At 36.3% G+C, this 144,179-nt stretch overlaps 4 protein-coding genes and 1 pseudogene across 4 annotated transcripts; all 5 read right to left on the bottom strand.

The window, feature by feature from the left end:
- Window positions 1-51,457: 51,457 nt before the first annotated feature.
- LOC122017531 lies at window positions 51,458-52,371 on the bottom strand. Its single transcript, XM_042575173.1, has 2 exons — window positions 52,139-52,371; window positions 51,458-52,069 (listed from the first exon to the last, which is right to left on the bottom strand). Exons 1-2 carry the CDS (start codon window positions 52,322-52,324, stop codon window positions 51,542-51,544), a joined length of 714 nt encoding a protein of 237 aa, XP_042431107.1. The 5' UTR covers window positions 52,325-52,371; the 3' UTR covers window positions 51,458-51,541.
- Window positions 52,372-54,312: 1,941 nt separating this feature from the next.
- LOC122017880 (peroxidase P7-like) lies at window positions 54,313-55,754 on the bottom strand. The gene is made up of 3 exons (XM_042575592.1): window positions 55,387-55,754; window positions 55,102-55,293; window positions 54,313-55,018 (listed from the first exon to the last, which is right to left on the bottom strand). Exons 1-3 carry the CDS (start codon window positions 55,597-55,599, stop codon window positions 54,461-54,463), a joined length of 963 nt encoding a protein of 320 aa, XP_042431526.1. The 5' UTR covers window positions 55,600-55,754; the 3' UTR covers window positions 54,313-54,460.
- A 1,313-nt stretch (window positions 55,755-57,067) lies between these two features.
- Window positions 57,068-66,640, bottom strand: LOC122013616 (annotated as a pseudogene).
- Window positions 66,641-66,644: 4 nt separating this feature from the next.
- On the bottom strand, window positions 66,645-126,274 carry LOC122013615 (transformation/transcription domain-associated protein-like). The gene is made up of 36 exons (XM_042569867.1): window positions 126,011-126,274; window positions 125,081-125,883; window positions 124,861-124,986; window positions 124,693-124,778; window positions 121,397-121,505; window positions 107,354-107,449; window positions 107,156-107,218; window positions 106,980-107,039; window positions 102,440-102,508; window positions 101,882-101,963; window positions 100,178-100,230; window positions 100,004-100,102; window positions 99,565-99,942; window positions 92,181-93,179; window positions 91,771-92,106; window positions 91,378-91,636; window positions 91,076-91,298; window positions 90,616-90,979; window positions 89,643-89,792; window positions 89,343-89,564; window positions 89,018-89,239; window positions 87,346-87,993; window positions 75,964-76,233; window positions 75,534-75,890; window positions 74,817-75,223; window positions 74,313-74,739; window positions 72,890-74,188; window positions 72,551-72,811; window positions 72,191-72,481; window positions 71,629-72,096; window positions 68,588-69,019; window positions 68,212-68,490; window positions 67,649-68,051; window positions 67,409-67,557; window positions 67,090-67,296; window positions 66,645-66,999 (listed from the first exon to the last, which is right to left on the bottom strand). Exons 1-36 carry the CDS (start codon window positions 126,066-126,068, stop codon window positions 66,880-66,882), a joined length of 10,875 nt encoding a protein of 3,624 aa, XP_042425801.1. The 5' UTR covers window positions 126,069-126,274; the 3' UTR covers window positions 66,645-66,879.
- A 10,739-nt stretch (window positions 126,275-137,013) lies between these two features.
- On the bottom strand, window positions 137,014-137,603 carry LOC122013614. Its single transcript, XM_042569866.1, has 3 exons — window positions 137,370-137,603; window positions 137,221-137,318; window positions 137,014-137,050 (listed from the first exon to the last, which is right to left on the bottom strand). Exons 1-3 carry the CDS (start codon window positions 137,601-137,603, stop codon window positions 137,014-137,016), a joined length of 369 nt encoding a protein of 122 aa, XP_042425800.1.
- Window positions 137,604-144,179: the final 6,576 nt, after the last annotated feature.

Raw genomic sequence — 144,179 nt, 5'->3', positions numbered from 1 at the left:
GAGGCGCATGTTGTGGGCTCCCTGCGCCTACTCGATCTGCGCCTCGGCGGGGGGAGGGACTTGCCTCCTCGTCGTCGCCTATCTCCTGGATATCTGAGATCGTCGAGATTCTTGACATATCCGTTCCAAATTCCAAACTTTGATGCAGAGAACGACAATCAATACTTGGAGAAATCAGAGGAAAATATGCATCTCCATCTTCGTCTTTATATCTTGCGGCTGGTGGCGGAGCAAGAATTGCACGAGGATTGAAGAACGAGTCTTGCGATATGACTAATTTCGCTCCCGTCCTATCGCTCTGCCTTCCTCGCCTCTCCTATTTCAGTGATTTTTAATGATAATCTAGAATTAACTCTAATATTTTCAAATAAATTAGAATTTATCATATAATTATTAACTATATTTAGTATTTTTATTTATTTATTTATTCATTTATCATCTCGACTTGTAAAAGTAAATTTCTTTAGCTACCTACTATAATAAAATCATCCAAAATAATTACCTCCTATTCTTGCCTCTGTTCCTTTATGCCATTATTTTTCTTTCCTCTTCACTGCAGCATACTCAGTCACCTTCTCTCCTTACTCCTTACCTCTTCGCGGTCATCGCAGCTCCCTCCGCCTCTGTTAAAGAGGAATCAAGATCATTGAAGAAAGCACCAAAGACAAGTTCGCGCCGAGGTGCGATGGTCACAGATTCATCAAGACACTGGTAACAGCACACTGGTGATTCATCCTTTCACTTTTTCCTTCTTGAATCTCGTTGATCCATTTTGTTTCCCTGCTCTCCTGCAGTTTTTTTCTTTTTCTTTCTTCTTCTTTCCCCGATATGAGATATCTCTTTCACATTTTCGAGAAATATCTCCAGCATGACAAAATGCTTCCTTATCTATGATCTTTTTTACCCATCACAATGATAACTATTTAAAAAAATTTAGCTTCTTTCTTTACTCTAGGTTCATGATTTACTTGGACATATTCTCAACAAGATATCCAACTTATGCTATGTAATTTAATAAGGATAACTTAGTCTTGATTTAGTTAATCTCGTCAATTAATGAGCTAATACTTCCTATGATTGTGGGGTTCAACATCTCTCATCAAGTTTGGAAAGCTCTTGAAACTTTTGCATCCCACTCTTGAGCACTAGTTTTGCACCCACTCTTGATTTAATAAGGATAAGAGATGTTTGTCCATGCTATCAAATATAACTACTAGAAGAACTATTCAGATCATTTTGCCGCTTCGTTCTCCAACTACTGTGACTCTAGTATGTCCGATGATCGTCGGTAGACTGACATCAACACACGAGCTCGATCAAATTCCATTTCATTCTTTTAAGTATTGGTAACGATTTTATTTATTGTATATCTTTTATACTTGCAAAAAGAAAGTGTAGGCTGTTATATATTTTTTTTTTTTGTACTCAACTACTCTATCGGGAATTTATCGGTGGAGATATTTAGTGATTATCTGTTGGGAAGGTCCAAGGGACCTATGTCTTAGAGTAGGAGTCCCCGAAAACTATGAATCAAGTAAAAAACCCTTGTATTCTTCCGTTTATTTTTTTGTTTGTTTATTCCGCTACGCACTTGTATTTCTAAAAAATAAAAAAATAAAGATTTTAAAATACACGTGATCCCCCCCCCCCCCCCCTCACATGCCAATCGTTCTACAATCAGTTTTTTGATCTTCGCAAGTAGTTAAGACACTGTCTCCCTTTTTTCCATTTAGAGATTTGTAGTTAACTGATTTCGGAGGATGTCCAGTCTTATTAGTTTTGCTTATGATGTTCCTTTGTGAAGCTCCACGAACTTCTCCTAGAGTTCGTTGGCCTAGTTGTAGCTTCCAATGCAATTGACTTCTTGAGGTGGTAATATGGTCAGTAGATGAAATTCTATTTTTTCATTTGCCACGAAGTCATTTTGCTCTTTCTTATTCCAAAGGTGTTCTTTTTTTTCCTCTTTGTGCTGGTCTCTGGGTGCTACCAAGTTATATTTAATACTTAGCAAAATTTCACAATCAGTCATAAAAAATACTTCCATTTTTTCCCCATATTATACAATCCCCCTTGAACTTTAGTAGATAATGCTCGATTTGGCCATCGTCTTCTTTCTTGTGTTGGCGATTAGCCCTTCCAAAACAGTCTGACTTTCTTACCACTTATAAGCTTAGGTAGGTCAGTTAAAAGGGGTTGAATAGCTAGTCCTGCAATAAAAAAAAATTAACACTTCTCTTCTAAACTTAGCAAGGAAAAATAAATGTTAATTAATTAAAAACAATAAAAATATTAATTAAGGAAGAGACAAAGATTTACTTGGTTTGCAACTGGGGAGGTTATTAATCCAAGACAGTGAAAGCTCTACTAAAATGATCTCCTTCCAAGTAGATAGAGTAGCCTCTTTACAATCGTTGAAAGCACATAATTACAAAAATAGAAATAACAAAATGAAAGTACCAAGTGTTGTTGTAAACTTTGAGGATCAGGGCTCTATTTATAATCCATTAGATGAATTTAGTCATTGGCTGATGTGAAACCTCTCGAGCGCCTGGACCCGGTCTGAGCACCTGAACTCGGTCAACTTGATCCACTTTGCAATGACTCTTCTTTAAAGATTATTGGCTTCCTGGGCACCTGGACCCGGTCCAAGCTCTTGGAGTCGACTGACGTGGATTTCATCCTGATCTCTTCGATAATGACTTGCTGATATGGCCCAGATAGCTCCGGGTGCCTGGACCTGGTCTGGGCGCATGAAGTCTGAGCGCCTAGACCTGGTACAGATGCTTGGACAAAGTTAACTTAGCAGTTGATTTGTCCGATCGTTCGGGTGATCCTCTAGTCGTCAAGAGCTAATTAAGCTCACACAAATTCAACTCCGGCCTTCTCCTCGAGCAATCTTCCTCCCGACTTCTCATCCCTCGGAAACACCATTCACATCCTTCTCATCTATCGGTGTACTCTTCCACAGCTCTTTGTCCCCGAGATGTACCAAGTTGGTCGACTCTCTTCTTGTATCATCCTTCTCACTAGCTGCATCTTTCGCTCAACTTCTTGTGTTCCTAAGCTCCTGCATACTTAGACACAAGGGATCAAACCTTAGAGCCTAACTTAATTCGGTTGATCATATCAAAACTTACCCGGGATACTTATAGTTATAAAAGGTTTAACTTGAATAAAATGGATTCGAAGAAAGGAAACATCGCTATATAATTAAAAACTATCTTAATTCTTTTTAATCATGCTTCAAGCCTACTTAAATTTTGAGATAAAGTTGTCAAAACCTCAGTTTACCTTATTAATTGTTTATCCACTCCACTACAAAATAAAAGTCCTTTGAAAAAACTCATAATCAATCTCTAGACTATTCATTCTTACATATTTTTTATTGCACATATTATCCCAGGTTAAGACTTTACTCTAAACATAAGTTAAATCCCCATTCGCAACAATATGTGTTTCTTGGTTATAACAATTTACATCATGGGTACCGTTATTTGAGTATATCAATTAGACAAATATATATTTCTAGGCATATTACTTTTATTGAGTCTCTCTTTCCGTTGGCAATTGTTACCTTAGACACTCCTTCAAAGAATCAAGACACCTTTCTAATGCTACCAAATTGTATACCAAAATCCTTACATGTTGCTCCAACATGACATACTGAAAATACAGGGGGATGGAATTTTAGGTTATGCTCCATCCCTGCTAATTTCTACAAACTTAGTAGCTAATTAATGATGGCTCACTCTCTAGCCCTAGTTCTTCAAATGATGTAACTTTGTCATCCCGTCAGTCTGACCTCTCTTGTCTAAGTGGTTCTAATGATGATACTTCTCGTCGTATATTTCCTATAAGTGAGGTTTATCCATGGTGTCCATCAGTTTCTCCTCAATATTCTCTTCCATGTGCTCTAATTATGTATTCAAATTATGTTGAATTAACTAGCTTTACATAGGCAGTCAATTACCTAAATTGGCGTGTTACGATGGATATAGAGTTTGATCCACTTCTCTATAATAAAACATGGATCTTAATTCCTCGTACTCCCTTTATAAATACTGTGAGCTCTAAATGAGTTTATCGAATCAAGTATTGCACTAATGGCTCCATTGAACATTACAAGCTTGCCTTATTGCTAAAGGCTTCAATCAACAATCATATATTAACTTCAATAATACTGTTAATCGGTAGTCAAAATTACGACTATCATATTGTTACTATCTATAGTTGTTGGTTCCAATTGGCCGATACCATAATTAAATATTTCTAATGCTTTCTTTCACAACCAACTTGAAGAAATTATGTATGGAACAACTACCGAGATTCATCCACTTGTAACTTCTTACACATGTTTGTCAAGTTAATAAATCTATATATAGTGTTTAGCAAGTACCTCATGCATGATTTTATCATTTATCTAATTGGCTTCATACTTGAAGGTTCTCTATATCAAAAAGTGACTCTTTACTATTCTACAAATACAATGAGAAATTTATAATTTTTTAAATTTATTTACGTGGATGATATTTTAATAACTAGCCTTGATCAAGAAAACATAATCAAGAGTTTCCTATTTGAGAACTAACCAATGCTCGCTTTTTCCTCAGCATAGAATTTCTTTCATATTTTGAAGGTTGTCTTCTCTCTCAGAGCAATTATGTCACTACACTTCTCAATAAGCTAAAATGGATGGTATGCATCCCATCTCTACATCAATCATTGAAGATGATTTCACTATACTTTCATCCTCCCCTGTAATGGTTGACCTTCAGATCCATCAAAATATTGTTGGTGTCTTATAATATATCACTATCACATGACTTAACATTGCTTTTTGTTGTCAATCATGTCTATCAATTTATGCATGCTTCCGTTTAATATTATTAGGAAGGTGTTAAGAGAATTTTTCATTCAAAGACACCATTATATATATATATATATAGTCTTTACAAGAGTTGAATACCTATAGTGATGTAGATTAGATCAGATCCCTTGAAGATGAAGGATTATGATGCAGTGATAAAGGGGGCCTACCAAGCAGGGGTCAAGGGCGGAGATATCAGCCCATGTGGAGGTTAAAGTCAGGGCGGTCAAAGTTAGGGAACAATCGGGCTCACCGGAAGTGGGCCGAACGAATGTTAACTCCAATTGCCAATCCGAGCTGAAGGGTCTGGTCAGCCACGAAGCTCATTTTAATGTATCTCTCGTTCGATCAGGGTTTAGTGCAGAAAGAATGCCAGAGGCATACAACCGACCAAGCGAGTGCCGAGCCAACCGGAGATGATGTCCGGTCGAGTAAGACATTGCCTGCCGAACCAAGGTACTATGAAGAAAAGCAGCAGAGATCGACCGGGCATTGGGAGTCTCGGTCAAGCGACTGTTGGAGTGTATACTGAAAGCCTAAGCTTTGTAAACATTCATTATGTATAAAGAATCACATTTGGTCAAATTGTCTACATTTGTTTGTAGTTGTTCATTTAATTTATATTGTAGATAACATAGTATGTGGTGTCACATGCAGAAGATGATGTTATCAGTACCTTATAAATTATAAACAGTAGCTCACGACCAAAATGGAAAGGAACAAACCATTAGAAGGTCGTAGTGTAATTAGGTATTAGTTTATCTTGACTATATAATTACACTAGTACACTCAGAGTGTATTGAGTAGGACCATTTGAGGTCGTTTCTTTTATACTGACTTTATAAAGGAACAAAGACCTCGATTATTATGGAAGTGTGTGCTCTTAATCCTAATATAATAACAAGCATATATATTTGATATTTATTTCTTTAATTTATCAATGGGTGAGATTTAGTGCGATGAATCAATAAGAGCGATAAGGTGGGAGATGGTATCACTTATAGTGTGTTGTTGATTATAGAAGGAAACTGTGTCCTAGAGATACTAGGTTGATAATGTCCTCAAGAGGAGCTCATAAGGATTGTCATGTTAAACCCTGCAGGTGGACCTAGTCCGACATGACAATAAGGTTGAGTGGTACTACTCTTGGATTTAGATATTAATTAAATGAGTTGTCAGTAACTCACTTAATTAGTGGACATTCGATATCTTAAACACAGGGAGACTAACACACTCATAATAAGCAGGAGCCCAAAAATGTAATTTGGGATTGGTGCGGTAGTTCAATAATAGTTCTCTAGTGGAATGAATTATTATTGATAAAATTAAGTTGTGTGTTCGGGGCGAACACGGGATGCTTAATTTTATCGGGAGACCAAAACTAATTCCTCCTCTCGGTCTCTATCGTAGCCTCTTATTTATAGAGTACTATACCCACCTATACCCACCTTCTATACCCACCAATAGGGGGCCGGCCAAGCTAACTTGGGAACCAAGCTAGGGCCGGCCTAGGTATAAATTGGGTGGCCGGCCCTAGCTTGAACCCAAGCTAGTGGGGGCCGGCCAAATTAAATTAAAAAGGGATTTTAATTTTAATTTTTATTATGTGGAAGAAATAATTTATTAAAGAGAATTAAAATTAAAATATCTCTCTTGTAAAAGATCTACAAAATATTAAAGAAAGAGATTAGATCTCTTTCCTTATTTACAGATTGGTGAGATATTTTATTTTCTCTTTAAAATTATCCACATGTTGATAAAATTAAAATTATAGAAATTTCTTTTTATCAACCATGAAGAGATTTTTAAAGAGAAATTTTATTTTTAAAATTTCCGGAAACAAATTAGGAAGTTTTAATTTGTTGATTAAAACTTGTCTAATTTATTTCCTCTTGATGTGGCCGGCCATTAGAGTTTAATTGGGGAAATTTTATTTTATTTTTCTCAATTAAATCATGTCAAGGAAATTAAGGGAATTTTATTGTAATTAAATTTCCTAATTTGCCTAGGCCAAGGAATATAAAAGAAGGGGTGAGGGTGCCTTCATGAGACACAACCTCTATTATTTTCTCTCCCTCTTTTGTTCCTTGGTGTGGCCGGCCATCCTTTCCCTCTCTTCCTCTTGTGGTGGCCGAACCCCTCTCTTTCCTTGGAGCTCTTGTGGTGGCCGGATACCACTTGGAGAAGAAGAAGAAGAAGAAGAGGAAGCTAGCATCTCTTGGAGCTTGGTTGGTGTTTTGATTTTCTTCCTTGGTAAAGCTTCTTTATTGGCCGAACCTAGCTAGGAGGAGAAGAAGGTGGTTGGTGGTTTCTCATCTCAGAAAATCGTTGCCCACACAACGTCCGAGGTTAGAAGAGGAATACGGTAGAAAATCAAGAGGTTTTTCTACAAGGTATAACTAGTAATTTTTCTTTCCGCATCATACAAGTTATTTATGGAAATAATACCAAATACAAGAGGCTTACGTTCTAGAATTTCAAATATGTTTTTCGATGTTGTGTTCTTTTGTTTTTTCTTTTCCTTGTGATTTGATTGTTCTTTTTGGTTAACCTAAAGTTATTTTAGGAAATTAAATATTAGATTTCTATAAAAGGTTTTGTCTAGTCGGTGGTGGTTGCTCCCATATCCAAGAAGGCTGTGTGCCTCGCCACGTCAGTACTGGGAACCAATTATGGAAATTAATATTTAATGGAATTAATAACTTAAGGTGATTTGGGTCGAACGTGTTAAGTTCCGCAGGAGATCCAAGTCAAAACCTAAAAGAACAAATAGATTAAGTTTTGGATCAAGCGTGTTAAGTTCAAGCGATCCAAATTTAATTTAAAAGAACACATGGTAGCTAGGAAAGGTTCGGACCTTTGTACAAATTTTTTATACAGTGGAACCTCTAGGCTTTCGAGTAGCAACCAACAATTGGTATCGAGCTAGGGTTTTGCCTCTGTGTATTTGGTATTAGGTTAATTATGCACATGTCATACATAATTTAGGCAGGTTAATAGTAGGATGTGCTAACTTTGTGGATGCAGGATCCAACTATTATGGCTTTTAATTATTATGTGTGTGATTGGACCCTTGGACATGTCAAGGGCATTTATATGTGTGTGCATGATTGTATTAAAATACAGCAGGAGTTGTATTTAGTTTAATTAGGATTTTATTTTTGATCTAGATACATGTACATTCCTTTTATGGAATATAGGATCAAAAATGTAAAATTCTATTTATGTCGCAGATCGAATATTACAAAGCGTGGAACCTTCTAAGGACCAGGGCGCAGCGGAACAAGGAGCAAGATGGATGCGACAGCTAGACCCGGTAGCGGTGGCCAAATATGGCAGCAACTTGGGATGACAACACACGGAGGACAACTAGAGATAAAAGCCATAATAGTTGAAAATTAGATTTTTCTATTTATTGCTTTTATATTATGCTGTGTGTGCATGTTAGTTTACAAGTTTAGTAGGCTAGCATAGTTAAAATTCCTCATTTATAAATAACTAAGTGAGAGAGGGATTTTTAAGTAAATCCCATGGTCTCCATTACTGGTTTGTAAGTGATGCAAACAAGCTTGCGCGTTGGCTCTGAGTGCCTTCCTCCATAACGGATGAGCTTGTTTGTGGATCACTAGAACAGACTTCCATTTTTGGATGACTATAGGAAGTCAATTAAGAGCGTGTGATCTTCCCCAACGGAAGGAGCATAATCTTATTAATGGACTTAGTGTTAAGTAATGGTATACACTTAGACACATCTAATAGTATCCTCCCCATCGGAGTCACTGCTATTATTTGTGTGACCAAATGATACCAACTATTAATTTTATTTGTCAAAAGTTAGGTTGACAAGATAATAAAATTAATGGGTTAAACCCTCCTTTTACAAATGTTGAATTTGTATCGTCACACTAACGTGGCATACAAAATTCACGGTGTTATGAGGTGTTGGTTAATTTAAAATAGTATTGTTTGAGGAATCAATATTATTCTAAATTTAGAGTTCGACCAAAAGTTATTTGTGATTCTTAGGATGACTTTCAACCCTTGCCATCATACTTCAAGAATAGACTTCTGGACATAATTACATAGATTGGAAAAGAAACCTAGACATTGTTCTTCTTTGAAAGCTATAAATTTATCTTGTTGACGGTGCCACGAAGCACCTTGGTGAATCTACCCAGGAGATTGAATATCATAGGAAATGGGTAAAAGCGGATGAGATGGCGGTGTTACATTTGGCTTCAATGTCAAATGTATTGCAACATCGACATCAAGATTTACCAACCTATGATATTATGAACAATCTCAAGGAACTCTTTGGTCATCAGGATAGGGCTTAGGCAAAAAGCCATGAGAAAGATAATGGCGACCACCATGCAGAGGGTACTCACGTGAGGATCATATCCTAAAGGCGATGGCTTATCCGAATGAGATACAGACCCTTGGAGGAGAAATTGATGGGAAACTCAGATCGATATGATCCTCCAAGCGCTACCTAGATTTGAGCAGTTTCACTGAACTATAATATGAATAAGAGGATTTATTCATTAGCGGAACTATTGACACAAGCAGCCGAAGGATTATTTCGTCACAATGCTCAAATTCACTATCTGAAAATTCTACTTCTAGCGAGGAAGAAGAAGAAGAAACAAGTGGTTCAAAGAAAGTGAATAAATCTCAGTCACGGGATTTAAAGCCGGAGTGAAGAAGGGCAAATGCTTCATCTGCGGCGGGACATTGGAAGGCGGATGTCCTCGTAAGAACCAAAATAAAGGTATATCTCATGCTCTAGTTGTTGAAACATGTTTAGCGGTGTTATCTACCGGTGTGTAGATACGGGAGCCACAATTCTCTGCAGGGGTTCCAGGAAATCCGACGACTATCTGAAGGAGAGATTACCGTCTACATGGGCAATGCTACTAAGGTGGCAGCTGTTGCAGTGGGAGACGTCTACTTATCTTTTAGTAGAAATAGAAATTTGATTTTAAGAAATTGTCTTTATGTACCCAGTTTTAGAAAGAATTTAATTTCAGTTTCTAAACTGTTTTTAGATGAATATTCAGTTTCCTTTGGTAACGATGTAGTTATTAAAAGAAATAAAGTGATTATCTGTTCTGGTGCATTAGTTGACAATTTGTATACTTTAAATCCAATTTCTTCCTCAAAGCAAAACATGAAAATTTATAACTCATCTTCTAATTCTAATAAGAGAAAAGAACCTTCGGAAATGAACCAAGCATATCTTTGGCATCTAAGGCTTGGTCATATTAACTTAAGTAGGATTCAGAGGCTTATAGCCGATACATGTACATTCCTTTTATGGAATATAGGATCAAAAATGTAAAATTCTATTTATGTCGCGGATCGAATCTTGCAAAGCGTGGAACCTTCTGAGGACCAGAGGCGCAGCGGAACTAGGAGCAAGATGGATGCGACAGCTAGACCCGGTGGCGGTGGCCAAATATGGCAGCAGCTTGGGATGACAACACACGGAGGACAACTAGAGATAAAAGTCATAATAGTTGAAAATTAGATTTTCTATTTATTGCTTTTATATTGTGCTGTGTGTGCATGTTGGTTTACATATTTAGTAGGCTAGCATAGTTAAAATTCCTCATTTATAAATAACTAAGTGGGAGAGGGATTTTTAAGTAAATCCCATGGTCTCCATTACTGGTTTGTAAGTGATGCAAACAAGCTTGCGCGTTGGCTCTGAGTGCCTTCCTCCATAACGGATGAGCTTGTTTGTGGATCACTAGAACAGACTTCCATTTTTGGATGACTATAGGAAGTTAATTAAGAGCGTGTGATCTTCCCCAACGGAAGGGCATAATCTTATTAATGGACTTAGTGTCAAGTAATGGTATACACTTAGACACATTTAATAGTATCCTCCCCATCGGAGTCACTGCTATTATTTGTGTGACCAAATGATACCAACTATTAATTTTATTTGTCAAAAAGTTAGGTTGACAAGATAATAAAATTAATGGGTTAAAACTCTCCTTTTACAAATGTTGAATTTGTATACGTCCACACTAACGTGGCATGCAAAATTCACGGTGTTTGAGGTGTTGGTGAATTTAAATAATATTGTTTGAGGAATCAATATTTTTAAATTCAAAAGTTTTTGACCAAATATTTGATCAAAGACAGATCAACTATTAATTTTATTCGTCATAAAGTAAAGTTGACAAGATAATAAAATTAATGGATAAAATCTCCTCTTTGATTTTGTATACGTCCACACTAACGTGGCATACAAAATTCATGGGGATTTTTAAGGAGTTGATCTTGACCAAATATTTTTTGTGATTCTTAGGATTTAAATATTTGTCAATCCCCTAGTAGTCATACTATAGAAAAGACTTAGTAGTCCCAATTGTAATGATTGGAAATAGGACTTGGACATTAAGGTAGACTGTCTTCTAAGAACTAAGAACAATTTAGGTGTATTTAATTCATTAGTTGAAACATGTCTAGTGGTGTTATCTACCAGAACTTGGAGTGTAGATATAAGATGTCATTAATCATGTCTGCAATTCATTGCAGGGTTCCAGAAAACCCGACAACTAAATGAAAGGTAAATCACCGTCCACATGGGCACTACTGTAAAAATGGTAGCTGTTACAGTGGGAGATGTTTATCTTTTGATAAGAATAAACATGGATTTTTGAGTAATTGTCTTTACGCACCAAGTTTAGAAAGAACTAGTTTTCAGTTTCTAAACTATTCAAAGAACTTGATATTCTACCTCTTTTAATAACAAAGTTGTTATTAAGAAAAAGAGGGAAGTTATCTGTTCTGGTACGTTGGTTGGCAATTTATAAATCCAATAACTCCCACGATGCAACAAATAGAAATTAATAACACATCTTCTAATTTTAAGAGAAAGCAACATTCGGAAATGAACCATTAATATCTTTGGCATCTAAGGCTAGATTATATTAACTTGAGTAGGATTCATTGGTAGCTGATGAACTTATGGGTTCATTGGTAGTGGAAATCTTTCCAACCTGTGAGTCTTACTTGGAAGAAAAAATAACCAAGAAGCTTTTAAGTTTAAGGGGTATGGAGTCAAAGATATATTGAAATTGGTTCATTCTGATTTGTGTGATCCTATGACTATCCAGACAAGAGGTAGTATTGAATATTTCGTCTATTTTATAGACAACTATTCAAGATACAAATAAATTTACTTAATGTACCGCAAGACTAAGTACTTTGATTAGTTCAAATAGTACAAGGCTGATGCGGAGAAATGTTAAAGTAAAAGTCACTATGGTTAGAACATAGTGGCAAGTACCTCTTGGGAGAATTTAGGAGTCACTTATCAGAAGTAGGGATTCAATTCCAACTAACTGCACCTGGTACACCCCAACATAATGGTGTAGAAAAAGGAAGGTATAGGACTCTTATGGAAATAAGTAGATTGATGAGTTATTTAGAATATTACCAAAATCATTTTTAGGATATACTCTGGAAACGGAAGTGAATATAGTACCTTCCAAAGTCAGAACTCTCTACTCATATAGAATTGCTAAATAGGCGTAAGCCTATTTCGAAGCATATTCGGATTCGGGTAGTCCAGCACATATGCTGAAGAGAGACAATGATAAGTTGGACAGGAATTCACTTGTTTATGGGTTATCCTAGAGAAATGAAAGTAGGTTTATAGTCTTAAAAATCAGAAGGTCATTGTTAGCATCAATGACCGATTTTTAGAAAAAGACTATGTAATAAACCATGTGCCCATAAGAAAATTTGTTCTTAAGGAAATAATAAAAGACATGTCTAATCTAGTACCAATTGTACAAGATGAGATACCACAAGGAAACTGCAACACGTATCACAAATGATACACAATTGCAGAAAGTGCCTTGTCGTAGTGGGAGGGTTGTTAGGCAACCTAAAAAGATTCATGTTTTGGGAGAGTTTTTGGACTCGATCCCTGGAGGATATGAACCTGATCTCCGGTCATATGATGAAGCACTCCAAGATAAAGATGCAGCATCTTGGCAAAGAGTAATGAATAATAGAATTAGAATATATGTATTCTAATAAAATCTGGAAGCTTGTAGAATCACCAAATGGTGTAAAAGTCGTTGGGTGTAAAAAGGTCTATAATAGGACAAGAGGGATAGACAGGAAGGTAGTAACTTTCAAAGCAAGGCTTGATGAAAAAGGAAACTTTTTCACTGGTAGTCATGCTTAAGTCTATCCGGATTCTTTTATCTATTTGGCAAGAGGATGTCAAGACAGAATTCCTTAATGGAAGTCTTGAAGAAAGCATCCATATAAAGCAGCCAGAAGGGTTCATTGCAAAGGGCTAAGAGCATCTTGTGTGCAAGCTCAATCAGTCTATGGACTGAGGCAAAACTTCAAGGTCTTGGAACATCCGGTTTATCAAAGTAATCCAGATCTATGGATTTAGTAACCGGATAAGTCTTGTGTATACAAAAGGTGTGATGGAAGCGTGGTGATATTTCTTGTACTATACGTAGATAACATTTTTGGTAGTTGGAAATAATATCAAAATGTTGTCAGAAGTAAGGGTATGGTTGTCCAAACAATTCGATATAAAGGACTTGGGAGAATGTATATATTCTTGAGATCAAAGTAATAAGGGATCACAAGAAAAAATATATTTTACTTATCCCAAGCTTGATACATCGGAAAAATCCTTGCTCATTTTAAGCATGCAAAACTCCTAGAAAGGTTTCTTACCTTTTAAGCATGGAGTGTCTTTATCTAAAGAGATGTTTCCGATGACATCAAAGGAGATTGAGGACATGTAGGCAGTTCTTTATGCTTCGGCAGTTAGACAACCTAATGTATGCTATGCACGAGATCAGAAATCTATTTTGCCAAGGGCATAGTTAGCAGATATCAAAGTAACCCTAGACAAGGACATTGGACCGCAGTAAAGCATATATTAAAGTACCTTAGAGGAACTAGAGATTATATGCTAGCTTACAAGGCAGTTAATTTGGTCTCTATGGGTTGCATGGATTTTGACTTCCAATCGGATAAGGACAATAATAAGTCAACCTCGGGGTTTTATGTTTACTTTAGGAGTTAAAGTCATAACTATGGAAGAGTGATAAGCATAGGTGTTTTTCTGGACTCCACCATAGAAGCTTAGTATATGGCAAGCCTCTGAGGAAACCATAAAAGCTGAATGACTTAATTACCTCAAGATAGACTTAGATATGATTTCTAGTTTGTCCAAAGATTATTACAATTTATTGTAATAATAATGATGCAGTAACAAACTCGAAGAAACCATGAGTCTATAAGGCAAGTAAACACAATAGAGCGCAAGTACTACCCAATACGAGAAATCGTATAAACGAGGAGAAGTTGTTGCCGCCTAGAATGCATCAGATGATGACCTATAGATCTTTTCACTAAGGTCCTTAAGGCGAGAGCTTTTGATGGACATGTTGAAGGGTTGGGAATCAGATGTATGGCAGCAGATGTGGCAGCTTAGTCTTTTAGTATAAGTGGGAGATTGTTAGAGTGTATACTAAAAGCCTAGCTTTTGGTATAAACATTTATCTAGAAATAAGAATCACATTGGTCAAATGTCTACATTTATGATAAATGTAGTTGTTCAATTAATTTATATTGTAGATAACATGGTGTGTGGTGTCACACACAGAGGATCATGTTATCAGTACCTTATAAATTATAAACAGTAACTCACGACCATAATGGAAAGGAACAAACCATTGGAAGGTCGTAGTGTAATTAGGTATTAGTTTATCTTAACTATATAATTACACTAGTACACTTAGAGTGTATTGAGTAGGACCATTAGAGGTCATTTCTTTTATACTGACTTTATAAAGAAACAAAGACCTCAGTTATTATGGAAGTGTGTGCTCTTAATCCTAATATAATAACAAGCACATATATTTGATATTTATTTCTTTAATTTATCAATGGGTGAGATTTAGTTCGATGAATCAATAAGCCCGATAAGTTGGGAAATGATATCACTTATAGTGTGTGTTGTTGATTATAGAAGGAAACTGTGTCCTAGTGATCTAGGTTGAGAATGTCCCCAAGAGGAGCTCATAAGGATTGTCATGTTAAACCCTGCAGGTGGACTTAGTCCGACATGACGATGAAGTTGAGTGGTACTACTCTTGGACTAAGATATTAATTAAATGAGTTGTCAGTAACTCGCTTAATTAGTGGATATTTGACATCTTAAACACAGGGAGACTAACACACTCATAATAAGAAGGAGCCCAAAATGTAATTTGGGATTGGTGCGGTAGTTCAATAATAGTTCTTTAGTGGAATGAATTATTATTGATGGAATTAAGTTGTGTGTTCGGGGCGAACACGGGAAGCTTAATTTCATCGGGAGACCAAAACCAATTCCTCCTCTCGGTCCCTATCGTAGCCTCTTGTATATAGAGATTTATACCCACCACATACCCACCTTCTTACCCAACCAATAGGGGTCGGCCAAGCTAAGCTTGAAGCTCAAGCTTAGGGCCGGCCAAGCCTAAAGGTTGGCCTTAAGGTGGTGACCAATAGCTTGGAGCCCAAGGTGGCGGCCACATCATATTAAAAAGGATTTTTTTTAAAATTATTTCTTATGTGGATATCATAGTTTTAAAAGAGAGTTTAAAAATTAAATCTTTCCTTTTAAAGCTTTCTACAAAAGATTAAGAAAAGATTTGAAATCTTTCCTTATTTGTAGATTGAAAGGAGATTTTAATTTTAAGAAAAACTTTCCTTTTTGACCATGATAATAATTTAAAAGAGAAGTTTAAAAATTAAATATTCTCTTTTATTAGTTTCTACAAAAGATTAAGAAAAGATTTGATATCTTTCCTTATTTGTAGAATGAAAAGAGATTTTAATTTTTAGAGATAACTTTCCTTTTGGAAATTATCCACATGTTTAGAAGAAGAATTTTAATTTATAAAATTTCCTTTTTATTAACCAATCATGAAGGGATAAAAATTATTGGAGAAATTTTTATAAATTTCTAGAAACAAATTAGGAAGTTTTAATTCTTGTGTGAATTAAATTTTCCTTGTTTTGGGGAATTAGAAGTGGCCGACCATTATTATTAAAAGAAGAAAATTATTTTTTAATTAAAATAATTTTTCTTTTTTATGACAAAAGAATTAAGGAATTTTTTATTAAAATTACCTTATTTGTCAAGACCAAGGATTATAAAAGAGGGGGTAGAGGTGCCTTCACGGGTGATCAACTCTATTATTCTTCTCCTCTCTTTTCCTCCTTGGTGGCCGGCCCTAGCTTCTTCCTCTTCTCTTCTTCTTATGGCCGGTGGCAACCTCTCTTGGAGCTCTTGATGGTGGCCGGTTCTAGCTAGGAGAAGAAGGAGAGAAAGGTGGTTTTGTTTCTTGCATCCCTTGGAGCTTGGTGGTGGTGGCCGGACCTCTACTTCTCTTGGAGAATTGTGGTGGCCGAAACTTGCAAGGAAGAAGAAGGTGCTTGGTGGTTCTCATCTCGGAAGATCGTTGCCCACACAACGTCCGAGGTTAGAAGAGGAATACGGTAGAAGATCAAGAGGTCTTTTTAGAAGGTATAACTAGTAATTTTTCCTTTCCGCATCATGCTAGTTATTTATGGAAATAATACCAAATACAAGAGGCTTACGATTCTAGTATTTCGAATATGTTTTTCGAAGTTGTGTTCTTTTATTTTTCTTTTCCTTGTGATTTGATTGTTCTTTTTGGTTGACCTAAAGTTATTTTAGGAAATTAAATATTAGCTTTCCATAAAAGGTTTTGTCTAGTCGGTGGTGGTTGTTCCCATATCCAAGAAGGCCATGTGCCTCGCCACGTCAGTACTGGGAACCAATTATGGAAATTAATATTTAATGGAATTAATAACTTAGGTGATTTGGATCAAACGTGTTAAGTTCCGCAGGAGATCCAAGTCTAAACCTTAAAGAACAAATAGATTAAGTTTTGGATCAAACGTGTTAAGTTCCGCAGGCGATCCAAAATTTAATTTAAAAGAACACATGGTAGCTAGGAAAAGGTTCAGACCTTTGTACAAAATTTTTGTACAGTGGAACCTCTAGGTTTTCCGAGTAGCAACCAACACAAAGCTAGGCTTGTTGCGAAAGGGTACACTCAGAAAGAGGGAATCGATTATGAGGAAACCTTTTCACCGGTAACCATGCTTAAGTCTATCCGGATACTCTTATCCATTGCTGCTCATATGGATTATGAGATTTGGCAAATGGATGTCAAGACATCTTTCCTTAATGGAAGTCTTGAAGAGAACATCCATATGAAGCAACCAGAAGGGTTCATTGAAAAAGGCAAAGAGCATCTAGTGTGCAAGCTCAATCGGTCCATTTATGGACTAAAGCAAGCTTCAAGATCTTGGAACATCCGGTTTAATGAAGTAATCCAGTCATATGGATTTATTCAAAGTCCGGATGAGTCTTGTGTATATAAGAAGTGTAACGGAAACGTGGTGGTATTTCTTGTACTATACGTAGATGATATTTTGTTAATTGGCAACAATGTCAAGGTATTATCAGACGTAAGGGTATGATTGTCCAAATAATTTGATATGAAGGACTTAGGAGATTGTGCACACATTCTTGGGATCAAAGTTATAAGGGATCGTAAGAAAAGAATGTTGTGTCTGTCCCAAGCTTCATATATAGATACAATCTTTGCTCGTTTTAGCATGCAGGATTCCAAGAAAGGTTTCTTACCTTTTAGGCATGGAATAGCTCTATCTAAAGAGATGTCTCCGAAGACATCAAAAGAGATAGAGGACATGAAAGCAGTTCCTTATGTCTCGGCTGTAGGAAGCCTAATGTATGCAATGTTATGTACGAGACCTGATATCTGTTTTGCCGTGGGCATGGTTAGCAGATATCAGAGTAACCCTGGACAAGGACATTGGACTGCGGTAAAGCATATATTAAAGTACCTGAGAAGGACTAGAGATTATATGCTAGTTTATCAAGCAGATGATTTGCTCCCTGTGGGTTACACGGATTCAGATTTCCAATCAGATAGGGATAACAGTAAGTCTACATCAGGCTATGTGTTTACTTTAGGAGGTGGAGCCATTTCATGGAGGAGTGTTAAGCAGAAATGCGTATCGGACTCAACCATGGAAGCTGAGTATGTAGCAGCCTCTGAGGCAGCTAAAGAAGCAGTATGGCTCAGGAACTTTCTAATGGACTTAGATGTGATTCCTGGTTTGCCCAAAATCATCACAATTTATTGTGATAATAGTGGTGCAATTGCAAACTCGAAGGAACCACGAGCTCATAAGGCAAGTAAACATATAGAGCGCAAGTACCACGTGATACGAGATATCGTGAAGCGAGGAGAAGTTGTCATCGCCAAGATTGCATCAGCGGATAACCTGGCAGATCCTTTCACTAAGGCCCTTCCGGCGAAAGCTTTCGATCGGCATGTGGAGGGAATGAGAATCAGATGTATGGTAGAAGATATGACAGCTTAGTCATTAGTATAAGTGAGAGATTGTTGGAGTGTATACTGAAAGCCTAAGCTTTGTAAACATTCATTATGTATAAAGAATCACATTTGGTCAAATTGTCTACATTTGTTTGTAGTTGTTCATTTAATTTATATTGTAGATAACATAGTATGTGGTGTCACATGCAGAAGATGATGTTATCAGTACCTTATAAATTATAAACAGTAGCTCACGACCAAAATGGAAAGGAACAAACCATTAGAAGGTCGTAATGTAATTAGGTGTTAGTTTATCTTGACTATATAATTACACTAGTACACTCAGAGTGTATTGAGTAGGACCATTTGAGGTCGTTTCTTTTATACTGACTTTATAAAGGAACAAAGACCTCGGTTATTATGGAAGTGTGTGCTCTTAATCCTAATATAATAACAAGCATATATATTTGATATTTATTTCTTTAATTTATCAATGGGTGAGATTTAGTTCGATGAATCAATAAGCCCGATAAGTTGGGAAATGGTATCACTTATAGTGTGTGTTGTTGATTATAAAAGGAAACTGTGTCCTAGAGATACTAGGTTGATAATGTCCTCAAGAGAAACTCATAAGGATTGTCATGTTAAACCCTGCAGGTGGACCTAGTCCGACATGACAATAAGGTTGAGTGGTACTACTCTTGGATTTAGATATTAATTAAATGAGTTGTCAGTAACTCACTTAATTAGTGGACATTCGATATCTTAAACACAGGGAGACTAACACACTCATAATAAGCAGGAGCCCAAAAATGTAATTTGGGATTGGTGCGGTAGTTCAATAATAGTTCTCTAGTGGAATGAATTATTATTGATAAAATTAAGTTGTGTGTTCGGGGCGAACACGGGATGCTTAATTTTATCGGGAGACCAAAACCAATTCCTCCTCTCGGTCCCTATCGTAGCCTCTTATTTATAGAGTACTATACCCACCTATACCCACCTTCTATACCCACCAATAGGGGGCCGGCCAAGCTAACTTGGGAACCAAGCTAGGGCCGGCCTAGGTATAAATTGGGGTGGTCGGCCCTAGCTTGAACCCAAGCTAGTGGGGGCCGGCCAAATTAAATTAAAAAGGGATTTTAATTTTAATTTTTATTATGTGGAAGAAATAATTTATTAAAGAGAATTAAAATTAAAATATCTCTCTTGTAAAAGATCTACAAAATATTAAAGAAAGAGATTAGATCTCTTTCCTTATTTGTAGATTGGTGAGATATTTTATTTTCTCTTTAAAATTATCCACATGTTGATAAAATTAAAATTATAGAAATTTCTTTTTATCAACCATGAAGAGATTTTTAAAGAGAAATTTTATTTTTAAAATTTCCGGAAACAAATTAGGAAGTTTTAATTTGTTGATTAAAACTTGTCTAATTTATTTCCTCTTGATGTGGCCGGCCATTAGAGTTTAATTGGGGAAATTTTATTTTATTTTTCTCAATTAAATCATGTCAAGGAAATTAAGGAAATTTTATTGTAATTAAATTTCCTAATTTGCCTAGGCCAAGGAATATAAAAGAAGGGGTGAGGGTGCCTTCATGAGACACAACCTCTATTATTTTCTCTCCCTCTTTTGTTCCTTGGTGTGGCCAGCCATCCTTTCCCTCTCTTCCTCTTGTGGTGGCCGAACCCCTCTCTTTCCTTGGAGCTCTTGTGGTGGCCGGATACTACTTGGAGAAGAAGAAGAAGAAGAAGAGGAAGCTAGCATCTCTTGGAGCTTGGTTGGTGTTTTGATTTTCTTCCTTGGTAAAGCTTCTTTATTGGCCGAACCTAGCTAGGAGGAGAAGAAGGTGGTTGGTGGTTTCTCATCTTGGAAAATCGTTGCCCACACAACGTCCGAGGTTAGAAGAGGAATACGGTAGAAGATCAAGAGGTTTTTCTACAAGGTATAACTAGTAATTTTTCTTTCCGCATCATACTAGTTATTTATGGAAATAATACCAAATACAAGAGGCTTACGTTCTAGAATTTCAAATATGTTTTTCGATGTTGTGTTCTTTTGTTTTTTTCTTTTCCTTGTGATTTGATTGTTCTTTTTGGTTAACCTAAAGTTATTTTAGGAAATTAAATATTAGATTTCTATAAAAGGTTTTTTCTAGTCGGTGGTGGTTGCTCCCATATCCAAGAAGGCCGTGTGCCTCGCCACGTCAGTACTGGGAACCAATTATGGAAATTAATATTTAATGGAATTAATAACTTAAGGTGATTTGGGTCGAACGTGTTAAGTTCCGCAGGAGATCCAAGTCAAAACCTAAAAGAAAAAATAGATTAAGTTTTGGATCAAACGTGTTAAGTTCCGCAGGCGATCAAAAATTTAATTTAAAAGAACACATGGTAGCTAGGAAAAGGTTCAGACCTTTGTACAAAATTTTTGTACAGTGGAACCTCTAGGCTTTCCGAGTAGCAACCAACAGCGACTACCCCGCTCGGTCGAACAGGGGAACCCTTCCCATATCTCTTAATATCCCTCTAGGAGGTAATGTCGTTGACAACAGAGCATGGTCAATAGGCAAATCATACGGCGGAAGCTTCTACTGTCATGTCAGAAATTTGCATATCCTGTTAAGGTATGGTATTAGAAACACTTTTCTAACATGTCCTTTCATAGGACAGTTGGAAAAATGTGTCCATGCCTTGAGGAGCGTGCATATCGCATACTGTAGCACTATATAAAGGAGGGGGTCCATGCACCGATGAAGGTATATGTTATTCGTTATTTGTGCTTGTGGTTTTACTGTTGCTACGTTGCTCCGCCTTCTTTCTACTATTCCAATAACTGATTTGAGCTCGGAGGACCAACGCCGGGGACCCCTTCCCTAGCCCGACACTGACGTTTCTCGTGTTATAGATCAGAGTGGAGTATTTGCAAGGTCAACCGAGGAGTCACATCCCCAACTTACCTTCTTTACGATTTTTAGATAGGATCATATTGGGGTCATCTGTAAGAACATAGCATGTATCCGAGATATGGAGATAGAGGAGGCTGGACGACTTACGACGGTGATGCTGATGAAAGAGGAGTTAGATATGCTGATATAAGCTCGGGAAGCCAAGATGCTGGAGCAGCCACAATAGGAAATGACCGAGCGACACGTAAATGAACTCACAGCATCGGCAGCAGGACAACGAGCCGGATATAGAGACCAAGTAGAGAATATATCCATTCGGGGGTAGAATAAAAAGCTGACCGGCACATACAAGGATGCGTCGAATGTGTCGATCCCCTTTCATCGGGCTGTTGGGATATGCCCGATGCGGTGTGTGCTAAAACACTTTTCGTAAACATGCGTAGTGAAAATAAAACAATAATAATTCCTAAATTATTACATCACACGCACCACACGTACCACACACATATAAGGATACAACATGTCAAACATGATCGCACAATTAAATTTTTATAGAAAGTAAATTTACGCTAGGTATATCTTACGGATGACCTGTAACGAGAAGGGCATCAACTATAGTGACATTGTCGAACCTCGCCTCTATTTGTATCCATGCCGAGCTCCTCAAAACAACTACTTGAGTATAAGCCTCTCCTTCAGAAGTTACTAGCCACGAGCGAAGAAGAGGAATCAAGAGGAAGATGCAGAGAAGCATACAAGGAAGAGATTTCTTCCTTGTGGTGGTCACGGCAACAAGGGGAAGGGCTTCCCCTTGTTGGCGGCAACAAAGAGAGAAGGGAGAGGGAGAGGAGAAGAGAAATTGGGTTAAGGTGTTTCAAAAATCTTACAAGCCAATTAATGATCTCATGTGTATAATCTTCTCTCAATCATATCAATATATAGCCCTCATTAATGAGTTAGATTAGAAAGTTAAAATCCAACCATTATCCCTTAACAAAAAATTAGCCCATTAACCCCTTGGTTTGATTCACAACTAAACCAAGTTGATTCATGATTAATTCATAATTAAACTAAATATGGTCCAACTCTTTTATAAGAGATGTGACCCATCCGCGCTTCTATTGCGACAAATATTTTCATATTTATCTTATGTATGGTCCAACCAAGCATTTATCTCTTGATCTAAAAATCCTATTTTTTAACTTATTTTATGTCTTTTAAAGACTCGTTAGTGCGTGCGACCCAATAGGTTATCGATTTATCTTGGTTGTCCATAATTAACTACTTAATTATAGAATGATCATGAGTGACACCTAGTAGTATATCATGATCCCCAATTAGCCGAAAATCATAGTTGATCTCAGAATTAATTCTAAACCCTTCAGCAGCTACAGTGAGTCATCTCTTGTTCCTTTCACTCGTTTTATACCCACTTAGTTCAAGACGTGATCTATATATCTTGTCCCCACGAAGTTGACTACATCACACCTAGCCCAAGTAATACTTCCTCGTTCTACAAATTCAAACTACTCGTACATGTGTACAAGAGTCTCACACTCTTAGCATGTGATGCTTTGGCCAAAGACTTTGAGTAATAATCCTAACAAATGGCCATAAGGTATACGTTTTCTCGCAAGGAGCGGTGAATCCTCTGTGGGCTATCCAAACACTTTCGGACACTTCAACTTATACCCAATCATCCCAGGTCCACACCTCAATGAGATGCTTACTTAAGATGTCAAAATATAAGTCTCCATGACCAAGATGGCTTATATATCTCAAGTTGAAGGAAACTTACACTCGTGCTACAGTAAAAACTTCACAGACATATCTATATATATGTAGGGAATTATATGAAGTCTTACAGTGAGTCGCTCCAATGAACTAGTTACCATAACTAGCATCTATGTTTAACTCTTTATATCCCAATGTCTCCAACCAGTGAGAAAACAACTACTTGGCCGAACCAAGGAGTATAACTCATGCTAGTCTTACAGAATTGATGGTGTCCGAATATATCAATTCGACGACTAGGGAAATTTCAATATATTCATAATTGCACATGTAGAGATGATCACTAGTTGTGATCCAATCACAAATTCTCTCATGCTATGAATTATATTACGGACATTCAGTAAATGAGTTTAAGATAATTAAACATATAATATGCACTCAAATAGTGAATATATACTTATCAAATAAATAGAAACAATCATAAGGCGATTGCCTTAAGACATCCCTAAAATTCTAACACGAGCGTTCTTCCATACTCCTTCAGAAGAACAAGGCTGAGCGGACAGGGAGCAAGGATCCTCTTAGGATGACGTGTACGTTCAGGATGTGTGGAAAGGAAAAGTACAAAGAATCGATGATTCGCCCAAACGGATCAATCAATAGTTCTCTCAGGGGATCTTGGACGACCCACTACCCCGACATTATACTCTATTGACAATCGGGGAATACAATGGGACACTAATCCAGAGGACCATCTAACTAGATTCGATAACACAGTCACACTCCATCAGTACACCGATGGAGTGAAATGTCGAGTCTTCCTCACAACCCTCTCTGGATCAGCACAACACTGGTTCAGGCGACTGCCAATTGGATCAATTCACAACTTTAAGGATTTCCGAGTGGCATTCTTACATCATCTTGCTAGCAGTCACCACCACCAAAAGGCGAGCGTTAATTTGTTCACGGTGAAGCAAGAGCTTAAGGAGGCATTGAGGGCCTACATCAAGTAGTTTAATCAAGTGGTCATGGATATCCCATCGGTCGCCCCAGAGGTATTGGTGAATGCCTTCTCATAGGGGCTGACCAAAGGAGAATTCTTTTGCTCACTCATTCGGAGGCCATCAAAATATTTCAATCACCGGCTCAGGCATGTCACCGAGTACATAAACGTAGAGGAGACCCAAGCGGTACAAAAAAAGGAAGTACCTGTTGGAGCAATCTGGATACCCTAAGTTTTGATGTTTGAGCAAAAGTTTAAGTTAGATTTATTGTTGTATTTGATATGCATTGTGAGTGTGCAGGATACAAGTACAACAAGGAAAGTCCAAGTGTGATCTTAGCAAAGGAGGAAAGTCCAAGGATAAGTCTTGGCGGTGTAAGTCCAAGCATGTAGTCTTGGCAACGTAAGTCCAAGTGTGATTTGGCAATGGATGAAGTCCCGGAGGCGCGACCTCTTGGCAAAGGAAGACCCGACAACAATGACAAGGCCGATGGAAGCTCCAGAAGGCAAGACGTGAAGGATGGGGAGACATCCAAGGGACGCAAGGCTGATAAAGGAGGCTAGAAGGCTAGGTCTAGGTTGGTCGGGCGAGAACGAGTGTTAAGTGAATGTACTCGGGGTAAAATCCTAGAATTAGGGTTTACTGTAGCAGTACTGTAACGCACTGTAGCGTTACTGTAGCAGTCGACAGGTGGTTTCATCAGTCGACTGGGGCAGTCGACTGGTGCAGTCGACTAGGGCAGTCGACTGGGACCGAATAGAGAGTTGGTATCGAGCCGTTGGGCTGCAACGGTCGAATTTTCACGAAGGGCAGTCGACTACATGTTTTGGCAGTCGACTGGTAGGCGGGGTTTTCTAACTTGTGGCCTATATAACCAAGCATTGGAAGCTTGGTTAAGGTTGACGAAATAGAGGTGGTTAACCCCTATTAGTAGTCTACCAGTGCCCTAGCTTCTCAAGAGTCCTTGGTGAGAGTTTGTGGTGAGGTTTCTCCACCCACAAGGAGCTACACGAGCTAGCCGGAGGTTTTCCGGGGAGTCATCCATCGACGGATCAGGATTGTCCACCTTACGGACAACTGTGGAGTAGGAGCTTCATCTCCGAACCACGTTAAACAACGTGTCATTGGGTTTTCTTCTTGTTTATTGTTTTCTAGGGTTAGCTTTGCTTTTGTTTGTTAGTATTTTTATTTCTGCTGTGCATTAACAAGCGTAGGAAGCGACGATTTGGGTGAGACGCTATTCACCCCCCTCTAGCGAACGTCAAGGTCCCAACAAGTGGTATCAGAGCTAGGTGAGCTCTTGTTGGACTAATCGCCAAGAGAGCAGCTAGAGGAAGAAGATGGAGTCGGAGGGACCTCTCGGATGGGACATCCGAATCCCGCCTCCATACGAGCGCGAGGACTTCGACTATTGGAGGAAGCGCATGGAGATGTGGTTCCAAATGAATTGGAACCAATGGATTGCGTTGGAGGAACCATTTAAAGCTCAAACGGACAAGAAGGGAAAGCGTCTCCGACGTCAATATTGGACCGATGAGCAAAGGGAGCAATCGGAGACGGGCAAGGAGGTAACTAGAATTTTAATTAATTTATTACCTCCTAATGCAATATTGAATGTAGATGAATACGAGAATACAAGTGACCTTTGGAAAAAGGTAATTGCGCTTCATGAGAGTCCTACACAAATCCAAGAAGAGGAGGAACCCAAGGGGAAGGACTCATTGGTCCAAGAAGAGAATGACCAATCGAATGTTAACACGAGCTCAACATCCGAGGAGGAGAAGGAAGATGAGGAGGTATCATCCACATCTTCAAGGGAGGAAGAAGTGGAACCGTCCACATCTTCAAGTGAAGAGGAAGAAGAGCAATCCAAGGAAGAGGAGATCTTGGAAGCTCAACCCTCCACCTCAACTACCAAGAAGAGCACAAAGGATCACATCAAATGCTTTGAGTGTGGTAAGATGGGGCACTACAAGAGTAGGTGTCCTTAGCTCAAGAAGGTAAAGGAGGTAAACCCTAAACTCACTAAAGTTAATTTAGAAACTAATGTGAGTTGTAGGAAGAAGAAGGAGAAGCACATTAGGTGTTTTACATGTGGTGAGTGGGGTCACTACCACACAAAGTGCCCAAGGAGAGGAGAGCTCAAGAAATTGGCGCACTTGAAGAAATGGGAAAAGAAGAGGAGCACAAGTCAAGGGGAAGCTTCAAAGGTAAAAGGGAAGGTAATCCCTATTTTGAAGTTTAATCCAATCTCCAATTCTTATATGCTTGTTAGAAATAATGTAGATTATTTACCTAAGCATAATCATGGATTTAGGTATAATGCTAGAAATAGGGTTAACATGGTAGATAACCCTAAGAAATCATACACTAAGGGTAGACCTAATAAGACCCAAACCACTTTGCCTAAGGGAAGGAAAGTGGGTGAAAACCTAAGCATTAATCCCAAGAAGGGGAGACACATGCCTAGGAAGGGTAGGTCTAGGAATGTATATGATGGACATGTTGATTCTAGGGTTAGAACCCTAGAATTGGAAAATCAAGCCTTGAAGACAAAGCTTGAGGAAATGGAGAAAGTCCTAGAGAGGTTCATTATTGGACCTAAAGGACTTGACATGTATTTGGGTGGTCAAAGACCCAAAAATATCAAATTAGGTCCCTCCAAGACCAAAAGGAGGTCAAGTGCTAAGGTAGCACATGACATTGGTAAGGGAGGTGTGACCAAGAACAAGGGAGAGTCATCCAAGGCCAATAAGAAGGAATATGCTAGGGTGACATATAATTATGGCAAGGATGGGATGTCCAAGGTTAAGGACAAGAAGAAATTAACCAAAGACAATGTGTCTAAGGTTAAGAATGTGAGTTTTGTAGGCCAAGTGTCACCCGAGGTGCACCGAAGTGGCCTAGCCATAGTGGATGAGTCACCAAGGGAGGTGACTAAGGTTAAGATTCCTAAGGTTAGGAAGAGCCTTTGGGACCCATGGTAGATGGGTTATCAAATGTACCAAGTGGTTAGGAGACGGACTTAAGTCTCTAACATAGTGGGTTGACACAATTGGGATGTATTTCATGCATTGAAATGTGAATTGGGTTCATATTATATGAAAATTAGTTTTTGATGTATAGATGTCATATAAACTAATGCTAGGAATGCATTATGGTTTAGTATGGGCAGATACATCAAGAGGAAGCCAAAACTAGGACTTTAGGTTAAGGTTCAATTGAACCATTAGCTAGTTTTGAATTTTGTGTCAATCTTGGGATCTGTGATAAATATATTATATATATTTTTTCCAAATAGACATGGATAAAATAGACCTCTCTACAAAATTTGGGATATTTTGGAGATTTGTGGAATTTTTGGCACATTTCTGAAAGTGGGTAAAAAAGGTTGATTTTTACCCAAAAAGAGTACCAGTCGACTGGTATAGTTACCAGTCGACTGGTAACAGTAATTTTCAGCACAGAGGACCTCTGTAAGCTCATTTTGACGAGGCCAGTCGACTGATGGTTTTACCAGTCGACTGGTACACTGTTCATGAGCACAAAATGTCTCTGTAAGCTCGTTTTGATGATATCAGTCGACTGGTACTTATAGCAGTCGACTGATACGGTCTGAAAATGTTTTTCAGCATTAGAAAATGTCCAAAAGAGTGGTGAACATGTATGTAATCTTATGGGGGATTAATACATGATGTTTATGGTCATTAGAGGTCAAAGAGTCCAATAATTAGGATATTGTTGGAGCTCTTTTTTGATGTATGGAAAAGGGGGAGAAATTTAGGTTTAAGTGGGAAACCTACATACCTTTGCAAGAAATCCTAGCTCAAGGGGGAGCTTAGGTGAAGGGGGAGCGATTGCTCATTTATTAGCAAAGGGAGAGAAGTTTATCTTTGCAAGAAATCCTAGCTCAAGGGGGAGCTTAGGTGAAGGGGGAGCCTAGGATTAGGTTCCATGATTTATGCATATGTAGATTGTATAGTTATTTACATTATTATTGCTATATTGTTTCCCTAACTTAAACAGGTTGCCAAACATCAAAAAGGGGGAGATTGTTGGAGCAATCTGAGTACCCTAAGTTTTGATGTTTGGGCAAAGATTTAAGTTAGGTTTATTGTTGTATTTGATATGCATTGTGAGTGTGCAGGATACAGGTACAACAAGGAAAGTCCAAGTGTGATCTTGGCAAAGGAGGAAGTCCAAGGATGAGTCTTAGCGGTGTAAGTCCAAGCATGTAGTCTTGGCAACGTAAGTTCAAGTGTGACTTGGCAATGGATGAAGTCCCAGAGGGGCGACCTCTTGGCAAAGGAAGATCCGACAATAATGACAAGGCCGATGGAAGCTCCAGAAGGCAAGACGTGAAGGATGGGGAGACATCCGAGGGGCGCAAGGCTGATAAAGGAGGCTAGAAGGCTAGGTCTAGGTTGGTCGGGCGAGAACGAGTGCTGAGTGAATGTACTCGGGGTAAAGTCCTAGAATTAGGGGGTACTGTAGCGTTACTGTAGCAGTACTGTAGCAGTCGACTGGTGGTTTCATCAGTCGACTGGTGCAGTCGACTGGGAGCGAACAGAGAGTTGGTATCGAGCCGTTGGGCTGCAACGGTCGAATTTCCACGAAGGGCAGTCGACTGCATGTTTTGGCAGTCGACTGGTAGGCGGGGTTTTCTAACTTGTGGCCTATATAACCAAGCATTGGAAGCTTGGTTAAGGTTGACGAAATAGAGGTGGTTAACCCCTATTTGTAGTCTACCAGTGCCCTAGCTTCTCAAGAGTCCTTGGTGAGAGTTTGTGGCGAGGTTTCTCCACCCACAAGGAGATACACGAGCTAGCCGGAGGTTTTCCGGGGAGTCATCCACCGACGGATCGGGATCGTCCACCTTACGGACAGCCGTGGAGTAGGAGCTTCATCTCCGAACCACGTTAAACAACGTGTCATTGGGTTTGCTTCTTGTTTATTATTTTCTAGGGTTAGCTTTACTTTTGTTTGTTAGTATTTTTGTTTCCGCTGTGCACTAACAAGCGTAGGAAGCGACGATTTGGGTGAGACGCTATTCACCCCCCCTCTAGCGAACGTCAAGGTCCCAACAGTACCTACTGAGAAACTGCTCCTCCTGAATGACGACAAGCTAATAATCATCAGCCACCAAAGGGCCCTCGATCGGTAGCTGCATAGTCGCACCAGGAGCCCCAAACTCATGCCGTGCAGCATGTAGTAGCAGACCGACCAAAAGCTGCAAGAGGTAGGTCGTGGACACCTTTGTTTTGCTCCTTCCATCAATCGGTGACGCACAATACACGGGTCTGTTACGACCTGAGGTCAGTCTCAAGCTGACCGGTTCCTCCAAGATACCATTATCGCTCACCAACTCCTAATCGACGACATCGACACCGATCAAACAGGTAAAGAGAAGAAGAGAGATCAGCGGACGAGCAGCGCCATTGCCAGCCTCAACGAAGGGGAAACACAGCCCCACCCGAGCTTTTGCTGAGCAGACTAGACTCTCAACTCGGGAAGAGGAAAACTGAAGCAACACCGTGCGAGGTGAAATCGGAATGATCGTCGGGGGGCCAACCGACGGTGATTTCAACTGAGCAACGAAGTCGCACGCTCGACGACTGGAGGTACATATTGTGGGATGCATCAAAGAGAAGGATGAGGGACCAGAGAACATTTTTGGCCCTTGGGATCTAGAGGGAGTGGAGATCTCTCATGACAATGCCTTGATTATCCGAGCGGTAATAGCTAATTATACTATTCATAAACTTTTGTAGATACAAGCAGCTCGGTGAATATCATTTTCAAAAAGGTGTTCGACCAGCTACAGTTCGATCGAAGTGAATTATAGCCCATAATAACTCCGCTGTATGTGTTCACAGGCAATGAAGGCCTATCGTCCAGGCTTGTCTGGCCATATTGCTTGGAGAAGAGTCTCTCAAGAGGACAAGGACCACGAACTTCATCGTGGTTAATGCGTTGTCCGCCTACAACGTAATATTGGGCCGACCGACCTTATATGAGTATCGTGTCGTACTATCCACCTTATGCCAGAAAATCAAGTTTCTGATAGACAATGCGGTTTGCGAAGTCAAGGGCGACCAATTGGACACTCGACGGTGCTACGTTGAGATGGTCAAGTCAGAGGCTAAAGTCATGTGGAATACCCAACATTTGGAGGTGAACACCATCATGGAGGAACCACCTGCACTGGTTTATGATGAAATGGAGGAAGTTTAGATCCACTCCAGCCGGTTGAAAGCCACCACATTCATTGCCACCGACCTGACAGACGAGAAGAAGGCATAGTTGGTTGCCTGCCTTAGGTGAAATCACGATGTGTTCACCTGGTCGACACACAAGCTCCTGGGCATCTCGCTGAGTATGGCTCAACATGTGCTTCACATTCGACCAAACACTCAGCTGGTGAAATAGAGGAAAAGGGACTTCAACTTGGAGCTGAATCAAATCATCCGAGCAGGTCACATCCACAAGGTACAATTTTCTAGCTGGCTAGCCAACGTCGTGCTGGTCTCTAAGTCAGGCAACAAGTGGCGGGTCTGCATTGATTTTCATGATTTAAATAAAGCTTGCCCAAAGGACTTCATCCCTTGCCACAGATAGATCAGATGGTGGACTCCACAGCAAGCTGCAAGCTAATCTACATGCTAGATGAGTATCATGGATACCATCAGGTGTTGGTCGCCAAGAAAGATCAAGAGAAGGTCAGCTTCATTACGACTGATGATACATACTGCTACAATGTAATATCGTTCAGACTAAAGAACACCGGTGACACTTATCAAAGACTGATGAATAAGGTATCCCAGTGGTAGATCGATCGAAATATGGAAATATATGTCGATGACATACTAATAAAATCGCTCTGGCCAACGTCGTGCTGGTCTCTAACCCGGGCAACAAGTGATGAGTCTGCATTGATTTTCGTGATTTAAATAAAGCTTGCCCAAAGGACTTCCATCCCTTGCCACGGATAGATCAGATGGTGGACTCCACAGCAAGCTGCAAGCTAATCTACATGCTAGATGAGTATCATGGATACCATCAGGTGTTGGTCGCCAAGAAAGATCTGTTGGTTGCTACTCAGAAAGCCTAATGGTTCCACTGTACAAAAATTTTGTACAAAGGTCTAAACCTATTCCTAGCTACCATGTGTTCTTTTAAATTAAACTTGGATCGCCTGCGGAACTTAACACGTTTGATCCAAAGTTTAATCTACTTGTTCTTTTAGGTTTAGACTTGGATCTCCTGCGGAACTTAACACGTTCGATCTAAATCACCTAGGTTATTAATTCCATTAAATATTAATTTCCAAAATTGACTTCCAAGACTGCATGGCGAGGCACATGGCCTTCTTGGATATGGGAACAACCACCACCGCCTAGACAAAGCCTTTTAAGGAAAGCTAATATTTAATTTCCTTAAATAACTTTAGGTCAACCAAAAAGAACAATCAAATCACAAGGAAAAGAAAAAACAAAGAACACAACATCGAAAATAAATTCGAAATACTAGAATCGCATGCCTCTTGTATTTGGTATTTTTACATAAAGATAAAACTAGTATGATGTGGAAATTAAATACTAGTATACCTTTTCTTTTGCAAACAAAAACCTCTAGGTCTTCTACCGTATTCCTCTTCTAACCTCGGACGTTGTGTGGGCAACGATCTTCCGAGATGAGAAACCACCAAAGCACCTTCTTCTCCTCCTTGCAAGGTTCGGCCACAATCAAGAGCACCTCCAAGGAAGAAGAGAAAACACCAACCAAACTCCAAGGGATGAAAGCTTTCTCTCATTCTTCTCCAAGCTAGAAACCGGCCACAAATTATTCTCCAAGAGCAAGAGGAATTTCGACCACAAAGATGGAGAGAAGAGAAAAGATGAGGTCGGCCACACCAAGGAAGAAAAGAGGGAGAAGAATAATAGAAGTTGTGTGTCATGAAGGCACCCCAACCCCCTCTTTTATAATCCTTAGCTTTGATAAATTAGGAAATTTAATTACAATAAAATTTTCTTAACTTTCCTTGACATGAATTAATTAAGAAAAACTAAACAAAATTTCCTTAACATCCATGTCATGGCCGGCCACATCAATAAGAGCAAACAAGGCAATTTCAATTAACAATTTAAAATTCCTTATTTGTCTTCGGAAATTTTAAAAAATAAAATTTCCCTTTAAAATCCCTTCATGGTTGATAAAAATAAATTTCTATAATTTTAATTTTTCAACATGTGAATAATTTATAAAGAAAAAAAATAAAATATATTTCCAATCTACAAATAAGGAAAGAGATCTAATCTCTTTCTTTAATCTTTTGTAGATCCTTTTAAAAGAGATATTTTAATTTTTAATCTCTCCAATAAATTATATCTTTCACATAAGAAAAATTTTAAATTAAAATTCTTTTAAACTTAATGGGGGCCGGCCACCTAAGCTTGGGTTCAAGCTAGGGCCGGCCACCCATGAACCAAGGCTTGGTCGACCCTAGCTTGATCCACAAGCTAGCTTGGCCGGCCCCTACATCATGGGTATGAAGGTGGGTATAGGTGGGTATAGTACTCTATAAATAAGAGGCTACGATAGGGACCGAGAGGAGGAATTGGTTTTGATCTCCCGATAAAATTAAGTATCCCGTGTTCGCCCCGAACACACAACTTTAATTTTATCAATAATAATTTATTCCACTAGAGAACTATTATTGAACTACCGCACCAATCCCAAATTACATTTTTGGGTTCCTTCTTATTATGAGTGTGTTAGTCTCCCTATGTTTAAGATGTCGAATGTCCAATAATTAAGTGAGTTACTGACAACTCATTTAATTAATATCTTAATCCAAGAATAGTACCACTCAACCTTATCGTCATGTCGGACTAAGTCCACCTGCAGGGTTTAACATGACAATCTTTATGAGCTCATCTTGGGGACATTATCAACCTAGATTACTAGGACACAGTTTCCTTCTATAATCAGCAACACACATTATAAGTGATATCATTTCCCAACTTATCGGGCTTATTGATTTATCGAACTAAATCTCACCCATTGATAAATTAAAGAAATAAATATCAAATATATGTTCTTGTTATTATATTAGGATTAAGAGCACATACTTCCATAATAACTGAGGTCTATGTTCCTTTATAAAGTCAGTATAAAAGAAAACGACCTCTGATAGTCCTACTCAATACACTCTAAGTGTACTAGTGTAATTATATAGTTAAGATAAACTAATACCTAATTACACTACGACCTTCCAATGGTTTGTTCCTTTCCATTTTGATCGTGAGCTACTGTTTATAATTTATAAGGTACTGATAACATCATCTTCTGTATGTGACACCACATACTATGTTATCTACAATATAAATTAATTGAACAACTACAAATGGATGTAGACAATTTGACCAAATGTGATTTTTTATTCAAAATAAATGTTTACAAAAGCTTAGGCTTTCAGTATACACTCTAACAATCTCCCACTTATACTAATGACTAAGCTGTCATATCTTCTGCCATACATCTGATTCTCATTCCCTCCACATGTCGATCGAAAGCTTTTGCCGGAAGGGCCTTAGTGAAAGGATCTGTCAGGTTATCTGCTGATGCAATCTTGGCGATGACAACTTCTCCTCGCTTCACGATATCTCGTATCAGGTGGTACTTGCGCTCTATATGTTTACTTGCCTTATGGGCTCGTGGTTCCTTCGAGTTTGCAACTGCACCGCTATTATCACAATAAATTGTGATGATTTTGGGTAAACCAGGAATCACATCTAAGTCCATTAGAAAGTTCCTGAGTCATACTGCTTCTTTAGCTGCCTCAGAGGCTGCTACATACTCAGCTTCCATGGTTGAGTCCGAAACGCATTTCTGCTGAACACTCCTCCATGCAATGGTTCCACCTCCTAAAGTAAACACATAGCCTGATATAGACTTACTGTTGTCCCTATCTGATTGGAAATTTGAATCCGTGTAACCCACAGGGAGCAAATCGTCTGCTTGGTAAACTAGCATATAATCTCTAGTCCTTCTCAGGTACTTTAATATATGCTTTACCGAAGTCCAATGTCCTTGTCCAGGGTTACTCTGATATCTGCTAACCATGCCCATGGCAAAACAGATATCAGGTCTCGTACATAGCATTGCATACATTAGGCTTCCTACAGCCGAAGCATAAGGAACTGCTTTCATGTCCTCTATCTCCTTTGATGTCTTCGGAGACATCTCTTTAGATAGAGCTACTCCATACCTAAAAGGTAAGAAACCTTTCTTGGAATCCTGCATGCTAAAACGAGCAAGGATTGTATCTATATATGAAGCTTGGGACAGACACAATATTCTTTTCTTGCGATCCCTTATAACTTTGATCCCAAGAATGTGTGCACAATCTCCTAAGTCCTTCATATCAAATTGTTTGGACAACCATACCCTTACGTCCGATAATACCTTGACATTGTTGCCAATTAACAAAATATCATCTACGTATAGTACAAGAAATACCACCACATTTTCGTTATACTTCTTGTATACACAAGACTCATCCGGACACTGAATAAATCCATATGACTGGATTACTTCATTAAACCGGATGTTCCAAGACCTTGAAGCTTGCTTCAGTCCATAAATGGACCGATTGAGCTTGCACACTAGATGCTCTTTGCCTTTTTCAATGAACCCTTCTGGTTGCTTCATATGGATGTTCTCTTCAAGACTTCCATTAAGGAAAGCTGTCTTGAAATCCATTTGCCAAATCTCATAATTCATATGAGCAACAATGGATAAGAGTATCCGGATAGACTTAAGCATGGCTACCGGTGAAAAGGTCTCCTCATAATCGATTCCCTCTTTCTGAGTATACCCTTTCGCAACAAGCCTAGCTTTGAAGGTTTCTACCTTCCCGTCTGTCCCTCTTTTCCTTTTGTAGATCCACTTGCATCCGACGGCTTTTATACAATCGGGTGGTTCTACAAGCTCCCAGACCTTATTAGAGTACATAGACTCTATTTCAGAATTCATTGCCTTTTGCCAAGATGTTGCATCTATATCTTGGAGTGCTTCGTCATATGTTCGGGGATCAGGTTCATGTTTACCCGCGATCAAGTCCAAAGATTCTCCCAAAAATATGAATCTATCAGGCTGCCTTACAGCCCTCCCACTACGACGAGACACTGTCTGTGGTTGTGTGACACGTGTTGCAGTCTCTTGTGGTACTTCATCTTGTACTGTTGGTACTTTGCTACTGGGCTTGTGATCCATTATATAGTCTTCTTCTAAAAACTGGGCATTGGTGCTAACAATGACCTTCTGGTCTTTAGGACTATAAAATAAACCACCTTTCGTTCCTCTGGGATACCCCACAAATACATGAACTTCTATACGAGATTCTAACTTATCAGCATCTGGTTTCAGCACATGTGCTGGACTACCCCAAATCCGAATATGTCTTAAACTGGGCTTTCGCCCATTTCACAATTATGTGGGAGTAGAAGAAACTGATTTAGAAGATACTAAGTTCAGAATGTACACTGCCGTTTCCAGAGCGTATCCCCAAAACAAATTTGGTAATTTTGAATAACTCATCATCGATCTAACCATCTCCATAAGAGTCTTATTCCTTCGTTCTGCCACACCATTTTGTTGGGGTGTACCAGGTGCGGACAGTTGGGATTGAATCCCGGCCTCTGATAAGTAATTCCTAAACTCTCCTAAGAGGTATTCGCCACCACGATCAGACCGTAGTGTCTTGATACTTTTACCTAGTCGTTTCTCCACATCAGCCTTGTATTATTTGAACTTATCAAAGCACTCGAACTTGCGGCGCATTAGGTAAATGTATCCGTATCTTGAATAATCATCTATGAAAGAGACAAAGTATTCAAAACCACCTCTTGCCTGGACAGACATAAGACCACACAAATCAGAATGAACTAATTCTAACACTTCTTTGGCTCTATACCCCTTAGCCTTGAAAGGCCTCTTGGTCATTTTACCTTCCAAGCAAGATTCACAAGTTGAAAAATTTTCCAACTCTAATGAACCCAAGAGTCCATCGGCTATAAGCCTCTGAATCCTACTTAAGTTAATATGACCAAGCCTTAGATGCTAAAGATATGCTTGATTCATTTCCGAAGGTTCTTTTCTCTTATTTGAGTTAGAAGATGTGTTATTAATTTCCATATTATGCTTTGTGGGAGAAATTGGATTTAAAGTATATAAATTACCAACTAATGCACCAGAACAGATAATCACTTTATTTCTCTTAATAACTACATCGTTACTAAAGGAAACTGAATATCCATCCAAAAATAGTTTAGAAACTGAAATTAAATTCTTTCTAAAACTGGATACATAAAGATAATTTCTTAAAACCAAATTTCTATTTCTATTAAAAGATAAGTAGACGTCTCCCACTGCAACAGCTGCCACCTTAGTAGCATTGCCCATGTAGACAGTAATCTCTCCTTCAGATAATCGTCGGGTTTCCTGGAACCCCTGCAAGGAATTGCAGACATGATCAGTGGCTCCCGTATCTACACACCAGGTGCTGGTAGATAACACCGCTAAACATATTTCAACAACTAGAGCATGAGATATACCTTTGTTGTTTTGATTCCTACGAGGACAGTCCGCCTTCCAATGCCCTGATTGCTTGCAGATGAAGCACTTGCCCTTCGGCTTCTTCATTCCAGCTTTAGGTCCTGTACTCTGAGATTTATTCACTTTCTTTGCTGTACCAACTTGTATCTTCTTCTTCTTTCCTTTCGTTTTAAAAGTAGAACCATTTTCAGCATAGTGAATATGAGAATTGTGACGAAACAAACCTTCTGCTGCCTGAAGTTCTGTCAGTAGTTCCGCCAATGAATATACCCTTTTGTTCATATTGTAATTCAGGCGGAATTGCTCAAAACTTCTAGGTAGTGTTTGGAGGATCATATCGATCTGGGTTTCCCCATCAATTTCTCCTCCAAGGATCTATATTTCGTTCAGATAAGCCATCATCTTTATAATATGATCTCTCACAGGAGTACCCTCTTGCATGGTGGCTGTCATTATCTTTCTCATGGCTTCTTGCCTAGAAGCCCGATCCTGATGACCAAAGAGTTCCTTGAGATTGTTCATAATATCATAAGTTGTTGGTAAATCTTGATGCTGATGTTGCAATACATTTGACATTGAAGCCAAAATATAACACCGCGCCATCTCATCTGCTTTTACCCATTTCCTATGATATTCAATCTCCTCTTGGGTAGATTCCCCAGTGGGTGCATCAGGGCAAGGCTCAGTCAGTACAAACTTATAGCTTTCAGCAGTAAGAATAATGTCTAGGTTCCTTTTCCAATCTATGTAGTTAGGACCAGTAACTCTATTTTCTTTTAGTATGATGGTCAGTGGGTTGAAAGTCATCCTAAGAATCACAAATAACTTTTGGTCAGAACTCTAAATTTAGAATAATATTGATTCCTCAAACAATACTATTTTAAATTAACCAACACCTTAAAACACCGTGAATTTTGTATGTCGCGATAGTGTGGACGTATACAAATTCAACATTTGTAAAAGGAGGGTTAAACCCATTAATTTTATTATCTTGTCAACCTAACTTTTTGACAAATAAAATTAATAGTTGGTATCCTTTGGTCACACGAATAATAGCAGTGACTCCGATGGGGAGGATACTATTAGACGTGCCTAAGTGTACACCATTACTTGACATTAAGTCCATTAATAAGATTGTGCCCCTTCCGATGGGGAAGATCACACGCTCTTAATTAACTTCCTATAGTCATCCAAAATGGAAGTTTGTTCTAGTGATCCACAAACAAGCTCATCCAATATGGAGGAAGGCACTCAGAGCCAACGCGCAAGCTTGTTTGCATCATTTACAAACCAGTAATGGAGACCATGGAATTTATTTAAAAATAAATCCCTCTCCCACTTAGTTATTTAAAATGAGGAATTTTGACTATGCTAGTCTACTTAACATGCATACTAACAAGCACACGCAGTCATAGCATAAAAAGCAATAAACAGAAAAACTAATTTTCAACTATTATGTCTTTTATCTATTGCTGTCCTCCGTGTGTCGCTAACCCTAGCTGTTGCCATCTTTGGCCACTGCCACCGGGTCTAGTTGTCGCATCCATCTTGCTCCTTTTTCCGCTGCGCCTCTGGTCCTCAAAAGGTTCCATGCCTTGCAAGATTCGATCCGCGACATAAATAGAATTTTACATTTTTTGATCCTATATTCCTCGAAGGAATGTACATGTAACTAGATCAAAAATAAAATCCTAATAAAACTAAATACAGCTCCTGCTGTATTTTAAAATACAATCATGCACACACAATAAATGCCCTTGACATGTCCAAGGGTCCAATCACACATATAAAAAACTATAAGCCATAATAGTTGGATCCTGCATCCACAAAGTTAGCACATCCTACTATTAACCTGCCTAAATTATGTATGACATGTGCATAATTAAACTAATACCAAATACACAGAGGCAAAACCCTAGCTCTGATACCAATTGTTGGTTGCTACTCGGAAAGCCTAATGGTTCCACTGTATAAAAATTTTGTACAAAGGTCTGAACCTATTCCTAGCTACCATGTGTTCTTTTAAATTAAACTTGGATCGCCTGCGGAACTTAACACGTTTGATCCAAAGTTTAATCTATTTGTTCTTTTAGGTTTAGACTTGGATCTCCTGCAGAACTTAACACGTTCGATCCAAATCACCTAGGTTATTAATTTCATTAAATATTAATTTCCAAAATTAGCTTTCAGGACTGCATGGCGAGGCACATGGCCTTCTTGGATATGAAAACAACCACCACCGCCTAGACAAAGCCTTTTAAGGAAAGCTAATATTTAATTTCCTTAAATAACTTTAGGTTAACCGAAAAGAACAATCAAATCACAAGGAAAAGAAAAAACAAAGAACACAACATCGAAAACAAATTCGAAATACTAGAATCGCATGCCTCTTGTATTTGGTATTTTTACATAAAGATAAAACTAGTATGATGCGGAAATTAAATACTAGTATACCTTTTCTTTTGCAAACAAAAACCTCTAAGTCTTCTACTGTATTCCTCTTCTAACCTCGGACGTTGTGTGGACAACGATCTTCCGAGATGAGAAACCACCAAAGCACCTTCTTCTCCTCTTTGCAAGGTTCGGCCACAATCAAGAGCACCTCCAAGGAAGAAGAGAAAACACCAACCAAACTCCAAGGGATGAAAGCTTTCTCTCCTTCTTCTCCAAACTAGAAACCGGCCACAAATTATTCTCCAAGAGCAAGAGGAATTTTAGCCACAAAGATGGAGAGAAGAGAAAAGATGAGGCCGGCGACACCAAGGAAGAAAAGAGGGAGAAGAATAATAGAAGTTGTGTGTCATGAAGGCACCCCAACCCCCTCTTTTATAATCCTTAGCTTTGGTAAATTAGGAAATTTAATTACAATAAAATTTCCTTAACTTTCCTTGACATGAATTAATTAATAAAAACTAAACAAAATTTCCTTAACATCCATGTCATGGCCGGCCACATCAATAATAGCAAACAAGGCAATTTCAATCAACAATTTAAAATTCCTTATTTGTCTTCAGAAATTTTAAAAAATAAAATTTCCCTTTAAAATCCCTTCATGGTTGATAAAAAGAAATTTCTATAATTTTAATTTTTCAACATGTGAATAATTTATAAAGAAGAAAAATAAAATATCTTTCCAATCTACAAATAAGGAAAGAGATCTAATCTCTTTCTTTAATCTTTTGTAGATCCTTTTAAAAGAGATATTTTAATTTTTAATCTCTCCAATAAATTATATCTTTCACATAAGAAAAATTTTAAATTAAAATTCTTTTAAACTTAATGGGGGCCGGCCACCTAAGCTTGGGTTCAAGCTAGGGCCGGCCACCCATGAACCAAGGCTTGGTCGGCCCTAGCTTGATCCACAAGCTAGCTTGGTCGGCCCCTACATCATGGGTATGAAGGTAGGTATAGGTGGGTATAGTACTCTATAAATAAGATGCTACGATAGGGACCGAGAGGAGGAATTGGTTTTGGTCTCCCGATAAAATTAAAGTTGTGTGTTCGCCCCGAACACACAACTTTAATTTTATCAATAATAATTCATTCCACTAGAGAACTATTATTGAACTACCGCACCAATCCCAAATTACATTTTTGGGCTCCTTCTTATTATGAGTGTGTTAGTCTCCCTGTGTTTAAGATGTCGAATGTCCAATAATTAAGTGAGTTACTGACAACTCATTTAATTAATATCTTAATCCAAGAATAGTACCACTCAACCTTATCGTCATGTCGGACTAAGTCCACCTGCAGGGTTTAACATGACAATCTTTATGAGCTCATCTTGGGGACATTATCAACCTAGATTACTAGGACACAGTTTCCTTCTATAATCAGCAACACACACTATAAGTGATATCATTTCCCAACTTATCGGGCTTATTGATTTATCGAACTAAATCTCACCCATTGATAAATTAAAGAAATAAATATCAAATATATGTGCTTGTTATTATATTAGGATTAAGAGCACATACTTCCATAATAACTGAGGTCTATGTTCCTTTATAAAGTCAGTATAAAAGAAAACGACCTCTGATAGTCCTACTCAATACACTCTAAGTGTACTAGTGTAATTATATAGTTAAGATAAACTAATACCTAATTACACTACGACCTTCCAATGGTTTGTTCCTTTCCATTTTGATCGTGAGCTACTGTTTATAATTTATAAGATACTGATAACATCATCTTCTGTATGTGACACCACATACTATGTTATCTACAATATAAATTAATTGAACAACTACAAATGGATGTAGACAATTTGACCAAATGTGATTCTTTATTCAAAATAAATGTTTACAAAAGCTTAGGCTTTCAGTATACACTCTAACAAAATCAAGAGAAGGTCAGCTTCATTACGGCTGATGATACATACTGCTACCATGTAATACCGTTCAAACTAAAGAACACCGGTGCCACTTATCAAAGACTGATGAATAAGGTATCCCAGTGGTAGATCGATCGAAATATGGAGATATATGTCGATGACATACTAATAATATCGCTTTGAGTCGTTGACCTTTACACAGATATTCAAGAAACTTGCCGCACTCTGAGGGCATACAGAATTAAGCTGACCCCAAGTAAATGCTGGTTTAGAGCCAAGAATGGTTGATTCCTCGGGTACATAGTGACCGAAAGGGGAATAGAAGCAAATCCAAGCAAGGTGAAGGCATTGCAGGACATGCCCCCGCCCCGCAACTTGAAGGAAGCTCAACGCTTGACCGGAAAGATCACTGCGTTGTCAAGATTCATCTCCAAATCATCTCACCAAAGTCACCATTCTTCAAGATACTATGCTGCATGAAGAAATTTCAGTGGGATGCGGAATGTTATAAGGCGCTGGAGGAACTTAAAAAATATCTTACCTCCCTACCTGTACTAGCAAAGTCCAATGCCTACGAGCCGCTCTAGAATTATTTGTCATCAATAGAGCATGTGGTTGGCTTGGTATTGGTGTGGTCGAATGGCTCTGAGCAACCACCAATGTATTTCTAAGTCATATATTGAAAGATGAAGAATCCCGCTACACCAGTTTCAAAAAATTGGCATATGCGCTAGTACTCACCGCTCGGAGGATACGTCTGTATTTTCTCTCACATCCCATTGTGGTGATGCCCAATAACACACTGGGAAGAGTCCTCCTTAACCCAGAAGTGTTCGAATGACTGATCAAATAGACCATCGAACTGAGCGAGTTTGACATATAGTATCAATCACGGACAGCAATCAAGGCCCAAATCTTACCTGATTTTGTCACGGAGGTCTAAAACGTTGAGCCGGAGGCAACTTGAAAAATATATGTGGATGGTTCATCCACCTAGTAGGGTAGCAGAATCAACATCCTCTTAATATTGTCACAGGAGGATAGGATGCAACTGTCCGTACAGCTGGATTATCGAGCCACAAACAACGAAGCAGAATATGAAGCCCTGATAGTCGGCTTGCAGGCAGCTTGTCATGTGGGAGCCACAAGAGTTCCTCATTCATTCGAATTCTCAGTTGGCAACCTAGCAGCTATCAAGGATGCTCAAAATAAATAATATCCGGCTCAGGATATATGCCGAAGCTTTTGAGAAATTGAAGACAAGTTTCCAAGAAATAATCATACAGAAGATCCCCTGGTCGGACAACCAATATGTGGGCGAGTTGGTTAAGTTAGCTAGTTCTTTATCTCTAGTCATCATGGATAAGCCAGTCAAACAAATCTTATTAGTGGCACACATCGACCAGATAGCTAGAATGACCTTCTCTAGTGATTGGAGGACGTCGTTGATAGAGTTCCTCCGATCGGGCTTCACACCTGCAGAATGGGAGGAAGCTCGTTTGTTAAAAAAGAGGGTCGGACAGTTCGCCCTAATTAGAGACCAGTTATATAAAAGATATTTCTTGAGGTTGCTGCTCAAGTGCGTCGAATCAGAGGACATTGAGTGCATCTTGCAGGAGGTTCATCAAGGCTCCTGCGGTAGTCATCCGGGCAGCAGATCACTGGCCCGCAATATCTTGTTGGCGAGGTACTTTTGGCCTACATTGCAAGACGCCACCGCTTAGATGGTGTTCACTTGCTTGTCATGCCAGAAGTATCATAACATCCCGCACCAATCCACCGAAGAGATAAAAGCATCCACGATGTCCTATCCTTTCGACCAGTGGGGCATGGACATCATTGGACTGTTTTTCATGGCGATCAGTCAATAAAGATTTCTATTTATGGCAGTAGATTATTTTTCAAAATGGGTAGAGGTTGAGCCACTAGCCAAGATAATCGAGCGTATGGTTATCAAATTTATATGGAAAAACATCTTGTGTCAGTTCGGCATCCCTCGTTGGCTCATCTCGAACAACGGGAGACAGTTTGCAAAGCGGAAGCTCAAGGAGTGGTGTTAGGGCTATGACATTGCATAGGCTTTCACTTCAGTGGCTTATTCGTAGAGCAATGGCCGAGCGGAAGTCACCAATAGGAAAATCCTCAAAGGGCTTCGGCTCGGCTCGACCACGCTGGAGGCAGCTAGGTCGATGAACTCCCTAGTATATTGTGAGCTCATCGCATCACACCAAGAGAGGCCACCGGGATAACTCCGTTCAATCTGATGTACGATGGTGGAGCAATGATTTAAGTAAAAATTGGTGTGGAGTCCGACCGAGTACAACTCTATGACGAGGAAAATACCGATTGGAGGCTCATGGAGCTTGACTTGATAGATAAAGTGTGAGATAAGGCCACTGTTCGGCTGATGGCATACCGATGGCTCATGAAGCAAAGCTATAATCGGAGGGTGATCCTAAGGTCATTCCAGGTTAGTGACTTGGTATGGAAGAGAGTGAAACCGGTCGATGATGTCATTAAGCTAGAAGCCCCGTGGGGAGGACCCTACAAAGTTGTTCAAAAGCTCTGATCAGGAGCTTACTATTTGCAAGACGGAAATGGGAGAAAGCTTGAACGACCATGGCCTATAGGACTGGGTGAGAGGTGCGCGATTAAATTTAGATATACTTGTGTAAACATATATCGTGTAAGTGCAGGGGAACAATAAATAAAAATACCAAGTGCCCCAAATTTTTGCGTCGATCGGTCAAGTTAAAAGTCGAGCAGCGACTATAAATCCTTGAGTCTATGAAACAACAGTCGAGCAACGGCTATAAACCCGAAAGTCTATGCCAAATAAAGTCGAGCGACTACTATAAACCCAAGAGTCGGCGACAACAGCCGAGCAACGACTATAAACCCGAAAGTCTTAGCCAAATAAAGTTGAGCGACAACTATAAACCCAAGAGTCGGCGACAATAGCAGAGCGGCGGTAATAAACTCGAGAGTCTACACTAAATAAAGTCAAGCAGCGACTATAAACCCAAGAGTCAACGACAACAGCTGAGTGGTGGATATAAACCCAAGAGTGTACGCTAAATAAAGTCGAGCGACGACTATAAACCCAAAAGTCAATGAAGTCAATAGCTGAGCGACGACTATAAATCCGAGAGTCAAGCGGCGACTATAAACCCAAGCGTCGGCGACAACATCTATGCGGCTACTATAAACTCAAAAGAGAGTTATTGGACAATCGAGCAGCAACTATAAACCCCAATTCTACTGTCGATTGGCAGAAAAGATTTTCAATTAGAAAGGCAACGAGGTCGTTCAACCTACACTGAAATGAGCAATCAGACGTCTTAGCGACTAGTTACATAGAAGAGTGGAAGCACAAGGATTCTCACTTAGAATATTTCTGCGAGTATTACAAGACTGTAAGACGGGATGGAGTCGAGTAGAAATGCATAGAAGGACGCTTGGAACATTTAACATAAGCTAAAAAATGTTGAATGGGCGCTCGTTCGCTGACACTTAGAAAATTTTACAAACTGGCAAAGGGAGTACAAAAGGCGGCTTGAAAAACTAAAAAGAAGGTTATTCGAGATAGTCGAGCACATCGTCCGACAGTGACTCAGTAAGCTTCTCCTTATTTCTGATCTTGTTGGTTAGCATGAGAGAGAGATAGCTGCCATCCTTCAACTGTTGGAGAGTCCCATCAATGCCACACTTGAAGAGGCGAAGATCCCAATCAATGAGTTTGTTGTTGAAAGGGTTAGAACGGAGATAGTTGCACTTAAAAATTTCAAGTTGTCCGAGCTCTTCCTCTTGGTACGTCTTGAAGGCCGCTCAGGACGCCTCCAATTCAGCTTTCAGCGAAGCCAGCTCGGCATCTCTAGCATCGATCTAGAGCTTCATAGCTGCTTGCTCCGCGGATCGGCTATCCAATTCGATCACCAGAGCAGCCTCCGCCTCCTTTAGATTTTGGGTCAAGATCCGAGCCTCTTTATTCTTAATGTCTAAGTCCTCGATGGCTTGGAGCTTCCTAGCATTGGCGAAGTTAATCTTAGATTCAAAACTACTGACCTGCTTGGTGAGTCACTCGATCTGTAGGGCTTAATCATTATTCTTGTTCCTCTCTTCATGCACCCATTCGGAGCCTATTAGCTGCTCGGAGCTCCTTTCCAAGCCGGCCTTTAGCTGAGCCACCTCTGTTGTGAATTGCTCAAAATGAGCCCAAGAGGCCTTTGATTGGTCGTTCGAAGCACGCAGGTGTTTCACTTCGTGCTCCAGAAAGCCCAACCTCTAGCACATAGCCAGGCTCTCGACCTAGAACTATTATGGAAATATGTTAATGATTGACTGGTCAACGAGTACGTAAGTAAACATAATGATGATATACATACCCCAGAGGATTTCTGAGTGTATCCATCTACGAGCTCTCCTGGAGAAATGGTCACCGCACGGGACCGGGTATCGACCTAGACTTGTGCCAGCGTTCCTTGAATCCTAATCTGGTGTTCGAGGGGTCGTAGCTCAGCGTCGTCAAGGTGACACCACTCGTCCGTTGGTAGATGAATGATGGTTGTTATGTGTCTCCAACCGCTCGAACTTGATGGCTCGGAGGTGGCCTGTCCTGTGGACCAGGGCATTAGGGAGGAGCAGATAGTGGACACCTGAGCAGCCGGCAAGGAGGACTGGGGTGGAATAAACGCGACGAGTAGCGCACATATGGTCCCCGGTGGCAGCGTGGAGAACAATGGTGTCTGGTTGGACGACAAAGGAGTGGGAACCATAGCAGTCCCCTGTTCGGGAAAGGAGGGAGATGAAGTGTCACCTTGCTCAGACGACGAACATGAGGCAGCAAGGGCGGGGGTCTGCAGTGCAAAGGTAGCCAAATGGGGTGAACCTTCCCCTCTATGCCTCTTGCGTCGTTGGATTAAGGGCTCGCCCGAGGTTGCTGACTTCGAGGGCACCATGATCGGCAATAGTGATGGCCGCTCAGGAGAGAGTTCAACTGTGGCGGCCGCGACATTGCTAGCCGTCGTCTGGCTTCCACCCTCCTCACTAGTTGCTACTTGGCTTCCCTCAGCTTTGTCGGTCGGATCGTTGGATTAGTCGACCGACAATAGGCCCCGACTCTCAAACTCAGTAATGCCTTTAGTGTTAATCTCTGCGTCAACGAGCCTGTTCTTGCCACTCAAACGTGCCCTCAGCATGATCTGAGCTGTAAGAAAAAAAAAATCAGTTAGATTCAAAAATGGAGAGAAGAAAGAGCATACCTAGGGTAAGCGACAGTCGTGTTCGGATCAGGCTCAATCCGAACACATACAAGACACTCTTCAATAGCAACCGATGTATGTGGTACTTCTGGCCGGCCAAACTAGAGGCTGCTTGGAGATAATCCGATTGGCCTTAATATCTTCCGAGCGATGGAGCCTTCATTACTTTCATCTGCTAGTCGATCAGAAAGTCGGGTCGAGCGGGAAAATGAACAAAAAAATAATACTCCCTCCAGTGCTTATTGGAGGACGATATTTTTTCAAAGAAGACGGCACCCGCTCGGGCTTGAAATAGAAAGGCCCCCGACTCGAACAACTTAGGATAATAAAAGTAGTTGAACACCTAAGGTATTAAAGGGATGTCGTGCAGACGGAGCAGTATGACCACCCTGCACAGCAGTCTAAAGGAATTAAGCACTAATTAGTGCAGAGAAATGTAGAAATACCTACACATGTCTGAGAAAAAGGGGTGAATATGGAAGCAGAGGCCGGCATAAAACTGATCCTTGAAAAAGAGTAAAAATAACCATTGGGAGGTAAATGGGGTTGGTCGTAGGCAGGGGGGATTGGAGATTTGGTAATCGGAGGGGAAATGATAGGTGAGTCTCATCTGGTCAATTTCATTGCCATTGAACTTAGACTCAATAGAAGTGTACCAAAGCCTGGGGATGCAAGAGGTTGAGGAGAAACGGCCATAGAAAGCGGAAAGGGAAGAAGACCAGTGATGCAATAAGAAGGGAAAAGAAAGCTTACTAATAAAGATTGTCGGCGGTGAAGAGGAAGAAGGAAATTGGTGGAGTATGTGCGCAAAGGAGAAAGGCGACGAAGTATGAGAACAACGACAGTAAGGGCTTATAAACCCAACGAACGATCACTCTGGCCCGTTCGATCCAGGGTTATGGAAAATGAGACCAAAATCTAGTCGTGAAATTCAAAATGGCGCTTGTCACATCAATCGCAGATATCCGCCTGTCACCTTAAGCGTGCGACGGTAGAGATCAGGACATGTGACAGCGGTCAATATAGGAGCATTAATTAGGCTTAATTAAAAGTCATGGATGGCGTACTCGACAATAATGACCAGATATTTGCACAGTCTTCCAGAAATTGAGATGACATCAGCAACCAATAATAGGCGCTCGTTCGAGGAAGCAATGATATATGAAAAATTGCTAAGTGTTGTCGCCAAACATCCCGACCGGAAAAGATCTTTGACTAAGTCATGGCCAAGCGGCAACTCTAAGCCTGGGGCTTAGAGCAACCACAATATTCCTTATAGTCAAGCGACGGCTCTAAACCCAGGTCAATAATTAATAGCCAAGTGACGGCTCTAAACCCAGGTCAGTAATTGATAGTCAAGTGGTGGCTCTAAACCCATAACAACAATTGATAGTCGAGCGGCGACTCTAAACCTATGTCAATAATTAATAGCCGAGCAGCAGCTCTAGAAGCCCAGAATTTCCGTCAACCATGAAGGTCATTGAAGACACTGCTTGTCTAGTTAGTTGGACTTATAGCTTCCTTTGACTAGACTTGAGGGGAAGGCTTGTGATGCGGCGATAAAGGGGACCCACCAAGCGAGGGTCAAGGGCGGAGATAGCAGCCCATGTGGAGATCAAAATCAGGGCGGTCAAAGTCAGGGAACAATCGGGCTCACTGGAAGTGGGTCGAACGGATGTTAACTCCAATTGCCAATCAGGGTTGAAGGGTCCGGTCAGCCATGAAGCTCATTTTAATAGATCTCTCGTCCGATCGGGGTTTAGTGCAGAAAGAACGCCAAAGGCTCACAACTGACCAAGCGAGTGTCGGGCCGACCGGAGATCATGTCTGGTCGGGTAAGACATCACCTGTCGAACCAAGGTACTATGAAGAAAAGCAACGAAGATCGACCGGGTGTGGGAGTCCCGGCCAAGCGGCTACCCCGCTCAGTCAAACAGGGGAACCCTTCCCATTTCTCTTAATATCCCTCTAAGAGGTAATGCCGCTAACATCAACACATGGTCAACAGGCAAATCGTATGACGGAAGTTTTTACTGTCATGTCAGGGATTTCTATGGTCTGTTGAGGTATAGTGTCAGAGATACTTTTTTGACATGTCCTTTCATAGGACGGTTGGGAAAAATATGCTCATGCCTTGAGGAGCGTGCACGCCGCCTACTGTAGCACTATATAAAGGGAGGTACATGCACCGACAGAGATATATGCTATTCGTTATTTGCTCTTATATTTTTACTGATACTACGTTGTTCCGCCTTCTTTCTACTATTCCAGTGACTGATTTAGACGTCGGAGGGCCAACACCGAGGACTCTTCCCTGATCTGACATCGACGTTTCTCATGTTGCATATCGAAATAGAGTCTTAGTGAGGTCAACCAAGGAGCTACATCTCCAGTTAACTTTCTTTATGATTTTTGAGCACGATCAGTTATATAGTAGATATATCATATTCTTTAAGATGAATCTGGTTTCTAGGCATTCAAAGAAATAGCTTATAATCTCTCATTTAAGCATTGAAGTTGGATACAAAGCTCTATGTAACCTGACGTCCGAAATTATTTAACTAGAATTTATTCTTTCATAATTACATCTTTCCATAACTACTACATCCAAATATGATGAGACAATATGCTTTAACAAGTTGAAAAAAAAACCTTTATCCGTAATGGTCAATTACAATTTTTCAATTTATCTATTCACATATGATCATAGAATCGTCCGTGGTAGGGATGATAAATTTCATCTTTTACTACCATTTATGTACCAAGATAATGACAGCAAGAATATAAATGGGATAATCTTAAATTGATTTTAATTAATTAAGACTTATTATATTTTATATCATAATCTGAAATATTAAAATAATATTTTCAAATAAATTAATATTTATTATCTTTATTGATATGATTATAATGTTATTATGATAATTTCTCTTTTAATTTATTATCTGAACAAAATAAAAATATATAAATAAATCTTGATGACTGCAGTGCTAAAAGCAATCAAAATAATTTTTTCTTATTATCTCTGTTTCTTTAGTTTTAACGCCTCTGTTTACTAAATTATACGACAATTTACTAAAGGATGTATGTAGAGATCTAAATTTACCAAAAAATGTATACTACTTTAATATTTATCAAAAAATGTACTTTTTTTAAATGTATTTTATATTTTACCCTCCTGACAATTTGATTTTTTCTACCGTTTTTCTTTTCTCTCTCTTCTCTCTCTTTTCTTTTTTGTATTGACACGCACAGAACATATGAATAACATTAGTCAATTTTTTAATAACATTTTAATACATTTGAAGAAGAAAAAAAATAATAAATAGCATATTTGAACTCCTTGCAATTTCAGAAATCCACTGGAACTAAAATGAGTATAATCGGAACTCTCTAGATTGATCAGTAGGTTTCGATCAAAACTCACTGATGGACCTAGAGAGCTCTGATTGCACCCATTTCAGTTTGTATGGATTTTTAAAATTACAAGGAGTTCAAATATGGTGTTTATTATTTATTTTAACTTTTCATAGATGTTAACATACAAAATGAAAGATTCATCAAAAAAGCTCATGTTGGGCCTGATATGGAATGATATCAGGTCCACATTGGGCCTGATATGAAATGTTCCAAATGTATGTATCCAAGTCGTTCTTGGTAGTACATCTAAGATTATAAATATTGTGACACACAATCTTGGAATGAATAGTCGGGTATGAGTGGATTACTATTCGTCAGTTTGAATTTCAGTACTAGTCTAACTAAATTTCTGGTTATGAAGAGTCAATGCATCCATGATTCAAGACAAGCAAAATGTTACATTCTTAGCTATTATTGTATTATTTGGTGCAGTACAATGTCACATAATGATCTCCTCATACATTAATTGCTTCTAGAAATCTGTAATGTTATGATACAAGAACATTTGTTGTGGATTACCATCCTCAGTGCTATATTTTTAGGATATTTTTACTTTATGATAAGATAATGGCATAACCTTATGTATTGTATTGAAACAGCAAAATCATGATTGTGAATTTAGTTTTAAAAATAAGGGAGTAGTGATCAAACTTTTTACTTTTCTTCCATGAAATATAGGCAAAATTGAAAAGTATAAATAATATAAAAATGAGTACCTACAAACTATACATTAGTCTGTCATATTTTTATGACAAAATCATTCAGCAACCCTTTACCTTTCTTGTGTATTAAAACAACTACTAGTGTTTATCTCAACTATGTATCGTTAAAGGTGCTATTAATCCACATTCATAGAGAACCTAAATTTTTGTTTATATGTTAGTTGGGTCTGATATGATTTCATATCAAGCCTATGTTAGGCCTGATATGAGTCCATATCAGGTCCAACGTAGGCTTTTTTGCTGATTCTTTGATTTTATATATTAACATCTATAAAAAGTTGAAATAAATAATAGACACCATATTTGAACTCCTTGTAACATCAGAAATCCATAGGAACTGAAATGGATGCAATCGGAGTTCTCTAGGTCGATTAGTGGGCTTCGGTCAAAACCCACTGATGAACCTAGAGAGCTCTGATTGCACTCATCTCAGTTTCTATGGATTTCTGATGTTATAAGGAGTTCAAATATGGTGTTCATTATTTATTTCGGCTTTTCATAGATGTTAATATATAAAATCAAAGAATTAGCAAAAAAGCCCACGTTGGGCCTGATATGGACTCATATCAGGCCCAACGTGGGCTTTTTTTGCTGATTCTTTGATTTTATATATTAACATCTATGAAAAGCCCACGTTGGGCCTGATATGGACTCATATCAGGCACAACGTGGGTTTTTTTGTTGATTCTTTGATTTTATATATTAACATCTATGAAAAGCCGAAATAAATAATGAACACCATATTTAAACTCCTTGCAATTTCAGAAATCCATAAAAACTAAAATGGGTGCAATCAGAACTCTCTAGGTCCATCAGTGGGTTTTGACCGAAACCCACTGATCGACCTAGAGAGCTCCGATTACACTCATTTTAGTTCCAGTAGATTTCTGAAATTGCAATTAGTTCAAATATATTATTCATTATTTATTTTTGTTTCTTCAAATGTATTAAAATGTTATTAAAAAATTGACTAATGTTATTCATATGTTCTGCATGTCGATACAAAAAAGAGAAGAGAGAGAAATAAAGTGGAGAAAAGAAAAACGGTAGAAAAAGTCAAATTATCAGAAGAGTAAAATAGGAAATACATTTAAGAAAGTACGTTCTTTGATAAATATCAAAGTAACATACGTCTTTTGATAAATTTAGATCTCTACGTACTTCCTTTTGATAAATTACCGAAATTGTATTAACTCAAGTTTAATATTAAGCGTCTCGTATAATTGTATTATTTATTACAAGTCTTTTGAGGCCCATACGTAATGCCCACATCGAGCTCATAGAACAGCACCACCAACGCCACCGATGACAGCGCCATGGCCGCCGGACCGAACAACCACAAAAGCATCGGCAGCGATACGAAAAGCAGGCGGTTGCCTACCACCGCGAGCACGTACCCCCTCCTCAGCATCCTCCGCGCCTGTTTCTCCAACATCTCCGCCTCCTCCTCCTCCTCCTCCTCCTCCTCGACGACGACACTCACTAGGAAGCAAGCGTCGACGACGAAGGCGACCGCCAGAGAATTAGCGAGGAAGCTGAAGAGGAGGAAGATCATGGCGCAAGCGTACTTGAGCGCCACCGTCGGCCCTGCCTGCGACCCGAAGAAGGCGTGGCGGAGCAGGCGGTGGGCGTTGAAGGCGTTGTTGGCGAGGGCGGCCAGGGAGATGGCGAGCGCGAGGGCGGTGGAGGCGGAGAGGATGGCCGACATCAGCGAATTGCGGAGGCTCTGCACTCCGAGCATGTCCTTCCTCTTGCCCTGCACGCATTTATTGAAAAAGAAAAACAAGGATTTATTTTATATATCAAAAATGCTAGCTGTTCGTACCTGGAGGATGCTCTGGTTCCATGATGCTCTGTTGGTGATGCTTAAGCTGATTGCATTAGCTGCAGGTTTCTTGGCCAGCTTGGCCTTGGAGCTGGAGTTGAACCAGATGTAACTGTGGTAACTTGCTGTCAGAAGAAAGCTAAAGGGGACTAGAACCAAATCCAAGGGATAGCTGTTCAAATCCATCACTAGATCTCTCAATCTGCAGGACAATTGTAAATTTCAAGGGTGCATCGTAATGTATGTATATATATAGTGACAAATGCATGTACACTTGCAGAAATGGTTTGACCATTATATATATATATATACACACACAGTAATGGTCGAGAATATTTGGTTTCCAGCTATATATATCAAATTAATGAGGATACGAGGCAGCATGCACTATCACTTCATCAATTAGGTATTGTTAGTGAGTGCACTTGAGCTTTTAGAATTTGTATATAGATTTATAATTATAGTGGTAACACCTTCAACTCCACAATCTTGTTAGCATCTGTTAACTTTGTATAAGAAAAATATAGAGCAAAAATGAAAAGAAAGCCTCTTTTTATTAGCATTGACAAAAAGAACGTTCTTTTTAATTGGAATGGTAAAAACAAATAATTTATTTATTTGTTATCAAAACAGTGTCTTATCCCGTGTCACGTCTCAGTACATTTTTATGTCAAAAAACATCTTTATTTTTTATATTATTATAATAGTTACGAGATGATAACTATCTTATACTTTTAACTATGATCAACATTAATGACATTATCTATTATCATTAAAGGCCATAGTTGCTACAATATAGCCACTTCATTTCTAATTAATAATTGTAGCAGTATAAGATCATTACTGCAACATCATTGAAAATAAAGATATTTAAAAAAAAAACTGTGGGATTGAACATTCCTTTGATAATAAATAAAAAAAAATGTGCGTGTTCCTCTTTTAACGATTCCAATAAAAAAAGGGCGTCTTTTTGAGTTTTGCTAAAAAAAATATTTTACCCTATAATTGATGTTTTCTTTTGAAATCTTCTTTAAAATTTTAAATCGTCAATTTATACTTTGTATAAGAAAACTACAAAAATCTTCTCTAAAAATTTTAAATTTTAAATTTTAAATTTCTCTTTTATTGATACCTGGATAAGAATCCACTCAAGTCCATCAACCTCAGTCCACATGCTCCACATCCCAGACTCGAGATATATAAATCAAGTGAGCTTTCGTTAGTGTCAGCCTTAAAAACCAATAAAAAAAAACTGATTGATATAAGATTTTTATATTATATTTTAATAATAGACTTCTCCTAGTTAGTTGGTATAATTAGAACCTATGTATAAGTATTTAATTTAATCTAATAAATTTTATTGTCAATTTTCAATTGATATAAAATATCTTAGTTAGGTATATGATCTTTTTCGTGCAAAAAGTCATTGCACTAGGAAAAAATACCTCCCATGACTTACCTATCTATATTTTATCGTGGGATCGGCAATACTAAGCCGCTTGAGATGAATAATATCGTATTTTACTCCAATAATAAACAACATTTTATAGTTATTATATTTATTTTATATCTATATAAATTTAAATAAATACAATAATAATATAGATTTTATTTTATAACATATCAATTATTTAAATTGATTATGAGAGAAAATATCAAAGTAATATATTGGTATATATTAGAAAATATATACTGAATTAATTCGTAATGAGAATATTTCATGAATTATTATATGAATGTCATAAGTATTTTGATAGTGATTATTAGTATAAATAGTTTTTTGATCTAAAGTCACTATAATTTTTTACATAAGAAGTAATGTACTTTAGTATCGACAAACGTCATATATAACAAGATTGATTATAAAATCGTTCACTGAGTATGCAATGAATTATACGGAGCACATGTTGCAAAAGAACCAAGTTCCCCATATTCCTTGTCCACGTGCCTACACGTTAACATGCATCAAAACACTAATCATGGCCGACGTAACCCTCTAATAGTCAGTGCAGGCCTCCAACCGGAGAAGTTCTCCAAGTGTGAGCTGATGCGGGGATATTCCGAAGTGTGTGACTTGATATAGAGACGTTCCTCGTTAATTAAGATGTTCCCAAAGTGTATGGTCCGGGCTGACCCGGCAGGTAATTAGAACTCATTCATATGGCAACAAGAAAATTCATGGATTCCCACAGAAACATCGTGATCTTGTAAACAAAAAAAAAACAAGGATAATTAATATCACAACGACCGCCACACAGTTATAACCTCGTCCGTTATTACAACAGTATTATTAATGGCATCACACTTGGTTAATTCGGCTAGTTAATTAACTCTCCTGCAGTTCTTGCGGATCTCCCCCTGAGATCCAGAGAGCGGGCTGATGTCCCCCATCTTGATCATGGCCGCCACGAAGTCCGCCGTGAACTTGCTCGGGTCAGTATCATATGCCTTCACCAGCGAGTCAGTCGATCCGCCGCTGAACAGCTGCTGGTCGGAGTGCAGCAGGCCCTTCTTGGCGACGAGATTCTTGAAATAGTAGTTGTCGAAGCTTGTCGGGGTTTGCAGGTCAAGAGGTGCCAAGCTGCCATCGCCGGAGCCCCGAGTCCTGGGACAACCGGACCTCCTTTCGGCGGCCAACGAAGCATCGATGTTGGTGTCGTTATAGATATGATCCCTGAAGGAGGTGCATCGAGCTTGGCCGATGGTGTGAGCCCCTACGAGCGCCACCATTTCCTGAGCCGAAAGCCCCTGCGCCGAGAACTTGGAGATGAGGCTGCCGAGGTTGGAGGTTGGAGGAGGGATGTTGTTGTTGGCCGCTGAGAGGCTCGCAGTCCTCGAATCCCTTCTCCCCAGCTTCACCTCCCAATTTGGCCCTCCAAGCTAGATTCAATGGATGGATGAGAATTATATCCTTCTATCTCAACTATATCTATATATATATTATAGTTTGGACAGTTACTTACAGTTACTACTGCATCTCTTGCAGTAATCGCTAAGATGTCAGCACAGGAGACCACACCGGGACAGGCCTTCTCCACTGCACTTTTTATGCCATCCACAACGTCAAATCCTCTAACTGAGTTTCTATTTGAATTGGCCGTCTTCTCCCCGGTGAAGCTGTTCGTGTCATCTAACAGCAGTGATCCGTCACAGCCCTATAATATATACATATAGCCGATCAGTTGGGTGTGGATATATAGATGTTAATTAGTTTTGACTATCATCGATTATGAATACTATTCTATCACATTAACGAAGCAATCGTGGAAGAAGAGGCGAAGAAGTGAGGCGCCCATGCGCTTCTCCCTTGAAATAGCAGATTGAACGACTGGCTTCACTGTCGAAAAGATGTTCGGGCATGAAGATGAATAGAAGGAAGTGTAGAGCTGCGCATTTATGCAAGCTATAGAAAGTAGTATGACGAGGAAAGAGGCATGGAACACCGCCAAGGAAGAAGCCATGAAGTATAGCTAGCTAGCTGTATCGTTAAGCTACTAATTCGAGCTTGTTTGGGATGAGAAGAGAGTTCCAAGTACTTGGGTTTATATAGGGGAGCATGCAGGGGATTAATTATATCACTTATCATTGCATGAAGGAAAAAGACATTCACACTGCAGGAGTGTAATTAAGCACGTTTGTATCGATGATATATTAAGGTAAAGATGCATGCTAAAAGTGAATTGCTTTACTAAAAAAGCATCGATCCATTACGAGTCTTCTAATTCCTTTAATTACCTGCCAAACGAATTAAATTTCAGGAAACAGAAAGAGGACTGTACACCTAACACCATATCATGTCTGCTTAGAAAAAGACTCGATCGGCAGTCAACCTCTGCCCCACTTTGAACTTCATCATCAGTGAGTAGCAACCCTAGCAATAAATATAGATGCTAAAGTGTTTCGGAGAGAAAGGAAGGAGTTGTTGGCGTTGTTGGGCCATGAGTTGAAATGCTCGTACAAGTAGTTAGATTTCACATAAGGAACTGGTAGAGAGGTTGACTTTTGTGTGCCAAGCAGGGAAACTTTTAGTATGAGTTTCAAACTCTCATTACATGGGAGTCAGTCCTACTTTTTACCATAGCACTAAATTCTTCTTTTCTATTGAATGACTACCGGATGATAGGATCCAATATTAAAATATTATTTATTAATTTAATTAAAATTATTTAAATTTAATTACTGGATAAACTTTAAAAGTCAAAACTCAGATTGAATTACGGGACCTACAATATATTAAATCAAAGATTTCTGAACAAGTTTAAATTTAATATATATCATTTGTCCCGTGGTTCAAGCTGAACTAAAAGTTATAATATCTCAAAGTTATAAATTGTAGTTGTAGCAACTTTGATTTTGTAACTGCTACATGTATATTAGTAAATTTTGAGAGGTCTTAACATCTAACTCAAACCACGGGACACACAATATCTCAAATTAAAGATCTCTGAATAAGCTTCTATTTGATATATTACGTGTCTCATAGTTCAATCTTAAGAAAAAGCTATAATTTCTTAAAGTTGAATTTATAGTTGTATCAACAAAGGTTTTGTAACAATTACAACGTGTATGTTGAATAAAATTTGAGATGTCATAATTTTTTACTCAAGTTGAATCATGAGACGCATAATATATCAAATCAAAATCATTCAAAAATCCTCGATTTGATATATTGTACATCCTGTGATTCAACCTGAATCATAAGTTAAGATATTTTAAAGTTAAATTTGTAGTTGTAGCATGTAAATTTGTAGGCTACAATAAATTGGATCCTAACTATTTTTTTTTCTCTCGACCAAGTAAATCAAGCATAAAATATTCTCCGTGCAGTAGAAAGTAAGAGATGTTGGCCAATAAGGAAGGTATCTTGACCAACATTTGTTCAAACGAAATATGATTCAAAGTAAAAGGTCAGCGCAGGGAAGCTGAGGATTACTTGGATATTGGGTAAGCTTTCTCAAATGCTTCCTGCTCTTTGCGACACAAGTCAAACTCATTGGTGTAGTAGTACATGCAGCCAGCATAGGCATCCATCTCTTTAGGAAATTTCTGGTGGAGCTCCTACAGCCTGCAGGAAAAATTGTGGCTGATCAACTATTCTTGGAAGAAAAACAATTCAGACAAGCAACAGTTCGGCGCACGGAATTAGTCTCCTTAAATTCATTTGAGATAATCCACATAGAAGAATTAAGACAGTAGACGATGAATTGGATCAAACAGTGAATGAGCATTCACTAACCTGTCAAGTGGTATATTCACATAGAACAACAAAGGCGGATGAAGTAAATCAATCAGCGAATGAGTATTTCACATAATATGTTAGGTGCTTTAACATTTGTTGATTGTTAGTGTAAACAACTTTTTCCCTAGTAAAAATGACCTCTTCTGCAATGTTGGGCCATTAGGAAACATATCATGTTTCTCCAGGCTCTCTTTGCCTCCTACGAGTAACCTCGTTGATTAATTACAGACGGCTCGCCCCTATGCCAATGCAGATGTGAAACCCTTACTTGAATTAGTATGCCTCTCCACCCAGGTAAAGCATCGTCATAAAATAAAATAAAAAGTCCAGAATCCATCTTGAGTTTCTATCAATTTGCACCTTGTCAGCTTTCTTTTTTTACTGATTGTTTTTTCCTATCATGCACATTCCAATGAGTGATGATAGTTGAACACCATCACTCAGGCATTTATAGTTGAACACCATTCTTTCTTTGCATTTTATTTCTTTGTCTGACTTCGGGTCAACCGTTGTCCCGGAGTTGACAATAATTGTTGTGGTTCGATGCTTGCTTTTACTTGGTCGAATTACGCCAAGTTTTAGTAATGTCTTTATATGCTTACTGAAGGCTTCCTTCTGCTGAGGCGTCAAATGTTTGAGCGGTCTGTCTTCAATAATAAAATCCGAATTTTTGATATCAAGATGGCAAAGTATTTTATTCTTCTCCCAATGTTGTAGGGGATTTTCCCCAATATATACTTGATTAGTTAGCTCCTTTAATAATGAGCTAAATTTTTGCTGGAAGTCAAAACTGGTCTTCCCGACTGAAAAATTGAGCATTTCCTCTATTGCTACTGCATTAATGGAGGGTAAAGTATTTATAGTTGTCAAATTTTTATAGAATGTTACCGTATTTCCTTCAATTCGTAATCCCCCATGCATGGCTCGTATAAAATTACAGCCGATTATGAGCTGAATATTATCTCCCAATACCATGGGAAAGTTGTAAGTGTATGGTATTCGGAAGACATTATCTCATATAGTCATTCTTCCTTGCTTCAGTTTCATATTAGCCTTTTGCTGAGAATTAATTTCGCTAAGGCTGACTTCAAAGGTATTTTGCTCCAGTGCATCTTTTGATACTGACCTTTGGTCGACACAGCAGGTTGTAGCTCCAGTGTCTAGTATTGCCTTTAGGGGGAATTTTGGAATCCCTGGGATATCAATTTCTATTGTCAGGTTATACAGCATATTCTTTACTAACCTTGGGCTTGGAGTTGTTGCTACGGTCTTATTGGTTGTTGTTTCGAGAAGCATCTTTTTAGCTTCCTCCTCTCCTTCTTCTTCCTCTAGGGCTTGGAATTCTGCCCTTAAGTCCTTCTCCAATAGCAATTCTTTAAATTATTTTTTATAATAGGCTACTTCCTTTTGTAAGCGCTCTATTTCTCCTTCGCACCAGGTAATATAATATCTTTGTTCTTGTATAAGATTTTGCGGAAAGAAGGGAGTAGGAGGGGATGGTGCTACTAGTACCTCTTTGTTGAAGTAATATGGCCCACATAGATTGCATGCTGTTATAGAACACTCGGGGCAATGTATTCTTTGTTGGAGTGTATACTGAAAGCCTAAGCTTTGTAAACATTCATTATGAATAAAGAATCACATTTGGTCTAATTATCTACATTTGTTTGTAGTTGTTCATTTAATTTATATTGTAGATAACATAGTATGTGGTGTCACATACAGAAGATGATGTTATCAGTACCTTATAAATTATAAACAGTAGCTCACGACCAGAATGGAAAGGAACAAACCATTAGAAGGTCGTAGTGTAATTAGGTATTAGTTTATCTTGACTATATAATTACACTAGTACACTCAGAGTGTATTGAGTAGGACCATTTGAGGTCGTTTCTTTTATACTGACTTTATAAAGGAACAAAGACCTCGGTTATTATGGAAGTGTGTGCTCTTAATCCTAATATAATAACAAGCACATATATTTGATATTTATTTCTTTAATTTATCAATGGGTGAGATTTAGTTCGATGAATCAATAAACCCGATAAATTGGGAAATGGTATCACTCATAGTGTGTGTTGTTGATTATAGAAGAAGCGTGTCCTAGTGATACTAGGTTGATAATGTCCTCGAGAGGAGCTCATAAAGATTGTCGTGTTAAACCCTGCGGTGGACTTAGTCCAGACGTGATAATAAGGTTGAGTGGTACTACTCTTGGACTTAGATATTAATTAAATGAGTTGTCGATAACTCACTTAATTAGTGGACATTCGATATCTTAAACACAGGGAGACTAACACACTCATAATAAGAAGGAGCCCAAAAATGTAATTTGGGATTGGTGCGGTAGTTCAATGATAGTTCTCTAGTGGAATGAATTATCATTGATAAAATTAAGTTGTGTGTTCGAGGCGAACATGGGATGCTTAATTTTATCGGGAGACCAAAACCAATTCCTCCTCTCGGTCCCTATCGTAGCCTCTTCTTTATAAGTATTATACCCACATATACCCACCTTCCTACTCACCTAGGTGGCTGACCAAGCTTAAAAGCTAGGGCCTAAGCTTGGGTTTAAGGTGGTCGGCCTAGCTGAACCCAAGCTAGTAGGGCCGACCATAATTAATTAAAAGAAAATTTAATTTTAATGTTTATTATTATGTGGAAGATTTAATTTAAAGAGAATTAAAATTAAAATATCTCTCTTGTAAAAAATTTACAAAGATTAAAGAAAGAGATTAGATCTCTTTCCTTATTTATAGATTGGAGAGATGTTTTATTTTCTCTTTAAAATTATTCACATGTTAATAAAATTAAAATTATAGATATTCTTTTATTAACCATGAAGAGATTTTAAAGAGAAATTTTATTTTTAAAATTTAGGAAACAAATAAGGAAAGTTTTAATTGTTGATTGAAACTTGTCGAATTTGTTCTATTGATTTGGTCCGCCATCATTGTTTAATTGGGAAATATTATTTTATTTTTCTCAATTAAATCATGTCAGAAATTAAGGAAAATTTATTGTAATTAAATTTCCTAATTTACCTAGGCGAAGGAATATAAAAGAGGGTGCCTTCATGAGACACAAGATCTATTATTCCTCTCCTCTTTTGTTCCTTGGTGTGGCTATCATCTCCTTCTCTTCCTCTTGTGGTGGCGAACCTCTCCCTCTCCCTTGGAGTTCTTGTGGTGGCGGATACTACTCGGAGAAGAAGAAGAAGAAGGAGAAAGCTAGCATCTCTTGGAGCTTGGTTAGTATTTTGGTTTTCTCCTTGGTGAAGCTTTTCTTTTGTGGGCGAACCTTGCTTGGAGGAGAAGAAGGTGGTTGGTGGTTTCTCATCTTGGAAGATCGTTGCCCACACAACGTCCGAGGTTAGAAGAGGAATACGGTAGAAGATCAAGAGGTTTTTCTACAAGGTATAACTAGTAATTTCTATTTCCGCATCATGCTAGTTATTTATGGAAATAATATCAAATACAAGAGGCTTACGTTCTAGAATTTCGAATATGTTTTTTCGAAGTTGTGTTCTTTTTTTTTTCTTTTCCTTGTGATTTGATTGTTCTCTTTGGTTAACCTAAAGTTATTTTAGGAAATTAAATATTAGCTTTCTATTAAAGGTTTTGTCTAGTCGGTGGTGGTTGCTCCCATATCCAAGAAGGCCATGTGCCTCGCCACGTCAGTACTGGGAACCTTTTATGGAAATTAATATTTAATGGAATTAATAACTTAAGGAGACTTGGGTCGAACGTGTTAAGTTCCGCAGGAGATCCAAGTCAAAACCTAAAAGAACAAATAGATTAAGTTTTGGATCAAACGTGTTAAGTTCCGCAGGAGATCCAAAATTTAATTTAAAAGAACACATGGTAGCTAGGAAAAGGTTCAGATCTTTGTACAAAATTTTTGTACAGAACCTATAGGCTTTCCGAGTAGCAACCAACATTCTTGCCCTTTGAAGAGTAGCCCTCTTACAACAGCCACATGTTGTAAATTGTGGAGGTAGTTAACTTCCAATCATGGAGGCAGCTTGATTGTTAATCAGAGACTTTTATCTGCAACCTGTAACCACCATCTACCTGTCCCAACATATATATAGAATCGTCCATATCATCTTCTCCTTCAGATATACTATATATAGCATCACTTTGGTTCTCCCCTTCTTGGACAGATAGGATATCACAATCTTCTGGGATGTCAGCTACTCAAATATTGCTACTCTTTTGATATTTCTCTTCTCATTGGGACATTCTCGAGCAAAATATCCTTCCAGTCTGCATAGTTAGCATTTACACTTTTTGTTTCTGACTAAGTGCTTTCTCTTCTCGATTCTTGCATGTGTGTCATGTGGCTTTCCTTTGTATGTTTTTGATTGCTTTAGTCCTAACCTTTTCTGTCCTTGATTTTTATAATAGCCAGGTATAGGAATTTGACTGCAAAAAAAGAGATTTTTCAGTGACCTTTTGAAGACTACATCCTTGCATTCTTGCTCCAGAAATTTATGCGCGAAAATGACTCTTGGGAACACTCCACTGTTAGGCCAGGATACTTTTCATCAAATGCCCCTTTAATTCGATTGCCTAGATCTCTTGACATTTGAACCAGAATTTTTCAGAGAGCTCTGGTCCAGCATAGAGTCTTCCTGTTTAGGCAGCTAATCGCATGTAATCGTTGATGTACTAGATAATGTTTTTTACATTATCACAAGAAAGTTTTTCAAGATCTCTATATGCTATCTCTTGGATAATAGTGGATCCTTGGACGGGATCTTCTGCAGAAAATACTCTTCTCATTTGGGATAGGATACTCTGTGTTCCTTCTCTTCCTTCTCCAGTTTGGGTGAGAGCCTCATATTCCGCTGGATAACTCATCCGCCATTGTACCCATGTTATCTTTTCTATTTCTCCCAATAAATTTTCTATAAACTCCACCTTATCCTTTGTATCTGTAAAAACCTAATTTGAAACATAATTCCGTTATAGATTCCCAACGAGAAAATGCATCATCAAACAATCCCAATTGCTCTGGGATAACAAATAAGGCCCCACTTTGCTGCTGGGCCGATGGTAGTGTCCACAACTCATTATTTATTCCTCCTCGAAATTTTGCCTTCGGGGGTTGTTCATAGATGGGCTGAAATGCATACGGGCCTTCTTGAGCTCTTGCAGGAGGATATCCTAGTGGTCCCATTGTCGCATCTTGAGGAGGTCGATATAGTGATATAACAGTGCTTGTTGAATAAATTTGTTGTGATTCATTAGGAGTTTCTCCCAGTAATCGTCGTAAACTAGGGTATTCCATCTCACACCCTGCTGCTAGTAAATGAGATGTATTCTTCCCATCACCTTCTGTTGCGAATGGATTTGTCCATAACTCTGAGTCATAATCATAAGAATCCCATGTTGGTGTTGGCCAAGGGGTTGTGATAGATGTCATATATTGCATGTGGTCAAGAAAGTCATCTTCCATATCAGGATACCGAGGAGTAGTTTCCATGGACCGGAGAACAACGGCCCCTGGGCTTGTTTCTCCTGCATAGGCTTGCTCCAGGGTAGTCTGAGGAAGTTCACTTTCCTCGACAAGAACTGCTGCAGCTTCCTTGGGTAATAGTTTCTTGAAAATCTTTGGAGTCTTAGATTCTGCTGGTTCATCGTCCCATGATGGTGCTGGTAATTCTAAATCTGGGAGAGGGGTTGGTATGTCATAATTAACATAGTAATCAAACTTACCACTAGGTTCCCCAGGGTATCCCATCTTCCTTTTGATGTCTTGGATGAAGAGGTTGGTTTTTGCCGTTGGGAATTTAAGCTAAAGCCTTCAATGCTTCTGTCAGTTGGAGTCAAGCTTTGTACTTCATAGATATCTGCCATAACAATATGTTCTAGAATAAGTTGGGCAACACAATCTCCTTTATGAATATAGACGTTTCGATCAGAGTGATTAAAGGCGAGGATTTTGACTTCTCCCATGTAATCACTGTCGATGACTCCAACTCCAATATCAAGACCAAGCTTAAATGCTGCACTTGATCACGTGGCTATCCTACCATAGGTTCCCCATGGTATCTCCATACTGAGGCCTGTTGGGATTAGTTTACGGCCTCGGGGGGTGGGAATTGTGCATTCTTCACTTGCAGCTAAGTCTAGTCCTGCAGCACCAGAAGATTTTCGAAAAGGAATAACTGCAGAAGGAGAAAGTTTGTGTACCAGTAAGGATAGCTGATGTCTTCAATATCCGGATTAGTAGGGATGTCTACTTCCTCAAAAACACCATTTGCTCTTTCAATTAATATTGCTATTAATTCTTAAAGAAATTCTCCCACCTTCAGATTATTACTATTGACTTCAGACGACTGCATAGGAATTATTACCTGAGTGGGTTTAATAACCCAGTTCAGGCCTTGTAAACTTTGAGTTGATAAACTCCGTCCTGGTAGTACTTTTACCCCATGTGTAGTTAAGTAGTCTACTACTCCCTGTATTTCATAAGCAAAGGCCACATTAGGGGTATTGGATAGTCTACCAACCAATCCTCAAGTGATTAGGAGGTTTGCTTCTCTATTTTGCAATGCTTCATAGCCTTTTGTTAATATAGAAATTTGGATATTTCGGAAGAAGCCTCCAATAGTAAGCATTGTCTCAGGAATAACATAGACCATCTGGCTTCCTTGGGTGAGGTCCACTTCCATAGTGGCTAGAATAGCCTGATCTCCTTGCCACCTATTGTCTCGGAAGACAATTAAAGTCATTGTGCCTTCTCGTTGCCTATAAAGGATTTGTATATGTACCTGGAGTATTCCCAGATGTATGTATTGCATATTGCTTCTTTGAAGTTGATTGAAGCTTTCTTCTTGGATAAAGCTTCTGTCTAGTTGATTCTCATCAGTTACTAGTATGGCTTCTTCTGATCTATGGATATATACACGGAGGTTGGCATCATTCCTTTGGGAATGATATAACACTTCAACTAGTACAAGGGATGCTTTTTCTTGCATGGACAATTAGAGTTGAGCCTGAGGGTCAATCTGCTGTTCTAGAGTATGATTTAGGGCTTCCCTTCCAGTAAGGCGCCTATTTATTCTGCCTTGCAGCTTGTCTCGTGTTATGCAGTCTTCTCTGGTTTCTTCGATATTCCCTTATTTGGTCTTCAAAAAGGGGAATAGAGGGTACCTGATGCTGTTCTATAAGGGATCTTGATGTCATTACTTCTTTAGCTTCGCTTGCTCTTCCTTTAGGGTCTTGTAGGGGTCCAGAAATACACGAAGCTTGCCTTGCTTCTCCTTGGCCTTTGATGGTCCAAGACATAAAGTTTTCAGCCTTTCTATTAGATCTTTAAGAAGTGGGGTTGTAACAGCGTCCCTTTTGCCTGCAGCCTTTAACTCAGTTTGTATTTCCCTCAATGATTCAGCTATTTGAACCAGAAGTTGGATCTGTGCAGAAATACTTGGAGATCCTTGATAGTCGCTTGGCTTTGCGAATCTGACGAGTGGAGCTTCTAGTTGGTCAATTGCAGATATTGCCTCTCGATAAGAAGCAGTGTTTCTAGTGATTATGTAATTACTCATAAACTTCTTGAATAAGACGGTTCCTTCCTGATATTGCTCACACAGACGTGCCCTCGGACTTATAGCGGCCTTCTTGCCTTCTGCCAAGTTAGGATCTATTTTTTTGCAAGGCCAGGTTGCATAATACCAACTACTCTTAAAGTTTCAAAGATCTAGAGATGATGAAAGTAATCATTAAATTCTCTAAAAATGATAGTAATTCTGTCCCACACTAGCCAATTCGACCCTACCCGAGGGCTATTAAATTCTCTAAAAAGAATCAATCCTCAGTGCATGTCAGATTGCATTATTTACTCCGAAGTCCAACATTTCCATCATAATGACTTTCACCAACCAACATACAACATCACGAGCAGCCCGTTGCTACATATTGTAATTGTTCCTCTTTCCTCAAATAGAAACTGCAGATCTATTATCTTAGGGTAGAGACACTTGCTGGAAGAATCCAAAGTTATTGAGCATGCAGCAGTTGTAGATGCCAGCCAAGATTAAACCTTTCAGGAACCAAGTAACTGGCATATATAACCACTTGTTCCTTAATTTTTTTATTTGTATAAGTGCTATACTGCTGAGCCATGTTCCATTTTTTTAAAAACATTTTTACTGTGGTCCAAAAGGTGGAATTTTGAACCTAGTTTCGTATCAATGGTAAAATGCACAGCATAAAAAAAAATGTCATCTTGCTGACAAGCGAATTACAGAACTATATAAAGGCCGCCAGTTGGAGAAACTATACGCGGAACAAGTACTCACAGATTTAGGACACAGCTCGTAACCTGGCGACCCTTGTCGAGGCATTTCGCCAGGTTAGGGTCCTTCTTCTTACACTTGAGGAACGCCAAGTTCTCGACCCGGCACCGCGCAGAGATGTGCTTGGAGGCAGCCGTGAGCACGGCCGACGCGGGGATCGGCTCCCCAGACGAATCGAAGATGACGCCGATCTCGCCCTAACTGCCCTTGAAGTAGAGGCCACTTTAGAAGGACCATTGGTAGAGGGTTGAAATTCGGCTACGATCCATACCTTTTTCTTCTGATTTCACGCTCGTGTGGAGGAAGCCTGCCGACGGAGGAAAGCCTCGGAAGCCGCCACTGCCGCGATGTTCCTATTCCGGTGAGGGGTTGGTAAGGCGAAAAGTTGCAAGTTGGGGGAGTCGGCCTATTGGGCCATGTTTTGGGCCAGAAAAAAGGCAGAAAATATAAATTTTGTATAAATTAAATTACAAACATAAAAAATGTAAAAGAAAATCTATATTACCAAATTATATAATAAATACTATTAAATTAAAATATAAAATTCATATAAATGTTATTGATCTCTAAATTTAAACTTATTTGATTTTTTTATATTTTAAAATTTATTTTACTAATTAATGAATTTAATAATAAAAAAAAAGTATTTATGTATTTTTAAAATGTATTTATCTTTATAAATTTAATAAAAAATTATTAATTAACATAATTTATTTATAAATAGGATTTAGGATTTATTTATTTAATTTAATAAATTATTCAATTTTTTTATTTAATTAACATTTTATATATTAAACAAATATAAATAAAATTTTCCTCTCTAAATCAAACACCAGTAAGTTACCTCCCAAATATAAGCACTATTTTAATAGATTCAGTTGGCATTTTATTTTAAATGCTGGATAATAAAAAACATGGCCTCTCGTGACTGTCTCACACCAATAAGAGAGTTCATGGGATGCACGAACCAACCCTCAAAGTTGACTATGTCAATTGTTTATAGATAACAGTTGTAAAGTCGACAGATAAACAAGAGGGAAAAAAGAAAATTATCGAACGATACTTCTGAATAAATTATATACAGATGAAAAAAAAAAATCTAAATATTTACAAAATAATCTCATGTTGCCCATAACCTAAAAATTTGGCTCGCCTACTGATGTCGTCGTAAATTAGAAATATCAGAGAGAGAAGTTAGAACCATGGGTGCCATGTTGGATCCATCATGCAAAGATTCCTCGGTTCCAAGGCTGCTTCTACTAGATCGGTCGCACCTCTTTGTACAGACTGTGGCAGGTCAGTAGTATTGTCATCCTAAACAAGAGTCACCGTCAAATAATGCTATGTCAAACGCTAAAGAACAATTCAATCATAAGAATCGAATGACAGGCTTAAAAGTTATACCTCTTCGGGAAAACATTGTGGCGCTATTGATTTAATACGTGAAACGACATTCTCAACATTGGTCGCCACTTTCTGCTCGAAGTCCAGCTGGTTGACCCCTCCTGCAGCAACTGTGGCAGGTGGAGTTCCTAAGGGCCTTCTCCATGACCAAGAAAGAAGCTCATCTCTAAAAAACATAGCAAGATGATGCCATATATGATGGCTTTGCTGCACATCGAAAATTAACATATCATAGAGTTGAGGTGAAGTAAGCGAATTCCATCACATATTTACCACAGTATAAGTACTCAAAGCATTGGGATGAAGAAACGAGAGCTACCTTTGGCGAGATTATTGACTGAGCAGCAGCACAAATTGCAGATACAATGAGACCCTCCACCCCAAACTGAGAGAAGAATGTTTGCATATTTCTTGTCAATCTGAAGGGTACTGGCTCATTGAACTCAATCATTCCATTCGCATCATAAGCTTCCATGACATGAAGAGGAAAGGAGATCAGTTTAAACTTAAAATGAAGGTGAATCATTTCTATTAAGTCAAGATGACAAAAAGATCTTACCAGGATGAAAATCCGTTTGAAATATCTTGCCAGTATTTTTAGCAAATAGAATCTTATTGGGAGATCTGCCACCAATCTGTAACATGTACGATATAAGGCAAGAGAGTGCCAGTTGGACAGCAAATTGTTTCTTGAATGTCCAAAAATGATTGCCACTTGGGAGAGTCTTGTACATGTATTGAGAAAATATGTTATCATTCACCACATTTTTTGTAATTTCATTATATGCCTGTAAGCGCAACTCTAAAACTGCTTCAGGTGTGACATGCCCCGAAATGGCTTGGTTAAGATGTTCCTTAAATAAAGTAATGGGGATATCAGCCTCCCTATTATGGCGTGCACAATTAATCTCATAGACCTCAAGAAATGTACTATACATCAAGTCATCTTCCACCATTCGTACCTGAAAAGCAACAATCAGTTCTGGTACATATATCAACAACTTGTTTGCATGCAAGATGAAGCAAGAAAATTTTGCAAAACATGTGAACTGATCGAACATGTGCATAAGAGTAATTGTTCATGCAAATAAACAAAATGAAGTGCAGAAAGTGCTGTTTCACCTGTGACCAAACAGGTATTATTATTGGTGTATGAATAGTTAGATGACGGCGCCTTGATTCCTTGTGCTTATCAAACATCCTGTTAAGTACACGAAATATCTGAACCATACGCTCATCACTCTTAGCATTTGGAGTCAATGATGTCTGAACAATGAAATGGCGCTGGGAACCATCAGATCCTATTAGTGTCAAGCGGCGGCAGCTGCTTCCATGCCTCCGCACAATTGGAATATCTGCCCCAACCCTGTCTAACTTAACTGTATGATCAGGTGCAACTTCCTGTAACAGAACAATAATTAAATATACAACGCTAACAGAGTTAACAATCAATCAAAAGAAAAAAATTCAATTGTGATCTTAACAAATTTACACGGACCTGGTCAGTGAAATACTGTCCTGGCATTTCTACATCGACAACATGGTAATCATGCAATACTTTACTTTCTTCTTCAAGTTTCAAGATAGCAGGAAACCTGTCTTCAACATTACTCTGAAGAATATTCTTCCAATGCTTCAAACGTTCTGTTAATTCAGAGAGAGTCGCAGGAAAGGTTGCCGCTCTCTCTGGATCAAGATCTCGCTCAAATTCTAGTTTATACTCTCTTACAAATTCAACATGCTTGTTCACAGCGTCTGCTGAAAAACAGGCTCTGCATACACCAGAAAGCTCCTTTTTCAAAGACTGCGGCACCTCACCAGTTGTTGCTGTAGGATACTTGTAACAACGATGAAGCAACGCATTAACAACTGCTAGTAACCGTTCTTCAGGAAGCGGCACAAATCTTGAACCAATTTCAGATAGTAAAACCTGAACAAATAGAAATGTCATAATCAGAATACTCCAAAACAAATTGTCCAACCTAGTTAACATAGTAACACAGACCCATAAAACCATCTCAAAACTGTAATAGGCACACCTCTCATCATTTCAAAACATTTATCTTGAAGTGTATAATAATCCCCAAAAAAACTTGTTGCTTGTTATAATGGAATAAGTACACTAGTTGCAAATGTTCCAAAAGTTTACAGCAAAAATTGTGCAATTCTAAAGACAATCAGTATCTGTTAACAACCATGATCATACCAAGGCAGTTGCTACTTAAATTGATCGCATAACAAGCATGTGAGCATACAACAATAGCAACAGCAACAACAATCAAGAGAGAAATAAAATATTTTGATAGTGGAATAAGAAAGTACAATAAGAAATTGAAAGAGAAAGCACCAACCTATAAGTTACTTGTAAAAACGAAGAAATCTCTAAAAGTATGCAGTAGCCTAGAAGGCCAAGGGAAAATGGGTAACGAGGGGAAAACAAGGGATCTTACCCAAATAAGATACATTAAAGATGAATCTAATAAGATACTAATGAAGGATGAGGAAATAAAGGAGCAAGAGAAGAGGTATTTTTATTACCTTTTTAATGAAGAGTTAGGTGACTAACTTATCTTAGGAAATGTCAAAGCGATATAGAAATTTAAATTTTTATTAGAGAATTCAAATTTCAAAAGTACAATGGGCGTTAAATGGGATGATATTCCAATAGAAATATGGAAGAGCCTAGGGAACTAACGTATTGAATGGCTTACGAAGTTATTCAACTAAATATTGAAAATGAAGAAGATACATTATCAACAGAGGATAAGTATTTTAATCCCCCATATAAGAAAAAAGACGTATAAAATTGTGAAAATTATAAGGGTATCAAATTAATGAGTCATATTATGAAACTTTGAAAATAAAAGTGAGATAAAAAGATTAAGGAGATCAAAGTGATCGAAAATTAATTTGAATTCATGTCTGAAATGTCAACAATATAAGCTATACATCTTCTTAGACAACTAATTGAAAGTATTAAAAAAAAATAAGACTTACATATGGTATTTATTAACCTAGAAAAAATTCTGACATAATTCCAAGGTAAATAATGTGAACAATTTACAAAAGAAAGGTGATAGCAGCGCATATTGAGATAAGTAAGGATATGTATGATGATGATGATGATGATGATGATGTAAATGACAAGATGAGGATTCCAAGTAGATTAACTGAACCATTTCCTATAAAAAAAATGGTTAGATCAAAAATCGGCTCTAAGTTCATATCTTTTTATACTAATTATGAATGAACTCACTAGACACATCCAAAATAAGTTATCATGATGCATGTTGTTTACAATGATATTGTTTTAGCCGATGAGACTCTTAAAAGAGGAAGACTACGTTTGGTAGGAGGAAATCCACCTCTTAATGTAATCAAGATTATATTACAATATTAATTATTTTATTTGATACAATTTTAAAGCTTTAATATAATGTAATCTAGATAACAAAAGATAATAAAATTTTGTAATCTGGATTACAAGTCCAACACCATGTACGAGGTCAATGTTTAAGTAAAATTTAAATGTCAAATATACCCCTAGTTCATTTTCGGCATCAACTGATCATTACGAGGTTGTCGACCGCTGTCGCTGCCTCCGGTAGAGGTGGGCAGCCATCGCCGCTGGTCGTCGCCTCCGGCAAAGGTCACAAGATATTTTTATCATTTTATAATAATACGAATTACATTCCTTATAAAAAATAATAGACACTAAACAAAAGAATCCTTGTAATCAAAGATTACATACATTACATTACCAAATGTATTAATGTAATCAAGATTATATTACATTGCATTACAAAGTTTATTACATTATAACCAAATGTATCCGAAATGTTAAGCTCGAAACATGGTGGGAGATATTTGAAGTTGAAGGTGTTAAGACTTAGTAGAATAAAGATAGAATATATGAAATTTAAGTTTAAATAGCATGATCCATATAGTCGACCTCTCTTAATGGAATAAGGTTTGATTGTTGTTATTTCCTTAATAAAAGAGAAAAATGAAAAAGAAAAAACAACACTTGAGAACAAAGAGGATTGGAGGGAGATGATTATGATGGTGAAAATGTTGAAAAACGAAATACAATAACTCTTCTATGCCACATCTCAACCTCTCGATTTCTCTATAGTAGAAGATTCTTTTCTTTTTGTGGTGTTTATGATGCACTGGGTTTCATTTTTTGATAAAATGGACACAATTTTCAATTGCCTGGTGCCTGCATTTATTTAATAGGCTATATTTGATTTCTAATGAGTTTTTGTATTTCCTTTTTCAAATTCCTTAAACTATAATGTACAAAATTTATAGAATCAAATAGGGCGTCATCCTTCAAATTATGATTCAAATATAATCCTACAACATGCAAAATGGATAAAAATTACATGCAAAGCTAGAAAAGATTCCAACTGTCACCAAGTCATTCTAGTTTACACCCTTTGACCTCATAGCATGTGAGGATGTGATGTACTTTGGTAGATAAAAAGTGGAAGAAAAACAAAGGTCTTTGAGAACGATCCTAGAGTTAAACCTCACCTCTAATTCACTGGCCAAGTTTTGATGTTTGTTTCTAAGAGTCTCCATTATATCTTTTGCTGCATCAAAAGCACTTGCGACAGAAGCCACCCAACCAAGTCCGCCATTGCGTCTTAAAGGAATATGAGCACCTTCAGCAGAAATTGGATTTTGTGGAGTTTGGTCCTGCACACTATTGGCATTACCTTCCATAGTTCCAGATCTTTCAGATTCTTGTCCTTGAGAATTTACACCATCATGTGAGCCAACACTAGCAACAAGAGAACCTTGATGTGTCTGAATTTCTGATGCAACACTGAGATGAGAGGTCCCTCGTTGATTACCATCAACCAAGCTTTGTGAACCAGCATTATTTGCCATTGCAACTTGTTGCATTCGCTGCTGAGCTAATTGTAGCCTTCCATAATCAGATTTATTAGCAACATCACGACGTTCCATTAGATAGGTACGTAACCAGTAATACAAGGCCTGAGAAAGATTTCAAAACAAAATTTCAATAAAGGTATCTTATCAATGAAAAATATCAATAATTTCAAAAATGTACAGTCTATTTGAGATTGACCTGAGGAAAAACTTGAGCGACTTTCATAAGAACTAGCTTGCAATGAGGAGCTTCATTTCTTTGTAAAGAAAGCAAAAGTTGTGGTATCCAAGAAAGCCAAACCCAATGTGGTAACTGGTCCAAATACTTATCCAATACCTTCCCGACAGATTCATTTGGTGTATCAAAACTAAGAAGGTATAGAACACGTGCCAGATGGCTGCTCGAATTGGAAACACCATATTTTATGCCTTGAAAGAAGCAGCTCACAGCGTACTCTAACCACAACTCATCACGTGTCTCCTTGTAAACCTGAAAGAGGAAAGACTGTAACACTTCTCACAATATCTATGCATAGATCAAAGCACAAACTTGACATACCATGTCACAGTAGTTTCCCCAACTTATCCATCCTTTTGGCAAATGCTTAAATAGACTTATGGCATTGGAATATGCAAGATTAGCATTCTCAGAGTCATTCATTTTTAATAAGAAATCACCTTTGATGCGAAATATTTCTGCTTTGTGTTTTACAGGAAAATATTCAAGATTAGTATTATTGATCAAATTAAGACCATTGATTAATTCTCCTCTTGTTTCCAAGTAAGCCTTTGCTTGCTCTCTTATCTTGACAAATGCTTCCTAAAAAATTAAACAAAGAGAGTTTGACACTAAAAGAGATAAGTATGGAATATCATAACATCCATTAGCAAAAATTACCTGCACTTCCATTGTAGAAAGACCGTACATCTTGTCCAAGATTTTTACACATACATCATAGAGCCCTTGCTTACGAGCTACATGAGCAAGTTTATTAACATTCCAAGCCTTATCACGATAACCAAGATGATGAAGTTGTGGATTGGTCTGAGAATAGTCTTTGAATGCATCTATCACAACATTATACATCTCATTTCTCCATTGCAGTAGTTCATACCAAACAGACATGTTATCCCATTCATTAGGCGTGCGCAGTCTCCAAGTCTCAAGGATATCTTTGAGCTCACCGTATATATTGCTTATATTGCCACCTGAACTTCCCGAGGGTTGTTTATTCCCATTTGCAATGTCCAAAAGTATTCTTGTAGATTCTTGAACCTCTACTAATTGCTGAAACTGCTGCAACAGAGGTGTTCGAGACTGAACAGAAAATTCAGGCAACTGCCACCATTGCTCCAATGCAAGGTCAACTCCTTTGGCCACGATGTTTTCAGCTTCACTGGCACCACTAGCATTCATGTCATGAAGAGAAAAAAAGGCTTGAACTAGACGATACTTAGGGGTCTCCTCTACTTGAGCCTTAGAAATCACACTCTCTTTCAAATAAGTCCAGTCAGGAACCTTCCACAGGCAATCAAGAAGAATTTCATAATTTTCTATACTCTTGCCAAAATCAGCCAAGGCATCCCATTGACTTAACTGACTAGCACAGGAAAGCCATTGCTCTTCCCAAAGACACATCTCTGCCTTAGGAACAATGTTGTTGTATGTACCTTGTGTTGCTTTGATCATTGCCTGGTGAAAAAGATTTTGTGCCCGCTGCCAATAACCATGTTGAACCAGTGATAATCCAAGTCTTGTTTCAGAAGTAATTGATCTTCTTTTCCACAATCCACACCTCATATCTTCTTCATTAAGAAGTCGATATAGTTCTGCCAGTGATTCAGAACATTTAGCCTCATTCATGAACAGCATGACATGACTCTCTAATAAAGCTAATGAAATATGCCAAGCATTATAAGTTTTTCCAATATATTTGATAAGCTCACTCGGCATCCTTGGTTGTGGGTGGCTCAGATGAAGCCCTTCAAGTAGGGCTTGCACAACATTAGGTCTACTACCTTGCTGCTTTTTGTGGTAATCCTTTGACAACAGAGTTATCATTGGTTTGGCAAGTGCAACTTGTTCATCTTTCTGTAAAGTCACCCAGACAATGGGGAATATTAAAACCCACATGTGATATGCAACATTAGCATCCGCATAAGACAGTTCTCTCAGGGGGGTGACAAGATCAGCCACCTAAACAAAGAAAGTTATGGATGGAATAAATATAGAATAAGGATCCATAGATTTACAAAGTTGAAGGTAAGAACATAGCAAGCAAAGTTGCAAAAATGTGAAGTTCCATATAGGGAAAACAAACCTGAAGTCTACACATTTCAGACAAAAAATGTGCATGTCTAGACACAAGAGAGTCAAAAGTAAGGGAACCTCCATCTGTACAATCTGACGAATCAGATGTGTGCTGGACGTTATACATCTCAGGAAAACTTCCTGATGCCATTACTGGTGGTACACGTGCTGAATTTGGTGCTAGCATGATGGGCTCTTTCTCTACTAAGATCGCCAACAGAAGGTCAAGGGCCTGTTTTAGCCAAAAAACATCACTTGCAGCTTCCCAGTCCTGATTTTGGATGATAAAATGCAATCTGCTAAAAAGAGATTTAGGAAGTGATTCATGATACAGCATGAAAAATCTTTGTCTAACTACTGGATCTTTGGCTCTTAGACCTAACATAAACTGCCTTTCAACCTTCTGGAACACTTCCTGGCAAAGGAGCAAAGGATACCTGCTATGAATCAAAAAGATTAGGCAACAATAAAGGCATAATATATATGGACAAGAGAATAAATTCTAAGTTAATACTTTTTCGAGTCTGCACAAAGTTCATAGAGAAGTTGTAAATATTTTCCATGCCATTCTTCTTGTGAAGCTGCAGGAAATTTTTTCCATTCAACTAATGATAGCTTTTGCATATAGGAAACTATCTCCTTTTGAGTTAGAGCTGAACTTGATGCACTAGAAGAGGAATATTTGTAATCATCTTCAATCCACACCTTCACCGTGTCAAGGACACACAAAAGCACACTGCAATCTGTAGCCTTCTCAGAAAGCAGAGCTTGCAGAATTTGACATATTAACCTTTTACACTCATGTGACTGCATGACTCTTTCAGTTACAAGGTTCAAGAGACATTTTATGTTTGAAATGGCAGAAGATGAGTCGACTGCTGAACGTGCATTGATTAATGGATCAACCTCTGCCCGTTGTCCCTGCAATATAAGCCACATTGTTCTTTTGATCAGCATCAGTATGATCAACTCTAATCAATTCATGCTTGATCTAAGGGATCATCACATGCTCTAAGAATGTAGCAATTCTCATCAAGTAATGAGCCCAATCTAACATCATTTGATAGCCTAAACCTCTTTGCTTTCTATTGCAATATCTACATAAGCTAAACAGCAGCACAATGACCCTTCAGATGTTACATCTATGAGTCTCAGGAAATTGAAAAATGAAGAACATGGAATACCATAAAAACATAGTCAATTAATTCTTTATTTTTACGCAATTACGTACTTGTCTGATATGCGAACCAGAAGAGCTTCCCATATCTCGTGCTAAACGCTGAAGTACACGAAGCAGCATAGGAATGAATGGATCAATAAAGTTCTTCTGAACTTCAGTCAAAGTCTTAACAACAAGGAGAGCAAAAGTAATCATTGAGTTAGCATTGCTAGTCTCCAGAGATATTTGAGGAGCTGTGACTGCTGCTAGATGTTTCTGTACAAGCTCTCCAGCCCTTTGATATAGTAACTTAACCTCCTGTGGTGTACCAGACGCTTCAAGTGAAAAGGTAGTAAATACCATTTTGAGCAAGGTACAAAGAGATTTTCCAACATCCAATGTTTTACTGTTGAAGCAAGGCTCCAATATCTGTAAGACAGAAATTGAAAAAGTTTAGCGCTTCTAACAAATTTCATTTAATTAAATATATGTAATGAGATACCTGTGAGATATGATTTATGTTGTTGCGGATGAATATACGTGGCTGCTTCTCCAAGACCTTGTTCATGACATCAAGCCCCTGTGCAAGAGCTGTTGCTGGATCTTTGGATTGAGGAGCCTGTGGAGATGGAAGTTGTCCAAGCAACTTTTCTAGATAGTTGAACTTAACATTCGCATTTGGCCACACCTCCAAAGCTTGAGTCAGTAACTCCAGAGTTTGTTTATACATAGAAGTTGATTCTTTATCCTTAGATTCTATCACCAAAGCAACCTATTTGGAAAAAACAGATGAGAAACTGAGATTAGAAATGAGGGCAGCTGAAGTAGACATGTCCTGCAACAACAATGGATCTCACCAATAATGTAATATATTAAAGGTATCCTATGAAATCAAACTATTAATACAACCTCATATTCTAAATAAAAAACAATCTCAATCTTACACATCCATTTTGTTAAGTGCAAATAGCACCAAATAATCGAACCTCAATTTTGATGTTGACAAAGAGTTTAAAGTTAAGCCCTTGAGAACTGATATAGGTGTTAAGTGTACAGGTCACTTGATAGGAAAACCCTAACAAGTCAATAGACTGGATACTAAGCAAAGTCTTAATAGATCAAAGGGCCAAACACCTGGCAGAGGAAGACCAAATGGATTGTCAAACCGGACGTCGGGGAGGACAGACTTAATGGACCGGACATCGAGTCAAAGGAAGTCCTAGTGGATCAGGAAATTTGACATTAAGCAAAGGAAGCCCAAACAGTTGATCAACTGGACCGAATGTTTCGCAAGAAAGATAAGGTAAGTTTAGGAGAGGACCTTCCGAACAGAAGGTTGCAAGGCGTGTCTCGATCTTGGGATGAGGGTAGTCTTGTTAGTCGGGCATTGATCCAACTAAGGAACCAATCCATCCATTGTTATTATATATTGTATATTGTGCTAGCTCTTTTTTTGTAGGATAACCATGTTCAGGCGACCGAAATGTACGTTCGGCCGAAAAATCGTGTTCGGTAGTTGGCAGCCTATGTTGATGTGACAACAGTTTCGCTCAGAATGTTGACATGTCTGGTGACATGACCTGGATAAGCTCCAGGATGTTGATGTAGCATGGATAAGGTTCGAGATGATGATGTGGCAGCTGATATGTCAAGGGATAAGCATTGGAGAGCTAACGTGGCGAAAGGAAAACAACACGAAGCTAATGCGGCAAGCATTCAAGCTATGTTGCATGGATACGGGTATGGGTATTGTATTGGACACGACACGGATATGGCAATACAGAAAATTTTGAAAATATAACACATGATACGGCTAGGATACGGCAATTATTAAAAAATATAAAAATATCATATATATATATATAGTATTAAAAATTAAAAATCCTAGATAGAAAACTATATTACATCAATCATAATATCCATTACAAACAAAAAATAAACATAACAAAATATAAAACACCAAATCCATCTTAAACAAATAAAAAAATTTAAACATCCAAAACTAACACTGCTTTTCATCATTAATTAATTTATTTATTATTTAGTCCTTAGAAATTTATTATTTTTCAATTTAACTCTTGCAACCTTTAATTTTTTACTATTGAGCTCAAACGTATCTGGAAACGTATCCCCATCCATGTCCTAGCCTTATCCGACTGGTAAAACTTTAAAAAAGTCAATGACACAGTTTTTGCCATCTGACACGCATATATGCGTGTGGTGCCCGTGTCTATATTGTCCAACACTTCAACAAAAAAAAAAACAAATTGGAGCGTCCATGTTACACAGCATTCAAGCAACCAAAAATAGATCAAGCGCGATAGGAAAGACCTAGTTAGCAAATGAACCTGGACAAGAAGATGGCGTGAACGGGGTTTAACGACCGAACCTGTTGTTCGATCGACCCAAAACTAGATCTGGATCAGTTTATCGAGCCGAATAAATTGTGGATCGGTCAATCGAACCGGGGTAGTGGACCAAGTAAACGAACTTGTCTCATTTGTGTTGTGTTTTAATCTTTTTGCTATGTTCTGATTTTCAAAAGAAAAGTTTTAAAATTAAAATTACAAGCGATATTCACTCCCTCTATCGTTATCTTTCGGTCCTACAATTGGTATCAAAGCGATGACGCTCTAAATTAGTTTTACCACCATTCGAGTTTCAAATCTTAAAAATTCTTATTTCTTTTGTTTATCGTTTTTTCAAATCTCTTATAAATCTTATTAATATTCGCTTTTATTGCTCTACTTACCTAAGACCTTAAAAAGTCTTGGAGAATCTTTTTTGTCTCAATTTTGCAAACAAAGAAATGGCCCATCAAGAGGATATAGTATTGTTTGTCCTCCCCTATTCAAGGAGATCGATATGTGGATCGTGGTAAATAAGGGATTCACACTATTTGTCCCACTAGAATGGGAAAAGTGGACAGTGGACACTAATATCAAGAAGAAAGCTTAAGTCGACGCCCAAGCCGTAAGCACCCTACAATGCAAACTGACGAAGGAAGAACTCAATCAAATCAGACCATTCAACAATGCCAAGAAACTTTAGGACAAGTTGATTCGACTCCACGAGGGAACCAACGACTCAAAGGTAACTAAGCGAGATCTATATTTAAATAAATTATTCAATTGTAAAATACAGGATGGTGAGTCCGTGGCCTAGCTACAAGCAATAATAAGGACATCCTGAATGGACTTCACTCGATCGGGAAACCAATCGAAAACCGAGATGTTGTAAGGTACACGTTAAAAGCTTAGGGATATTTCTACTATAAAATTAGATGAGTTGTTTTGTGAATTCGAATTACATGAGCAGGCTAACTCAAATCAAACCGAAAAGGCTATTGCCTTAATGGCAGGTCAAACCAAGAGCAAGGAGGCGAAGTCAAGATCTTGACCGGAATCGAAATCCGAAGATGAGTCGGATTCAGACGAAGACGACGAGGAATTGACATCGGAAATTGTCAACTTGGTTTGGAAGATGATCAAAAAGAAAAAAGGCTTCACCAAGAGGGACATCAAAAAGGTAATTTAAGCCCGGTCTGAGCAAAACCAAAAAAGCTAAAGCGGAGATGATTTGCTACGGATGCAACCAAAAAGGACATTACAAGACAAAATGCCCACATGAAAGAGACAAAGAAACAAAGGAGAATGAAAGCGTTAAAGGCCACCCGGAACGAGTCATCCTCAGAGAGCCAAACTCAAACAAACCAGACCAGACCAGCTTCATGGCCCTAAAGGCAAAGGAAGATGTAACTGAGTTCGAATCCAAGGCAAATCATGGGTCCGGGTCCAAGTCTGTTCGAGACCAACAAGATGATAAGGTAATCTCTCCTTCAGTAGAGAAATTGTATGCAATTATTATTTGTTTAACAAGACAAATAGCTAAGTTCAAAGAACGGGTTACGTCACTTCTTAAGGAAGTAAAAGACCTTAAGGAGGAGATCGACCTTAGTCATTAACTAATAAATTTCAAGAAGGAACCTCAAATCAAGGTCAAAAACTAGAGGAAGAGAATTCTCTGTGAAAGGTTTCAAGTTGAGGAACTTAAAGGTACGTTTGGAAGGTTCACTTTGGACTCCAAATATTTAAATATGATAATTGGATCTCAATGAGTCGTGGACAATAAATCTAGACTTGGATACAAGTCAAAAACTTGAGATAGATTATACATGTTCTTAGTAAATAGACATGCTAGCAAAAACAAAATAGTTAAAGCATGGGTAAGTGAAACTAATAGAACCTAACTCACTTCATCCTAAACTTATTAAACCAAGGTCTTGTACTAAGTTGGATTGGATATTTATTTCTTTTATAAGTTGTCTAAGGAAGTCGCTACCCAAAGTAATGTCTCGCCACGACCTGGAAGCTAGTTTAACAAATGCTCACTCGACTAAAATCTTTTCGGTGTTATTATTACATAATATTATATTATGGAACTAGCCTAAACATTACCATAGATTTCATGCAACTATAGATCCAGGCAGTATTTGCATCTCACAAACATATAGGATTAACTATTTGTTTATTGAGCCACGTAGATGAGCGTGAGATGTTTAAGATCAACCCCTGGGCCCAGATATAGACTAATGCATTGATATGAACCAAGGAATATAAAACAAATGACTAACTCTTAGCTATACTTAATGATTAATTGATATCATCTAAGTCAGAAAAAGTGTTAGACATTTTGTTAAGGATAAATCATAGGTGAATTATTATTTTATAAAAATAAAATTATTTTTGAGAAATTTTTTTCACCGAATGACACTTTTGGAGTGATAGATAATAACTTTGATACCCAAATAAAGTCATAAATCATTTAGGACAAAAACGACTATCAGTCGACCGAATGACCTCACAATCAAAGGTTGATCGTCAGTTTGACCGACATAACCTATTTAGGGGATCGAAAATGCTTATCGGTCGACGGAATCACCTCGCTACCACAAAAAGCTGATCTGATGACTAGACGTTTCATGTTTCGATAGACCGAACAGACAATTGAGGTCGACCGATAAACCTTGGAACCTGAAAAAGTTGATCGGTGATAGGGGCTTTTCATCTTCCGATCAACAGAACAAAGATTTATGGTCGATCGACCTTCCTCGTAACCCGAAAAAATTGTCCAGTTGACTGGACACTAAGTTTATCAGTCGACCGAAAAACTTATCCGGTAACCAATCCCCCGCTATAAAAATAAGAGCTTAGTACGGTCAACCTATCACCAAAAACAACTCCTCTCTTGCCTTCCAACAGTTAGTTAAGCCTTCAAAACCTCAAAAATGCCTCGGTAACAATCTCATCCCTCCATTTCCTATGAAAATATTTTATACTTATTTAAGTTTTTTTATAGTCAAAAACATCAAATCACCCAAGAACAGGCCTGTCTCTCAAACCCCAGCCTGACCTCAGTTCCCTACTAATGAACTTGGGCATTCATTTTCATTTAGGACTCATTTAGTGTTAGGCATTCCGTATTTGGATAGACATCTCTTTAATGAGTATTGTGCTGACATAGTTGACATAATCAACTACTATGCATTGGCCAACTTGGTATATTGCACACACCACGTTAATGATGACTTATGTGCAGAATTCTATCGTAACCTCCACCCTATAAATGACTACAATTATAAAACTAGAATAACATGTCAGGAATTTCAATATAATGCTGATAAAAAAGGATAGCCTGGTGCACAAAGCTCCCTCCAATGCAAGTTCCGAGAAAGAGTCTATTGTATGCAACCTTACCTGCTTTGCAAGAGGCAATTTTAAAGACTCGAACCCGTGACCTCTATGTCACACGACGACAACTTTACTATTATACTAAGACTCCCCTTCTTTATGATCTGAAATTTTCTTAGAGGTAACTAATAATCCTTTCTATTGTTTTCCAGATTATCCATAGACATTACCTGAACCTTATTCTCATCTCACCTTGAATATCAAGTATTCTAAATTTTCTTAGGGTCCTCTTCATAATCCCATTCATGTTATACATCTTAGTGCACCTGATAATGCATTTTATAAAGTTATTATAGGGTGCATTTTACCACTAGCCACTAGAGATCAAGCAGTGATTATAGACCTCATCATATGCTTTTGATGTATGCACTTAGGCATATGTTTGACATTTACATAGGCCTACTAGTATTTAAGACTATTATTCAGTATTCCGGTTATAGCTCTTCCGGAAAAGTTCATATGGCCTACTGTCATATGTCACTGTATTACTTGCATCTTTTGGCATAAACACCACAATAGAAAATGTCAAGACATTGTCCAGTTCATTTGATAAAATAGAAGTTAAACAGATGTCATTGGCTGGGATAACAAAAGGGACCGGAACTAGGTATATAAACACAGACAACAGCAAGCTCAGTTGAGGAAGAGGAGTCATAGTTTGAAGATGATATCCCTATAAGTCCGTTTGTTAGGCTTGCCTGCTCCTGCTCCAGTAGATCCTTCCTATTCCGATGATCGTTTTATTCATTTAGAGTAGCAGATATTAGAGGATTTTAGTTAGATGCAGGAAGGATTTAGTAGATAAGAGGGCACTGTCAGTCACTCGAGCAGCGGCAGCAGGAGATGCAGCAGCGACACCACCAGAACATGTATCAGCAGTGGCAGCAGATAACAGCAGTAGCTAGCAACCTCCTTCTTCAATTAGACTTAGTGTGTTTAGCTCCGAGTGTTTTACTTTATATTTTGGTATTGCATGACTCTATGTTTGGTATTCCAGTGTAAAATCTTAAGTTTAACTTTTTGGAATTTTTATCTATAATTCACTTAAATGCTTATCTTGGTTATTTAATTAACATGTCTTTATTAGAAATACTTCATTAGGCTTAATTATTCATTTTAGTGCATTTTTATCTAAACATCAAAATTGTTACAAATTAATTATGTTCATTTTCAAAATTGTGCTTAAAGTATGGTTAATTGTTTTTTGTGTGCATTTCTATTCATCCAATGTTTAAAACTATAAATTTCAGTTAAAGGTTTAAGAAATTTCTATTCAAAATTTATTTTTTCTTCTTTGAATTTTTTTATAGATATATAAATAAATATTTTATTACTTTAATGAAATTAATTTTATCTTGAAAATTATTCTGAATATTTTGAAAAATATTTTAAAATTTTTATCTTAAAAAATATTTAATAACATTATTCTTGAAAATTATTTTAAAAAATTATCTTAAATGCTTGTTCAAAATTTCCTTAGAAGGAGAGTCTTGACGCAAGGGTAAAGTTGTTCCTTTGTGACCAAAATGTCACGCGTTCGAATCCTGGAAGCAGTTTCTTGCAAAAAGCAGGGTAAAGCTGCGTACAATGGATCCTTCCCCGAGACCCTGCATGGCGAGAGTTTCGTGCACCAGGCTGCCTTTTTGTTCAAAATTTCCTTGAAAATATTATATGTTTACTCTAAAGATTTTTTTAAAATTATCGTTGAAAAATATTTGTGAATAGAGTCATAAACAAGTCGAGCCGAGCCAAGATTTTTTTTTAAGGTGTTTAAGCTTGTTTGATAAGGTAATCGAGCCAAGCCCAATCGAGCCTAAAATGACCTAAGTCATTGAAATGATTGTTCAAGCTTGGCTTGCTTTATTTTTCATGAGCTTGAGTTTGATTCAAACTTGGCTTGGTTATTTAGATGTTATCGAATTCTCAATTAAAACTTGTTTGATTGTTTGAAATTTTTACTTGTTTGATTGGTTATTGAATATTGAGCTTAATAATTGAAACTTATATATTCATTTTAAAAGTTTCTTTGTTTATTTAGTATATTGATAAGAGTTTTGTTAATGAACATGGGTAACGAGCATTATTCATGAACATTGTTCACGAACATTTATGAGCTGAACGCGTGTTCAAGTTTGTTCATTTAGTTCAACGAGAAGTTCAAACTTATTTATTTAATTGATCTTGTCTGTATTGAATGAAGATAAACAAGCTCTTACCATGCCAAATACCAAGCTTGTTCACAAACGTTCGGTTCATTTACAATCCTATTTGTGAAAAATTAATTTTTGAAAACTTTTTTTTCAAACATTAGTTTAACAAAATTGGCTTAATTTGATTTCCCTCCTATTTTGAGGCATGTCAAAGGGAGAAAATAAAAGTCTAAAAAGTTAAAAAATTATTTTCAACTGATTGAAAATGAGTAAACCCAATAAACTTCAAGGAGAGTTTAATTTAGTTAGTAGCAGCATATTTTTTTATTAACTTTAAACGAGATTACCAAATGAAGGGGAGCCTTGACACAACTGTACATTTGTTACTTTGTGACCAAAAGGTCACAAGTTCGAATCCTGGAAACAGCCTCTTGCAAAAAGTAGGGTAAGACTACGTATAATGGATCCTTCTTGGGACCCGCATGACGAGAGCTTCGTCCACCGGGCTACCCTTTTTTTCAAACGAGATTACCAAACATCAAAAAGGGGAAGACCATTATTGCAAATAACAACCTGAGTTTTGATGTTGATAAAGGATTTAAAGTTAAACTGAACAATAGTTAGCATCATATGTTGATGTGGCAACGGTGTCACTTAGAATGCTGGAGTGGCAGATATGAGGTGGCAGCTGGCATGTCATGGGATAAGCCTCGGAGAGCTGACGTGGCGAAAGGAAAACGACATGAAGCTAACGTGACAAGCGTTCATGCGACCGAAAATAGATCAGGCGACCGGTCACCCAAAATACCTAGTCAACAGATGAACATGGACAAGACAAGGTTCGACCGATCGAAAAACCAAATATGGATCAGTTATTCGAGCCAAATAAATTGTGGATTAGTTGACCGAATGATCTGATCAGTCGGCCGAACAACCACTATAAAAGGGTGTTTGTAGTAGAAGTTCAAAACTACTCATTCACGTCAATCTAGGCGACATCAAGTGTTTAAACCAACTAATATTCTGCTTGATTGTGCTCCATTGGTCTCCGACAACTGTTCCGAGCTCTGAATCTCTAAAAGTTGTTAGTAATTTTATTATTGCACTACTTTACTTATATTACATTTCTAAAGTATTTTACAATACTCTCTTCGTGTGTAAGAGGTTTCTCTACCTTCGAAAGATTTTCAAAAGGAGAGGATTAAAGGTGTCTATTCGAGAAGCGATCCACCTAATGGATCGTAGGCCTTGAAATAACAATTCTGAGAACTGTGAACCAAGTAAATGAACTTGTCTTATTTGTGTTGTGTTTTAATCTTTCCATTGCGTTCTAATTTTGAAAAAAAAAAAAAGATAAGTTTTAAAATAAAAATTACAAGCGACATTGGTGGGGCGGACTTACCCACCAAAAATTTGTCATATGGCGAGGTGGGGTCGACCAATCAACCATCTTGTAAAACTGGGAAATCCCCAACCCAAGCCAACCCAGGCCAACCCAAGGCGGGTTGTGGATTATGCGGGACAACTCACAAGTCCGCCAAAAATAATATATATATATATATTATTGAAAATTTTACGTATGGATTATAGATTAGGTAGGTCAAGCCCACAAACTCATTGAATTTTTCATTTTAATTTTAAATTTTAGAAGAAATTTTATTTTTCTCAATCTGCGGGCCAACCCAAGCCCCCACCATGGGCCGACCCGCCTTAACTAGGGGTGTAAACGAGACAAACCGATCGTAAACTATTTGGGTCTCAGTTCGAAAAAAAGGTTCATTCGATTAAGTTAACAAGCCGAGCTCGAGCCTGATTTCGAGCTCGAAAACATTATTGATTCGAGCTCAAGCTTAACAATATTTGGTTTGTGAGTCTGCAAACGTGTTCGTTAAGAGACTCGTGAACATGTTCATTAAGAGGCTCGTTTATATATATATATATATATATATATATATATATATGTTGCTAACGAAGTGCTGCGAACTTTGTCCGAGACAATGATCGAGGCGCCTAGAATGAATCCAGACACCTCGATTCATACAGTAGTTTTTTAATTTTTTTAACTCCTGGGTTTAACCAATTTTGCCTTTAGGGCTTGGGGATTGGGTTATAGTGTTCAAACTAAAATTTTAAATGCTCATGAGGTTATAAATTTAGGGTGCCTAATAGCTTTTTTTTGTTTATTTTTTTTAACTCCAGGTTTAAGCCAATTAGATTTTACCTTTAAAGTTTAGGGATTAGATTATAGTGTTCACGCTAAAAAAAAAAATTAAAACTAAAAAATTTTAAGTGTTCACGGGGTATAGTATATATATTTTTAAGATTTAAAGAAATGTTGATTTTTAAAAAATCAAAAGGAAAAAAAAATGAATTGAGGCGCCTAGAAATCCAGCACCTAATCACTGCGGCGCGGACAGTCGTGCAGCGCACCATCCGTAGCATATCACATAACAAGCCGACTTCGAACTAAGCTTGTTTAACTTTTAATCAAGTCATTTTTAGCTGAGCTCGAGCAGTTCGCGAACTATTTAATTTAATTATGAGTCGAGCTTGAGCTTAAGAATTAAGTGTAAATCAAACTCGAGCCAAGCTCGAGCTTAGGAAAAATGAACTAAGCTCAAGCTCAAGTCACTTACTGTTTGGCTCAGCTCGGTTCAATTACACCCCTAGCCTTGACCTGCCTTGAAAGGATTGATAAAATCTCAACCCATTTAATTGTTTGGCGGAGCGCCCTAACCCAAATTGATGAATCTCCTCTATCACTATCTTTCAATCCTACAGATTTATCATATACATAGTAAGGCTACATTGGAATTAGTTGGATCACAAAATATTATAGTGCACCTGCTTCAAAAGATTTATCAATTCTTCAACTAGGGATAAATAGATTTAGATTGTAAATCAACCCAAAAATATAATGCATTTTTTTTAGACACAATTTGTTTCTTTTTGTTTCCATCCAAGCAAGCATATGTGACAAAATAGTTGTATCATGAACTCTGAATGTGCTAATATGCAACACTGGGGACAACAGAAATCTCCCATTAAAATAAAAAGAAGATATTTAATAGAAAATGACAACTGAAAAATCAGGCATGAAGGTTGTTGAAAATATTCATGTGGTTGTTGACTAATAATCAATATGTTTACTATAAATACGTAATCACCATTCAGATAAATTATCATAAAAGCCACTAGAACTAAAAGGAAGATATTTAATAGAAAATGACAACTGAAAAATCAGGCATGAAGGTTGTTGAAAATATTCATGTGCTTGTTGACTAATAAACAATATGTTTACTATAAATACGTAATCACCATTCAGATAAATTATCAGATATGCCACTAGAACCAAAAGAAAATTTTTTAAAAAAAAAAAAAAGGTAATACTCTGCATGTGATAGAAAGAATAATGAATACATATACAAGCTTTCACCAAAATAAAAGAAACAAAATGAGGAAACTTTAGAAAGAAATGGCCATACACCACCTTTAACTAATTTTAGAACTTAAATATTAAAGTCACTGCAACAATATCTTTGCATACTGCTTAAATTGTGCAAAAAAGCAGAATTGTCAATAGTCTGCTCTTTTTGCAAAAGATGTAACATGAGCAGATGAGTCCTGGTACACAAGAATAAAGTAACGCTAGAATGGACTTGTCTAGAGTGAAAATTAGGAGAATCTCTATAATGGAATGACAAGCCAAGATCAGAAATGGTTAAAACCATAAGAAGTTCTTCAGCAATGTGAACATCAAAAGTATAATGATGATGGATAACAAGTACATAATGGTGGTGATTATATGCATGATGGACAAGTTATAGAACAGGAAAATTATTACAAACAAAAAAGTGCAAAAACAAAATCTATGAACCAGGTCAGATGTTCCCTATATCAAAGCATGAACTCAAAAATTTCAAGGCATCAGTCCTTTAAAGAATTGGACATATTAGGCACAGAGAGAATAGAAGATACCCTCACCCTAATAAGAAATGTAATTATCATTTCTTCCATTGCTGCATTTGGTTTATATTCTTCATCAGATTGGCCAGCAGTTCCAGGTGTCTCGATGCTTGGTATTGATGCTCCACCAGGTGACACGACATAAAGAGACTGGAGTCCTGGTTCAACCTTCACTCGCTTGCTTATGTCATCAGGAAATACAGAAGTATCTGATGGGCACTTTGAGTCAGCAACTATAGCAACAGCATTCAATGAATCACCTGTCTGGTTATAACCTTCAGAACCTGGCGCAACTTTCATTTCATTTTGTCTTTGCCTTTCCCAAGCAACAACTAAGCCAGCAAGTTCAATAGCAAGGCGTCTGTTTTCAGGACTGTTAAATGGCAGACCTAGCCGACTTAAGGAGTTTACCATCTGAGGAACAAATTGTGCTCGGCAGCTATAAAAGAGATCCGCATGACGAACAATCAGCTGAAAGATGTGTATCATATTAGGAATTGAATGACCTTCTTCAACAAGTATTTTCTTGGTATAACGAATCCATATTGGTACACGACTTTCTCCTGGTGGTAGCCTCCGAGGAAGTGCAGGCATTAGTATGTCAAGGGCTTGTTTAACTAGAAGCTTATTTTCTGGTTGACAAGTTCGCAGCAAGGCAATGAAAACCTGATAGATGAAAGTTTCAGTTAGTTGATGTTCAGAACAGTGCTTTAGCTTAATACAAAATATGCTTAATTTACAGATGAAATGATTTGACCATAAAACGTAACTAAAACTTAGTTGTCATAAAAGCAACAAAGGTAAAATATATTAAATGGTATAGTACGATAAAAACTTTTTATATGTGATTCATCATTTAAGGTGGCATTTAATGAAAACCATTCGAGCCAAATTACCAGTTGAATTGACAAATAATGGTTCTTTTGTTGCATATGATATCACATTGAACAATGATTTTAAATTATCATGCAACTGTCATCGAGATAATACAATTGTGGCAAAAGGCGAAACGCTCGCCCCCAGCGCCCCCGCAGTACCCGACCCAAGGCCATCACGAGGAAGGTAAATCGCAGCATCCGAGCGAACATGTGACGGACAAGGTGTAATACGGGGATAGGGGATTTATTCCCCAGCTGCCCCGAGGATCGACCCTGCGACCTCATTGTGGCAACACTTGCCACATACCAACTCGGAAGCACTAATAAGAGGTGGTAATGGAGAGTTATATATCCAATTCTGGGAGAAACTTACCTGTAACTTTTTTCTGTCACCACTAAAACTACATGGCATACAATTAAGTTATGCATGAGCATCTTTGGAGTATTCCATGTTAACCAGTGCAAAATTATAACTGAACTCAGAGGAGTTGACTTAGACTTGACTAAAGAAAGGAGGAACCAATTTATTTAGTTTCATCCATATTTGGATCCAGCCAACTTACTAAACCAAGAATACACCTCCCTGAATACATTCAAACAATCTAATAGACAAGAACATGAAATACGACCTGTAGGTCTGAACCCTAGGTCTCTAGACAACAGATCCAAAGCTCCAACTATAGCTTTCAGAGTTGCAACTTTACTAAATTATAAAAAAAAAACAAAACATACTCCACTTAAATTTAGCTTATAAAACAGAGAACACAAATAATAGGACTTTGATGACTATGGTAAGGACAAAAGAATACAACCTGAAGGATAATTTTTTCAGGAGCTTGATAGGCTTCTAGGAAGTGGCATACATTCACAAATGCCCATTGTTTGCTGGAATTATCCTCGCGCTTAAGATGATTCCAACCAAATTTTATAAGCTCTTTGCGATGTTGAACAAGATCATTCTGTAGGTACTTCAACAGCAATGTAGCAAGCTGTAGAAGTTCTATCCTCAAAGGCTCATCGTATTCAGCACTAATCTGCAGGTTGGATATCCTAAGAAATTAAAATCAATCTAAAAAAAAGCATTGATCAATAAAAAATGAGCCTAATAAACAATGAGCAAGCACATGAAATTGTCACCTCCTCTGGCGGGTCAAGAAGTTTATCGACAATGGTTTTTATTATTGACTGGTCCACAACTTCCCAACTGTGACCATTTTGAAAAGAGTGTGCCAACATTGGAAGGATGAGAATTTGCATAGCAATGACCAGGTGATCTTGACCAAATTGTTTTGACTGGAAGACATTCAAGAAATGCAGAAGAATCGCTTTCTTTAAGTTGGGAGCATAACCTTCTGCCACCTAATTTGTGATTTGCAACAATTGGTTAGAGCATCTCCAAGTAGTGTTCTACCAAGATGGACAATTGAATTTGCTTACCTCAATTATATAAAATTCCTTCAAAAAGGTAAAGTCAATGCGAGTTCGGAATAAGAAAATTGACAGCATATCAAAGAGTACACCAACTTCAGATTTATCATGCCTCAAGTAATTCAGAAAACACTTAACAAGCTGCTTGCTTTCCTTTACCTGCAGATCAAGAAGATTGATGTCCTTAAATATTATAAAAACAAAGATAAGTTACAAGACTACTATGACTAGGATGTGATAAACAGAAAACACAAGCTCCATGGCTGCTGTATCTCAAAGATGGGGTAGAGTGGTAGACAATCTTCAATATCAAGAATACTAATTCCCATGATTAGTATAGTTAACTGAAGTCAAGGTACACCACAAATCTACAATTGAATAGATAGTGCAACTAGAAGAAAACCATATAAGCTCTAAAGAGCATCATGAATCAAACACAGTCAAAAGATCCTTTAGAGACCTACCAGAATAGAATAAAAGCCAAGAATTCTACTAATGAACTTTAATTATACTGAGGGACTTAAGTGTTGTTACCATTTGCGCCAGTAGATACTACTATAAATAATTCTATCCTGCCAAAATACAAAATAATTGACAGTCATAGGACGAATTAAGACAAACAATATAGAAGATATTTCAATACTGTATTTCCTGCTAACTCCCTAAATTAGAAACTAACACAGTGGTCTGCAATCAATCTTGGAAGCAGAAGAAAAAACGGAATAAGGGATCAGAGCCAACATAAGAAATAAATTGCAAGGAAAAATGATTATGCACAAACCAATGTCAATAGAGGAAAATTAATATAGTAATACTTAAATAACAATTTGAGTAGAAACTAGGATAGCAAGGCCTTCCCCCCAAAAAGTGTACCATAACTTTGTAATATGAGGAATCAAACGATTTTGAAACAGTAATCTTCATTTAACACAAGAAATTTAGCATGTCTTGCAGCATTAATTGATAAGCAAAAAAAAACAACCTGGAGTAAGCTCAAAACTTGTTCGTTTTGCAAACGAGCAATCCTTGCTGGTGACTTCCAGACAAGGAGTAATGTATCGAATACAATCCGATTTTCATGCAGCCAATCTGGCATCAACTTGACTAGAGTCGAAATAAGCTCCAATCCATGAAAATAACCATCGGAGTACACAGGTAAAGATGGATTACTAGAACTGTCTGGAGTAAGACCTTCATTGGTAATTAAAGAGGCTGAAGATTGAGTAATAGTCCCATCTGACTGCTGAATAAATTGGGGAAAAGCATTCCCAAGTATCTTATGTGGTAACTTAGAAAGTTCTTCTCTTAAAGGTTGTCCAATATCTGAACAGATTATATACATAAACCTAAAAGATAAGATCTGATCAGGAGTTTATCATCTGCTAAAATTTGTTAAGAAGAAAACATCTTAAACTATATCATTTGCACCAGCATCTGCTAACCTTCTGAAATATTTTGGATTGCTTAATTTGTCAAGGAAATAATCCACAGCATCTGTTGCATAACGGTTCAAATACTTGGCAAGAGGAAGCCGATATGGACTATTAATTTCACTATAAAATTGCCCTGGAGGAAGTGCTCCTTCCAAATCAACAATTATAGTTACAAGTTCATCTAGGAATTTCACTGCAGCCTGAGGGAGGAGATGGAAGAGCTCAATCATGGCTGCAAAATGGAAATTTTGTAGTTAATCAAGCCAGATCAGAGTGCGAGAATTACCAATAACAACAAATCATAAGAGTACCTGCTGCAACCTTTGGCTCATCCCCAGCTTTCCAGGACTTCTGAGTTTGAGCAAGCTTTTCTGGTTCCAGCCATTTCCTTAAGTGATCCAATAACTTGACACCCAACTGGATATTGAACCAGTTCGACAGAAGTTCAAGAAGGCGAGCTAGACCTTGTAATAAAGGCATAGTAAGACTTTTCGTATGTGCCAAATTAACCAATATAGGTCTCAAGCTGCCCTGAAGAAGTTCCTTGGGCAATCTTTGTTGTTGAACAACCTACAACCAAAGTTTGCAAAGGCAACATTATGACCACATACAATCACAATAAACATAGATTTCCTTTTCTTGAAAAGAATCAATTTAAAATCACTTAACTAAAATGTCAATATGGTGATTAGAGTTGGAAGTACCTGACGAAGCCCTTCCTTTGCAACAGAGACAATCTCCGGCGTCCGACAAGTCAGAGACTTAAAAAACATAGTAATGATTTTAGCACGCAACTCTGTATGATTTGGAGTTTTGAGATCTGCCCAAGCCATTGCAGTGCAAAGAAGTTCGATGCATGCTGTACGGAGCTTGTTTAATGTGGTGACTACCTTAGGGTTCAAAGGCTTTGCAACCCACACGGTCTCATCAGCCTCAGCGATTTGCAATGCTTCTTGCAAAAAGTTCACTAATTCTGGGGTTAATTTGAGAAGAGGAGGTCTTAATGCAAGGCAAAAGTTCAAAGCAGAAACTGTTCCAACCTATCAGAGGAGGTAAGAAATCAATACAATTAAGTCAAACAAGAAAATATTTTAGCTAGCGTCAAGTACACAACCTGTTGCTCAACATTTTTGGTACGAAGTGGCCTCATTATTAGAGGCTGAAGAAGAGGTGGATAAAGAGGCTCAAGCAACTCCGAAACCTCACTGCCAGTCCTGCTAGCTAAAAGAGCCAAGCATGACTGCACGGTCTTTCTAACAACAATAGATGCATTTGGGTTGAAAAGCTCCAAGGCTAGAAATTCAACCACGCCCTGGAAACTCTGTCGACGGTTGTCATTATTTGCCTCATCAACATTATTTACTGCACGTAGAACTTGGGTGAGGACCTGGCTTGTCTCTTCCTGCTCTTTATTAGCATGAACTGGCAACCTTTTCAGAACATATATAAGGCCCCGCACTATTTTCACTTGGAAAATGCACAAAGTCTCAACAGAGACTTTGCCAACTAAAGACCCAAGTCCCATGACACCTCCAACTTGAGCTTGCCAAGTGCTTCCATAACAGCAATGCAAAAGGCGTGGCAAAAGTTGCTCAAACACAGGTATTCGAACACTTGGAGGTGGTGAATACACAGGATTCAAGGATGGACTTGAGACCATCATTGGAGTACCAGGACCACCTCTTGAATTTAGTATGCCATTATGCTTGGCACATGCCAGAAAAAGAAGTGTTTCAGCAAACACAGTTAAGGCATTTAGAGCAGCCTTGGCATGCAACCTGTTTTCACTAGCAAGAACTTCCACTAATGCGTCCAAAAAGATTAGAGGATCCAACTCCTTGAGATTGGAATTATTGACTCTTGATCTGGAATTCATGCTATTGCTTGATGATATCATGGAACCAACATGCTGCCCCGGCATCACAAACAAATTGGATGAAGAGCTTTCCACATGAAAAAGCAGCGCAAAATGACGACAAATATTACTGAGAAATTCATTTGTTTCATCTTGGAGCTCAGGATCAGCACTAGCAGCAACAATTGTCGTAAGTAACATCTTAAAGATAGATTTCTCAGCCATAAGTTGAGTTTTTGTCTTCACACCAAGATCAACCTAAAGTTGAAGAGTCCTTAGTCGTTAGATCATTGATATTAGAGGACACAATATACAGTTAATCACAAGGAAAAGCAAGGTGCATATTCTTAACTCTTAATTTATTTTACCTTAAGGTACTCAAGAGAACAAAAATCTCATTAAAAACAATATCAGATAATCCATAGAATTCATCATGTCAAGCTAAGGTTAGTTCTCTAGTACTCCATTGAATATAATTTAAATGAAATTTTAGCAATAATTATCCCTCCAATTCCATTCAAGATTATATCACTATCAATATTAATACATCATAAATCACTTTTAAATATGTTAAAAAGAATTTTTTATTTCCATCAACGTCAACTATCATTTGGGTTGGGCCGCTAGTGGCCCAACACAGATTGGACTGTTGGATTGTGTTTGGCAAAACCTAGACAAAATGGGTTGTGACGGGCCAACACTATCCAATGCTCGTACTAAGCACAGAAGTCATGGCTTGCAAGCCAAGGCCTACATAATAAATGGTTGGGAGTTGACCCTGTGTTATTAAAGGCACGCCCGAGGCATCAGGCGCACAAGGCGCTGGAAAAAACGCCTTTACACACGCGCGGCAGGCGCTGTTCGTCAGGCGCACGCATGGGCACGCCTAGGGCGCCTTTGCATCTCGACTGAGGCGCAATCAAGGCACGATCACAGGCACAATCGTGAACAATTTAGGGATTCTTACCAAAAAAACCATTTCAAACAAATTTAGTTTGGAATTAGGGCACGGAGAAGAAAAGAACGCAAGAAGGGAAGAAGAGAACGCAAGAAGAAGAAGAAGAAAAGGATAAAAGGGAAGAAGAAAAGAACGCAAGAAGAAGAAACCTAACCCGAGCCATTTTCGTCCGCCGCCGCCGTTGCTGAGCCGCGCCGTCGCCCAGGTATGTGTTTTTTCCTTCTTTTTTTTTTCTTTTTCTGTTCTTCACTTCATCCTCTCTTCTTCCTTTTTCTTCTGTTATCTTCTTCTTGTTATTTCTTTTCTTCTTCTTTTTCTCTTCTTTGTTTTCACTTTTCACTTTTTCTTTGTTTCTTCTTCTTTTCTTCTTTTCTTCCCTGTGTTCTGGTATCTTCTTTTCTTCTTCTTTTTCTTTTTTTCTTCTCGTTGAGTTGCTTTTTTGTTCTTGCTGCTGTCTGATTTTGGTTTTTGCTCCTGTTTTTCCATTTTTGCAGGTTGTGATCTTCCGTTTTTGCTGTATTTTTGGTCCTGTTTTACCATTTTTGCTGGTTCGTGCTGCTGTCCGATTTTTCATTTGTTTTTTTGTCCTTTTTTTTCATTTTTTATCCTATTTTTCTTTTTGTTTTTTCCAGTTTTTCTATTACTGGTACACTGTCGGGTTTTTGCTGTATTTTTTATCTGTTCATGCTACTGTCCAGTTTTTAATTTGTTTTTTTCCTGTTTTTTCTTTTTTTTTTATCATATTTTTCTTTTTGTTTTTTCCAGTTTTTCTATTACTGATACAGTGTGCTATCCATTTTTGCTATATTGTTAGTCCTGTTCGTGCTGTTGTCCTGTTTTTCATTTGTTTTTTTTTGTCCTGGTCTTTCATTTTTTATCCTGTGCATTGATTTTATTTTATTTTTTATTTTTCAGGCTATTTTCTTGTTCAATTATCATGGAAGGTAGTAGTGATACTTCAACATATATATCAAAAGACCCGGCATGGAATTATTTTCAAAAAGTCAATCCGAATAACAAAAATGATTTGATATGTAACTTTTGTCAAAAAGTTACAAAAAGGGATATCTATTGTGTAAAACATCTTGTTGAGAGGTTTCGAAATACTACGACTTGCAAAAGATGTCCGCCATGAAGAAATTAAAAATTTCATGGAGAAAAAGACGGAGAAAAGTAATCTTTCTAAACTTGCGACATTGGACTTTGAGGATGTAGACCCTCTTGTTGGTGATGATATTGATATGGATGATATTGGAGCTAAAGTTGTGTTGCCTAAGTACAAGTACAAGTTCTAGATCAGTGAATATGCAAAAAAAAGCCAAGACAAATAGGTCCAATGGATACGTATTTTGCTCCTAATGTGCAAAAAAAATTGTTGAAAGTAGAAAGGATAAAGAGAGGCAGACTATGATAAATGGGGCATACAAGAAAGAATTGAGGGGAAAAGTTTGTATGTTCATAACTGAGTGGATGTATGATGTGGCAATTCCTTTTAATGACGTTAACTATTCAAGCTTCAAAAAGATGTTGGACTTGGTTGGCCGATATGGTATAGGTCTAAAAGGACCTAGTTATCATGAGGTGCAGGTTCCTTTTCTAAAAAAGGTTGTTGATAGTGACAAATGATTACATTAAGTCGTGTGAAACAAAATGGGCCAAGTATAGTTGTAGTTTGATGACAGATGGGTGGACAGACAAAAGGCAAAGGACATTGATTAATTTTTTAGTGAATTCTCCTCAAGGTTCAGTTTTCATCGAATCGGTTGATGCCTCTGATTATACAAAGACTGGAGAGAAAATATTTCAGTTGCTTGATCGATTTGTGGAGTGTGTAGAAAAAGCAAATATTGTTCAAGTTGTTACGGATAGTGCAAGTAACAATGTGCTTACTGGTAAAAATTCATTTAATTCTTTCTTATCAATATGTTTTTTCTTATATATGTTAAACTTATCTAGTTTTCTAACTTCTTTTGTAAGAAAATTATTAGAAGCAAAAAGGCCACACTTGTATTGGACTCCTTGTGCTGCTCACTGCGTCGACATGATCTTAGAAGACATTAGGAAATTGTCTGATTTTAAAGCAACATTAAAGAAGACAATGAGTGTGAATGCTTACATTTATGTTCGCCCAGGCATGGTAAATATGTTAAGGCAATTCGCAAGACAAAAAGAGCTTTATCGGACGGGTGTCATGAGATTTGCTACTGCTTTTCTTACTCTTGAAAGGATGCACCTACAGAAGCAAAATTAAAAAAAAAATGTTCATTTCAAAGGATTGGACAGAGAGTAAACAGGCAAAAGAAGCGGAGGGGAAGAAGGTAGCTAAAATCATCATGACACTTAGATTTTGGAGCAGTGATGTGCATATTTTAAAGATATATGGCCCTTTAGTCCGTATTCTGAGACTAGTTGATGGGGAAAGAAAACCTACAATGGGCTATATTATGAGGCTATGGATAGGGCAAAAGAAACAATTATGAAGGCCTTTAAGGAGAAAGAAAAGAAATACAAAGAAGTATTTGAGATCATTGATACGAGATGGGAATGCCAACTTCATCGGCCTCTGCATGCTGCAGGACATTATTTGAATCCAGAATATTTTTATTCATACACAGATTCAAATATATATGGAGAAGTGGTGAATGGTTTGTTTGAAACTATGGAGAGATTGGTTTCAAGCGCTACCGAGCAAGATAAAATCACTACCCAGCTCTCTATATATCGAAAGGCAGAAGGACTATTTGGGAGGAATTTGGCAATTAGACATAGAAGAGCATTATCTCCAGCAGAATGGTGAGAATGCTACGGAGCAAATACCCCAGAATTGCAAAAGTTTGCTATTAAAGTGCTTAGCCTCACTTGTAGTGTTTCCGACCGTAAGCGCAATTGGAGTGTATTTGAGCAAGTATATAATAAATATAAATGTATAAATGTATAATATTATTAGTATGTTATTTTATAAGTAGAAAATATTCTTTGTTATTTTATTATACTTATTGTGATTTTTGACATTTTGTAGATTCACAACAAAAAAAGGAATAGGCTAGCTCAGCATGGCTTAAATGATTTGGTATTTGTGAAATACAATCGTGCCTTAAAATTTCGGTATGATGCACGTGATAACATTGACCTCATCTCTTTAACAGATATTGATAACAGTAATGAATGGTTGATGGATAAAATGGATGGAGAAAGTGATAATGAAGAAGATGAGTTGGTTTTTGAAGGTGATGACTTGACATGGGATGTCGTTGCTAGGACTAGTGGAACTGAAGAACATGAATATTGTACTAGAGGAAAAAATATTGCATCCATGACCTCTAGTTCACATGCTAGGCCTAAACAAGTCGAGAGGGAAAATACATCTTCCTCTATGAGACACTCATATCTAAGACTTAGAGATGAAGAAGAAATTAAATTTGAAGAAGATGAAGATAAAGAAGAAGAAGAAGAATACAATGAGGATGACCTTGAGCTTGATGATTAATTTGACTTATTACGCTTGTTTTGATGAACTTCGTTAGTTTAGATTAGAAAGTTGAAACTTGAAAGTTTGAAACCTTTATCATGGTGGTGTTTTGCTTGTCATATTTAATATTTGTGTGTTGAATATTAATAGTTATCATATTTGACATATTATATGAGTATGTCAGTAGTTTAGTAATCAATCTCATGTTCAAGAGGCCCGCGCCTCGGGCGTGCCTCGCGCCTCAAACTTTAGGGAGCCCTTTTGCGCCTCGATGCGCCTCTAACATCACTGGTGTGACCCACCATATTTTTCCATAAAACACTAATATTAGTTATTAATATTAAATATTTCTAGTACTATTTTTAAAAGCAACATTTTGAATAGCATTTTTATTGTTTAGATTTTATTAATTGTTTAAAATTTAAAAAAAAACAAATATCTAAATAGAAATATTAGATCCTATAGGCTAAGGCTAATGTCAGGGCCAGACCTTGGGTAATTTAGGTTACGCTTGGTACGACTCGAATTGACCAAGTTGAACCCAACCAACCTAACACAAATCTTCACGAGCCAAAGGGGGCCTGATCTATTGCCACCTTTATTCACCCACTGTTGGTTGCTATGCGGAATATCATACCGGTTCCCCTGTACAAAAATTACCTTTACTAACAACCTATTGTGTTCTTTAGAAATTAAATTAGGAATCGCAAACGAAACTTAACATTATTGATTCCAAATTTAACTTATCTGTTCTTTTAGGTTTAGACTTGGATCGCAAACGGAACTTAACATTATTAATCCAAGTCTACCCCTGTTAGAAAGTCGATTAAATATTTATTTCTAAGATTGGCTTCCAGGACAAAACTTGGTGAGGCACTAGGCCTTCTTGGGTATGGGAGCATCCACCACTGCCTAGGCAAAGCCTTTCAAAGAAATTCAATATTCAATCTCCCTAAAGTAACCCTAGGTTTAATCATAAAGAACAATCGAATCACAAGATCGAAAAAGAAAAGAAACACAAATCGAATACGCAAATTCGAAACCTAGAATCTCTAACCTCTTGTGTTTGGAATTCATACAAAGAAAACTAATATGATGTGGAAAACAATTACTAGTTATACCTTTCTTTGTAAGCAACAATCTCTTGATCTTCTATCGTATTCCTCTTCTTATCTCGGACGTTGTGTGGGCAACGATCTACCGAGATGAGAATCCATCAAACCTCCTCCTTCCTTCTTCCCAGTTTCGGCCAAGCAACCTTCTCCAAGAGATAGCAAGTCTCGGCCACCAACCAAGCTCCAAGGAAAACTAGTATAATTTTATAGTTAAGATAAACTAATACCAAATTACACTACGACTATTCCAATGGTTTGTTCCTATCCATCTTAGTCGTGAGCAACTGTTTATAATATATAAAGAACTGATAACATGATCTTCTGTGTGTACACCATACACCAAGTTATCTACAATATAAATTAATTAAACTACACTTAGCATATAAATATAGACATTTGACCAATGTGATTCTTTTATTTCAAAAATAAATGTTTACAAAAAGCTAGGCTTTTAGTATACACTATAACACCCACAACTTTGATCAGTTTTTGAACATGATTGTGCAATCTTAAGTTGTCTTCGCATTTTACATCATGTTAGATCTACACAATTGTTTCAGAATAGTACTATTTGTCTTCTTTTTATAACTCCACATATTCATTTTAAAAAAAATCAAGATTTTTTATATCATGTTAGATCCACATATTCTTTTTTATAGGATGGATCATGTTGTTTAAAAAAAAATAGATTAAAGGACACACAATAATCAAGATTTTTAAAGCTTCTTTCCATTCCAACAATCCATTTTTTATGTTATTAACGATATATTTATCGAAATGTCCTTGTGATTTAAAGTTCCAGGATATATGCAACTCTTACACAAAATGTCATTCCATTTTTGAGTTGTTTGGATTCTTTCTTTATATTGGTCTAATTGGAAGTGGAGCAATAGAATGAGTTGTGGATGCTTTGTGTGTTCATGACCTGTGTGTTGTTTTGTGGTGCAGCGTATATATGCGTAGTGGTGTAGAAGGCTGCTGAACTAGGGTTTTGTATTTCTTTGCACTAAGTTTGAGGTAGTTGTATGTTTCAGTGTGATAAGGTGGGGGTGGTTTATTGCATTTGTGGAATATGCGAGTATATATGAGGCTGAAGTATGCCTCTCTATCTGCAGGAGCCTTTGCAGCAGCCATAAAAAAAACGGAAGGTTGCAAAACAAGCTTAGCTGCAGGGGTATCTGGTTGCTTTAGAGCATCAAGTTTGCTATCAACAAGGAAATGAATTAAGACATCCATGAAAGGGCGAAGCACTTTAGGAGTTTGCAAGAGCGTAGAAAATATGTGAAGCAACTGAGTGTTGGTTATCATGCACTCAAAAAGTTCTGGCATGCATAGGGAAAATATATCCATGAGGTCTCTAGGTTCCATTATAGCTAGAATCTGTGAGAAATGCTGTAACATTTCCCTTTCCTCATCCTTTTCCTTGTACAGTGCCAAACAGTGAACTCCGCTCTTCAGAACCCCAGTTGCCTTCCTAACCTATTTCAACAAAAAATCAAGATAAAGACAAGAAACCAAAAGAAAACACAACTTGAAATACCTCATCTTCCCGCATCCCTTTAAATGTTTGAGGAAGGGACACATTAGTTGATGGGGAGGCCTGCATTTGCTGTTGAACACCATGTGATGATGAAGAAACCTACATGAAAAGATGAGAACAATCTCAATACAAAAATCTGATTAGATTCTACAGTTGAAGTAAAAATATCTAAACCTGTGAGCGTGGCATATGAGCATTTGTGATGCTCCAAATTATAGTCTTCATTCCTGCATAATTTATCAGCCAATCAGTACCATCCATCATTACAGAGTAGTAAAATCTGAATTGAGAAAAAAAAAATAAACCTCACTAGTGTATCATGATTGAAAGGCTTAAAAAAATATGTGTATTGATGTAAAATAATGACACTAGATCATAGCAGATTAGAATATGCTCCAGGGATCGTTTTCTGATATTCAGCTCTGCTTTAAGTGAAAGATCACTAGTAAAACTATACACCACCAAATATTCTCTTCACTTTCTTAATTAAGTTTTGTATGCTTCATTCATCTACAGGAATATAATTGGCTAAAAGTGATTTGCATAGGTCTTTTGAGCTTAACAAGCACTAGTCATAAGCTTGCCCTGTTCATACTTAACTGATTGTTAAGCATTAAAGCTTTTTTTTAATTTGTAGCAACCCCATATATCCATCCAACAACATAATGTTTCACAATCAATTAAATTCACAATTTACTCAATTTACATATGGATCAGACAATGCATTTAAATTATGCATAAAGGAATCATCTGGGCATGTCTGAAACATTGGAAATGACTTTAGAATCCCAGAAAATATGTCCCCCTTCTCCAATGATAGAGGAGGGCAAAGGGCTCACCACTTTCATTTATTTTGAGAGGAAGTCATTTTTCCTTCAAAATGTATAGGAACTCATTTTTCTCCAAAATGCTCCTATTAATTTTTTATATACTACGTACCATATAACAGAGTTTCCGCAAAGTATTATCCATTAAAAAGTATTTTACATGAAAAAAAATTCTCTCATTGTGAAATCCATCGAAATCAATATCATGTATCTTCTGATTTTAATTGAGAATAATTAGACAAGAAATAAAAAAAGTGACTGAGCACTATTTGTCGACAGGTGGAAAAAAATGACTTTCATCTATTTTGAGAGGAAGTCATTTTTCCTTCAAAATGTATAGGAACTCATTTTCCTCCAAAATGCTCCTATTAATTTTTCATATACTTCGTACCAAACAACAGAGTTTCTGGAAAGTATTATCCATTAAAAAGAATTTTACATGAAACAAAATTCTCTCATTGTGAAATACATCAAAATCAATATCATGTATCTTCTGATCTTAATTAAGAATAATTAGACAAGAAATCAAAAAAGTGACTGAGCCCTATTTGTAATGAATATGATTCTTGTTAATTCACTATTATTCATTCCAAATAAATTCATTTTCTATTGTATTAGTAGACTGATTGTGCCAATAGAGATTACAAACCATCTATGGTGAAGTATATGCTAAACACAACTCTTGTACGAATACTGGACCCAAGAAAGTTAAGCCCGTTAAAAACATGGTCCTACTTTATGGTTTATACTAATCATAATTTTACTATTACGGTCCATAAGTTTCTCCAAACACAAAACGTAATGAAAAAAAATAATAATAACGAATTCCTGTAGTGCATTATATCAAGAGTTTTATGTTCAATTTAAATTCTTTTTCCATAAAGAAGAGCAGTCTAGTGCACGAAGCCCCTCCAATGCGAGGTTCTGGAAAAGGATCAGATCACATTGGAAAGCTCTAAAACTGATATTTCAAAAGAAATATGGAAGAATATATGAAACATGAGACATTTAATTATTATTAAATTCAAGAATCTAGGTGTATTGTCAGTACCCATCACCAATGTTTTAATTAAATTTTTGTAATCACTGACTTCTTTGGCATATTCCAATGAAGTCTGAAAATTAAGAACAGCCTGCAGAAAGAAGCAAACATCAGATTAATAATACACAAGGATAACCAAATCAAGTAGAAAGAATATATTGACCAAGAACAAAGTCCAACTAATTTTGGAAAGCATGTACGAAAAGAATAGGAATGCAATGCAAGCCTCAAAGCAGAACTAGAAAGCAGAAACTCTTATTTTTGGAGCAGCCAGAAATATATAGTTAAGCACTTTCAAGTTTTGTTACTTCAAAGTATTTCAGGTTAACATCTAAAAGTAGTTGTTTGACCCATATTTTGACAAAGACAGCTACAAAATGTTCCTTGGTATATGAAGCAAATGAATCGAGCAAACTGAAGTAAAATTCCAATAAAGTAGCATAATTACAGGGGAAAAAACCACAAGAAAAATGGATAAAAATAAAACTTAACTCAAGTTGATATTTTCAAAACAGGAAGTTGATAGAAGAGCATCATGGAGTTTTAAAGAAAAAAATATTTCAGTACCTGAATGGGAACTTCAAGTTTTGACCTCAAGGAAGAATACTCTCTTCCTTCCTCACCATCTTCCAAGAGCTGCAGCAGTGTGCAAAATGGAAGGAACAAGAATATAAAAATTAAATGGAAGGAACAAGAACATGCAGACATATGCAAGCACAATCGAGCAGAGCAAACAGATTTATGAAAACAAACAGATTTATGAAAACAATAATAAGATCTGCTCTTCTGCACCCTGACTACTTGGGGACTGCTTGGATCTTGTACCTTCCTAAAGGTGTATGTAAGGTATATCATTAGTATTTTAGAATCCCATATTATTTGAATCACTTTTAATGTTATGTAAAGTTTCTTTGATCCTCTTTACTCATTCTCACCTTTCAATATAGCTACTAAGCAATTTATTAGTTAACAAGAAATTTGAAATTCAAAAATTAGTATAACAACAAGACTCCATTATGAACTCTGCCACCACATTACTGCAGAACCATGGTCATGTGACGCCTGTTATACACCTGCCCCAATAAGACACCACTATGAACACCGCTGAAATGGCAAGAGAAACTCTCCTAAGGATTGCAATTTCATAAGTCTGCCCTTCTTCAGATATTGTCACTTATGTATAAGCATATCAGTGTACGACATTGTAATCTAGATTGAAAAAGAGACATACATAATAAACAATAGCAAGTAATAAGGCAGGTGTAATACATTACAAGATGCAACAAACTACATCAGAACCTAGTCTTGACATTGCTGATAAATGCATAAATAAAAACAGAAAGTACATGCACCAAGAAGAGATTTCAAGATCTTATACCCATGGTAGTAAGATTGCAATCCAAACCTTACAATCTTAAAATCTTATGATTCAAATTGACATCAGCAATCCCAACAAGGATCTAAATTGGATTAGAATCTTGTAAATTTATGGACCAATCCTATGTCTCTTTATCATGCCTACATAGAATTTCAACCCCAAAGCCCTTAACCACAAAGAATATGTTTTACATTATGTTAGATATCTTCTTAAAATTTAACACTGTTATAATAATTTTTTGGTTCATATAATTCGAGAAAGTTTTAATTAAATGGTGAAAGTTAAGGATGAAAAACAAAACATATTTAATGAAAATGTAGGAATACAAGTATTAATAGAAATACATGACAACTCAAATATGGCATGCGATAAGATACTATTAAAGTTAAAATGATAGAGAAGAGCGTACTCAGTAAGTTAAAAGGACGTGTACAACTCACTAAAGAATCTTGATGATGAAATGAGAACGTACAAGAGAAAGTAAAGAAAAATAAACAACCTATAAGTTGTACACTTATAAGAAATTAAAAAATATATTAAAAAAATATAATAGCCGAAAAAGAGGTCAAGAAACCGATATGTGAAGATAAGAATGAAACTTGAATGTTTATATCGACAGTTGGCAAAAGGAGAAATGAACATATATACAATAGTCAAAGTGAAAGAAAAGAAGATAAGAAATCTTATCCAAATAAGATGCATTAAAGATAAATAAAAGGGCAACCGGGTGCACGAAACTCCCGCTATGCGGGGTCCTCGGGAAGGATCCATTGTACGCAGCCTTACCCTGCCTTTTGCAAGAGGCTGTTTTCAGGATTCGAAGCCGTGACATTTTGATCACAAAGCAACAACTTTACCGTTGCATTACAGATAAATGCAATAATGTATTAGTGAATGATAATGAAATAAAAGAGGGATGGAAAAAATATTTTCATCAACCTTTTAATAAAGGTTTAGGTTACCAACTTAACTTAAGCAATTTAAATAAATCAGAGTATAGAAATTTAAATTTTTATCATAAAATTCAAACTTAAAAATATAAAAGCTTTAGATGGGATGCAAATTAGAAAGCAAGTTAAATCAGATGATATTCCGATGGAGATATAGAAGTGTCTAGGGAAGCAAGATATTGAATGACTTATGAATTTATTCAATATGATATTATATATGAAAAAAAAAATTGAAGAGTAAATACTCTAATCCTCCTATATAAAAATGAAAGAGATGTACACAATTATGTGAATTATAAGGGTATTAAATTAATCAGTCATACCATGAAAGTTTGAAAAAAAAAAAAAACTAACGAAGGAGAGCACAATGAGAGAGAATTAATTTAAATTCATGTCTAAAAAGTCAACAATAAAAGTTATACATCCTCTTAAGCTACTAATTGAAAAGTATAGAGAACAAAAGTAAGACTTACCTATCATATTTGTCGACCTAGAAAAAACTTATAATAAAGTCTCGAGGGAAATCATGTGAAAAATTCTAAAAAGAAAAGATATTAGCGTAGCATAATTGAAATAATTAAGGATATGTATGAGCATATAATGACAAAAATTAAGACTTCATATAGATTAACCGAAACATTTTCTATCAAGTTAAGGTTACATTAAGATCAAGTCTCTATCTTTTTACACTAATCATGGATGAATTCACTAGACACATCTAGGGCACGTATATATTGTTTGTAAACGATATTATTTTGATAGATTAGACATGTGAAGGAGTAAATATTAAACTCGAATCTTAGCGGCAGAAAACACTAGAAATGAAAGGTTTTACGCTAAGTGGTGTAAAGTTAAATTTAACAATATTAGACGTAATAAGGTAATTATTAAGATAAGAGATGTTAAGTTATCTATAACTGAGATATTTAAGTATTTAAAATCATTTTTACAAATAGATAGGGGTAAAGAGATGTCTTACATAGAATATAAGCAGGATGATTAAATGGAGAAGAGTGTCAGGTTCTTTGTGATTGTAAAGTATCTCTGAAATGTAAAGGTCTAGGACTTTTTTCAGGAAATGAGACTAGTGAAACTTCGTGGAAAGAGATAGTTTTATGTCGGGAACAGAAGCCAAGCTCATGGCATTATTGATCTTGTAGGGCGGATCCTAAGGATTTTGAGGATTTTTTTATTGTAAATCTATTTTAAACAATAATTGAATTTTGTTCTTCTACAAAATAATTGTTAGACCTAATATATTATATGAAACTGAATTTTAGTCTAAGACTCGAGTAAATGAGCAAAAGATGAAAGTCACATAGATAGGGGTGTTAAGATAGATGTGCGGGCATATGTGTGGATAGGATAAGAAATGAAAATATTAGAGAGAAAATCAAGCTTGTACCTATTGAGGGAAAACTCCGAGCGACATTTAAAATGATACAAACATGTACTTAGACGACTAATAAATATTCGAGTTAGGCAATGTGAAACTATTACAAATACGCACATTAAACGAGAAGAGTAAAACCAAAGAAGACTTGATTAGCAACTATAAAACAAGTTGAAATTTATTTAATTATATAAATAATGATATAGTAAGAGATAGCCTAATGGAGAAGAAGGATCAATATAGTCGACTCCACTTAGTGGGATAAGCCTAGAGTTGAATAATCGGTTCAAAACCGAACCAATTTAACCGAAACCAAACAAATTAAAATTTTTTCGAACCAACTGAACCTTCAAATTGAACCGATAAAATATCGATTAATTCGATTTTCGGCCGAATTAACTGAACTTTCCAACAATAATATATTTATATCTAATTTTAACTTTTAAGTCGTTGATTTAGAGAATGTGTGCTTGTTTATCATTGCTAATGGCAATTTTCAGAACATGGTATCATTAGAGATCATGCAAAATCACAAGTTTGATACTATCCCTCATCCAAATCCCTAACAATTATGATAATTGCAAAAAGAAAATAAAATAAATCGGTTTATTCGATTTAACTGAATTAGGAGCTTTAAAATTGAAAACAAACCAAATTAACCGAAACAACCGATATTTTTAACAAAAAACTCAAATTTCCGAAATAATTGAACCGAATTTTTAAATTTGGGTGGTTCGGCCGGTTAATTCGGTTTAACCGAACTTTTGCTCACCCGTATATAAGGCTTGATTGTTGTTGTATAATTCAAGAAAGTTTTAAATCATATAAGATTCTTATAACAGATAATTAGAAGAATAATTTTTAATTATTATTATTAACTCATAAAAATTGCTACTAGCCATGTAAAGATGGAAGACTTTATAAATTATATTTTATTTTTCATATATTTTACTATATGAATAATTTTTTTTAAGCTTTATGATATAGGAATAATAATATTCAAAAGTCAAAACAATTCAATGCACTATTATATATTAAAAGTTAATAAATATGATGTATTACAAATGTCAAATATAGTTCTAACATATTTTAATTAAATGGTAGGATTTTTGATACTACGCTCTGATCTTGCAATACTAAGCCGACTACTAACCCGACGATCTCTTTTTGTTCTTAGGTACTGACAAACTTGTATATACCAAATAATTATTTATCACCTTCAACAACAGACTACAACCAATGTACCTAAAAAAGGTAACAGAAGCAAACATAAAAGGAAATAAAAAACAAAAACTGTAATCTACCTACCATACAAAGTTGCATATATTAGTATAACCATATGTAACACACTAGAGGTAGGTGTGAATCAACAGAGAGTCAATGTACCTGAGGTACAATGCGTTTAAAGGTCACAAATTTCCCAACAAAAGTGTCCAATATGCGACCCTAAATATAAAACAACAATAAGAAACAATAAATAAAGAAACATGATATGAGGAGCAAGAAAAATAATGTTTTTATACAAGACAAAATAAACAGATCAAAACCATGAGAATTTGTACCAATAGAGCTCGTGCTTCATCCATGCTCTGGAGGTCAACTCCTTTGTCATATATTGGCTCCACCTAAGGCCCAAAGTAGAAAATCAGTGATTACAAATATATGTATTGCATTAAAGTGTTTTCAGATTATTCAAAAATATAAACAGAAATGTACAAGCATTTTAGTTGATTCAATTTTCAAGGAAAAAAAATTCTAACCAGATTAAGCATCAAACGAGCACAGGTTGTGTGAATGACAATGGTTAAAGATGAGTCATGCATATTTCTTGAGAACAAATAGATAATCCGTGACAACTGCATGAAAGCAATATCAAGTTAGTATTGAGGGAAAATATAAAACAAAATGGCATAATATATTTGACTAGTCAAACAAATTGAATAGATAAAAAATTGATTCACAATAATCTCTTATGGCATGTTTCCTAATAGCAAGATAGAAAAATTTTCCTGGCTGCACTTTTTCTCCATTTCCTTTGATGGATAAAGTTGGAGGGAAGGAAAATGCTATGGTTTGAAATCTTGTATCATGTCGGGCGAAACAATGAAATATCATATAGATAAAGGTCAGCCTGGTGCATGAAACTCCAGTCAATGCTCAAGAGAAGGATCTATTGTACACAGTTTTATCCTAATTTAAAAGAGGTTGTATCTGTAACTCGAACCCGTGATCTCCAAGTTACATGGCAACAATTTTACCGTTACATCAAAACTCCCCTTTTGAAACATCATAAAGATAAGTTAACAAAATTGATATCACTCAGCGCACACACAATGTCTTATATACCATTGTCAATAAATATTATGTCATGCCACCAGCATATTACAACATAGGTCAAGATAAATTAAGATAATATTATTATCTTTATGATTATCTTTTTCTTTTTCTCTCCTTTCTCATTTCACTTCCAATTCGCCACTAATATCATATATCAAAATATTGGCACAATACAAAATCAATATCATTCTAGTCAAAAAAACAAAAACTTCAGCACGACTTAAAATCTTGAACCTTGGAGGATATTTTTTCAATTTTACTCTATATTGATTTTATCCAATCGACCCCACTTAATGGGATAATGGGAAAAGACGTAATTGCCATTGTATTGATTCTATCCGATTTAGCCAATAAAAAAAAAATCACAAAGCATGTAGCTCAAATCTACAACAATCAAGCCTTATCCCACTAGGTGGAGTCGGCTATATGGATCATTTTACGCCATTGAGTTTCATCTCCTACTATATCATCATCTATACTTAAATAAATTTTATCTTGTTTTATTGTTTTGCTAACCAAGTCTTTTTATTGTAGCTCAAATCTTAGATTAAAAAAATAAAATTTATTTTTATTTTTGTTATTCTTTTTTTTATTTTAGACAAATGAAATTTAAAAATATTTTCATCTCTTCCATCAAAGGAAAATATTTCTCTCATTTTTTTCCTACTTTTTTCTTTCCCTATCTATTTCTTTCCTTTATAGAAAAAGAGACCTTAGTATAAACATGAAGTCCAGCATGTCACATATCATATTTATCTAATATTCGCAATAAAGAGAAAAAAAATCACATAAATGAACATTTGCAAAATGATCTTTCATTGGTTAATAAGGCAATTTCCCATGCCAAGTACTCCTTAATCAAAACCAAATATTTTAACTATCTCACCCTAAGTTCTTGCAAGAACAATAATGAAACCCTGTTTTGCATTGTTTACAAATATCCTGCATCCCAACATAATAATGGACAATAGAACAAAAATTGTCATTAATAATGGGCATGTATTAAATAAAATATTTCACCATGCCATAGCTATTAGAATGCGGGTGTTGTGAACTGATTAAATATCATATGCATCCTTCCTCAATTCCAGCACCACAAAGCCATATCAACTTTAAGTTAGCACAACTAGACTTAATTGGGTTTTACTACAGAGTATATCCAGCATCTTTGGTTTCATTCATTTAGACTCCAGGCCTAATCGAGAAACACATCAATGCTATTAGCCTATCACCAACCAGATTGTCATATGCCATTAGATATCATTATATACAAATCACCATCATCATCAAGGCATGAGTCGTGCTGGTGCCAAATATTCGAGTCAGCTGCATGAATGGATCATATTCCTCCACTAAACTTAGTGCAATGCTTATTTAAGAATATCAACATAAATGTTTGTCATGCATTGTATTAACTAATTATGACTGAGTTAATTCTAATTATGTTGCTCCAAAACGAAGATATCCATCAATGACTGTTTGTCCTATTCAGATTAAAAACAGAATCAGATCCTTAGCAATAGCAAATTGTTATTCTACAAATATTTTTATGTATGTACTGCATAGGCTATGATATATATAAGATTATCAATGATATTCTTAGATAGTATACTTATTTATCAATAATATCGAATTATTGAAAATATCAGATTAATAATACTAAATGATATTATAATATTTATAAATAATGCAGATTATCAAATACAAATAATCATATAGATGCAGCAGCTGTAGAAGCACAAGCCGAAGGTCTAGGCAATTGACCCAGTGTGAGTGCGCACGCACTTCAACAGCTTGCAAGAGATGCAGAAAAGCATGAATACCTTGAACCAGGAGGGTCTTCCCCAGGCAACCCACTGCTAAGCTCTAGAAACAACCCCATACGTAAGATCAAAAGTGAAAGCTAGAGGTGATGCTGCTCATGCACAGAAGCTTCACTGGAGGCAACAGTTTGAGCAAGATGGAGTTGAGTGTCATCATAATCTTGCATAAATATTGGAGAAAGCTAAAAGCTAAACGTAATCAGATTGAACATGTGAGTAATGAGTGTATGCTTCTAGAGGACAAGAGATCAGTGTTGCCAGTGCTCATGATGAAGAAGGATCCAACAGAGATGGCAAATGCAATGCATAGTTATAAATAGGCAGCACGGTGCATGTCCGGGGAAGATCTATTTTACGTAATGGTGCATGTCCGGGGAAGATCTATTTTACGTAATCTTACCCTGTATTACAAAAGACTGTTTCCACATGCAATGCATAGTTAAACAAGAAAAGGTGACTAAATGGAAACTACAAAAAACATAAATACCATTTGGAAATTGGCTCAAGTGTTAAACAAGAAAAGGTCTGCACTGACTAAATGGAAATTAATGTCCTCTCTCAAGAAAGACAAGTTTGTTCTCATTCTATTATGTCACACTTGCTTCAAAAGTGAATGAAGATTGCAGAACTAAAAGTCCATCTCATCCCGTTTAGCCAAGTTATTCTTTAATAAAGTTGTTAGATTAAGTGAGTTCCCGCATTGAAATGTTAAATTTATTAGCTACTTCTGGAATATTCCGTAATAATAATTTAAAACCCAACTTAAGTTTTTACCTACATTTTATCCACGGATTGTCATAGTCAAAAAAACTTGCTTAGCTGCCTAATGGGAGAAAATACAGTGATTTGATAAGAATTTTGCCCATTGCAAAATTTACCTGCAACAACTCTATTAATCAGTCTACAGAAAGCAGTTATCAGCTTGATAAATGTGCTTCTAACTTGATAAATGTAAGCCCTATTCCATACTTATCCTACGATGCTTAATTAGCCTCCTTTTATCTTCCTTATCAGCCCAATAGGTTGCGAGCTGCCATCAGGATGGGTGCGGCAGATAAAACCTACTAAAAGTAAAAATGGCCAAGTACACAGGTAGCTTTGTGCTGCAATCACCGAACTATTGGAAAGGTACTCTTAGGCAGTCAGCTTATTGCTTAGCACCTAAGTGGGAGAAGGTCCGCATTCAAATAATATTAGAATAGGAAAGAGAATATATTAAATTAAGAATGACTAATATTAATTTATATAAATATACACAACAACAACAACAACTAAGGCTTATCCCACTAGGTGGGGTCAGCTATATGGATCCTTTTACACCATTAAGCTCTATCTCCTACTATATCATCATCAATACTTAAATAAATTTTATCTTGTTTTATTGTTGTTAATCAAGTTTTTTTTGTTCTCCCTCTTCCTCGTGTGATATGCGTGTTGTCATAGTTTCACATCGCTTAACTAGAGCATTTATTAGTCATCTAAGTACATATTCATACCATCTTAAAAGTGTCTCTCGGAGTTTTCCCTCAATAGATACAACTCCGACTTGCTATCTAATGCTCTCATTTCTTATTTCAATCATCTTGCTTGTATTTGATGTACGTCATCTCTCTCAATCCCTCCATCATTTTACAAAAAATGAACCTAAATATTTAAAACACTCGGTTCCGAACAACTCATCATCTTCTATCCTAACAATTATCTTATTACGTCTAATATTGCTAAATTAAATTTCATATATTCTATTTTTACTCTACTAAGCTTAAAACTTTTCCCTTATAGTATTTTCTGCTAAGATTCTAGTTTAGTATTTACTCCTTCACGTGTTTCATTTACCAAAACAATATCATCTACAAACAACATATACAATGGTACAGTCTCTTGAATGTGTGTAATGAGTTCGTCCATAATTAGTGTATAAAGATAGGAACTTAGAGTTGATCCTTGATGTAACCCTATCTTTATTAGAAATACTTCAGTTACCCAAGTCTTTATTCTGGTCATCACATCCTCATATATATCCTTAATTAATTCAATATATGTTATGTTAACACCTCTTTCTTCTAAAATTTTTTATATAATTTCTCTTATAATTCTATCATAAGTTTTTTCTAAGTCAATGAATATCATATATAAATCTTGTTTTTGCTCCCGATATTTTTCAATTAATTGTCTAAAATATATAACTTCTATTGTCGACCTTTCAGGCATGAACCCAAATTAATTTTCAGTCACCTTGGTCTCTTTCCTTAATCTTTTTTCTATTACTTTTTCCCAAAGCTTCATGGTATGACTCATTAGTTTAATACCCCTATAGTTTGTACAATTTTGTGTGTCTCCCTTGTTCTTATACAAGGAAACTAAAGTACTTATCCTCCATTGATCGGGTATTTTTTTCGTTTTCAATATCAAATTAAATAATTTCATAAGCCATTCAATATCTTATTTCCCTAGGCACTTTATACCTTTATCGGAATATCATCAGATCTAACGACTTTTTCATTATACATCCCATTTGTTCTTCTTCTGATGTTTGATTTATACGATAAAAATTTAAATTTCTATACTCATTTAACCTACTAAAATTACCTAAGTTAAGTTGGCCATCTAAATCTTTATTAAAAAGTTGATGAAAATACCTCTTCCACCACTCTTTTATTTCTCCATCGTTTACTTAGTCCCCTATTACATTCATCTTTAATACATTTTATTTGGATAAGATCTCTTATCTTCCTTTCTCTCACTTTAACTATTCTATAAATGTCTTCTTTCCCTTCTTTAGTATCCAATTTTTTATATAATCGTTCAAAAAGTTCATTTTTTACTTCATTCACTACTTTCTTAGCTTCTTTCTTGACTATCATATATTTTTAAAGTTTTCCTCCCTACAAATATATAATTCCTTATAAGTTATTCGTTTTTCCTTCACTTTCTCTTGTACTTTCTCATTCCACCACCAAGATTTCTTATTTTTGGTGCATGTCCCTTTGACTAACCGAGTACACTCTTAGTTATTATTTTCAAGTTTGATATCATCTTATCCATGTCGTATTAGAGTCACCATATATTTCACTTAATGCTTGTACTCCTACCTTCTCCTTAAATATATTTTGCTTCCCATCCTTTAACTTCCGGCACTTAATTCTAGGAGTCGTATATATTTTCTTTCTATTGATACTATGTTTGAGGCACCTATCCAACACTACTAACATATGTTGGGTAGTTAAACTTTCTCCAGGGATGACCCTGTAATTTTTACAAATCTTTCTATCCTCTTTCCTAACCATAAGAAAGTCAATTTGCGATTTATTATTCTCGCTTTTGAATGTGACTAAGTGTTATTCTCTTTTCTTAAAAAATGTATTAGTTAATATAAGGTCATATGCTATCGTAAAATCTAATATAGTTTTCCCTTCCTCATTTCTCGTTCCAAACACATAACCCCATGTACCCTCACATACTCCTCATTTTTCACTCCGACATGCTCATTTAGATCACCTATTATAATCATTTCATTTACCAGAATGTTTTGTAATATTTATCTAAGTCATCCCAAAACCTTGATTTAGAACCTTCATCTAATCATAGTTGTGGTGCATATACTCTAATTATGTTCATAATTTCTTTCACCACTATTATCTTAAGGGTTATAATTTTATCCCCTTTTCTAACTACTTCTACAATTTCATCCTTTAACGAACTGTCTACAACAATACTCACTTTATTTCTTGCTTTACTCTTTCCTGTGTACCATAACTTAAAATCCGAGTTCTCTAGCATCTTTGTCTTCTCGCCTACCCATTTTGTCTATTGTACATACAAAATACTAATTATTCTCCTAATCATCTTATCTACTACCTCAGTACCTCCATTGATTTACCAATGAAGGTTCCTATGTTCCATGTTCCAAATTTAAGATTATTAGTTTTCCTATTATATTTGTTTTTATCCGACCTATGGTGTGAGAACTTTTACTTATTTAACACTACACCAAAGTTCTCATCGAGATATAGTGATCTTTGACGATACATTACAGTCAGACACTGCAACGCGAACTCTTACATATTTAGCACTACACCCGAATTCTGGAGATGTAACGGTCCTTACCGAGAAGTTATAATCGGATCTTGCAACGTGTTCCTTCCAGGGAAGGACCTAGCATTAGCACAATAGTTCAATGGATTCATTCATTGAATATTTGGCATAGTTTAATGCTGGGTGGCAACCTGGCGCAACCCTCCTCCTTTATTCAGGCTTAAGAACAGCTATGACTAGGTCGAAATAGGCGGAGTTATTAATTTATATAAATATATAATTGCAATTTTAATGTAAAAAAATGGTTTGTAATTCCAAAACAAGAAATATATTAAATGGTGAAAAATCTAACAACAAATGAGAAAAAAGAGTCAAAAGAAGAGGAATAGCGAAACAAGCAAAAAGGAAGAAAAGATAGTCAAAAACCAATTAAAGGCGCTCATATTGGGTGAAAAAGGAAATGCAAGAATTACATGGAACAAAAGACTCATGCATACATAGGGTGTCAGTTGTTTAATGAGAAGAATTAATGTTAGTTTCTAAATTCAAATAGCGCGATAACTTTATATAAACATTGTAGGTGGATCATCTGTGCCACGTTTTAAAAGGATCACCTAGCAACTAAATAAAGTGATCACTTGTTGAAACTGCCCAGGCAGCCCGCCTTTTAAAATGGTGAAAAACACAATATTGGTTCATAGTATATGAATAAGATTGCTCTAGCATATACACCAGAAGCAATCTTAAAACCCATGTGTAAAATCTTTTTGCTAATTATGGAGGCAACAAAGAAAGTGTGCTACAACTCCAATTCAGAGTTTATGTAACATACTACAACAACAACCAAGCCATATCCCACTAAATGGGTTCATTATATGAATCCTTCTATATCATTGGATTATACCTCCTACAATATTATCATCTATATTTAAATAAATTCTTTGATCTTTCTCATTTATGTGCATATTTGTCATAGTTTCACATTGTTTAACTGAAGTATTTATTAATTGTCTAAGTACATGTTCGTCCTATTTTAAATGTATCTCCCGAAGTTTTCTTTCAATAGATACACCCTGAACTTTCTCTCTAATATTCTCATTCTTTATTTATCCATCCTTGTAACTCCACATCCACCTTAACATCCTCATCTTTGTGTCTCTTATCTCATCTTCTACTTATGTGCACGAGTTATAGTCCAACATTTAATTCCATAAAACTTAAGAGGTCTAATCGTTATTTTAGAACTTCCCCTAAAGTTTTAGAGGTACTTAACAATCACAAAGAACACCCGACGCTCTCTTCTATTTTAACTATCCTGCTTGTACTTTATATAAGACATCTCTCAACCTCTCTATCTATTTGTAAAAATGGTCCTAAATACTTAAACCTCTTGGTTATAAATAATTTGACATCTCCTATCTTAACAATTATCTCATTACATCTAATATTGCTAAACTTAAATTATAAATTATGTCTACTAAACCTAAAACATTTCACTTCCAATGTTTCCGGTCAAGATTCGAATTTAGGATTTACTTCATATCTCATCTACTAAAACAATATCATTTGCAAACAACATGCACCATGGTGATGTGTCTCATATGAGTTTAGTGAATTCATCCATGATTAGTATAAAAAGATAAGGACTTAGAGTTGATTTTTAATGTAACCCTATCTTTATAGAAAATGTTTCGACTTAATCCACCTAAAATCTTCACTCTTGTATTACATCCTTATACATATCCTTAATTATTTTAATATACGCTACGTTAACACCTTTCTTTTCTAGAATTCTCAACATAATTTCCCTAGAGACTATCATATGCTTTTTCTAAATTGACCAACACTATGTACAAGTTTTGTTTTTTCCCAATACTTTTCAACTAGTTGCCTAAGAAGACGTATAACTTTTATTATCATCTTTTAGGCATAAATCCAAATTGATTTTTAATCACGACAGTTTCTTCATTAGTTTTTTCTATTATTCTTTCCAAAAATTTCATGATGTGACTCATTAGCTTAATCCCCCCTTAATTCGGATAATTTTATAAGTCTCTTTTGTTTTTATATAGGAAACTAGAATACTTATTCGCCACTAATCATATTTTTTTTGCCAAAAGTAAGTTAGACACCTAAAGCATTATTAAAAAGTTGATGAAAATACCTATTCCATCACTATATTATTTCCTCATTCATTAGTACCCTATTGCATTCATCATTAATGCATTTTATTTGGATAAAATCTATTATCTTCTTCTCTTTCATTTTAGTTATTCTATACATGTCTCTTTTCCCTTCTTTTGTATTCAATTGTAATACCACATTGGTTCAACTACAAATATAAAAAAGATCAGACTAAATAATAACTAATGTCATCTTCAGAGGAAGGTTATACTTTTGCTTATCGAGATTGGAAATATCGTTCCAAGCTAAGATTTCGTTACCCACCCAAAATGAGACGTTGTCCTAGCTCACCAACCATGTTGTCAAAGGCACCAAGGAGGATAAGTAAAGTGGAACAAGATTCAAAATAGGAATAAAATGAAGTGAGGGAATTGATTTACCTCCTCATCACAGCAACCCTAATCGTGCGTCGAGGAAGTAATTATCACAATATTATAAAGAAGTCGTTGTCGCTAATGAAGGTATCAAGAATCGTGGAGAACGAATATGTTATCATTGTGCACATCAATGAAGGATTGAAAACACAAATCATTGTCGTTTACGAGTGGAAGTATTTCACATGTCGGTTATTGAAAGTTCTGGCAAAAGATAACACGGGAAGCAATGCACTGTCTCTATTTCAAATGTTTCATGTATCGAAGAGTTCTACTTGCATCAACATTGAATTCGCATGAAGCTGAGCCTTGCATTGTCTCATTCCGCTAGTTGACGAGCATAGAACCTTCTTTTTTTCTTTTTTTTTTTTTTTGATAATTTAAGTGTCCAAAATTTATCCAAATAATTTTGAAGGTAGACATCTTTCCAACCTAGTTCGCCTACCGAGTAAATTTGGAGCATAGCTTATGCACACTCAAAAGTTGACCTCCAAGATATTAATCCCATTTGGGACTCAAACCTGGGGGGTCCTCTTATTTATTCCCTAAGTGTTGTACCATTGCACAACATCCATGGGACGCACAAAACATATTTAGTTTGTCCTTATTCAGTTGCATGTGGCAATAGTTTTAAAAGTGAACAAAAATTGCAAAACTAAAAATCTAAAACAAATTTGATTAAAATATGAAGTGGTTGAGTTGTTCTTAGATTTATAATTCTTCTTTTCCAGATATAATACCAATTATCCTTTGAATTATCAAGTTCACTTGAATTTTTGTATTATATAATCTACTTTCATCAATCCTACACACTTATGCTTTGCGTTGCATCTTTACTTTTCTAAAATTTATCGAAATAAAAAAATTGGCAGATTCAAACTACAAATATGACTTGAGGTTCAAGGCTTGTAGATGTTATCCGAAAGTTAGTTTAAATAATTTAAAATATTTTCTTAAATAAATAAGTTGGTTCATACTCCATACTTGGTCAAGCGAACCAATAGCATGAACCCTAGGTTGATATTCCGTCCTAATCTAAATGAATATACTTTTCATACATAAATACTAATGATAAATAGTAAAGAATATTAGTTAAGTCTGAACTTAACCCAATGGCTAACACAGTCTAATTGCCTGACCCAATCTAACACACGTAATGAGTTAAGTGTCAAACCACAACTCACGAGCCAAGTTTAGCCCAATTTTTTATTTATAAAATTAATAATAATATTATAAGTATCAAATAATAAAAAAAAACTCAATTTTTAATAATATTATAGTTTTAAAGATTTTTTGTTAATTTTTAGAATTTTACAAAATAAAATTTTAATATAGAGATTTAAATTAATTATTTTTTAAATAATTTTTTAATTCAAATTATCAAGCCCACAATCCTAACCCAAAGATGTGTTGAGAACACTAGCAACTTTTTCTAGGTCATACCTCATACTGCCTTAGTGGGTCAAAATGCGCCCCTTCATGCCCATCTCAAGCATGGCAAATTTACACTAGCTCAGCTCAAGCATGTTAGTATCCTTTCCAATCTTATCTTAGATACCAACTTCATCTCAAGCATATTCCCTCTGGTAGCTACTTCTCAGCCTCCACCTTAGCTTCAAACCGTATTATGTCCCCAAAAAGTATGGTAGGATTGTAGTAGCTGTGAGCATAGATTAAAAGTCCACATACCCACTCAAATTGTTGTCACTTTTCGAAGATTTAGAAAGCTCACATGGAAATTTAATAACGGAACTTCCCTATAGAGGAAAATTTTGTCAGATGGCTTTCCGTGTGTAAGAGGATTAAAATCTCTCTTATGGAGTTGCTTGTGCTATCATTAGTTTGTGAAACAAATGGTTGAAATTGTAAAATCTCCAGTCAAAAAAATATCATTTACTAAATAGTTGCACTCTAATAAGCTAATGGGAGAAACATATGTATATCATATGGAATGCTAACAAGCCAATAGAAAGATCCACATATTCATTCATTGAAAATCATGGTTTAAAATTTTATTTTGTGCAGGCAAAATAAGCAAAATATATCGTTTTGCACGCCACCCGACATCGAAATTGTTGTCGGCACCACGGGTCATGGCAGCCACAGTGCAAGCCTACAACGGGAACGCCCATAGGAGCACAGATCGAGGACGTTAACACTTATGTTAATATTAAAACTATAGATTAATAATTTTAATCAACCCCTAGTCATCCTAGTCATACATAGGATAATCTAAACAAGTTTAATCAAACACTAATAAAACTATCCCATTAATTTAACATATATATATATATATATAATTTCAAAATATATAATAAAAAACTATTTATTTATTTACCATATACAACAAACACAATCTCATTTTTTTTATAAAAATTATTTTCTTTTTTATATTTTTATATTTTTTTTATTTTTAATAAGTATATTTTATATTTAAAAAATACTAAAATCGTAGGCACGATATGGTACCAAAACTATATCATTCCGGGATCGAAATCTCAGCACAGAATGATTTAAGGAAGCTTGGAACTTATATTATTCATGAGCTGAGAAAGCAAGACGCACTCTATGGGGTTGAATCATCCACTCTCAGAGCTCAATGATAGAGGAGTATGTTGTCCTAAATTTAAGTCCAACTTGCAAAGATTTTGATTTATTCTTAATTAAATAGTGTAGAATGAAATTAAAGGGCTCGCTTGGACCGTTGGAAGCAAGGTTTAAAATCTCGACCCGTGTCAAGGTTTCGATCTCAGACCGGAATGATACGGTTGCAGTATTGTATCATGTCGTGTCAACATAGTTTCGATATATATCTATATATATAAGTTTTCAATTATTGAACAACATAATCTAAAATTATAAAAGGAGAGATAATAGGTTGAGATGAAGACATGTCAAATGGTCAATTGATCCTATAATTTGACAAGCTAAATTGGTCAGTCATATGTTTAGGAGGTAGATCAAAGAGAACTCTGCTTTTCTTCATTAAATGTGATTTAAGAGACATAGCTTAAAAAAAAAAAAACAGCCCGACGCACGAAGCTCCCACCATGCGGAGTCCCAGGAAAGGATCCATAGCTTGCTCTAATTAATTTAAAGTAGGGATAAAATTCCTAAGCCGATCTTAAGTAGTTGAGACTAACAAGCCTTGATAATGTTGTCGATAATGAAATAGTGGTGTTTAGGTCAAAATGATTTAAGCTAATTTAATGATTACTTTTTAAAACATAATTAAAACTAGCTATAAAAATAAAATTATAGTTATATGAATTTATAAATAAATTATTAATATATTATAAATAATAATAATATGTATATTAGATATTATAGTTATATATTTATGTATATTTTAAAATTAAATTTATTTAAAAATTTATATATATATTTAATTTTTTAACAATTAAAAATTTTAGAATTATTTATAAAATTTTAAAATTATTTTAAATATTTTCTAAAATTTTAAACTATTTTAAATTTTAAAAATAATTTAAAGTTTAATTTTAAATAAATTATTAATACAAATTTAAAATTTTTAATTAGAAATTATTTATTTTTTATGTTTTAAAAAAATATTATAATTATATTAGTTAATTAATAGTTTATTAAATCAATTATTAATTTATATATTAATTAGAAATTATATATAATTTAAATAATACAATTTATAAAAAAATTATATCACTGATATAATCCATATAACACTGAATATAATTATAATTTTTTTAAAATTTTAATATAACGGTTTTAAAACCGTTATATTGAATTTTAATAAAACCCTAAAAATCCTCAAATTTCTCGCGAAGTCACGATTCCTATTTCTTCCTCGCGATTTTGCCGCCGCCTTTCCTTCTGTCGCGATTTTTCATCGATCATATGTCTCCTCTCTCAAATTGAATCATACATGTTCGAAGAGCGACCGCCCCTTGTCACGACTGCCTCACTGATGTCCCTGCTACTAATTGCCTTCGTTGATGCTTAAGGTAAGTTTTGATCTGTCGCACATGTGTTTCTTTCTGTCAAACGCGGGCAAAATTGTCGCGCGTGTTGTGCCGGTACCGCTCCCATGGCGGAATAGTAAAAACCATCCATTTCGGACAACACAGAATGATATTTCAATCTTTAATTGGGAGTAACAAACCCATCCACTCTATATGCTAGCTGTGGCTCATAGGAAGTTAAAATAAGAGAGTACTAGTTTGCTAATCAATCAAATAGTAGACCAAGTAGAAATATCCTATTCCAACACGACTAAAGAAAATCAAAAGGTCCAATTTGAAACAAGTTTGAAATAAAAAATAAAATAAAAATAACAAGTTAAGAAGCATGACAAAGAAAGTCAATTTTTTTTCATTAAATGCTTTCTTTATATTTTTACAGGAAGAAGAATTCTTATGTTTTAATATAATGAAGGGAAAAACCTAGGGAAATAAATGAGCTAGGGAAAAGAACTTGCAGAAAATGAATAGAGAAAATTTTCTTACTTTGTGATTTCTTGAAGGGAAAGAAAGGAGGGAAATTTTTAATTTTCTGAAATTAAATTCTTAAAAACAGTTTAAAAAATGTTGGAGAATTTAAATTAAATTATTAAAAAAATTAAAGGAAAAATCAGCTAGAAACTCAGTAGTAATGCTTCCACCAGATCTGGTTAGAAGTGAAATAGGGTGGCACCGAGAACATAGTTTAACAGACTGCTTCTCTGCATCCCGTTGTTTACACCAAAGGAAACAACAATAAACAGTATCTCAGATAGCTTTCCCCTAGGCTCTTATCTTTCTACACAGAAAACTAACTCTCACATAATTATAACTAGAACCCACATCATGGTTTTATAAGAATGATACCAAGGATGACAAATTAAATTGACATGGAAGCCAAATTTACTTTTGATCTCCATAAAACTACTCAGTTTCAATTAGCAAGGGATTTTGGTCTTTTTTATCGATTGGGTCTCTCCCCTCACCACCTCCATGAGAAATATTATGATAAAAAAAATAGAAAATACATTAACCAGAATATCAAAAGGAAATACAGGTTGAACTGATTAGCAAACCTGAGCAAGAGAAAGCTCCCCTCGAACATAGTGCACCATTTCTGCAAGAAGGCTATAAGCTAATGGTCTCAGTGTCTCAATACAAACCCGTCCAGTCCCAATTAAAACTCTAGCAATACAAAGCAGAGAAATAGTCAAAATTATTTTTTTGCTATAATGAAGAAAATTCCAGATTTAATGAAAAGAGGGTTCAAGTTAAAAACACCAAGAATATTGTATTTATCACCCAACCCGAATCCAAATAATAAGGAAAGATAGCTAAGTCTTGTCACCATCTTACCAACAATACTTAAGGAAGAAGATAACAACAATCTCTAACTCGCCTCCATGCTACATGACCAATGTACACAATGAATCATCAGAAGAAGTACCAATAAAAACAATAACTCGCACAACCAACAAGCAGTGTCTGATCTTGTTGTACATCATTCACTTTTTACTTCTTATAGTGTACCAATCAGTAAGTTTGAGAAGCTATATCAAAGATTATCAATTGACAACTAGGTGATGTTTAGTTCAATAGAGAGATGCTTCATACTGATATGAACTAAAAGATGAGTAATAATAAAACCAATCTCATTGCGACATAATTTAAAGCAGATCATGGATATAGAAGTTGATCTCGCAGCATTCAGACTCTCCAACACAATTAATGAATAGAACTCATTTGACCCGTTGAATCAGAGAAAAACTGTGAGAAACAATGACAACATAAGCAGTGAAAAATGTGATCTGATCACTACTAGAGAAGTTGGAACTAGTCTTGGTCAGCCCTATCTGTCATAACTTATTAAGATAGTGTTAGAGGGGGTTTTTCTGCTCTTATATCAATATGGATTGAGTTTCCAGCCTTGTGCAGCTGGATAAAAATCTGCTCCAACATTTTACCATTAGACAAAATACAGAGACATAAACCTAATATAATGCAAATTTTCTGTTCCCAGCATTATCAAAAAAGCAAGATCAAAATCAAAGGAAAGCTAATATCACTTTCATTGATGGCCATATAATTACTTTTTCATTATCTAGAGGGCGCCTAGTGCTAACAAATTACTTTTTCATGTCACTAGGCAATGTAAATAAGGCAGGGATTGAATTAAAATAATTTGTATATATAAATGGGTATGGATAAGATTTGTTTTGCCTACCTCTCTATACAAATAATTGGTCAATTTTGAACATGTTTATACAACCACGACCTAGTTTCTCTCATCTACTCAAGTTACAAATAATCTATACAAGAATCTAAAATAGGTTTTTTTTTTTATTTTATCTTTTCAAATATGATGCATCACACATTCATTTTAGGATTTTCATCTACATAGCAATGGCTGGAAGATTCTCCATATAACCACTAATTTCTTGACCCACTAATCATTTCCTCCTTAACATTCCCTTCTCGCTAAAGGAATACAAAAAAAGATTGTTAAGGGAAAAATGAGTGTGCAAAATAGAAAGAGGGCAATGAGAAATTTCAGTACAGTGGAACTGTTTAGGGAAAGTAAAAGGTCAATGAAATTAACAAAGACAAAGTTTGTGCAAGCCGATTGATGACTCTTTATATAATTATATACTTAAAAGCAATGTTCCATATATTTCCATCTATTTTGTTGCCACCTTTCCCTAACTCATTCACCTATTAGGTATTAAATTTATCTTTCAAAATTAGCAACAAGTTTTTTTTAATATTCTTAGTAAATCATTATGAATTCATTATTGAACTTAAGAATATCATTCGTTATTATTGTTGTTGTTACGTTTTTGCTTTTTTCTGAAACAAAGTCAATGAGTTCATAAGAAATTGGCCCAACATATTTATCCATATGATTAATTCCTTAATTTATATGCACATTAGTTAATTGATGACAGTTTTAATTTGATATAATTTGGTGAGAAGCATAAAAACAAGGTAATAAGATAAGTGTTCAAGAGCTTTAACATGCGGATTCCAAATTCATCTAAAGCATGTAATTTTTTGATAAAGAAATGAATTTGTAAATTGTATTTTGGAACAATCCACATTAAGTAGACAACAAATAAAGTTTAATTCAGTATAATTTAACGATGAACATAGTTTCTCATTTAGTTATTTATCTATTCTCTCTTGAATTGTGATACTCATGTTTGCCTTTTGTTTCTTAGTTTATTTTTGCAACTCAGTCTATTGCTTTTGTAATTAATCAAAAAATATAAATAATAGAATCAAAAAAAAGATGCATAAATACTTTAGTGATATTATATTCGAATAATAGTAATTTTTATTCAAATTACATTATATATTATTTCCTCATATTTTGCATACTTTAAATTCATGAAAGACATTTTAAAATTTGGTTAAAAGTAGATTTTCTATTTTTGTATTTCTTCTTATAAAAAAAGAAAAGATCTTGAATAAATATAATATTATCATGCATTGAGCGTGGATAGTTCTCAATAATGAATGTCTTAAGGATTGAAGAATTTTTTTCAAAAATGAAAAAAGATACTTTGCTCAAATTAGACTTCATTTATTTGTTAAAATTTCTATTCCAATAATATATATGTGTATATATAATACAATGCTTAACTAAACTTCTTTTACACAATAAAGATAATGTCATGTGGAAACTTACTTCTAAAAAAGAACAGTCAAGTCAATTCTCACATTAGGATGAAATGATCAATTTAGGAGACAAAAAAGAATAATAACAAAAAGATAGTAAGAACATAGGATGAATTGACTAAAACGATATAGAAATTTGGAAAAGGCAGAAAAAACAACTGACCAATAAAGATCCATTTAAACCACCTACCTAGATAGCACTAGCATTATGCTTCATTATATATAATGTAACTCATCCATAAGTTAAATGTCAATTATCTGTACAACAATTTATCACAACTTAAAAAAGGCAAGTGTCATTTCGATACTGCCATAATGATGATCCACATTTAGCATATAGCATTGCATAGGGTTCCATTGCTTTCATGTCGCTAGCAACTTTATAACTTAAGTCTATTTGAAAGACTCAACAGTATGATAGATGGAAAAGGAATTTATTCAAATTTTCACCATAAGTTAGGTGTAGTGTCACACATGTCGAATCTCAGCTAAGTACAAAAGTAAGATACATGGTGACACAACCGTCAGCAGGAGTTGAGTTGTTGCAACTACAAAATAATGTAAGCAAAAAAAAAAATCCCGTCATCATAGTTAAGGGAGAAGAACCAAGCAATGCCCAAAACTAAGAACATGATACATGAGAGAAAATAAAGAGAGTAATTGAAACTCCAAGAGAACTTTAACATGCTGGTACCTTTCATCTAAAAGTGTGTCAATCAAAGGGAAAAGTCCTCTTCTTATATCAGAGCTGAGAACATGCTTTAAAGCAATCAACATTTCCTGAAAATTGGGGGAGAAAATGTCTTTGAAATAACATAAACCAGATTAATGAAAATGTCTTCTTACTCAGTACACAACTCACCTTTCTAATGGAGACAGAATCTGGACAAGTCACGAGCAAATTCACTATACTCTTGCAAATATTCTCCTCATGTGGCCTTATATAATCAGCATGTGTCTTCAACAGGTAAGTTAGGAATGACAGAGTCTGAAAAAAAAAGGAAATAAAGCATGACATCAAGTCGACCAGCTGACAATAATCGGAATGATAGAGGGAGAGAGCCAAAAAAAAAAAGGAAAACCTTGACTTGTGCTCCCTTTAGTTCAACAAACTGAGGCTTCTGATTATTGGAGACCTTCTCTGGCCCAGTGATGGCGATGGCAGAAACCAAAAGTGGTAAAAGGTAAGGAACATTCGTTTGCACAAGCTTGGGGTAAAGCTGGAACAGAAACATCACTGTCAGGGGACTCTCCGTGACAATCTTGAATGATCTTGTGCTAGGGTTCAACTGCCCGGCCCCTGCGTAGGGCACTACTACGCCACCAATGCCACCATTCCCAGAAGGTGCATCGAGTCCACCGCCATCATCCCCCCTGCTTCCCAATAAATGGGAAGGTGGAAGCGGTAGCGGGGAAGGGGAGGTGACAGAAGACCCCGAGGAAGAAGGGTTGGCATTGTTGTTCGAGTTGAAAATGTGAGCGACGGTGGCTGGGAAGTTGTGGTAGATGGACAAGACAAAGTCGAGGAATGGCTGGACCTCAGCCTCGACGGTGGGGCGGAAGTTACGAAGTAGGTCGAAGATGATGCGAACAGAAATGAAGCCGTTGTCCTCGTTATCGTTAGTGAGCACAGCCAGAGATAACTTAAGAAGGTCCTGGACGAAGGGACGGAGTACCTCGCTGTGAGGAAGGCGGTTGAGGATCTCGACCACCACGTAGCGAAGCTTGTGTTCTACGCTCTCGGTGGTCTGCGGCGACGTCAGCTGTGTCAGGATCACCGAGAAGGCACGGAAGTAGCACCTGAGGAAGTTCAGGTACTCCGAGGTGTGTGCGATCTCAAGGCTATCCCTCACCTCCATCACCATCTGCAGCCGCACCTGCAATGCTGCACAAGGCAAGCAATAGCAGAAACCGCCATCAATAATCCATCTCTTTTCTCTCGCGCCACGTCGAAACCAAAGCGAGGAAGGAAACATGTTCAGGTGATGAAAAAAAACATAGCAAAAGCGTACGCAAATCGGGCTCGATGAGTCGCTGTGCGTGCTGCTCGTAGTTAAGGATGGGCGCCATCTTCGTCCCTTCGAAACCCTAGAAAGGAAGGAGTAGGGTTTATGATTCTCCGCGCATGGGGAGTCGAGGATGGCGAAGGAAAGGAAGGGGATAGGGTTTCTTCACTATGTCTTCTCTTCTTCTATTGGGGGGAGTTACAGGACGTTTTTCTCGCTCACGAAGCCGAGATGTTAGTCGAAGAAGACAGTCCAAAAGTCTGAAGCGTCGGCGCACGGACGGAAATATACGGGTGCAATTTCCAAAACGCTATTCGGATATGAGTAATGTAGAGAAAAATCTCCCATCAAAATTTGAATTTTACATTTAATCCTCATTCATAAAAAATTTTATTTCTACTCTCTACATGTAAAATTTTATTTACTTCAACTCCCTCATGTAAATATTATGATCTAATTGCCCCTTAGATTTTTTTGGTACAAAAGGTCCAAAAATGAATATAATTTAAAGAAAATCTAGTATATTTTTTATCCAATTGAGTATCATTTAAAGAAAATCTAGTATATTCAAGTATATTTTTAATTAAAATTGTTCATCATATATTTTAGGTATAAATAGTCTAAAAATGAATATAATTCCTATTAAATTCAGCATTTTAAACTATAATCGAGTATATTTTCTATTAAATTGAGTACGACTTTTTTCCTATTTAATATAATTACTCCTAAATTCAGTACCATTTGAAAAACATCTAGTATATTTTTCATCCAATTGAGTATCATTTAAAGAAAAATCTAGTATATTTTACATCTAATTGAGTATCATTTAAAGAAAATCTAGTATATTTTCCATCCAATTGAGATGGAAAAAGAATCGTACTCAATTTGATAGAAAATATACTAGATTCTAGTTTAATGTACTGAATTTAAGAGGATTTATACTCATTTTTAGACTTTTTATACTTAAAATATCAGGGGCAATTAGGTAAGTATATTAGACTACGGAGTGAAAAGAAAAAAAAAAATTCCAATGGGGAGTGCATGTAAAGTTGTGTTTGCCAATGGGGACTGCATGCAAATTTTGCCGTCTGTGGGCCGTTTCTTATTATTTTCAAGACAACAACTCAAGGAAGACGAACAATCATCTCCTTCTAACCACCGAAGTCTTAATCGGCAAAACATTTTTAAGGATTTGCAACGCGCCAGCTTCAACTTGTGGGGTGAAATTCAGCTCTGTTATTTTATGTTCAAATCTTCTAATCTAGCGAAACATCCTTAAATTCGAAGTGTCAAGTGTGAGCTTTGATTTGATGTAAATTATTGTCCAACCAATTTAAAATTCTCAATATAGACTCACTATTCTAAAATTCCAAGCAATTCAGAAAAACTCTAAGGGTGCGTTTGATTCGAGGTTATTCTTGATAACCTTGGTTATCCATCCAAGGTTATCAACAAAAACCTTGTTTGGTTTAGGTATTCGATGATTCCCGAGTAATGTTCCATGCCCGACACGTCAGCAAAAGGGTCATGCAGTCCGGAATCGGAAAACCTCAGAAAACTAAGATTTTTCTTGATTCCGGAGTTAACGAATTTTTTATACCAAAAATACTCTCCGATAAGAAAAAACATGGAAAAAAGAGAAAAAATGTAAAATAATATTAAAAATTTGTAAAAAAAATAAAATAAATGTTTAAAAATTTTAAAAAATAAATAATTTTAAAAAATATTTTAAAAAAATATATAAATTTTAAAAATAAAAAATTTAAATATTAAAAATAAAAATAAAAAATTTTAAAAATTTTTAATTTTTAATTTTTTTTAAAAAATGTTTAAATTTTTTTAAAAAATTTTTAATTTTTTTTTTAAAAATTTTTAAATTTTTTTTAAAAATTTTTAAATTTTTTTTAAAAATTTTTAAATTTTTTTTTAAAATTTTTAATTTTTTTTAAAATTTTAAATTTTTAAAAATAAAAAATTTATAAAAATTAAAAAATAAAATAAATAAATAAAAATTTAAATTTAAAAAATGTAAAAAAATACAAAAAATATAAATATGAATAATATAAAAAATATAAAAACATTAAAAAAATAAAAAAAAACACATTAAAAAAGTAAAAAAAAAATATACAAGAAAAAGAAAAGTAAAAAAAAACATAAAAACATAAATAATAATAATATGTATAGTTTATTTGTAACTGAGGGTAATACGGTAAAATATTAAACTAAGGTATTCATTAAAACCTTCAAACAAACAAGTTTTTTTTGCATTACCTAGGTTGAACCAAACAACATTTGGTTATGTTTTATTCCCCATAACCTTGATTATGTGATTATTAGGTAATCACATAACCAAGGTTATACATGATAACTTGAACCAAACGCACTCTAAAGATGCATTTAGTTTAGCGTTATCCTTGATAACCTTGGTTATTCATTCAAGGTTATCAACGAAACCTTATTTAGTTTAGGTAATTGATGATTCTCAAATAATGTTTCATGTCCAACACGTCAGCAAAAGGGATATCCAATCCGGAATTAGAAAACCTCGTAAAGCTAAGGTTTTCTTTGATTATGGGGTTAACGAATTTTTTTACCAAAAATACCCTCGGATAAGAGAAAAATGTGAAAAATAGAAAAACGTAAAGAAAAAAATATAAAATATAAAAAAGAAAAAAAAACTAAAAAAAGGAAAAAGACATTAAAAAAATAAAAAAATATATATAATAAACATAAAAAAATAATATAATATATATAATAAATGTATACAAAAATAAAAAACATAAAAATAGAAAAAAAAATTAAAAATTAAAAATGTATAAAATAAAAAAAATTTAAAAAAAGTAAAAATAAATAAAAATATAATAAACGTAAAAAAAAATTAAAATAATAAAAAAGGTTAAAATTTTTTAAAAAACATAAAAAATAGAAAACAAATAATGGAAAAAAAACAAAATTTAAAAAGTTTATAAAAAATAGAAAAAAAAATTTTAAAAATAAAAATTAAAACCCGTTAAAAATTAAAAATGTAAACAAATAAAAAACTAAAAATTAAAAAAAATGAAAAACAAATAAAAAACCTTAAAAAAATACATAAAAATGAAGAAAAAGACGAAAAAGAAGAAGTAAAAAACATAGAGTTTAAATAATAATAAAAATAATAATAATAATATTATTATTATTATTATTATGTATGGTTGGTTTTGTAAATGAGGGTAATATAGTAAAATATTAAAGTAAGTTATTCATTAAAACCTTCACAAATAAATTTTTGTTGCATTACCTATGTTGAATCAAACAAAAACTTGATTGATGGTTAGTCAAATTAAGTAGATGGTTCAATTAGTTTGACTAAATATGGATAACTTAACTTGATTGATTTAACTTGATATTTATCACTCATACTTATGTTGATGCACAGACATAAGCATTCTGAAGTCCAGGCAGTACCCTATACATCTCACACCATTCTAAGTGTTTTTCATACACAAGCAAGGTAATCCTAGTGTACTTGTGAGATGCTCTGGCTGAGACCTAGGGGAACATACTTTTTAAGGGGTAGGTATACCTAGGCTAAGTCTAATCTTTTGAGAATCTAATAAAATTGGAATTTTGAAAATATGTTTTCTAAAATTTTAAAACCAAGCAAAAAAAAAATTATAACTTTTGAAATAGTTATAGTAAAGAGGAATATTTTTTAAAGTAAACTCTATTCTACTAAGCGCACCCCTATTTGTCTTCTAAGTGCACTGAACTCAAGTTTAGGTAAGGGTTTTATAAAAATGTCAGTCAGATTTGACTTTGACTCAACATAGTTAAGTACAATATCACCTTTAGTTACATGATCCCTTACAAAGTGATGTTTTACTTATATGTGTTTAGTCCTTAAGTGGTGGATTGGATTTTTGGTTAAGTTAATTAAACTTATATTATCAATTGAAATTTTTATATTTTTATATTCTAATTGATAGTCCTTTAAGATATTCATCATCCAAAATAGTTGAGATGCACATTTCCCCATGGCTATGTACTCTGCTTCAGTAGTGGATAAAGCAACACTGTGTTACTTTCTGTTTGACCAACTTACTAGGTACTGACCTAGAAATTGACAGCTTCCACTTGTGCTTTTTCTATCTATTTTACACCCGATATAGTCTGAGTCATAATAGCCAACTAAGTCAAAAAGTGCTAGTCCTAGGGTGCCAAAGTCCTACATTTAGGGTTCCCTTAATGTATCTAAGTATTCTTTTAGCATTTATTATGTGTGATTCTTTTGCACAAGATTGGTACCTTGCACACATACCTACTGCAATAGAATATCAGGTAGACTTGTAATTAGGTATAATAGACTCCCTATTACACTTCGATAATATTTTAAGTCTACTGATTTTCCTTCTAAATCAGAGTCAATTTTGACATTAGTTGTCATTGGAATATTTATATTTTTAGAATTTTCTATACCAAACTTTTTAATTAATTCCTTAGCATATTTTATTTGAAAAATATATATTCCTTCTTTTGTTTGTTTAATTTGTAAGTCTAAGAAAAAGTTAAGTTCCCCAACTAAGCTCATTTCAAATTCACTTTTCATTAATTTAGTGAAATATTTTAAAATCTTAGTATTGATTGAGCCAAAAATTATGTTATCTACATAAATTTGAGCTATAAATATATCTTTTTCTAAGATTTTAACAAATAAAGTTTGATCTATATGTCCTTGGTTAAACCCTTTGGATATTAGATAAGTTGATAGGCATTCATACCAATCTCTATGTGCTTGTTTTAGTCCATATAAGACTTTATTTAACCTAAAGACATGGTTTGGGTGGTCCAAATCCTTAAATCCTAGGGGTTGATTTACATACACCTCTTCCTTGGTAAACCCATTTAAGAATATAGATTTTACATCTATTTGGTATAACTTGAATCTTTTATGTGTTGCATAGGCCAACAACATCCTTATAGATCTAAGTCTGGCTACGGGTGCATAAGTTTCATCATAATCTAATTCTTCTACTTGGCTGCCCTTTTGATACTAGCCTAGCTTTCTTTCTTGTTATTTCACCCTTGTCATCCAATTTATTTCTAAATACTTATTTTGTGTCAACTATGAATTAATTTATGGGTTTAGGTATCAATTCTCAGACTTGGTTTCTTTCAAATTGTGTTAACTCCTCTCGCATTTCTAATATCCAGTCTGGGTTATGTAAGGCTTCTTCTATAGTCTTGGGTTCAATTTTAGAAATAAGGGCTAACTGACTTAGATTTCTATAGGATGATCTAGTTCGAACTCCTAGGATCGGGTCCCCCAAAATTTGGTCAGATGGGTGGTTCGAATTTATTCTTGAAGGTCTTATGTCAGGATCAACAACTGGTTCTTGTGATTCTTTAAGTTTAATTTGAATATCTTCATCATCTTCTATGTTTCTTGTATTAATATTTTCTGTATTTTGATTGATATTTTCATTTATTAAATTAGATAAGTTATTTTCTTCATCAAAAATCACATTACTTGTTTCTTCAACTTTTAGGGTATCTTTGTTATAGTCTCTTTAAGCCCTACTGTTGTAGAGTACTCTAAAAAGATTCCTATCATTGATTTTAATATAAATTTTTCTAAGAAGTCCTTAGTATTTAGAATGTGGGCTTTACTTCCAAACACTTATAAATAATTTAAGTTAGGAATTTTATTATAATATATTTAATATGGAGTTTTATTTTGAAATTTATTGATTAATACTCTATTTTGAATGTAACATGTCATATTTATTGCTTCGGCCCAGAATTTATTATTTTGGTTGTATTCATTTAACATGATTCTAGCGACTTCTTGTAGTATTTTATTTTTTCATTCTACTAGACCATTTTGTTGGGGGGTTCTAGGACATGAAAATTCATGATTATAGACATTTGTTTGGCACAATTCATTAAACCTATGATTGTCATTCCTCTCTATGGTCACTTATAATTCTTTTAATTTTAGTATCTTTTTCATTTTCTATTAACTTCTAAAAAGATTTAAAGATTTTATGTGTTTCATCTTTTATTTTCAGAAATTTTACCTAAGTAAATCTTGAGTAATCATCAATTATAACTAACCAATATTAGTTTTTGCTTAGTGTCTTGGCTCTGTTGGAGTGTATACTAAAAGTCTAGCTTTTGTAAACATTTATTTTGAAATAAAAGAATCACATTGGTCAATATCTACATTTTTTTGTTAAATGTAATTGTTCAATTAATTTATGTAGTAAACAACATGGTGTGTGGTGTCACACACAGAAGATCATGTTGACGGTTCTTTATAAATTATAAACAGTTGCTCACGACTAAGATGGAAAGGAACAAACCATCGCAATAGTCGTAGTGTAATTAAGTATTAGTTTATCTTGATTAATAAATTACACTGGTACACTCTAAATGTATTGAGTAGGACCATTTAGGTAAGTTTGTTTGTACTAACTTAATAAAAGAAATAAACCTTAGTTATTAAGGAAGTGTGTGCTCTTAATCATAATATAATAGCAAGCACATATATTTAATATTTATTTATTTGACTTATCAAAGGGTGAGGTTTAGCTCGATAAATCAATATGTCCGATAAGTTGGGAACTAATATTACTTATAGTGTGTGTTGTTGATTATAGAAGGAATCTGTGTCCTAGTTATCTAGGTTGAGAATGTCCCCAGGAGGAGCTCATAAGGATTGTCATGTTAAACCCTGCAGCAAGTGGACTTAGTCCGACATGATAATAAAGTTGAGTGGTATTACTCTTGGAGCTAGATATTAATTAAGTGAGTTGTCAGTAACTTACTTAATTAGTGGACGTTTGTTATCTTAAACACAGAGAGACTAACACACTCATGATAAGAAGGAGCCCATAATGTAATTTGGGATTGGTGCGGTAGTGCGATAATAACTCTCTAGTGGAATGAGTTATTATCGATGAACTTGAGTTGTGTGTTCGGAGCGAGCACGGGATACTCAAGCTCATCGGAAGGTCAAAACCAATTTCTCCTCTAGGTCCCTGTCGTAGCCTCATTATAGTCTCAAGTCCATCCAAATATAAGGCTCTTCTTGGTGTCCAAGAAGTGGGTCAGTCCAATGCTTTGTGACCAAGCAAGGGCTGGCCACATCCTCTTCTATAAGGGCCGGCACTTTGCTTGGTGACCAAGCATGAAGGGGTCGGCCATAATAATTCAAAAATGGAGGGTTGTTTTGAATTTTTAAAATCTTCTCTTTGTAGAAAACTATAAGTTTTAAAAGAGAGATTTTAATTTTCAAAACTTTCCTTATTTGAATTAGGCCACATGTTTTAATAGAGAGTTTTAAAAGTTTTAAAACTTTCCTTTTTTAATCATCCTCATGGTTTAGAAAAAAAAGGAAGATAAGTTTTAAAATTAAAATTTTCTATCATCATGTTAAAAAAGGAAATTTTATAAGAGAAGTTTTAAATTTTAAAAATTGTTTTAATTTTTAGAACTTTTTTTTTAACTTCTACTTTAGGAAAGAGAGCTTGTAAAATTTTATAAGAGTTTTTCTTCTTGTAAAATTTTATAAAAAAATTAAATTTCCTTTTCCTCTTATGGGGGCCGGCCACCCTTGCTTGGTGCCCAAGCAAGGTGGTCGACCATGTTTAAAAATATAAAATCATCAAATTTATTTTTGGTAATTGATTCAATCAAGAGGAAAGAAAAGGAAAATTAAAAGGGAAAAGGAAAAGCTAGAGGAAGATTTTAATTTTTGTAAAAAAAAATTCCTTATTTACCTTGGGCAACTAATATAAAAGAAGGGGTGAGGAGACTTCATGAGACACAATTCTTATTCTCTTGCTTGGAGAACCTCAAGTGGCCGGCCCTCTCCCTCTCCCTTCTCTTTTCCCTTTTGCTCTCTTCTCCTTGGTGGTGGTGGTGGCCGGATTTTAGAAGAAGAGGAAGAAGCTTTTGGGTGGTGTTCATCTTGGAGGATCGTCGCCCACATGACGTCCAAGGCGAGGCGAGGAATACGGCAGAAGAACTTGAGGTCATTAGCTTACAAAGAGAAGGTATAACTAGTAGTTTTCTTTCGCATCATACTAGTTATTTTCTTTGTAAGAATTCTAAATACAAGAGACAATTAGATTTAGTTTTTTGAATTAGTTTTTCAAGTTTGTGTTTTCTTCTTTTTCGAATTTGTGATTCGATTGTTCTTTTTGGTTAACCTAGAGTTATTTAAGGAAATTAAATATTAGCTTTCCTTAAAAGGCTTTGAGTAGGCGATGGTGGTTGCTCCCATATCCAAGAAGGTCATGTGCCTCGCCATGCAGTCCTGAAAGCCAATTTTAGAAATTAATATTTAATGGAATTAATAACATAGGTGGATTTGAATCAATAGTGTTAAGTTCCGCTTGCGATTCAAATCTAAACCATTAAGAACGGATAAATTAAATTTGGAATCAATAATGTTAAGTTCCGTCTACAATTCCTAATTTAACTTCTAAAAAATACAATAGATTATTTAAGGAAAGGTTTGACACTTGTACAAAAAAATTTTGTACAGTGGAACCAGTACGTTTTCCTAAGACTAACCAACAGGCTCCATGTGGGTCAAATAGGTCTAAGTGTAGGAGCTCAAGTATTGAGTTAGTTCTATTTAGGTCAGTTAACTTGTGGGTTGACTTAGTTTGTTTACCTTGTTAACAAGCATTACAGATTATATTTTCTAAATTTTTTAATTTGGGTAAACTTCTAACTAAGCTATTTTAACTCATTTTTGAAATGAGTCTAATATGAGTGTGACCCAGTTTTCTATGCCACAACTTAGCTTCCTCTTGTTGTGTCAATAGACACCTGAGTGAGGAAGTTGGTAGATTAATTGTGTAGATGTTCTTTTTCCTAATTCCTTTAAGTGTCAGGATTTTTGATATTTTTAATTAAACACTTAGAGTTTTAAAACATTACTAAGTACCCAAAGTCACACAGTTGACTAATGCTAACTAAGTTAAAATTCAATTTATCGACCAATAGAACTTTTTGAATAAAAAAATCAGAACTCAGTTTGATATTACCTGTTCCAATTACCTTAAGTATTCCATCGTTGCCGAATGCAACAGATCATAGATTTTTTAATTTTAAATTGGTGAACTTCAATCGATATAGAGTCATGTGCCTGGAGCATCCACTATCCAACATCTATTGGTCCAAATTGTTATGTTTCTACACATAAAGTATTTAATTTGGATCCAACTTTAAGGGATTGTAAGATAGATTGATTGGGTTAAGCCCTTTATTTTCCATCTCACCCAATCTATGTTATCAATCATGTTATACCTATGGGTGATTGCGAGATGATTAATTAAATTAGATTAAGTTTAATTAAGTTTAAGTTTAGTTAAATTTTAATTTAGTTTAAGTTTAATTTAATTTTGGTTTAGTTTAAGTTCAGTTTAATTTTAATTTAGTTTAAGTTTAGTTTAATTTTAATTTAGTTTTAATGTAGTTTAAGTTTAGTTTAATTTTAATATAGTTTAAGTTTAGTTTAATTTTAATTTAGGGTAGTTTAATTTTAAGTTAGTTTTAGTTTAATTTAGTTTAATTTTAATTTAGTTTTAATTTAATTTAGTTTACTTTTAATTTAATTTGAGTTTAGTTTAATTTTAATTTGGTTTTACTAATTGAAACCTAGATCCATCTCACAATTTTTCTAAATTATCAATCAGGAAACCTTATATGATTTTGTGAGATGGTTAATGTTATCTTCAATTTAGATTACAATCTAAGAATTGATTTACAATTGAGTTAGACTAAGGTTTTACAATTAGTCAATTAAATATTTATTTCAATGATTGGCTGCTAGGCTGTGGCGAGGTACTAGGTCTTCTTATGTATGAGATCATCCACCACTTCTAAATAAAGCTTTTCAAAGAAATTGGATATTTAATTTCCTTTCTGAAACTCCTTGGTCTAACTAGTTAAATGTGAATCAAGCCTAGGTCTTTATCTATCCTAGTCTAAGCATGTATAGTGAAAGCAGTAAAGCAAGCATCAAACAAATCTATCTATCGATAAAAATGATCTTTCTATCGGCTCTCCCTGGATCATAGCCTTGATAGGGTTTATCAAGGTAGTGGATTTGATCCTTAGGGACCTAATATTGACCAAGTCCAACTTGATTAATCAAGTTTGACTTGGGGATCCATGCTTGGACTAATTTTCTATTTGTTCTATTTACAAGTGATAAGTAAGATCTGTATTTTTTTTTAGCATTAAATCTAAGTCCGGATTGGTTGTAAACAACTCTTTGTTTTCCAAGAATTAGATTAAGATTCTTGGAACACGAGGTGAATCATTCCAACGTGTCCTTAAGTCCTTTAACTTGAGTTTTCAAATTGAAATTTTCTTCCTCAAGTTGTTGAACTTGGGTTGAACTTCCATTTTGAACTGACTCAGTCAAAGGACTTAGGTTACTCTCCTCATTAAGGATTGTTAGCTCCTTTTAGAGTAACTTGACTCGGGGGTTGGATTTAGCTAACTTACGCATGAGATAGTTAACTAAGTTATGCAATTTATCTATATGAGAAATTTTTACAGTGGGGTTAGGCCCTTCAAAAACAGATACGGATCCGTGGCTTCTCCCGAATTCTGTTTCTGACTCACTCTTGGTTTCAGATTCGTCGACTTGTTCATGGGTCATAAGTGCGAGGAAGATCGTCTGTTTGAGCTCTTCATCAAAGTCTTCTGAAGAAAACTCATCCCATGTCGCCTGTAGTGCTTTCTTCTTCCTTTTCTTTTTCGTTTCCTTTTAGTTCAGACAGTTGGCTTTGATGAGTCCGTTTTTATTGCAGCCGTAGCAGGTTACTTTGGACTTCACTTTTGGACTTGATTGCACCATCTTGGATTGAATCACTTTCTTGATGTCTTTCTTCGTGAATCCTTTCTTCTTTTTGTAGAGTTTTCATACAAGGTTGACGAGTTCGGCTGTAATCTCGTCGTCGTCATCTTTTGAGTCTGGTTTATCTTCGGACTCGGGTTCAGTTCTACGCTTTACTTTTGATTCCCGCATTCTGCTCGTTCCTGCAATCAAAGCAATACCTTTCTCGACCCTAATAGTATTAGTTTGTTCGTGAAGCTCGAATTCAGAAAATAATTTATCTAATTTTATTAAGGAGAGGTCCTTGGATACTTTGTAAGCATCTACCATGGATGCCCACAAAGTGTTTCTCGGAAATGCATTGAGTGCATACCTGATTATATCGCGGTTTTCCACCTTCTGACTGATTGCATGAAAGCCATTCAGCAGGTCCTGAATCCGCGCGTAAAGTTGGCTTGCCGACTCACCTTCCTGTATTTTTATGTTATACAGTTTATTTAAAATTAAATCACGTTTGCTTACCTTCGTGTTCGAAGTTCTCTTGTGCAGCTCGATCAATTTCTCCCATAGTTCTTTTGCGCTTGAAAACGAGCCGACTCGGTTCAGCTCTTCTTTTGTCAGGCCGCATTGTAGAGTCTGGGTAGCCTTTGCGTCAGCCTCGATCCTTTTTCTTATTGGAGCATTCCATTTGTCGCACGGGACAAGGACTCTATCTTTGGCGGGATATGTGAATCCCGCCTGGATGATTATCCACATCTCGACTTGCGTCTTGAGGTGGTATTTCATTCAACTCTTCCAGTAGCCGAAGTCTTCACCAGTGAAGAGGAGAGGGCGTGCAGTGCTATATCCCTCTTAATAGGCCATTAAAGAAATCTAGTACAAAAGAAAATGACAAAGACTTGGTCTTGGATTAGTAGTGCGGGATAAAGATAATAGATGAACTCGAGTGGTGTTACACCAACTTCAAGGAAAAAGAGTTCTCAATTGTGATAAAACAATCAGAATAAGGCAACTGTACCAATTCTGATCGAATCCGAAAAGAAAAAAAATTAATGCCACTACAAAATTGCTTGAATGGTGGTTCCATCGATTCGAAGTGACCCCGCTCTGATACCAATTATAAGATCATAAAGCGCTAGAGGGGAGGTGAATAGCGCTCGTGGCTAATTCGTTCATTTTGAGTAAATACGTGGCGGAAAATAATGATAAACAACATAAACACCAAGAATTTACTTGGTTCAGAGTCTGTAGCGATTCCTTCTCCAAACCCGCACGTGTGAGTGCTTTCAATGTGCAATCACTAATCAATCGAAAAGAGTACAAATACATTTTTACAAGTAATTTAAAAATTAAAGAATACCGACAACTTTGTATAAGGAAATCTTTAGTAGAATCATCGTCGGAGCTTTTGGACGTCGTAGAAGCGTTTTCTGAGCAGTTCGAAGAAGCAAAAGTTGTTCGTGATCTTGTTGTAAAGCTCCTGGTCGAAGCCTACTTTTATAGGCTGTTTCGGGCGTCTGGAACCCCTTCGGGCACCTGGAACACGTGGTTCGGCCAATCGACGTGCGCCACATCAACTTGCAAATAACTTTTGAGTTCCGGGTGCCTGGACCGACTCCGAGCGCTCGGACCAGCTTCGGGCACTTGAACTAGTTTTGGGTGCTCGGATTCTGGGCGCTGGACCAACTTTTTCTAGCCCCTTATTTTCTGTAAAATAAAGTTAGTCCAGACATAAAACAATATATATAATATGAGATTTGATAGCCTCTGACTGTCCGATTTTGACTTTGAGTTTCATCGAAACTCTAGGTCGATCCGACGCCTACTATTCCCTCTACGGGAAACATGTCCTCACCTACTCCTCTAAGGAGAAGTTACTTATTGCTAGACCGGTCCTCTAGACTGAATGGACTTTTGCTCAGCGCCCGAGACTTCCGGTCTTCATGCTGGACGTCCGCTCCACGACCCGTCCAGAGTTCCACTCGGTCTGCGACCACCTGGATTTCAACTTAGAGTCCCTAACTCTAGGATTTTGCTCAAAGTGCTCGACCTGCCAAGACTTTCCGCCTAGGGTTACCACCCCCTACGACATAGGGTTATCACCCCCTAGGGTTTTCCACCTGCCTAACTACAACTAGGATAAGAACACTTAGGACTTTCCTACAATCTAATTCAAACTTGTTAGACAACAAATAAGCTTAACTTTGAACCCTTTGTCATTATCATAATCCATGTTCGATCATCTGATGCTTCCCGCACCAACATCTGTAAGTACCCCGAGTAGTTTTGATATGATCAACTAAGTTCAGTTAGGTCTTGTTGTATTTGATCCTTGTGTCTAAGTGTGCAGGAGCTTAGAGACACAAGAAGTTGAGCGGAAGACGCATCTAGCGAGAAGGGTGACATGAGAAATGAGAAATGATTCAACGAGCTCGGTGCGCCCAAGGGATGAGGTGCTGTGGAAGTGGAAGAGTACATTGGTTGACGAGAAGGATGTGCATGACGTTCGAGAGACAAGAAGTGGTGGAGGAAGCCTGCTCGAGGAGAAGGCCGGAGTTGAGTTCGGGTGAGCTTAATTCCGGATGACCAAAGAATCACCTACGCGAAGAGCCTCACGAAGAGATCGACATTGAGTTGAGTTGTCGTGTGGAAGGCGCCTTCTATAACTAGAAGGCACCTTTGATGAACAGTGCGAAGGCACCTTCCATGGCTGGAAGGCGCCTTCGATGAACAATACGAAGGCGCCTTCCAACCTTTGTGTTGGAGTGTATACTGAAAGCCTAAGCTTTGTAAACATTCATTATGAATAAAGAATCACATTTGGTCAAATTGTCTACATTTTGTAGTTGTTCATTTAATTTATATTGTAGATAACATAGTATGTGGTGTCACATGCAGAAGATGATGTTATCAGTACTTTATAAATTATAAACAGTAGCTCACGACCAAAATGAAAAGGAACAAACCATTAGAAGGTCATAGTGTAATTATGTATTAGTTTATCTTGACTATATAATTACACTAGTACACTCAGAGTGTATTGAGTAGGACCATTAGAGGTCGTTTTTTTTATACTGACTTTATAAAGGAACAAAGACCTCGGTTATTATGGAAGTGTGTACTCTTAATCCTAATATAATAACAAGCATATATATTTGATATTTATTTCTTTAATTTATCAATGGGTGAGATTTAGTTCGATGAATCAATAAGCCCGATAAGTTGGGAAATGATATCACTTATAGTGTGTGTTGTTGATTATAGAAAGAAACTGTGTCATAGAGATACTATGTTGATAATGTCCCCAAGAGGAGCTCATAAGGATTGTCATGTTAAACCCTGCAGGTGGACTTAGTCCGACATGATGATAAGGTTGAGTGGTACTACTCTTAGATTTAGATATTAATTAAATGAGTTGTCAGTAACTCACTTAATTAGTGGACATTCGATATCTTAAACACAGGGAGACTAACACACTCATAATAAGAAGGAACCCAAAAATGTAATTTGGGATTGGTGCGGTAGTTCAATAATAGTTCTCTAGTGGAATGAATTATTATTGATAAAATTAAGTTGTGTGTTCGGGGCGAACACGGGATGCTTAATTTTATCGGGAGACCAAAACAAATTTCTCCTCTCGGTCCCTATAGTAGCCTCTTATTTATAGAGTACTATACCCACCTTCTATACCACCAATTGGGGGCCGGCCAAGCTAGCTTGGGAACCAAGCTAGGGCTGGCCTAGGTATAAAATTGGGTGGCCGACCCTAGCTTGAACCCAAGCTAGTGGGGGCCGGCCAAATTAAATTAAAAAGGGATTTTAATTTTTATTTTTATTATGTGGAAGAAATAATTTATTAAAGAAAATTAAAATTAAAATATCTCTCTTGTAAAAGATCTACAAAAGATTAAAGAAAGAGATTAGATCTCTTTCCTTATTTGTAGATTGGTGAGATATTTTATTTTATCTTTAAAATTATCCACATGTTGATAAAATTAAAATTATAGAAATTTCCTTTTATCAACCATGAAGAGATTTTTAAAGAGAAATTTTATTTTTTAAAATTTCCGGAAACAAATTAGGAAGTTTTAATTGTTGATTAAAACTTGTCTAATTTTTTCCTTCATTGATGTGGCCGGCCATTGGAGTTTGATTTGGGAAATTTTATTTTATTTTTCTCAATTAAATTATGTCAAAGAAATTAAGGAAATTTTATTATAATTAAATTTCCTAATTTGCCTAGGCCAAGGAATATAAAAGAAGGGGTAGAGGTGCCTTCATGAGATACAACCTCTATTATTTTCTCTCCCTCTTTTGTTCCTTGGTGTGGCCGGCCATCATCATCATCTTCCTCTCTTCCTCTTGTGGTGGCCGAACCTCTCTCAAAGGCTTGGAGCTCTTGTGGTGGCCGGATACTACTTGGAGAAGAAGAAGAAGAAGGAGAGGAAGCTAGCATCTCTTGGAGCTTGGTTAGTGTTTTGATTTTCTTCCTTGGTAAAGCTTCTTTCTTTGTGGCCGAACCTAGCTAGGAGGAGAAGAAGGTGGTTGTTGATTTCTCATCTCGGAAGATCATTGCCCACACAACGTCCGAGGTTAGAAGAGGAATACGATAGAAGATCAAGAGGTTTTTCTACAAGGTATAACTAGTAATTTTTTTTTCCGCATCATGCTAGTTATTTATGGAAATAATACCAAATACAAGAGGCTTACGTTCTAGAATTTCGAATATGTTTTTCGATGTTGTGTTCTTTTGTTTTTTTTTCCTTGTGATTTGATTGTTCTTTTTGGTTAACCTAAAGTTATTTTAGGAAATTAAATATTAGATTTCTATAAAAGGTTTTGTCTAGTCGGTGGTGGTTGCTCCCATATCCAAGAAGGCCGTGTGCCTCGCCACGTCAGTACTGGGAACCAATTATGGAAATTAATATTTAATGGAATTAATAACTTAAGGTGATTTGGGTCGAACGTGTTAAGTTCCGCAGGAGATCCAAATCAAAACCTAAAAGAACAAATAGATTAAGTTTTGGATCAAACGTGTTAAGTTCCGCAGGCGATCCAAAATTTAATTTAAAAGAACACATGGTAGCTAGGAAAAGGTTCAGACCTTTGTACAAAATTTTTGTACAGTAGAACCTCTAGGTTTTCCGAGTAGCAACCAACACTTTGAAGGCACCTTCAAAGTGACCGTTTGCGAAGATAAACTTTATCTTGACACGGATAGAACTTGCCACGCTAGAGGCACCTTCCACCCTATTGAAGGAGCCTTCTAGCCTCAGATCAGATTTTCCATGGGTTATAAAAAGACCCCTGGATTTAGGAAAAATACAATAACTGAACTACAAATCTTGTATTCACTTTCTAGTCATTTTATGAGCTGTAAACGTCTATAAGAGACTACTTCACCTTCAACAAAGGAGTTTTCCTAGTGGAGCTTTCTTCAACACCTTGGATCAACAACCACCTAGGTTACACCAAGTAAATATATTATCCTCTTACTTTTTGTTCAGTTTTATTATTCTGTTTAGTATACTTGTGCTACTAATTAGGGTTGAAAAAATGAGAAAGGTTCACTTTGTTTTAACAGGTAATTCACCCCTCTCTTGTCGGCCCCGCTGCACCAACAAGTGATATCAGAGCCAGAATACCTTAGAAGGACTAACCGCCGACTGAAGCATCGAGATGATGGTCGGACCGAGTATCTATCCACCGAAGTTCGAGGGATAATTTGCATTATGGAAGAAACGCATAGAGGTATTTTTTTAAAACTGATTTTAAAATTCTTTTGATAATTAAATATGATTTTGTAGCTCCCAAAGACCCATAAGGAAATGAAAAGGAAGAATACCAATGAATGAAGAAGGAGTAAGCAGACTTTGTAGTGAACGGATGAGCCAAGTTCTACCTACTCAGCGTACTTCCACCCTAGGAAGTAAATCAGATCGGAGATTACGAATCAGCAAAGGAACTTTAGGAGAAGTTCCTGAAGCTTCATGAAGGAACTTTCAAAGCAAAGCTTGCGAGACGAGACTTGCTCTAGAACCAACTGACAACCCTCCGGATGGAAGAAAGAGAAACAATTGCACATATACACTCGAGGATCAAAGAACTCATCACCGGACTCACAAATCTCGGAGAAAATGTAACGAACCTAGATTCATTAAGGTACGCTTTAAATGCATTTCCTAGGACACCCGAGTGGACCTCTATAATCGACTTGTTTTGTATACCTAAAGTTCTCAAAGTTAGTTCATTAGAAAATCTTTTTTCTACCTTTGAACTTCACGAATCTAGATGTACAAAGATGAAAAGAGACCCTAGTCAGAACATTGCCCTGAAGGTAAGTGATGTGGTAATGATGAAGGACCCTACCCTGTTGCCACGGTGGAGGTCAAAGTAGGTCAAAGTCAAGGTGATCAACATGTATAGGGCATCGGCCGATCAGGCGAAACATTACCCGACCGAAGAGAAGGATCCGATCCACCGTCACCCTCGACACGGGGAGCATTCAAACAACCGATGCTTAAAGGAGAATGACGCGCAGAAACCGAGCCGAGCGGTTCCTCCCCCCCGGTTGAGCATCGGACTCAACATCAGTCGAGCATGCAGACAGTGGACTTCCGGGCGAGCGGCCATCCCACTCGGCCCAGCAATAGATCACGAGGACAGTGGACTTCCAGCCGAGCGGCTATCCCGCTCGGCGCGAAAGCAGACAACACGTGGACAACAGAATTTTGGCCGAGCAGCTATTCCGCTCGACCAAGCAATAGACACAGCAAGCTATCTTTTGATATCCTTTTGGGAGCTAGTGCCGCTGACAGGCGGCATGGTCAGACAAAGGATCGTACGGTGTAAGCTTCCACTGTCACTTTAGAGATATGCTCGACCCGTTAAGGTACTATGCCAGAGACTCTTTACTGACATGTCTTTTTAAAAAAAACTTGGGGGCGCGTGCCTGCCTTGGGAAGCATGCACGCACACTACAAGAGCTCTATATAAAGGGGGGGGTCCAATCATCGGCGGAGGTATGCGTTATTTACTGTTGCGCTACAGTTCTTGTTGCTCTTCTTCTTGCTTCGCTAGAGACTGACTTAAGCGTCGGAGGGTCATCACCAGGGACCCTTTCCTTGGCTCAGCAGTGACACTGCTTGTGTTGTAGGTTGGAACGAAGTCCACCGGAGGTCAACAGGAGCGCCACATCCCCAGCATTCATCTCATCGACTTTCGGATAGGATCAGTAAGAATGGACGATCAAGACTCCGAAGCGTCAATTGATGAAGACGAAGCGGCTCTAATGGTAAGAAAATTTAGTAAATTCATTAAATCTAATAAATT

The sequence above is a fragment of the Zingiber officinale genome, chromosome 8B (assembly GCF_018446385.1).
Source record: "Zingiber officinale cultivar Zhangliang chromosome 8B, Zo_v1.1, whole genome shotgun sequence".
NCBI classification, from domain to species: Eukaryota; Viridiplantae; Streptophyta; class Magnoliopsida; order Zingiberales; family Zingiberaceae; genus Zingiber; species Zingiber officinale.
This window is presented reverse-complemented; position numbering and strand designations above follow the sequence as displayed.

What these genes read in the sequence shown, in the direction of transcription:
- LOC122013615 (XM_042569867.1), bottom strand. Translation starts at nt 126,068, where the DNA reads ATGGCGCCCATCCTTAACTACGAGCAGCACGCACAGCGACTCATCGAG. An exon ending in GGGAGCTTTCTCTTGCTCAG is followed by an intron (nt 107,450 to 121,396) that starts GTTTGCTAATCA and finishes GCTTTCATGCAG; the next exon opens with TTGTCACGGATTATCTATTT. An exon ending in TAATTACATTTCTTATTAGG is followed by an intron (nt 76,234 to 87,345) that starts GTGAGGGTATCT and finishes TTTTCCAAATAG; the next exon opens with GTTGCTTTGGTGATAGAATC.
- LOC122013614 (XM_042569866.1), bottom strand. Translation starts at nt 137,603, where the DNA reads ATGTGGATAATCATCCAGGCGGGATTCACATATCCCGCCAAAGATAGA. An exon ending in AGAGAACTTCGAACACGAAG is followed by an intron (nt 137,319 to 137,369) that starts GTAAGCAAACGT and finishes ATAAAAATACAG; the next exon opens with GAAGGTGAGTCGGCAAGCCA. An exon ending in GAAAACCGCGATATAATCAG is followed by an intron (nt 137,051 to 137,220) that starts GTATGCACTCAA and finishes CTTTGATTGCAG; the next exon opens with GAACGAGCAGAATGCGGGAA.
- LOC122017531 (XM_042575173.1), bottom strand. Translation starts at nt 52,324, where the DNA reads ATGGATTTGAACAGCTATCCCTTGGATTTGGTTCTAGTCCCCTTTAGC. An exon ending in GGAACCAGAGCATCCTCCAG is followed by an intron (nt 52,070 to 52,138) that starts GTACGAACAGCT and finishes AAATGCGTGCAG; the next exon opens with GGCAAGAGGAAGGACATGCT.
- LOC122017880 (XM_042575592.1), bottom strand. Translation starts at nt 55,599, where the DNA reads ATGGCTTCTTCCTTGGCGGTGTTCCATGCCTCTTTCCTCGTCATACTA. An exon ending in TCCACGATTGCTTCGTTAAT is followed by an intron (nt 55,294 to 55,386) that starts GTGATAGAATAG and finishes TATATATTATAG; the next exon opens with GGCTGTGACGGATCACTGCT. An exon ending in CAAGAGATGCAGTAGTAACT is followed by an intron (nt 55,019 to 55,101) that starts GTAAGTAACTGT and finishes CATTGAATCTAG; the next exon opens with CTTGGAGGGCCAAATTGGGA.